The sequence below is a fragment of the Salvia miltiorrhiza genome, chromosome 3 (genome assembly GCF_028751815.1).
Source record: "Salvia miltiorrhiza cultivar Shanhuang (shh) chromosome 3, IMPLAD_Smil_shh, whole genome shotgun sequence".
NCBI lineage: Eukaryota > Viridiplantae > Streptophyta > Magnoliopsida > Lamiales > Lamiaceae > Salvia > Salvia miltiorrhiza.
In genome coordinates this window covers 37,110,975-37,255,153 of record NC_080389.1, presented here as the reverse complement: position 1 = coordinate 37,255,153, position 144,179 = coordinate 37,110,975, and the positions used below count along the sequence as shown (strand labels likewise).

At 36.9% G+C, this 144,179-nt stretch overlaps 8 protein-coding genes and 6 long non-coding RNA genes across 25 annotated transcripts; 7 read left to right on the top strand and 7 right to left on the bottom strand.

Moving 5' to 3' along the window:
- Positions 1-1,218: 1,218 nt before the first annotated feature.
- On the bottom strand, positions 1,219-5,222 carry LOC131016543 (uncharacterized). Of its 4 annotated transcripts, none has more exons than XM_057945258.1 (6): positions 4,253-5,222; positions 3,993-4,152; positions 3,804-3,876; positions 3,305-3,422; positions 2,279-3,166; positions 1,219-1,625 (listed from the first exon to the last, which is right to left on the bottom strand). In XM_057945258.1, exons 1-6 carry the CDS (start codon positions 4,274-4,276, stop codon positions 1,434-1,436), a joined length of 1,455 nt encoding a protein of 484 aa, XP_057801241.1. In that variant the 5' UTR covers positions 4,277-5,222; the 3' UTR covers positions 1,219-1,433. The 4 variants fall into 4 exon arrangements, with proteins under 4 accessions (XP_057801241.1, XP_057801242.1, XP_057801243.1 ...); XM_057945259.1 differs by having other exon boundaries at positions 4,795-5,221; XM_057945260.1 differs by having other exon boundaries at positions 4,499-4,779.
- Positions 5,223-11,389: 6,167 nt separating this feature from the next.
- LOC131018740 (uncharacterized) lies at positions 11,390-16,371 on the bottom strand. The gene is made up of 6 exons (XM_057947447.1): positions 15,980-16,371; positions 15,309-15,361; positions 13,049-13,473; positions 12,724-12,979; positions 12,282-12,555; positions 11,390-12,167 (listed from the first exon to the last, which is right to left on the bottom strand). Exons 1-6 carry the CDS (start codon positions 16,369-16,371, stop codon positions 11,390-11,392), a joined length of 2,178 nt encoding a protein of 725 aa, XP_057803430.1.
- A 34,965-nt stretch (positions 16,372-51,336) lies between these two features.
- LOC131016555 (protein yippee-like) lies at positions 51,337-53,490 on the bottom strand. Of its 2 annotated transcripts, none has more exons than XM_057945283.1 (5): positions 53,350-53,490; positions 52,203-52,246; positions 51,894-52,002; positions 51,743-51,798; positions 51,337-51,597 (listed from the first exon to the last, which is right to left on the bottom strand). In XM_057945283.1, the coding sequence occupies exons 1-5, from the start codon at positions 53,443-53,445 to the stop codon at positions 51,513-51,515; spliced, it is 390 nt and encodes a 129-aa protein (XP_057801266.1). In that variant the 5' UTR covers positions 53,446-53,490; the 3' UTR covers positions 51,337-51,512. The 2 variants fall into 2 exon arrangements, with proteins under 2 accessions (XP_057801266.1, XP_057801267.1); XM_057945284.1 differs by having other exon boundaries at positions 51,894-51,990.
- A 1,796-nt stretch (positions 53,491-55,286) lies between these two features.
- LOC131016552 (uncharacterized) lies at positions 55,287-57,622 on the bottom strand. Its single transcript, XM_057945274.1, has 4 exons — positions 57,344-57,622; positions 57,198-57,264; positions 56,000-56,165; positions 55,287-55,563 (listed from the first exon to the last, which is right to left on the bottom strand). Exons 1-4 carry the CDS (start codon positions 57,507-57,509, stop codon positions 55,453-55,455), a joined length of 510 nt encoding a protein of 169 aa, XP_057801257.1. The 5' UTR covers positions 57,510-57,622; the 3' UTR covers positions 55,287-55,452.
- A 2,899-nt stretch (positions 57,623-60,521) lies between these two features.
- LOC131016557 (uncharacterized) lies at positions 60,522-74,041 on the top strand. 5 transcript variants are annotated; one of them, XR_009099068.1, is made up of 4 exons: positions 60,522-60,746; positions 60,836-60,989; positions 64,664-64,825; positions 65,046-65,788. It is a non-coding gene; the product is annotated as an uncharacterized LOC131016557 (long non-coding RNA). The 5 variants fall into 5 exon arrangements; XR_009099069.1 differs by lacking the exons at positions 64,664-64,825; positions 65,046-65,788 and adding exons at positions 62,653-62,701; positions 63,004-64,656 and having other exon boundaries at positions 60,523-60,746; XR_009099071.1 differs by lacking the exons at positions 64,664-64,825; positions 65,046-65,788 and adding an exon at positions 63,004-64,656 and having other exon boundaries at positions 60,524-60,746.
- Positions 67,118-68,220, top strand: LOC131016567 (uncharacterized). The gene is made up of 2 exons (XR_009099081.1): positions 67,118-67,312; positions 67,937-68,220. It is a non-coding gene; the product is annotated as an uncharacterized LOC131016567 (long non-coding RNA).
- On the top strand, positions 70,212-71,651 carry LOC131016569 (uncharacterized). The gene is made up of 2 exons (XR_009099082.1): positions 70,212-70,762; positions 71,387-71,651. It is a non-coding gene; the product is annotated as an uncharacterized LOC131016569 (long non-coding RNA).
- Positions 74,042-77,635: 3,594 nt separating the features above from the next.
- Positions 77,636-81,530, top strand: LOC131016559 (uncharacterized). The gene is made up of 3 exons (XR_009099072.1): positions 77,636-78,179; positions 80,485-80,546; positions 81,243-81,530. It is a non-coding gene; the product is annotated as an uncharacterized LOC131016559 (long non-coding RNA).
- Positions 81,531-83,629: 2,099 nt separating this feature from the next.
- On the top strand, positions 83,630-87,524 carry LOC131016560 (uncharacterized). Its single transcript, XR_009099073.1, has 3 exons — positions 83,630-84,173; positions 86,479-86,540; positions 87,237-87,524. It is a non-coding gene; the product is annotated as an uncharacterized LOC131016560 (long non-coding RNA).
- A 906-nt stretch (positions 87,525-88,430) lies between these two features.
- Positions 88,431-89,934, top strand: LOC131016545 (uncharacterized). Its single transcript, XM_057945263.1, has one exon. The coding sequence runs from the start codon at positions 88,645-88,647 to the stop codon at positions 89,740-89,742; it is 1,098 nt and encodes a 365-aa protein (XP_057801246.1). The 5' UTR covers positions 88,431-88,644; the 3' UTR covers positions 89,743-89,934.
- A 610-nt stretch (positions 89,935-90,544) lies between these two features.
- LOC131016544 (vacuolar cation/proton exchanger 3-like) lies at positions 90,545-96,186 on the bottom strand. Of its 2 annotated transcripts, none has more exons than XR_009099064.1 (12): positions 95,664-96,067; positions 95,064-95,131; positions 94,931-94,959; positions 93,895-94,091; positions 93,587-93,799; positions 92,278-92,406; positions 92,036-92,152; positions 91,885-91,938; positions 91,641-91,757; positions 91,471-91,561; positions 91,252-91,372; positions 90,545-91,038 (listed from the first exon to the last, which is right to left on the bottom strand). XR_009099064.1 is itself a non-coding variant. In XM_057945262.1 (12 exons), the coding sequence occupies exons 1-11, from the start codon at positions 95,952-95,954 to the stop codon at positions 91,308-91,310; spliced, it is 1,371 nt and encodes a 456-aa protein (XP_057801245.1). In that variant the 5' UTR covers positions 95,955-96,186; the 3' UTR covers positions 90,545-90,958; positions 91,301-91,307. The 2 variants fall into 2 exon arrangements, 1 of the variants encoding a protein (XP_057801245.1); XM_057945262.1 differs by having other exon boundaries at positions 90,545-90,958; positions 91,301-91,372; positions 95,664-96,186.
- Positions 96,187-114,903: 18,717 nt separating this feature from the next.
- LOC131016571 (uncharacterized) lies at positions 114,904-117,209 on the top strand. The gene is made up of 2 exons (XR_009099084.1): positions 114,904-116,171; positions 116,705-117,209. It is a non-coding gene; the product is annotated as an uncharacterized LOC131016571 (long non-coding RNA).
- Positions 117,210-118,068: 859 nt separating this feature from the next.
- On the bottom strand, positions 118,069-122,022 carry LOC131016548 (protein N-terminal and lysine N-methyltransferase EFM7). Of its 2 annotated transcripts, XM_057945269.1 has the most exons (7): positions 121,870-122,019; positions 121,720-121,781; positions 121,108-121,241; positions 118,982-119,127; positions 118,805-118,876; positions 118,592-118,687; positions 118,069-118,512 (listed from the first exon to the last, which is right to left on the bottom strand). In XM_057945269.1, exons 1-7 carry the CDS (start codon positions 121,931-121,933, stop codon positions 118,340-118,342), a joined length of 747 nt encoding a protein of 248 aa, XP_057801252.1. In that variant the 5' UTR covers positions 121,934-122,019; the 3' UTR covers positions 118,069-118,339. The 2 variants fall into 2 exon arrangements, with proteins under 2 accessions (XP_057801252.1, XP_057801251.1); XM_057945268.1 differs by having other exon boundaries at positions 118,069-118,687; positions 121,870-122,022.
- A 2,244-nt stretch (positions 122,023-124,266) lies between these two features.
- LOC131016541 (LIMR family protein At5g01460-like) lies at positions 124,267-130,047 on the bottom strand. Of its 2 annotated transcripts, XM_057945256.1 has the most exons (14): positions 129,365-130,047; positions 129,181-129,266; positions 128,276-128,391; positions 128,076-128,186; positions 127,388-127,486; positions 127,142-127,264; positions 126,833-126,895; positions 126,598-126,662; positions 125,967-126,076; positions 125,773-125,887; positions 125,566-125,631; positions 124,951-125,061; positions 124,805-124,871; positions 124,267-124,725 (listed from the first exon to the last, which is right to left on the bottom strand). In XM_057945256.1, exons 1-14 carry the CDS (start codon positions 129,712-129,714, stop codon positions 124,678-124,680), a joined length of 1,530 nt encoding a protein of 509 aa, XP_057801239.1. In that variant the 5' UTR covers positions 129,715-130,047; the 3' UTR covers positions 124,267-124,677. The 2 variants fall into 2 exon arrangements, with proteins under 2 accessions (XP_057801239.1, XP_057801237.1); XM_057945254.1 differs by having other exon boundaries at positions 124,267-124,871; positions 129,365-130,040.
- Positions 130,048-144,179: the final 14,132 nt, after the last annotated feature.

The following is a 144,179-nucleotide window of genomic DNA, read 5'->3' as shown; positions in this document are numbered from 1 at the left end:
CATAAAATCAACTTCTTTCAGTAGACCAAGCGCTTCACTCAAAACTTTAGGAGCAGTAGACTCCTAATAGATAGAGCTTATTTGTATTATCATTTATTATTTCAAACCTAAAAAATCAAAACAATAAACAAAACAAAGCTAAAAACTATTTGATTAAAATAAAATTCCTCGTATAGAGTTTATTGAGAGCAGCCGCAGCTCTTTTATTTACATGTTTTATGTTATCTTTAACGTTGTCTCTCCAAATAATTGTATATCTTATATGTTGCAAGTGATGTTTTGAAGCGTCTAGCATTTTAAAATTTTCTATAGCAAATTTGAAGGGACTCGGCAAGAAATCGTCTTGAAATACAAGGGACTCAGCAAAAAATCAAGATGGGCAATTTTTTCCCTAAATTTGTTTGTGAAATACAGATAGGGGAGAGGGCTACCATGAGAACATCTCTTAAAATAAGAAATAAAAATTAAAAAAAATGTATGAATTTTATATAGAACACTCATAAATTCGTTGTATAAGGGTATAAATTGCGAAAAATTAATTTTTGCTACATTTGGGATTCGGATTCAAAACCATGAATTTAAATTCGTTGTATAAGGGTATAAATTGCAAAAAATTAATTTTTGCTACATTTGGGATTCGAACTCAAAATCATGAATTTATCCAATTGGATGAAATGAATCAACTGTAGATCTTGATGATCTAATGACTGAAAATAATTTTTATTTTATATCTTAGGGCTCGTTTGATTTTCAGTAAATGATTATGTAGGATAATTTGTAACCAGGATATTTAGCGTGGATAATGACATATTATTAATACTGAGTTGGTGTTTGCTATCATAGTTAAATACAGAATATCCTGGTTTAAGTTAATCCTAGGGGGGAGGTGGTATTATTAATCCTAAGAAATCTGGATTAATAATACTGGGTCGTGGGATTAAACCGGGTCATCCGCATTATTACTAAATAATACCAAACACTAAACTGATCTGTACTAAATTAGCTAATACAATATATTAGCCAATATCAAACACGCCCTCCCCAATATAGATAAATAATATCTTTAAGTTCAAGTTTAATGCAATTAGGTTTCATTTGGCTTCTAAAAATATGATCAACCAACAATGGCACGATCCTACTCATTTCTTCACCACTAAATTTATAAATATCTTTATTTTCTTTTATTTTATGTTGAGTCTAGCTTCAAATTTTCATCCATTTGGTATCTGAAACTAGTTGTATTTATACTTTAAAGCAAGAGAACTAAGAATCCTTCAATTTTTTCGTACACAGTTTAATCATAAAAACACTTGCATGTACTGTAATAACATTAAATATTGCAAAGGGATCATCATCAAAAATAGCATGTCCAAATGCAATATTTCAGTACCCTATTTTCCTTCCCTTCCACTCCCAAATTCGCTTCAACAAGTTCAGTCATCCGTCTCAGCCCCATTGAGAAAATAGGAGCTTCTGCAGCTGCTCGATTTCCAACTGTCAGAGTTGGACGTTTGAGGAGATTCCGGAGCAGCAGATGTGCTGATCTTAGCACAACCAGATTGAATGCCACGGGCGGAACAAGCTGCTGATGTTTGTGATTTGTTTGGAACGCTTCGTCTAATGTCCTGTCCAAACGAAGCTTGTTAGTGATCATTCTTGTAGCTATGATACGAGCTAGCGCGAGGGAAAGGAACACGAATAATATGAATACCATATGCCTTATTATCCAGAACTTTCATGTTAGCTATTTCACATTTCTGCAGCTATGATAGAAAAGTGTAAAATATGTATACCATATGCCTTAGCATGCTGAAGTTTCGTGTAAAAGTTCCTGTAACATATTTCTTTAGCAAAGATACGTGTTGGTTTGAGTGAAAGAAATGCGTAAAATATGCCTTACCAAGCTGAACTTTCATGTTAAATGGCTATTTCACATTTCTGTAGCAATGACAATGATATGTGCTAGTTTAAGAGAGAATTGCATACAATATGTTTTACCTCATGTTAAAATGCTATTTCACATTTCTGTAGCTATGACACCTGTAGGTGTAGGTGAAAGAAACGCGTAAAATATGCATATGATATGCCATATCATGCTGAATTTTCATGTGTGATTACTGTATCACATTTCTTTAGCTAAGATATGAGTTGGTGTAAATGAAAGAAACGCATAAAACATGCATGCCATAATAAGCCTCACCATGCTGAACTTTGATGTTAATTTTGTAGCTATGATATGTGCTAGTGTAAGCGAAAGAAACGCGTAAAATATGAATACCATGTGCCTTATAGCCATCTCCAGCGACTTCTTTGAGAGTGATCTGCCAAAACCCGAATTCTCCTGTGATGATTTCCTAGAATTCTCTTGAGAAGCATACTCATCTTGTTTAGGTGGAGCCAGTTTCCTCATGTTCACGACTCTATCCACCATTTTCGTCCCCATCACCACAGGGTTAACATCATCCCCACCATTGCTGTATCCTCGACTTCTTGACATCACCTTGCTACTCCCGGTTCTATGAGCAGCAGAGCTGACAGGAGCGCGCACTCTGGCAGGGGAGCATGATTTCTGCCTTGGCTTCTCGTTTGAAGAAGTCGAGTGGGAGCTCACTCTTCCTCTAGATGCAGAAGCAGGCCTTTTAGGCGCTGATGACACCTTCATATTTTGATCAGTGTCTTGAGACGAAGAGAGCAGATCAGAAGGTTTTGACGGCCTAGATTTCACCACTGGGGAAGCTCCACGAGAGGGCACCGAACTTTTCAATACTGTGGAGACAATTTTCTTCCCTGATGAAGATCTATCCGAAGCAGATGTGGTTGATGGAGTAACTGGTTTACGTGTAGGTGTAGCAGACCTCGTTTCAGACTTTGAAACAACGGGTATAGAAGGTCTGGAGGCAGGTGTAGACGAACGAGAAGTAGGCCTAACTGGAGTCGAAGATCTTGCTTGAGCAGCAGCAGGTTTAGAAGAAGGCAGCAATGCAGCTCTTGATGTAGGTGTGGAAGCACGAGAGGGCCTCGATTTTGCAGAAGGTCGTCCAGTAGGCGTTGAAGCCCTACGAGCTGAGGATGAAGGTGAAGGCCTTCTGCTCACAGCGGTGCAACACTCCACACTAGCTAATGTTGATGAACTTTCAATGACTGAAGCAGTTATTGCTACATCCAGCTGCAGTATACATAGGATTATACGAAATTCTGAGCCTTAAAACGAACAAATCGCCCAAAAATCATAAGCATGTTATAATCATCATACAATGCAACAGCAGCTTTGGAGATTTCCACAATGCTGTAGTATTTTAGTTACCTCAGATTTCCAAGGAATTTCGCCTTCACCTTTCGAGCCTTTAGTCTGGCTTGCTGCAGAAACCTGCACGTCTGCATCCAATGAAGGAAGTAACAACGTATCCGGTTGCTTGAAAAGCCTGATTGAGTGATTTAGCAGTAACATCAGATAATGGGGACGAAGGGCTCGTGTCAGAAGTTAAGACAATCGAGGCCAGCTATCATCGCACATGAGGAAAACTAGCACATGATTAACATAAAGTATTAAGATTCATTTTGAAACAAATTACTCTTAACAAGATTGAAGAACAAGAAAAGATCACTACAGATTATTGTTGAATCAATTCACCAAGAGCATTGGTTGAACGAAGTCGAGTAGTGTCAAGCTTGAGTGATAAAATAGCGTCATGTTAAACTTTGACACTCACTCAAAAAAGGTAGAAAAGAAACTACATCTCCTTTCCAATCAAGAATCACCAGAAAAAAGATGAACCGTTTGATCATAAAACTACAAACTTTACCAATCATGATCCCTCATTTCCATCTCCAAATTGAGGAAATTATCATCAGCCCCAACCAAACATGTCTTTGCACCTGCAAATTAGTTGAATTCGTAAACAAAATACACCAAAATTGCTATACAATCAGCATTGAAGTGAATGGTCGAAAGAAACGCTGCAAGAAACATAGAAAAATCAACAAAAACATACATTTCAACTCATCATCAAACTGATGAGATTCCTCAACTAGAAGATGGTCATTTTTCTCCATTTCAACATTTCGGATCCCGAGAAATATAGCCAGATCTTCATCAACTTCCCTCATTACCATCCCAAGATCTCTGTTCTGTGGCCTAAATTGCACGGATGCCTGTGATTTTTCCATAGAAATTGCATCATCTTACATTCCACTTTCTCCATTAAAATTCCATTCTTTTAAGCTAAATTTATACCAACAGGGATTCACTTACAGATGGAAACAACCAAGAAGGCATGAACTGTACAACTAGACAAAGCTGTAAATACAGGAAACTAGCAGCCCAAAAGGTACAACCAAACAAGCGTAGACGAAGCAAAATCCAGAAAACTAGAACTTTATTTCCACATTTACATGCATTTTATCACCAGATATGAAGAATCTTGCAACACAAAATTCAAACAAACAAGAAACGGGTAAAAGAACTGAAAAATAAAATAAAAGGCACTTCAAGCTAAACCTCTATGCATAACCAAAAGAGTTTCAGCTATTTCTTGCAAGAAACACGCAATGTAAGAGGGACCAAAGAAAAAGATAAATATAAGAAAAATGTAACTACTAGAAGCCACAAAAAATCAGAGCAGAATCTAACTAAAGATTCCATCTTTATCACATTCGCCACCAAAAGAGACCTCCCACTTTCAAACAAGCAACGCAGAAACTCAAAACTAGAGAGAGAGAGAGAGAGAGAGAGAGAGGTTTTGTATTTATTGAAAAAGAAAAGGCAAGACTGGATCAAAGAACAGGAACACTTACTGCCATTGTTATTCAAAACAGAGCTACAAAACTGAATGAAAAAAGCTTTTATTTTATTGAAGGCGGAGAGAGGAGCAAGAGGAAGATTGCTACTGAAGGAAAAAAAGAAGAAGCTTTTATTTTAACACAAGAATCTTGATCCTGCTTCTTTTGATTTATATTGTTTATGACACAGAAGTTGGGAGTCGAGAAATGTGGGGAAGCAAGAACAGGAAGCTCATGAAATTTTGCAATAATCTTTTGTTTGATTCCTTCAACGAGGGGCACACTGTGTTTATTGGTTTTTTTTTTTTTGTAAAAGAAAACACAGTTCAAACGTAAGTTTTGAGATCAGTTGGATTTTGAACTGTAAAACGTTTTTGTTTCGAATGTAATGTTACAAAAGCAGCAATTTTGGGGAAACGAGAAAAAACAAAACCACCGAATTTTGTATAGTTTTTTTAGTAGCGGGCGACTTTTCACTTTCTCAGTTTATGAGCGTTCATAAAATGATTGATGATTGGCCAAAAGGTTTTGTTTAGTTAATCAAACTTAATTTTGTTGTGTGATTTAATGTTTTTTTGTAAGAAAAGATTGCTAGTAAATATGTTATTCTTGGATTCGATTACTGTTATAAAGTGTGCATTTTTATACTATATTTTTCTATATCTATAATATTCTTAATTATTTTAAACTTTAATGACAATTTAGTAATTTAACACACACACCCCCACACCCATATACATATTTACACTGATCCATTAAAAATGGCTTGTATTTCATTTTGAGTTGTTTCATTGTAAGTGGTAAGTTTCTATAAATGACAAAATTGAACCATTAGAAAAGTGTAGGTTCTATCACTTTTAATCAATTTACATTTTCTGCTTAATTTGTGTGTTCAAAAATTTTATGACACTTATAATGGGACCGATGAAGCATATGATTGGGTTAACATAAAAATCAAAGTTATTATGAGAAATGTGAACTAAATTTCGTAAATGAAAATTAACACATTTTTTTGTTGTATTTTACAACAGTTGTATTTGTGTTTTTTACATTTCTCATCTTCTTATATTATATAAAAACTAAGTTGTTGAAATCGTACATATATAATACATGAAGATGAAAAATATAAAAATATAAAATGCAACAAAAATTATGTTATTCTATATTGACATAATTTGGTTCTCATATCTTACAATAATTTTAGGTAACGTAAAAAGCACAATTTAAAATGAGAACTGAGAATTGAAATATTGCACTTACGTGTAAAGTTACTGAATTCATCGTAAAATTAATTGAATTGGAAAAAAAAATGGAAAAAAAATACTCCATCCGTCCTTATAAAAATTAATCATTTGTAAATGATACGAGTTTTAATAAAGTAATTGAATGCGTTGTGAGTGAAGTAAGGGTCCACTTTATTATGAGTGAAAAACTTACCAAAAATAGATTGGATGCATTTTATGAGGAGGACGGACGAAAATGACAAATTGGATACAATGTTATGAGTACAGAGGGAGTAATATTTTTATTCCCTCTTGGATTTGAACCTAGATTATACATCTATCGTAGATATTTATGATTAAATGGCCAAAAATGATTCTCCGTTCTCATTTGAACCTATCCTTATACTCACTCTGTCTACGATATTGTTTCCACTTTGTGAACGACACAGATTTTATGAAAGTGGTGAATAGTAGTTGATAGTAGTGTGTATTGTTGTGAGTTGAGTTTGAATTTCATTATTATTATGAGTGAAATATGTGGACCATACTACTATACATAAGTGAAAATAATATTATGAACAGATCAAAATTTTGACTCTGTCTACGATATTAGTTATTTTTAGAACCATTACATTATTCGTTTTGATATAAACTAATTACGACAAATTTAATCCATTATATATATTATTAAAATTTTGACTTGTACGTGTGTCACGTGTATCATTCAATTAATTTTTGTAAATAGGTTTAATGAATGAACGAACTATGATCATTATATTAGAAATAAAAGGTACATATAGTAGAATATTATGTTATATAATTATAGTAATACAATGGAAAATTAAATTATAATAATAAAATAAATACGTGTTGAACACTATCTTCGTAAAATAAAATTGCATCGTTATATGTGCTCGCGGTTCGACGATAATTATCTTCAAGATACAACAGTTCTCGAACTGTTGCACGCTACAGATTCGATGTTCCGATGAATTTCACGATATTTGGGACTGAGCATTGCTCTAGGACTCAAACTATATGAAAAATATAAAAATAGATTCAATATGCTGAATGAATGATTCTGACCATCCTGGAGGCTCCTATTTGTAGCTAAAAGATGCCTGCTCGCGAAGGGGTGTGGATGGTGGTTGAACCCGAACAGGTGCTTTCGATTGAACCCTAAACATGTGCATGCGATTGGATTTGAACGGGTGCGTCTCTTGACTCTAGATTAGAAGTGTGCCACATGTGCGTCAACTACTGCCACGTATGCGTCGTGTGGCGCAACTCATGTTGCCACACGTGTCCCCCTCTGCCACCTCACACGTACATGTACACTGCATTGAGCCGAGTCTGGCGCGCGAGTTACTTTTCCAAAATTTTAGACTCATCAATGCTCCTCACGACAGTGCACACGTACGAAGTACAAAGTGCACCTCAAAGCGCTCATTTCGACAAGTGTGATGTACACGTACACATGCCCGTACCCGGACTCAAATGGTGCTACCCATCATCCTTGTAGGAAACTCTAAAATCTTTATTAAAATTATTCAACTATATTAATTTTTTTCATTTTGCATATTTGCTCATCTTTCCCCCAAATTCTAGGCTTGAAACGACGTCGTTTCCATCCAATTATTTAATAGACGTCGGTTCTATTTTTTCACACACTCATATTTATGTCATGCAAGCATATTTATATCAAGAAAGTACATTTATACCATGTCATCATAATGAAAAACAAGTGAGTATGTAAAATGAGATAGAAAAAAAAAAAGTTGAATAATTTTAATAAATATTTTAAAGTTTATATATATATATATATAATGAGATTTATTGAAATATCAATAATTTATATGCAATTAACCTTTTGAATAAATATGTATAAATAATGTAATTTTTATGTTTTTTAATAATTGCCATATTTCAGTATTACTTTACACGTATATTTGCTTACAAATTTACAATGTCCCAGACTCCCCAGTAGTAGCATTGAGCTTCTTATTTTTATCCAATAACAATCCATATATTGTCGGTTTACAACTTGATTAATCCCAAATTTAAATGGACATATTATATTTGAAAAAACAACTTAATTACTTCTAAAGTTACTATTTTAGAAAGTCGAATAGCCTAAGCATTTATCTGCTATAACATGTCGTAAATGTTGACTAATTGCACTTATTATCAGATCTTTTTTGCTAATATGACTTAAACTATTTCAGTTCAGCTATTTGATTCGAGAATCTTGAATGTGTAGTTATGAATTTTTATGTGTTTTAATGTGTGTTAGGCTCCACTCTTATTTATTTGATGAGAATGAATTGCATTAAATAATAATTTTTGTACCTGCAAAATTTGAATGCAGATGCAATTGCTCATTATTTGTTTCAGTTTCCAGCATTTAATACCTGCAGAACTAATACTATCTATGTTTCACTGTATTTGAGACTCTTTCTATTTAAGGCGTCTCACTGTAAGTAAGATTTTTTCCTTTTTTAGTAAAGATTTTTTTACCCTTTAAACACATTTTCACTTTTTCACATATAAATAAAATACATTTTTCTTAATTTCCGTATCAAAAAAAAGGTCTCACATACAGTGGGACGGAGGGAGTAAGTCAATATTACTTTTCCATACCCTATATTTTCTATTAATTCTATAACACTCTATATGCAATTTCTATCATATACTCCATCAGTAAAATAAAAGATTATCACGTATGAGATGACATAAGTTTTAAGTAAAGGTTAGTAAATAATGTGTTGAATGAAAATGAGGAGCTTTGATTGAATTGATTATGAAATTATGTAAAAGTAAGTGTCTGTAGTTAAAAGAAGAAAATAAGACTATGTCCCGAAATGAAATAAATACTTTCTTATGAGACAGACAAAAATAGAAATGTGATAATATTTTTTTATGGGACTGAGGGAGTATATGAGGGAGTATATAACTATAAAAGGTTTACGGGTAAACCAAATCTAGCTTGACCTTTTTTGTGAACTTATTATTTCAATCGGTGCATAAAAAATTGTTGATTTAGTAGTCAATTATAGTTACTATTTTAGCCAATTTGTGAAACTATAAAGTTCTTTTTTTTTTTTCAATTATCAAGTAAAAGAATTTTTGTTGTAGAAAAAATGAGTTAATTGTAGTATATAATCGAATGTCATCAAGTCTTTAAAAAATCAATTAAATTTATCCAACTTCATTAGTTGGCTAAAAGAACAACTAAATGCTAAATCGTGACAAATTTGACAATTTTCTATTGCTAAAATTAGAAATTCGTCGTAAAATTTGTTTTTTTTTTTTTTCGTTTTACTATGCCTGATAAATTATTTGATGTCCTTCGTTAAATTGTTTTGGATATTATATTAATGAGCATATCAAACGTAAAATTATTATCACATTTTTTAAATACGAAACCTAAATTATACTTATTAAATGGTTAGAATGGAGAAATTATTTTTGGCTAACATGCCACTTTAAGAAAAGAAAAAGAAAAAGACCTAAAGCTAACTGTTAATTTAAGCTTTTATGCGATTTAGTGAAAGAGTTGGTAGATATCCAAATAGTACGTGTTACCCAGTTTACAAGAAAAGAATGACCTCGTTTTCATATTATATTTTTAGATCTCATTTCCATATTTTTGTAGCTTCCTACATTGAGAATATATTTATTTAACATTAAGTCTTGGATAAAAACAGAAATACGTCTATTTCACATTTATTTTAATGGAGACCGCATAGACGTATTAGATAGATGTATCGATATTAAAATTATATAAGAATCAAAATGACATGTTTCACAAATCCGCATTTGAAGCATACCTTTTTTTTCATTTTTCTAGTTTAGATAAAGAAGTATGTATTCAATCTACATTCATTTGACAACGAAATATTTATCCTAACACGTTTATACAAAACCAATGAGAAAGGTAAAACGAGAAGTTAGAAACTTAGAATCGTGTAAACATGAAATGTTAAAGGAAGGCTATCGAATATAATCCTCAATTGTTTGGAGGAGTAACTTGCATATATAAGATTTTATGTCATATTTTTGTGTGCTCTGATGAAAGTTTAACTAAAAATTTTAATCAATTGTCGCTACATATGCAACATATGCTTAATCTCTACCCTCCTATGGGTTAATATTATACTGTAAATTTCCTCAAAATTAAAATATTATACTATAAATAAAAAGGTTATTAGCGCGTAATTACACCAACTTTGGGGATAGTTTGGTTTTTAGCACATGAACTTTGAAAGGTGTAAAAAAATACATGAACCTTAATGTTGTAGAAAATTTTGTCATAAATTTAATTTTTGCTCAAATTAAAGCTGGCGTGGCAAGTTGAAATATTGACATGTACTCATCGGTTATTTTAAAAAATGATATCATATAAGACATCTCTAAAAAATATCGTATAAGAAGACATCTTTAAGCTTTTAAATCGTAGATTTTTTATAAAGTTCGAATATATAAAATTTGAATTTGTGATAAAATTGTTAAAATATAAAAGTTTATGCATTTTTTTATTCATTTCAAAGTTCATATGCAAAATTAAATTATTTCAAAGTTTATATATTTAAACACTAATAACCTTAAATAAAATAAATAATAGGTATAAGTATATGAAAATGCAGTCTAGAAATGAAGAAAACCCCGTTTCAAAAAAAATGAAGAAAATCCCACTTCTACCAATTAGTGGATGGGGGGGCAATCAATTCTTCAAAAGGGACTAAATTGGAATTATCCGTATTCTTTAAAGAATGGAATTATCCCAAAAAGGAGGCATACCTCCAAAATCTAAGCACATGCTATATCTTTGACTAAGATAGCTGAGATCACGGCATATATATATACTACTTTTTTAAAAGATGTAAATAAAATATTTAAAAAAATAATTTAAAAATTAGTTTGAAAATTTTGGGTTGTTTCGATCAATAGATCGACGAAAAATGTTACCGTAGGTCCACATCTAAATTGAATAAATTGCTTGGGCCCATATTTGTGGGCCTCACGCTTCGAGTGGTATAAAATAAAAATGGGCCCATTTACATTTCCAATAAAATTCACACATTTGCACTTTAATAGTCAACTTTCGTTTTGAGGTTGTTTTTGACCTCTTTCTATGTGACAATCAGTTAAGAACTTAAGACTAGGATTAGTTGAAAAAGGCAATAGTTAATCTTATTTTATTTGATGTGACCTAATTTGATATTCTAAATTTTATTTGTCGAGCAGTGAACCGAATTGAGTAGAATATATTCTAGTCTTAAATTTAATTGAATCTTATTGGAGAAAATATTTTTAAAATGGTGAACTTCATATGTAGCTTTTTTTTTTTAGGGTAAGCAGATAATAAGATTAAAGACCAACAGAGTTTAAACATGGGGGAGGCTCTCAACCGAGACTTTAGCAACTCTATTACATAAAGCAAATTTGGCTAACTTATCCGCTATAGCATTTCCTTCACGCGGCGTCCAACTGAAAGCATGGGTTCGAAAAGTTTGAGCAGCTGTGTGTATGACTTTCAACGTTTTACCTAGGTACGAAAAATCATGCTCATGCTTCCTCAGCGACCAGAAAAGGGACTGGCAATCTGTCTCTAAAATCACATCTTCACATCTCCGTTCTTGACACAAGACAATCCCCTCCGAAATCGCAATAGCTTCCGCCTCAACTGGAAGAAAAATCCCATGTATGAAGCCATACCTGCATCCAATAATCGCACCAGCAAAGTCTTTAAGCAACACCCCAGACCCCAGACCAGAATTCGGATCAAGAGCCGCGTCGCACCAAACTTTCACTTGGTTTGGATGACAGCAAGCAAGGCTGGTTGGGGGCAGCTGAGGAGAGGAATCGCTGATACTCTTAGTCCATACAACGCGTTTAGCAAGCAGGAGACAATCGACATGCGAAATATCTTTTCCTTGAAACAGCAACATATTACGAGAGAACCAAATAGTCCAGGCAATGTTAGCAAAAGTATTATGGATTTCTTTGTGAGGGAGATTGCGGATAACCTGAAGCCAATCAGAAAAGCTTCGTCTCTCATCCGGTAAAATGGTAGGAAGTTGCAAAGGTGAAACTGCCCAGAGGAAGCTAGCCCATTTGCATTCCATAATCACATGCTCTGTAGTTTCCTCTGCTTCACCACATCTGCGACATAAAGGGTCCACATCAGTAGAGCGTCCACGCAAACCCTAAGAGGTCGGCAACGCACCCGAGAGGCATTTCCAAAGAAAGAGCTTCACTTTAGGAATAACATCTAACCTCCAAATCCATCTCCAAAGATCAACATTATTAGATGAGGACGAAGCTTCATTCCTTCGGATGATTGAATCAGCCAAACGATAGCCAGACTTTACAGAATAACCATTACCTTTCGCATCTGGCCAGAAAATCCTATCTTGAGAGGTTGAATTCGAAACAAGGGACGTAGTAACCTTCCACATCTCTGAAAGAGGCAAAAGCTCAGCCAAGCGATCCGGATCCCACACATAAGCCTCTTCCAACAGCAGCGAGCTAGCTAAAACCCGTTCCGAACCTTGTGGCACATGAGCAGTATGATAATTTCCTTTACCATCAGGGAGCCAAGCGTCGGTGCCAACCCGAATTCTATTTCCATCCCCCAACCGCCAAGCAACTCCCGCGTCCAATAGTTATTTGCCAACCATTAAGCTAGTCCAAGCATATGAAGGAGTATGGGTTTTACCAGCAAGCAAAATATCAGACCTCGGAAAATACCGAGCTTTCAGAGAACGGGCCAAAAGTGAATCTTCATTCTGGGTAAGGCGCCAAACCTGCTTGGCAAGCAAAGCTTGGTTAAACCTCCTAATATCCCGGAAACCAAGGCCACCATCATCTTTAGACATGCAAAGAGCTCTCCAACTTTTCCAATGAATTCTTTTTTCGTCATTTTTCTGTCCCCAAAAGAAACTAGCCGCCACACTATTAAGTCGCTGGCAAATCTGATCCGGGATAACAAAACAACTCATAATGTAAGTTGGGATAGATTAAATAACTGCTTTTATGAGAACCATTTTCCCAACCCCTGACAGAAACCGACGCTTCCAATCTTTTGACTTTTTTCTCTTACGATCCACAAGCATCTGAAAAATTTCTATTTTTGATCTTCCAACTATGCTAGGAATCCCCAGGTAGGTCCCCAGTTGGCCTTGACATTGGACACCCATCTGCCTGGCTAACAAAAGCTTTGTTTCCACCGTGATACCTCCACTAAAGAAAATAGATGATTTCTCTAAATTTACCAACTGCCCAGAATCCGACTCATATTGCCTGAGAATATCACGAATCTCACCAATTTCAGTGGAGTTTGCCCTCCCAAAAATGATACAATCATCGGCAAAGAGAAGATGGCTAATATGGGGTGCAGTACGGCAAATGCGAGCACCATGAATTAACTGGCGTGTTACAGCCTGCCGAAGAAGGCCGGAAAGAGCTTCTGCGCAAAAGAGAAACAAGAAAGGCGATAAAGGATCACATTTATCCTACATCATAAGAATATAAATTTTCTAGCCGTTTTATTGTAATTTTTCAAATATATACCTAATGGCACTCACATATCTTTTGACTTATTCAAAATCTCATTATCTATTTATTATATCAAAACACAGTTTGGGCAAAATTGTAATTAAAGAATCAATCAAAAGTATTTACAAAACTCAACAAATCATATATCCCATATATTTTCTCTCTCCTCTCTCCTCTCTTTCATCATATGCATTCTCTCTCTCTCTCTCATATTCTCTTTTTTATATTTTGATGATTTTTTTAAAAAATCAAATTTTATTTATAAAAAATATTCTATATATATCTTAAATTAAAGATGAGTGCAAGATCTTTGATTTGGTATCAAATAATTATTCAACTCTTTTATTAGTATTCTAATAATATAATTTATTTAATTTCCTACTTATCAATTGAAGCTTTTCTAATAAGATGACATAGGTAATGAGCTAACTTAGAAAAAAATAATTTTATCCATGATTAGCTTATGTTTTAAAAATATATATTGTGATGTGAAAACTCTTTTTTATTTATTTATTCTTTTTATTTAATTTGAATGATGTGTTTATTCTATAATTTTAAGGAAGAAAATAAAGTTTTCCATCAAATAGATGGAAAATTAAAAATGATACTTTTCAAAATTATAAAATAAAATTAAGGATCTTTACTGAGTAATTGATGTAGATTATTTTATTTTTTAAGAAAAAATAATTTACATTTACTTATATTCTAACTATATTTAGTATTTATTTTTTTATTTATTTGATACATCATTTAATTTATTTATTTTTGATAAATTAACATGATTAAATAAAGAAATTTAAAGGCCGCGCCACAGGGGCTCGAACCCAAGACCTTCGATTTTAGACATTAACCCCTAATTGCTTAACCGATACACACACTACATCGTTTAATTTTGATGCAAAACTATGTTCGTCGTGTATCGCACGGGCAAATGTACCAATTTATTAAATAAAAAGCAAAAAAATGCCTCTTTCACCTTTTGATTTGAAATCGGTAGTTTCAAAAGAATTGTAACTTTAAATTATAAGGTGGTCAAAATAAAAATCTTCCATCAATATCAAATAATTCTTTTTTGTCTGTCTCTGTAGTAGCCCGCTCTTTTATTTATGATTAAGACCAGTAAATCGATAATTATTATTGCATCTTTCAGTAATTGAAAAGTCCAATAATTATTTATATTTAGAATTCAACTAGGATTATAAATTATATGTATTCTTTGCCTATTATTATTTTAGTTATGCTTGTTAGCTTCGCGTGAGAGAATCGGGATATAAATTATTGAGCCAGTTAATAATTTATATTTTCAAATCTATAACTGACTTAGCAAAGTCAACTTAAAGTTGTTATTTTATATGCGATAGAGATTTTATTTCTATTAGTTACTTGAAAGTCGTGATTTGGTTCAGACTAATGAGAACGAGTTAAATTAGTTATTTAATTCGTAGAGATGTTATATCGAAGCATAGTTATTCAGCAAAACCTAGAATCGATTTTATAGATATGCAATGATACAAAAAAATTAGATTTGCAGATATAGCTTTACACAATGACTTAAGAGAATTATTTACATCACCACTATTCCCTACTTACAATCAAAACCTATCACTATCACAAAACACTACAGCTACATACCTACAAGCATGCGGGAGAGAAAAATGAGAGAAGCTGTCAATCAGCCGCAACTCTACCTATTCTCTCTCAAGGCTTTCACATGGCATAGATGACTAGATACTCATGTATAACTACCAAATTCACGCCTGTAACAATTCAGCTGCAAACTTCCTTCTTGAATTTTCAACCTGCATTCAGAATGAAAGCAATCCACAGTTTATTTCAGTTCCTATCCTCTGGATTCAACAACAGCAGCAGCCAACCATGCACCAAACATTCGCAAAGCATTCAAGGTATTCATTGAGCTCCATATACTACTTTCCCATCATACATACTCTACACTTAAGCATGATAAACAAACTACTATGGCTAGTTTTACCCACTGCATAATCGAATTATAGAAATGCTAGAACTCAATAGAAACATGAACTGGGTTTACAACAAACTTTGAGTTTCGTTCACAATAGAGTATTAAGAATGAACTTAGCTTTCATTAAGGAGGGGAGGTTGCCCTGTTTCGCCGAACCGAGGAGCATCGGCGGAGGCAGAGCTATGCTGCTTGTCGGGCGAGATCAGGGGAGAACCCGGCGACGACGACGGTGAGGCTCTCGCCGAATCACAGAGCGGCGACGCCTTGTGGAAAGAGAAGCTAGGGCTCAATTCTTTTGAGTTGTGTATCCTGAAATTGCGTCTGCCTCACCATCGCCCGGAAGAGCAACGACAGCGGTTCGCGGTGCCTTCACCCAGCACCGACAGCTACGGAGGGAGCCGACCTCGCCGGACCTCAGAATGGCGACAGAAGCAACCTCGCTCGCTGGTTTTCCGGTGACGGCGGTGGAGGCGATTTCTGATCCAGGAAATTAGGGCTCACCTCCTTTCTACCTCGCATCTGTGAAGTGGGAGGAGGGACGCCAGTTTTCAGGCAAAGCCGAAGAGCGGCGTCGACTCCGCCGGAATTTCTGAAGCGCGATCGAGCCCAGGCAGTGGCGGCGATGTCGCTTGAGCCGAAGGAACCTAGGGCTCGGTTGGGTTGCTTCGTCGAGACTGAGGAAGGTGAATCGGATGAGAGGGGCGGCGCCCTCAACCGAACATGAAGCTTAGAACGACGGCCACTCGCCGGTTCCTCAGCAGCGGCGGCGGCGGGTTCAGGCAGAGGAGGAAATAAAATTTGGGGCTTCCCTTTTTGGGTTTCCTTCATAGATTTGAAAGGCGCTGTGAGAAGAGAGAACGTGGAAGGAGAAGGGTGGCCGACGTGAAAGAAGGGCGCCGGATCGATGGCGGCTGAAACAGCCGGAGACGGCGGCGGCAGGACTCGCGTGGAGAGAGAGACGGAGCCTCCGAAATCGAAAGAGGAGAGGGAGATGGAAGCTCGGTTTCATGAGGAAATCGAAGGCGGACAAGAGAGAGAAGAGCGCCGGGCTCAGGCGCGGCGACGACCGACGCCGGCCGGAGCAGGAGGCGGACGAAGCCGCCCTTACGGAAGGGAGCTGTGAGCGTTTCTGAGAGAGAGAAAGAGAGCGGATGATTGTTAAGGAAGAAAAAGAGTTGGGCCATTTGATTTTTTTCTCTTTGGGCCGAAAAATTGGGCCTTCATTTTAATTATGTGGGCTGCAGATCTAAATTTATAATAGGCTGTATTTAATTAGTTTGGGCTAGAGTTAATTTTTATTTGGACTGCCATTATTATTTTTGGCTTAAAATCAGGCCCAATTTAAGGGTAGTCTAGATTAATCTATTTATTAAATTGAGCTAATTCTAATTATTGATTAATTTAGAATGAGGCTATTAATTAGTAAGTGAGTTAGAATACTCCAAGATGAGCGGATTAATTATTTATCCACCCTCATGAGACGATCCTCAATTAGTTAATTTTATTTATTTAATCCGACAATTAGGATTTATAATAGAATCTCCCAGATTATTATCTCAGAATAATAATTATCGGAATACGAGTCATGCATAGTTAAATTACGCATTCTCATTAATTGAGGATTTCATTCGAGCAAATATCTTACTTTATATCATCGCAATAAAGGTGAAGCGCGAGGGTAAGAATAGCCAGACAAGAAGCTACTTTACCAAAGCAAAAGTTGCTATCAGGTGGGCATTACTTTTACTATACGTATATAGAGATCCCCTGCGTGTCGTAGGCCTCTTATACGAATGAATGCATGAGATGATCTAACTGTTAATTTCAGTTTCATATATATCAAATGAGTTTAAATGTTACATTCAAGCAAGTTATTTCATGGCAAAATCATTGAACTGAAAATTATTTCAACTATTGTCTTGCCATAAATGTTTCAATGTTTGGTATGATATCTATCTGATGTGGCTTTGCCAGTTATTATGCAATCGAATTCGGGTCCTGAGCATTTGATAGCTATCCTGCCAGGGCTAGTGTACACCAGTGACCGTGAGTCATCTAGCGGGTTGGCCGGTCAAGTGTTTGTGAGAGGTGGCCACCTCTCCGGCACACAGTTCCAGATATGATAGATTACAAGAGAACTTAGACTGCAGTCGAACTTTAAGAATCACAAATGAACTTAGTAAGCTTGGGCCTTTTTAGCAAAAAACTCCCTTGCTGTACTGTTTATGATGGCATGACAATTTACAGTTTTGAAGCATGTATTTTTATACTTAGGCATACGTGCCCACTGAGTACTTTTGTACTCAGCCCTGCATATATTTCTAAATGTGCAGGTTGAGTAGTTGCCGATGGTGATGAAGTGACGAACGGGACTCTTTTGTCTTATTATGTATTAATGAACTCTAGGGATACATGTCTTCATACATGTAATCAGAACCTTATTCTGCTGCGTACTCAGAAGTTTTATGTTATTTTGGCTAAGTCGGAGTTATCCGAACTTATTAGTTATTTGAGTCTATACGACTAAACCTCCGTTATATTTTAAATATCCCTTTTATTAAAAATGATGAAATGCGATCCTTCCTTGTTTGATTATCCCCCTTTCTACCCCGCTCCTAATCTCCCTCCATTAGTCACGGTTTCCCCGGCTTAATTATCCTTAATTAGGGCCGGTCGTGACAGAGTGGTATCAGAGCAGTTCATTTGCTCTGAACCCTAGAGTTAGCCCATTTTTCTAGTATGATCACTAGTATATATGAGTCAGTCAACCAAAGCTCATCACTTCATCACATCGTCATGCTCAGCGCAAGAAAGAAGGTGGTAATGATTTTAAAACATTGAGAAGTTCACGTTCTATATGAATGTACTGATGCTTACATTCAAGTTTTATGCTTTATTGATTGATTAGATATCTCAATAAACTTAGATGCGTTAAGAATGCATGATCACTGTTACGAGAAGAACAATAAAAGCTAGAAACTCAGTTATATATCACTATAGCCATGGTGAAGAACTAAGAAAGAGGAAGAGAATCCAATGAAAGTAGTGCAAGCGGAGTGCCACGCACGGATCACTGACGCAGGCATTGTTCTTCATTCAGGTTGTTCACGCAAGACGGAAAACCTAATCAACTACTGCCTTATTCAATGATAGTTTAAGTATGATATTGCTTATAGCGATGAGTGTGACTTATGTAATCAGTTAGCTAATCCCTAATAAGTTGAGACTCACTTCTAGCCTCGATTATCACTAGCTATGGCTTGAGGATAACTTTCATGATTCATCAATGAACTTCAGAGTTAGACTTACGAGGGGTCAAAATGCTTTGTATATGATGTTAATAATTCGATTAAAGCTATCAGCTTATAGTTTCAGATATTCGGAACCATTTAGCTTACAGTACCTATCATATTAGATGAGGACATGACTGAGAATCCCTATTGATTACGATCACCTACTACGAATTGGAAAGACGAGATGTGATATGGGTACTAACAATTACCAACCATTATGATTGATCATAAAAGTTTACTCAAGTGGGTAAGACGAGAGAAGTTCTCGAAGATGGTTCAGAGTTTAATAATAGCTAGAAGCGCCGACAGTGGATTAATGCTGAAACAAATGAATTAAGATTCTAATGAGACCCTAAGGATATACTCAAGATAAGTATACATATCTTAACCTATCGAGGACATCGCCTCAGTTAGAACGTCTTGGATTAGGTATTTAGTCTGGTAGCCGGAATGAGAGCATTGACTAAGGTCATTCCATGACTTAGCATTACATATGGTGACACATACCCTATAAAGGTGCTCAGATGAGCAAAAGCTATTTCCTTATTGAATGTGTGATGATTCAGAAGGTCTTTTGCAATAACACGGAATAGTACTTCAAATTATATGGTTGCATTTCAAGCGCTATGTGAAGAAAACACTAAGTACTAGAAGTACTACACAAAGATCATATAGAGGAAGATTGTTGAGTAAGGTCGAGCCTACCTTATTTCGCCTATAGAAGATGTTTAAGGATTGCATTAAACTAGGAGGCAGACTCCAAGTTTGAGAAGCTCTAGAATATTCTCAAGGACATGTTCAAGATGTTAAGAAGAAAGTGGTGATTTTAGACCAAATATACCTTTTTCAGCCAATGAACAAGAGTTGCCAAGTTCGGAAAAGTATTTCCGAGTGACTGAGAAGTAGTTATGTCGGACCTGGCCAGTCCACATGACCAAAATATCAGTAGTCGTCATATATGGGTCTCTAAACCTATATATTTAAACTTTCATCTGAAAAGCCAAGCGGGTTCAGATTATTAGGTCATTTCGTTTCGACCTTTTAGTCAATTCATTTCTACCCTAAGGCCATTTCTTTTCAATCGTCTGACAAAATTGTTGATTCACTTCACTCTGCGTAATTGCCATTTGTGACTTTAATCATTGTGGTTTGTTAGTTGTTAGTAGATTTCCGGTGACCTAAAGACAAACAAGTATTCACCAGATTAAATCCATCAAACAAGTATGCCTCGACCCAAGGGTCAATCACATGATGCAGCTAGACCATCTCTTATGGATTTGGTAGAACGTTATTATTTTTTTTTAGAAAACAATGATTGTTCTGATGTTTTTGTATGCCCTATGTTGGCTTAGTTATGTTTGACTAGTATTAGTACAAAAAAAAAAAATTGGTTCCATGACCAAATTAGTTGGTGATGGCATTGCTAGACAGCCAGTTCATCATGAGTAGTACTTGGATAGATCAATACATCTAGATCCATATGTTAATGTAGAAGTTCTCATCGAAACAATTTTCTTATGTCTTTTTAGCGACCTTATCGATCTTTTGCGGCAAGTCAATTCCGCCACATTTTACTTATATGCTTGCACGAGAAAGAGTGCGAGCAAGATTTGAGAATCAAGAAACGGTTTACAGAAGTGATGATATGCATATGTATGTATTGATGACTACGTGTCAACTCATCAGTACGCCACCAAAACAAGGGAGTCCGAGAAGAAGAGGAAGAATTCCACGAGATAATGAAAAAGGCCCAGTACCATGGCTAGAACAATATAACGCCACTAACTATACAACAAAAATATAGAATAGAAGAACTATTTCTACGAGGAAACCCACCTGTCTTCGATAGGATAGGAGATCCAACAAAGGCTGAGACTTGGGTACAAGCTAGTGAGCGCATCTTCAATTTCTTGCGCTGCACAGATCTGGAACGTCTTACTTGCGTATCCTCTCAGCTGACTTATGGTGGGAAGCAAGGAGGAAGACAATGACAATTGAGTAGTTAGGAAATTTAACGTGGGAATAGTTTAAGACTGTAATATATGACAAGTATACACCCAAAAGCTATCGCAAAAAGAAAGAAATGGAATTTTACAATCCGAAGCAAGGAAGAACAACAATTACTCCATATGGCATGATGTTCTGCGATACGTCAAGATATGCGCTAGAGCAAGTAGACACATATGAAAAGATGGTTAAAAGAATTCGATGTCGGACTGAGGCACGAGATTAGAATGGCTTGGGCAAGCCATGGTGGATCGTCTTACGTGGAGTCGCTTATCAAAGCGTTATGCATTGAGGCAGCAATGCTGGGAGAGAGACCAGCAACTGCGCCTACGTCTGCACCTCCACAAACTCGGGCTCAAAACTTTTGAGAAAGAAAAAGAGAATGGGATATAGTAACCCTGGCCAAGCTAAGGAAAGGGCCATGGCAGGGGCAGACGTCACAGCAACGTGGCTATGACACCTCAAAACAGATGGGGGATAACAAGTATGGGACTCCACCCTGCCCAAAGTGGAACAAGAACCATGGGAAACTCTCCAGTACTGGTAATGAAGGTTGTTGCATAGTAACTGGAATGAACATTATACAAATCGTTACCCGAATAAGCAACAAAGGGCGGGTCTCAGGCTAAACTCGCCTGTTCAGAATCTGCATTTGAGCAATCCAAGCTTTGCCCAACAATACCAAGAGCAGTAACCACACCAGCGATAGCAACAACAACAATAATAGCACGTGTGTGCTTGAATTTAGAGCTAAGCATAAAAATTATTCAAGTTGGAGTGAACAACTCGTATGTTATGCCGATGAGAGACATATACATAATTTTAGGAATGGAATGGATAGTTGAGAACTATGCCATCATCATTTGCAATGAAAGTCAAATTTCTTTTCGACCATGGGGAAGAAACTGACACGTTTTCATGGGATCAGCATGGGTAGGAGAAAGACGATCATCTCCGCCCCTCAAGCAACAAAGATGATAAGAAAATGGTGTCCACCCTACCTTGTGTAGTTGCACAGAAAACTAAAAACCGAAAAAAAAAGTATAGGAGACGTGACAATCGTACGTGAATTTCCAAATGTTTCCTGGAGATTTCACTGGGGTGCACCCGTTCTTTTTGTAAAAGAATAAAGATGGCACATTGAGAATGTGTATCCTCGGTCCGAGAATACACATCAACTTATAGAGAGTTGAACAAGGTGACACTCAAGGACAGGTATCCTCTAACGAGGATAGACGACTTCTTCAAGCAACTCAGAGTAGTGAGTGTGTCCTCAAAGCTAGATTTAAGGTCTAGGTACCATCAACTATAGATTCGATGAGAAGATGTACCCAAGGTGGTCTTCCGAACCAGATATAGACTCTATGAGTTCGTAGTGGTGTCATTTGGATTGACCAATGCACCAGCCATGTTTGTGGACCTCATGAACCGAGTGTTCCACCCGTACTTAGGCAAGTTGTCTTAGTTTCATAGATGATGTCTTGATCTACTCGAGGAACGAGAAGGACCATGAGAAACACCTGAGGATAGTCTTAAAAATATTGAAAACAAAGCATCTTTATGCTAAGTTCTGCAAGTGCGAATTTTGGCTCAACAAAATCACGTTTTTGGGACATATTATCTCATTAGAAAGGATCAAAGTGCACCCTGAGGAAGTATAAGTTGTACATGAGTGGAGATCGCCTACTAACCCCAAATGAGATCAAAAATTTCTTGGAACTAGCAAGTTGCTATCAGAGATTCATAGAAGGATTTTCCAAAATAGCAAGACCAATGACCCTATTACTCAGGAAGGGAATTAAATTTCTTTGGACAAGAGTATGTGAAAAAAAAAAAAAAAAAAGATTTCAAGAAGCTCAAGGAGAAGTTAACCATAGCTGTTCCAGTAGCTAACAAATAATATGTGATTTATACAGACGTGTCCAAGGAGAGTACTTAGTTGCATGTTAACGCAAGAAGGAAGAGTGGCAACATACGCATCACGATAGCATTAACCATATGAATTGAACTAGCCAACTCATAAACTAGAATTAACTACAGTAAAGACCATAAAAGTTTGAAATACTTTTTCGAGCAAGAAGATCTTAACATGAGACAGTAAAGATGGCTCGAACTAGCGCAGGACCGCGACTGTAGTATTAACTACCACCCAGGCAAAGCTAACAAGGTAGACGACTCCTTGAGTCGTAAGACTCAACTTAAGTTGGGATCTCCCCTTACTTAGGAAGAGGAACCCATGAAAGATTTTAGTAGAATGAATTTAGAAGTGATTCAACCACTAGAATCTGTAGAATGGATTATTGCCACGATGGTAATAACACCCAACTTTATAGGAAAGCTGATAATGCGAAAAAAAAAGAAAAGAGAATGAGACCTTGGAGAAAATACGTTTAGCAATAAGATCAGGAGACGTATCATGAGACGTGGATAATGCGTTAATGTTGATCAAAGATTGTGTGTGTTCACACGATGAACAATTCAGAGATGAGATAATGAGCGAAGCTCATTCCACGTTATATACTGCCCACCAAGGAAGCACAAAAAGTACTAGGACTAGGAAGGAAAATTTTAGTGAATAGATATAAAGAAAGATATAGCTTCATTTGTTGAGAGATGCCTAACATGTTAACGAGTGAAGGCTTAACACCAAAGACCATATGATAAGTTACACCCATTGGAATTTCCAGATTGGAAGTGGGAGCACATTACAATGGATTTCGTGGCTAGTTTACAAAGTCGAAAGGAGGGAACACCGCCATTTGCGTAATAGTGTAGTGACTCACGAAATGCGCTTATTGTATAACAATACCAATTAGATACTAATCGAACAAGCTAGCCTAGTTGTATACCCGAGAAATTGTGCGTTACACGGTGTGCCCGTGACAATCACTTATGGATGTTTAAGAGAAAAATTCAGGCTATCGGAGATTCGAAGTTTACATCCAGGTTTTGGATGAACTTGTAGAAGGAATCAGGCACGAGGTCAAATTTTAGTGTTGTCTTCCACTTACAAACGGATGGACAGTTTGAGAGAACGATTCAAACTCTCGAAGAAATGTTAAGAGTAATAGTACTAGACAGAGGTTGAAGTGAGGAATCAGTGTTGTCATTGATTTAGTTTGCATATGATAATAATTATCAGGCAACCATCGATATGACGCCTTATGAGGCAGTATATGAAAGAAAATGCAGATCGTTACTTTACTGGGCAAAGTAGGTGAAGGAGAATCTTAGGACCAAAAATGCTCAGCGAGATGATCGAGATAGTTCGATTGTCAGAGAAAGAATAAAAGAGGCGATAGACAAAATTTTTACTTTGATACGCGCCGACCTGAGTTACATCTTTAGTAGGAGACATGGTCTTCCTAAAAGCCATCTCCCTCCAAATGAATAATTAGGTTTGGTGTCAAAGGTAAGCTTATGTCACGATTTCTGGAACCTTAGGAGATTCTAGATAAAATAAGCCTAGTGGCTTAGGATTGGCGTTACCGCCAATTTATGGGAATGCCCAATGTTTCCACACATCCCAACTTAGGAAGTATGTTTTCAATCCAAAGCACGTGATCTACCAAAAGAAGATGATCCTTAGCCCAGATTGAGCTATAAAGAAAGGACAAAAGCCATCTGGGATCAAAAAGTGAAACAACCCAGGAGCAAGTCTATCACTTTAGTAAAAGTCCAATGGAGACACCATGGATAAAAAAAAAAGCAACGTGAGAACTCGAAAGCAAGATGAGAGAACTTACCCAAAACTTTTACGATGATATGCAAATTTCGGGACGAAATTTTTGTTAAGAGGGGTAGTATGTAGTAGCCCGCTCTTTTATTTATGATTAAGACCAGTAAATCGATAATTATTATTGCATCTTTCAGTAATTGAAAAGTCCAATAATTATTTATATTTAGAATTCAACTAGGATTATAAATTATATGTATTCTTTGCCTATTATTATTTTAGTTATGCTTGTTAGCTTCGCGTGAGAGAATCGGGATATAAATTATTGAGCCAGTTAATAATTTATATTTTCAAATCTATAACTGACTTAGCAAAGTCAACTTAAAGTTGTTATTTTATATGCGATAGAGATTTTATTTCTATTAGTTACTTGAAAGTCGTGATTTGGTTCAGACTAATGAGAACGAGTTAAATTAGTTATTTAATTCGTAGAGATGTTATATCGAAGCATAGTTATTCAGCAAAACCTAGAATCGATTTTATAGATATGCAATGATACAAAAAAATTAGATTTGCAGATATAGCTTTACACAATGACTTAAGAGAATTATTTACATCACCACTATTCCCTACTTACAATCAAAACCTATCACTATCACAAAACACTACAGCTACATACCTACAAGCATGCGGGAGAGAAAAATGAGAGAAGCTGTCAATCAGCCGCAACTCTACCTATTCTCTCTCAAGGCTTTCACATGGCATAGATGACTAGATACTCATGTATAACTACCAAATTCACGCCTGTAACAATTCAGCTGCAAACTTCCTTCTTGAATTTTCAACCTGCATTCAGAATGAAAGCAATCCACAGTTTATTTCAGTTCCTATCCTCTGGATTCAACAACAGCAGCAGCCAACCATGCACCAAACATTCGCAAAGCATTCAAGGTATTCATTGAGCTCCATATACTACTTTCCCATCATACATACTCTACACTTAAGCATGATAAACAAACTACTATGGCTAGTTTTACCCACTGCATAATCGAATTATAGAAATGCTAGAACTCAATAGAAACATGAACTGGGTTTACAACAAACTTTGAGTTTCGTTCACAATAGAGTATTAAGAATGAACTTAGCTTTCATTAAGGAGGGGAGGTTGCCCTGTTTCGCCGAACCGAGGAGCATCGGCGGAGGCAGAGCTATGCTGCTTGTCGGGCGAGATCAGGGGAGAACCCGGCGACGACGACGGTGAGGCTCTCGCCGAATCACAGAGCGGCGACGCCTTGTGGAAAGAGAAGCTAGGGCTCAATTCTTTTGAGTTGTGTATCCTGAAATTGCGTCTGCCTCACCATCGCCCGGAAGAGCAACGACAGCGGTTCGCGGTGCCTTCACCCAGCACCGACAGCTACGGAGGGAGCCGACCTCGCCGGACCTCAGAATGGCGACAGAAGCAACCTCGCTCGCTGGTTTTCCGGTGACGGCGGTGGAGGCGATTTCTGATCCAGGAAATTAGGGCTCACCTCCTTTCTACCTCGCATCTGTGAAGTGGGAGGAGGGACGCCAGTTTTCAGGCAAAGCCGAAGAGCGGCGTCGACTCCGCCGGAATTTCTGAAGCGCGATCGAGCCCAGGCAGTGGCGGCGATGTCGCTTGAGCCGAAGGAACCTAGGGCTCGGTTGGGTTGCTTCGTCGAGACTGAGGAAGGTGAATCGGATGAGAGGGGCGGCGCCCTCAACCGAACATGAAGCTTAGAACGACGGCCACTCGTCGGTTCCTCAGCAGCGGCGGCGGCGGGTTCAGGCAGAGGAGGAAATAAAATTTGGGGCTTCCCTTTTTGGGTTTCCTTCATAGATTTGAAAGGCGCTGTGAGAAGAGAGAACGTGGAAGGAGAAGGGTGGCCGACGTGAAAGAAGGGCGCCGGATCGATGGCGGCTGAAACAGCCGGAGACGGCGGCGGCAGGACTCGCGTGGAGAGAGAGACGGAGCCTCCGAAATCGAAAGAGGAGAGGGAGATGGAAGCTCGGTTTCATGAGGAAATCGAAGGCGGACAAGAGAGAGAAGAGCGCCGGGCTCAGGCGCGGCGACGACCGACGCCGGCCGGAGCAGGAGGCGGACGAAGCCGCCCTTACGGAAGGGAGCTGTGAGCGTTTCTGAGAGAGAGAAAGAGAGCGGATGATTGTTAAGGAAGAAAAAGAGTTGGGCCATTTGATTTTTTTCTCTTTGGGCCGAAAAATTGGGCCTTCATTTTAATTATGTGGGCTGCAGATCTAAATTTATAATAAGCTGTATTTAATTAGTTTGGGCTAGAGTTAATTTTTATTTGGACTGCCATTATTATTTTTGGCTTAAAATCAGGCCCAATTTAAGGGTAGTCTAGATTAATCTATTTATTAAATTGAGCTAATTCTAATTATTGATTAATTTAGAATGAGGCTATTAATTAGTAAGTGAGTTAGAATACTCCAAGATGAGCGGATTAATTATTTATCCACCCTCATGAGACGATCCTCAATTAGTTAATTTTATTTATTTAATCCGACAATTAGGATTTATAATAGAATCTCCCAGATTATTATCTCAGAATAATAATTATCGGAATACGAGTCATGCATAGTTAAATTACGCATTCTCATTAATTGAGGATTTCATTCGAGCAAATATCTTACTTTATATCATCGCAATAAAGGTGAAGCGCGAGGGTAAGAATAGCCAGACAAGAAGCTACTTTACCAAAGCAAAAGTTGCTATCAGGTGGGCATTACTTTTACTATACGTATATAGAGATCCCCTGCGTGTCGTAGGCCTCTTATACGAATGAATGCATGAGATGATCTAACTGTTAATTTCAGTTTCATATATATCAAATGAGTTTAAATGTTACATTCAAGCAAGTTATTTCATGGCAAAATCATTGAACTGAAAATTATTTCAACTATTGTCTTGCCATAAATGTTTCAATGTTTGGTATGATATCTATCTGATGTGGCTTTGCCAGTTATTATGCAATCGAATTCGGGTCCTGAGCAGTTGATAGCTATCCTGCCAGGGCTAGTGTACACCAGTGACCGTGAGTCATCTAGCGGGTTGGCCGGTCAAGTGTTTGTGAGAGGTGGCCACCTCTCCGGCACACAGTTCCAGATATGATAGATTACAAGAGAACTTAGACTGCAGTCGAACTTTAAGAATCACAAATGAACTTAGTAAGCTTGGGCCTTTTTAGCAAAAAACTCCCTTGCTGTACTGTTTATGATGGCATGACAATTTACAGTTTTGAAGCATGTATTTTTATACTTAGGCATACGTGCCCACTGAGTACTTTTGTACTCAGCCCTGCATATATTTCTAAATGTGCAGGTTGAGTAGCTGCCGATGGTGATGAAGTGACGAACGGGACTCTTTTGTCTTATTATGTATTAATGAACTCTAGGGATACATGTCTTCATACATGTAATCAGAACCTTATTCTGCTGCGTACTCAGAAGTTTTATGTTATTTTGGCTAAGTCGGAGTTATCCGAACTTATTAGTTATTTGAGTCTATACGACTAAACCTCCGTTATATTTTAAATATCCCTTTTATTAAAAATGATGAAATGCGATCCTTCCTTGTTTGATTATCCCCCTTTCTACCCCGCTCCTAATCTCCCTCCATTAGTCACGGTTTCCCCGGCTTAATTATCCTTAATTAGGGCCGGTCGTGACAGAGTGGTATCAGAGCAGTTCATTTGCTCTGAACCCTAGAGTTAGCCCATTTTTCTAGTATGATCACTAGTATATATGAGTCAGTCAACCAAAGCTCATCACTTCATCACATCGTCATGCTCAGCGCAAGAAAGAAGGTGGTAATGATTTTAAAACATTGAGAAGTTCACGTTCTATATGAATGTACTGATGCTTACATTCAAGTTTTATGCTTTATTGATTGATTAGATATCTCAATAAACTTAGATGCGTTAAGAATGCATGATCACTGTTACGAGAAGAACAATAAAAGCTAGAAACTCAGTTATATATCACTATAGCCATGGTGAAGAGCTAAGAAAGAGGAAGAGAATCCAATGAAAGTAGTGCAAGCGGAGTGCCACGCACGGATCACTGACGCAGGCATTGTTCTTCATTCAGGTTGTTCACGCAAGACGGAAAACCTAATCAACTACTGCCTTATTCAATGATAGTTTAAGTATGATATTGCTTATAGCGATGAGTGTGACTTATGTAATCAGTTAGCTAATCCCTAATAAGTTGAGACTCACTTCTAGCCTCGATTATCACTAGCTATGGCTTGAGGATAACTTTCATGATTCATCAATGAACTTCAGAGTTAGACTTACGAGGGGTCAAAATGCTTTGTATATGATGTTAATAATTCGATTAAAGCTATCAGCTTATAGTTTCAGATATTCGGAACCATTCTGCTTACAGTACCTATCATATTAGATGAGGACATGACTGAGAATCCCTATTGATTACGATCACCTACTACGAATTGGAAAGACGAGATGTGATATGGGTACTAACAATTACCAACCATTATGATTGATCATAAAAGTTTACTCAAGTGGGTAAGACGAGAGAAGTTCTCGAAGATGGTTCAGAGTTTAATAATAGCTAGAAGCGCCGACAGTGGATTAATGCTGAAACAAATGAATTAAGATTCTAATGAGACCCTAAGGATATACTCAAGATAAGTATACATATCTTAACCTATCGAGGACATCGCCTCAGTTAGAACGTCTTGGATTAGGTATTTAGTCTGGTAGCCGGAATGAGAGCATTGACTAAGGTCATTCCATGACTTAGCATTACATATGGTGACACATACCCTATAAAGGTGCTCAGATGAGCAAAAGCTATTTCCTTATTGAATGTGTGATGATTCAGAAGGTCTTTTGCAATAACACGGAATAGTACTTCAAATTATATGGTTGCATTTCAAGCGCTATGTGAAGAAAACACTAAGTACTAGAAGTACTACACAAAGATCATATAGAGGAAGATTGTTGAGTAAGGTCGAGCCTACCTTATTTCGCCTATAGAAGATGTTTAAGGATTGCATTAAACTAGGAGGCAGACTCCAAGTTTGAGAAGCTCTAGAATATTCTCAAGGACATGTTCAAGATGTTAAGAAGAAAGTGGTGATTTTAGACCAAATATACCTTTTTCAGCCAATGAACAAGAGTTGCCAAGTTCGGAAAAGTATTTCCGAGTGACTGAGAAGTAGTTATGTCGGACCTGGCCAGTCCACATGACCAAAATATCAGTAGTCGTCATATATGGGTCTCTAAACCTATATATTTAAACTTTCATCTGAAAAGCCAAGCGGGTTCAGATTATTAGGTCATTTCGTTTCGACCTTTTAGTCAATTCATTTCTACCCTAAGGCCATTTCTTTTCAATCGTCTGACAAAATTGTTGATTCACTTCACTCTGCGTAATTGCCATTTGTGACTTTAATCATTGTGGTTTGTTAGTTGTTAGTAGATTTCCGGTGACCTAAAGACAAACAAGTATTCACCAGATTAAATCCATCAAACAAGTATGCCTCGACCCAAGGGTCAATCACATGATGCAGCTAGACCATCTCTTATGGATTTGGTAGAACGTTATTATTTTTTTTTAGAAAACAATGATTGTTCTGATGTTTTTGTATGCCCTATGTTGGCTTAGTTATGTTTGACTAGTATTAGTACAAAAAAAAAAAATTGGTTCCATGACCAAATTAGTTGGTGATGGCATTGCTAGACAGCCAGTTCATCATGAGTAGTACTTGGATAGATCAATACATCTAGATCCATATGTTAATGTAGAAGTTCTCATCGAAACAATTTTCTTATGTCTTTTTAGCGACCTTATCGATCTTTTGCGGCAAGTCAATTCCGCCACATTTTACTTATATGCTTGCACGAGAAAGAGTGCGAGCAAGATTTGAGAATCAAGAAACGGTTTACAGAAGTGATGATATGCATATGTATGTATTGATGACTACGTGTCAACTCATCAGTACGCCACCAAAACAAGGGAGTCCGAGAAGAAGAGGAAGAATTCCACGAGATAATGAAAAAGGCCCAGTACCATGGCTAGAACAATATAACGCCACTAACTATACAACAAAAATATAGAATAGAAGAACTATTTCTACGAGGAAACCCACCTGTCTTCGATAGGATAGGAGATCCAACAAAGGCTGAGACTTGGGTACAAGCTAGTGAGCGCATCTTCAATTTCTTGCGCTGCACAGATCTGGAACGTCTTACTTGCGTATCCTCTCAGCTGACTTATGGTGGGAAGCAAGGAGGAAGACAATGACAATTGAGTAGTTAGGAAATTTAACGTGGGAATAGTTTAAGACTGTAATATATGACAAGTATACACCCAAAAGCTATCGCAAAAAGAAAGAAATGGAATTTTACAATCCGAAGCAAGGAAGAACAACAATTACTCCATATGGCATGATGTTCTGCGATACGTCAAGATATGCGCTAGAGCAAGTAGACACATATGAAAAGATGGTTAAAAGAATTCGATGTCGGACTGAGGCACGAGATTAGAATGGCTTGGGCAAGCCATGGTGGATCGTCTTACGTGGAGTCGCTTAGCAAAGCGTTATGCATTGAGGCAGCAATGCTGGGAGAGAGACCAGCAACTGCGCCTACGTCTGCACCTCCACAAACTCGGGCTCAAAACTTTTGAGAAAGAAAAAGAGAATGGGATATAGTAACCCTGGCCAAGCTAAGGAAAGGGCCATGGCAGGGGCAGACGTCACAGCAACGTGGCTATGACACCTCAAAACAGATGGGGGATAACAAGTATGGGACTCCACCCTGCCCAAAGTGGAACAAGAACCATGGGAAACTCTCCAGTACTGGTAATGAAGGTTGTTGCATAGTAACTGGAATGAACATTATACAAATCGTTACCCGAATAAGCAACAAAGGGCGGGTCTCAGGCTAAACTCGCCTGTTCAGAATCTGCATTTGAGCAATCCAAGCTTTGCCCAACAATACCAAGAGCAGTAACCACACCAGCGATAGCAACAACAACAATAATAGCACGTGTGTGCTTGAATTTAGAGCTAAGCATAAAAATTATTCAAGTTGGAGTGAACAACTCGTATGTTATGCCGATGAGAGACATATACATAATTTTAGGAATGGAATGGATAGTTGAGAACTATGCCATCATCATTTGCAATGAAAGTCAAATTTCTTTTCGACCATGGGGAAGAAACTGACACGTTTTCATGGGATCAGCATGGGTAGGAGAAAGACGATCATCTCCGCCCCTCAAGCAACAAAGATGATAAGAAAATGGTGTCCACCCTACCTTGTGTAGTTGCACAGAAAACTAAAAACCGAAAAAAAAAAGTATAGGAGACGTGACAATCGTACGTGAATTTCCAAATGTTTCCTGGAGATTTCACTGGGGTGCACCCGTTCTTTTTGTAAAAGAATAAAGATGGCACATTGAGAATGTGTATCCTCGGTCCGAGAATACACATCAACTTATAGAGAGTTGAACAAGGTGACACTCAAGGACAGGTATCCTCTAACGAGGATAGACGACTTCTTCAAGCAACTCAGAGTAGTGAGTGTGTCCTCAAAGCTAGATTTAAGGTCTAGGTACCATCAACTATAGATTCGATGAGAAGATGTACCCAAGGTGGTCTTCCGAACCAGATATAGACTCTATGAGTTCGTAGTGGTGTCATTTGGATTGACCAATGCACCAGCCATGTTTGTGGACCTCATGAACCGAGTGTTCCACCCGTACTTAGGCAAGTTGTCTTAGTTTCATAGATGATGTCTTGATCTACTCGAGGAACGAGAAGGACCATGAGAAACACCTGAGGATAGTCTTAAAAATATTGAAAACAAAGCATCTTTATGCTAAGTTCTGCAAGTGCGAATTTTGGCTCAACAAAATCACGTTTTTGGGACATATTATCTCATTAGAAAGGATCAAAGTGCACCCTGAGGAAGTATAAGTTGTACATGAGTGGAGATCGCCTACTAACCCCAAATGAGATCAAAAATTTCTTGGAACTAGCAAGTTGCTATCAGAGATTCATAGAAGGATTTTCCAAAATAGCAAGACCAATGACCCTATTACTCAGGAAGGGAATTAAATTTCTTTGGACAAGAGTATGTGAAAAAAAAAAAAAAAAAAAGATTTCAAGAAGCTCAAGGAGAAGTTAACCATAGCTGTTCCAGTAGCTAACAAATAATATGTGATTTATACAGACGTGTCCAAGGAGAGTACTTAGTTGCATGTTAACGCAAGAAGGAAGAGTGGCAACATACGCATCACGATAGCATTAACCATATGAATTGAACTAGCCAACTCATAAACTAGAATTAACTACAGTAAAGACCATAAAAGTTTGAAATACTTTTTCGAGCAAGAAGATCTTAACATGAGACAGTAAAGATGGCTCGAACTAGCGCAGGACCGCGACTGTAGTATTAACTACCACCCAGGCAAAGCTAACAAGGTAGACGACTCCTTGAGTCGTAAGACTCAACTTAAGTTGGGATCTCCCCTTACTTAGGAAGAGGAACCCATGAAAGATTTTAGTAGAATGAATTTAGAAGTGATTCAACCACTAGAATCTGTAGAATGGATTATTGCCACGATGGTAATAACACCCAACTTTATAGGAAAGCTGATAATGCGAAAAAAAAAGAAAAGAGAATGAGACCTTGGAGAAAATACGTTTAGCAATAAGATCAGGAGACGTATCATGAGACGTGGATAATGCGTTAATGTTGATCAAAGATTGTGTGTGTTCACACGATGAACAATTCAGAGATGAGATAATGAGCGAAGCTCATTCCACGTTATATACTGCCCACCAAGGAAGCACAAAAAGTACTAGGACTAGGAAGGAAAATTTTAGTGAATAGATATAAAGAAAGATATAGCTTCATTTGTTGAGAGATGCCTAACATGTTAACGAGTGAAGGCTTAACACCAAAGACCATATGATAAGTTACACCCATTGGAATTTCCAGATTGGAAGTGGGAGCACATTACAATGGATTTCGTGGCTAGTTTACAAAGTCGAAAGGAGGGAACACCGCCATTTGCGTAATAGTGTAGTGACTCACGAAATGCGCTTATTGTATAACAATACCAATTAGATACTAATCGAACAAGCTAGCCTAGTTGTATACCCGAGAAATTGTGCGTTACACGGTGTGCCCGTGACAATCACTTATGGATGTTTAAGAGAAAAATTCAGGCTATCGGAGATTCGAAGTTTACATCCAGGTTTTGGATGAACTTGTAGAAGGAATCAGGCACGAGGTCAAATTTTAGTGTTGTCTTCCACTTACAAACGGATGGACAGTTTGAGAGAACGATTCAAACTCTCGAAGAAATGTTAAGAGTAATAGTACTAGACAGAGGTTGAAGTGAGGAATCAGTGTTGTCATTGATTTAGTTTGCATATGATAATAATTATCAGGCAACCATCGATATGACGCCTTATGAGGCAGTATATGAAAGAAAATGCAGATCGTTACTTTACTGGGCAAAGTAGGTGAAGGAGAATCTTAGGACCAAAAATGCTCAGCGAGATGATCGAGATAGTTCGATTGTCAGAGAAAGAATAAAAGAGGCGATAGACAAAATTTTTACTTTGATACGCGCCGACCTGAGTTACATCTTTAGTAGGAGACATGGTCTTCCTAAAAGCCATCTCCCTCCAAATGAATAATTAGGTTTGGTGTCAAAGGTAAGCTTATGTCACGATTTCTGGAACCTTAGGAGATTCTAGATAAAATAAGCCTAGTGGCTTAGGATTGGCGTTACCGCCAATTTATGGGAATGCCCAATGTTTCCACACATCCCAACTTAGGAAGTATGTTTTCAATCCAAAGCACGTGATCTACCAAAAGAAGATGATCCTTAGCCCAGATTGAGCTATAAAGAAAGGACAAAAGCCATCTGGGATCAAAAAGTGAAACAACCCAGGAGCAAGTCTATCACTTTAGTAAAAGTCCAATGGAGACACCATGGATAAAAAAAAAAGCAACGTGAGAACTCGAAAGCAAGATGAGAGAACTTACCCAAAACTTTTACGATGATATGCAAATTTCGGGACGAAATTTTTGTTAAGAGGGGTAGTATGTAGTAGCCCGCTCTTTTATTTATGATTAAGACCAGTAAATCGATAATTATTATTGCATCTTTCAGTAATTGAAAAGTCCAATAATTATTTATATTTAGAATTCAACTAGGATTATAAATTATATGTATTCTTTGCCTATTATTATTTTAGTTATGCTTGTTAGCTTCGCGTGAGAGAATCGGGATATAAATTATTGAGCCAGTTAATAATTTATATTTTCAAATCTATAACTGACTTAGCAAAGTCAACTTAAAGTTGTTATTTTATATGCGATAGAGATTTTATTTCTATTAGTTACTTGAAAGTCGTGATTTGGTTCAGACTAATGAGAACGAGTTAAATTAGTTATTTAATTCGTAGAGATGTTATATCGAAGCATAGTTATTCAGCAAAACCTAGAATCGATTTTATAGATATGCAATGATACAAAAAAATTAGATTTGCAGATATAGCTTTACACAATGACTTAAGAGAATTATTTACATCACCACTATTCCCTACTTACAATCAAAACCTATCACTATCACAAAACACTACAGCTACATACCTACAAGCATGCGGGAGAGAAAAATGAGAGAAGCTGTCAATCAGCCGCAACTCTACCTATTCTCTCTCAAGGCTTTCACATGGCATAGATGACTAGATACTCATGTATAACTACCAAATTCACGCCTGTAACAATTCAGCTGCAAACTTCCTTCTTGAATTTTCAACCTGCATTCAGAATGAAAGCAATCCACAGTTTATTTCAGTTCCTATCCTCTGGATTCAACAACAGCAGCAGCCAACCATGCACCAAACATTCGCAAAGCATTCAAGGTATTCATTGAGCTCCATATACTACTTTCCCATCATACATACTCTACACTTAAGCATGATAAACAAACTACTATGGCTAGTTTTACCCACTGCATAATCGAATTATAGAAATGCTAGAACTCAATAGAAACATGAACTGGGTTTACAACAAACTTTGAGTTTCGTTCACAATAGAGTATTAAGAATGAACTTAGCTTTCATTAAGGAGGGGAGGTTGCCCTGTTTCGCCGAACCGAGGAGCATCGGCGGAGGCAGAGCTATGCTGCTTGTCGGGCGAGATCAGGGGAGAACCCGGCGACGACGACGGTGAGGCTCTCGCCGAATCACAGAGCGGCGACGCCTTGTGGAAAGAGAAGCTAGGGCTCAATTCTTTTGAGTTGTGTATCCTGAAATTGCGTCTGCCTCACCATCGCCCGGAAGAGCAACGACAGCGGTTCGCGGTGCCTTCACCCAGCACCGACAGCTACGGAGGGAGCCGACCTCGCCGGACCTCAGAATGGCGACAGAAGCAACCTCGCTCGCTGGTTTTCCGGTGACGGCGGTGGAGGCGATTTCTGATCCAGGAAATTAGGGCTCACCTCCTTTCTACCTCGCATCTGTGAAGTGGGAGGAGGGACGCCAGTTTTCAGGCAAAGCCGAAGAGCGGCGTCGACTCCGCCGGAATTTCTGAAGCGCGATCGAGCCCAGGCAGTGGCGGCGATGTCGCTTGAGCCGAAGGAACCTAGGGCTCGGTTGGGTTGCTTCGTCGAGACTGAGGAAGGTGAATCGGATGAGAGGGGCGGCGCCCTCAACCGAACATGAAGCTTAGAACGACGGCCACTCGCCAGTTCCTCAGCAGCGGCGGCGGCGGGTTCAGGCAGAGGAGGAAATAAAATTTGGGGCTTCCCTTTTTGGGTTTCCTTCATAGATTTGAAAGGCGCTGTGAGAAGAGAGAACGTGGAAGGAGAAGGGTGGCCGACGTGAAAGAAGGGCGCCGGATCGATGGCGGCTGAAACAGCCGGAGACGGCGGCGGCAGGACTCGCGTGGAGAGAGAGACGGAGCCTCCGAAATCGAAAGAGGAGAGGGAGATGGAAGCTCGGTTTCATGAGGAAATCGAAGGCGGACAAGAGAGAGAAGAGCGCCGGGCTCAGGCGCGGCGACGACCGACGCCGGCCGGAGCAGGAGGCGGACGAAGCCGCCCTTACGGAAGGGAGCTGTGAGCGTTTCTGAGAGAGAGAAAGAGAGCGGATGATTGTTAAGGAAGAAAAAGAGTTGGGCCATTTGATTTTTTTCTCTTTGGGCCGAAAAATTGGGCCTTCATTTTAATTATGTGGGCTGCAGATCTAAATTTATAATAGGCTGTATTTAATTAGTTTGGGCTAGAGTTAATTTTTATTTGGACTGCCATTATTATTTTTGGCTTAAAATCAGGCCCAATTTAAGGGTAGTCTAGATTAATCTATTTATTAAATTGAGCTAATTCTAATTATTGATTAATTTAGAATGAGGCTATTAATTAGTAAGTGAGTTAGAATACTCCAAGATGAGCGGATTAATTATTTATCCACCCTCATGAGACGATCCTCAATTAGTTAATTTTATTTATTTAATCCGACAATTAGGATTTATAATAGAATCTCCCAGATTATTATCTCAGAATAATAATTATCGGAATACGAGTCATGCATAGTTAAATTACGCATTCTCATTAATTGAGGATTTCATTCGAGCAAATATCTTACTTTATATCATCGCAATAAAGGTGAAGCGCGAGGGTAAGAATAGCCAGACAAGAAGCTACTTTACCAAAGCAAAAGTTGCTATCAGGTGGGCATTACTTTTACTATACGTATATAGAGATCCCCTGCGTGTCGTAGGCCTCTTATACGAATGAATGCATGAGATGATCTAACTGTTAATTTCAGTTTCATATATCAAATGAGTTTAAATGTTACATTCAAGCAAGTTATTTCATGGCAAAATCATTGAACTGAAAATTATTTCAACTATTGTCTTGCCATAAATGTTTCAATGTTTGGTATGATATCTATCTGATGTGGCTTTGCCAGTTATTATGCAATCGAATTCGGGTCCTGAGCAGTTGATAGCTATCCTGCCAGGGCTAGTGTACACCAGTGACCGTGAGTCATCTAGCGGGTTGGCCGGTCAAGTGTTTGTGAGAGGTGGCCACCTCTCCGGCACACAGTTCCAGATATGATAGATTACAAGAGAACTTAGACTGCAGTCGAACTTTAAGAATCACAAATGAACTTAGTAAGCTTGGGCCTTTTTAGCAAAAAACTCCCTTGCTGTACTGTTTATGATGGCATGACAATTTACAGTTTTGAAGCATGTATTTTTATACTTAGGCATACGTGCCCACTGAGTACTTTTGTACTCAGCCCTGCATATATTTCTAAATGTGCAGGTTGAGTAGCTGCCGATGGTGATGAAGTGACGAACGGGACTCTTTTGTCTTATTATGTATTAATGAACTCTAGGGATACATGTCTTCATACATGTAATCAGAACCTTATTCTGCTGCGTACTCAGAAGTTTTATGTTATTTTGGCTAAGTCGGAGTTATCCGAACTTATTAGTTATTTGAGTCTATACGACTAAACCTCCGTTATATTTTAAATATCCCTTTTATTAAAAATGATGAAATGCGATCCTTCCTTGTTTGATTATCCCCCTTTCTACCCCGCTCCTAATCTCCCTCCATTAGTCACGGTTTCCCCGGCTTAATTATCCTTAATTAGGGCCGGTCGTGACAGTCTCTCTTTCTTTCTTGATACACGATTAAGGATATTAAACTTATGCACTTGAGTGAAACTATTAATATTGCTTTTCGGTTGTCTCATGTAACTTGATCACTTTCTTTATATAGTAATTTTTTTTCTTTTTATTCACCTTTTCACGTATCACAGTTAACATACTAAATACCAATTCCTTAAAACTCATATCGAAAAAAAAGTGACCAAGTTTCACTTTTAAAAATTCATTCTATAAAATTGAGTTGAGATAAATTTTGGTTGAGCTAAGTGCTATTCATTTTTATTACTTAACAATTTTTAACATTTATGAAAGTATCACCTATCCATACACTTGAATCTTGCATGCACACAAAACGTGAGTATTCGCAGCAGCAAAGTAACAACGAAAGTACTGCAGAAAGTAATGAACAGTGTACCGCACAACGATTGTTTACCCAGTTCAGTGATAAAACACCTACGTCTAGGGCGTCACGCCCAGGGTAAATTTTTCACTAGTGAAGATAAGATATACAAAGGACTTACACAACAAACAATGTGAATGATACTCAGTGTGAATGATAACATATACAAAGGACTTTCTAGCCTCTATATCTTCCCAAACCCTCACAACGATGAATAATTGAGAGACAGACAACAACCAACTCTCTGAGTGTGAATGATACTCACTCACCACCTACACCCACAAAAATAACATTCACCAACAGGCTGGTGAAAGCAACAAACAAATAAGATAGCACTTCCCCAACATATTGCTCAAAAAACAATGCAAAAGCAATCGAACAAGATCACACACACTCACGAATTGTATGATCTTAAACCCACAAAATTACTCTTTAATATGTAGAAGAATATCAATGAAATCAGCAGCCAAAAACGTTTTCCTCCTTCTCCTTAAATAGGCAAACCCTAGTAAGAGTTATATCTTTAATATAACTCTAATGAAGATGATATAATTAATCTATAATTATAATCCCTCAATAGTTCGTGCATATTGGAGATATAATGTGAGATATATCCATAAGAGACATGGTATACTCAACCAAGAATATGCTGCTGGAAAAACACAAAACTGTTGAAAATCTGCACTGGACTGTATCAGCCAAAGTACCAGATCCATTAAAGACATTGATTGATACTTTGCTTGTAATCGTATCTGAATATTCTGAGATACTACTGGTACATTGTCTATATAATGACAATCAGCTAGGGCTGTAAACAAATCAAGCCGCTCGCAAACTATTTGGAGCTCGGCTCGAAAAAAGCTCGTTCAAGTTCATTTAGAGAAGCTCAATAAATAAACAAACCAAACTTGAGCTTAGTAGTATTCCGCTCGTTAGCTCGTGAACATGTTCATCAAGTGATTCAGCTTGAAAAATATAAATTATTAGTAGATACAACTTATATTTATCCACTAAAATTAATCATAATTGTATTAAATCTCTAATTAATTTTTTTTGTTATAAAAACAATTAATATATTTATTATTTTGAATAAAATAATTTATTTTAAAAATAAAATAATCAATATTTTGAATATAAATATAAATTTAGAAAGTTCGTATAAGTTCGATTAGGCTCGTGAGCCTCAAAGTATTCAGTAAATAAAGTTCGGAATTCGATTCGATACTAAACAAACCAAACTTGAGCACACCACTATTTAATTAGGCTCGGTTCGATTACACCCATACAATCAGCATGATTTGAGTATGATCAATACTCAACCATTTATATCGAATCAAATTCAAATTCGGTTGGTAATCTTGCAGCTGAAAATTCATAAAATTGGTGTCCTCGTACATTTAGTGATTTAGATTAAACTAATCTCACACAAGTTTTGTCTAATTTATTTTGTTTTTTCTCCGTAATTTATATACTCCAACTTGTTACTGAAATAAAGTTATTATACGAACATAAATAGCGTCGGCATATTTCTCCACGTCATTAAATTGGAAAAAATGGATAACGACAAACCTTTATTTGAATTAATGTGTTAGATCAATGCCATGATGCAATTTCGATTTTTGTCGACTTTTATTTGAATTATTGTCTGAGGAAAGACACTTAAAATTGGAAAGGAACTAACAAAATACCAATTATATAAAATGATAAAAGATTAAAAGAGTGGGGCATGGGGAACATTGCCCCGAATGACCTATCAATTTATGTTCAATTTCCTCTTCCACAGGAATGTTAATCGGATCAATTCATCGACTTTTGAGTATTCTTATAGAATTGTCGAATTATTTGAGTACGAATTAATTAGATTAAAAAAAATTGAGTTAGAAATTTCTAAACCCTAATTATGCTAAATATTTGGATTTGGGGCTAACCCATCAGACTAGTCGAGCTCGTAAATTTATCAAAAAAAATTAACTAATATATTTTTATTGACAATATTATATTATAAATACACACATAAATAAGTGACATTTCAACATTGACTTACATAATAACTTATGTGCAACTCTTAGGGGGGTGTATTGGTTGTGGAGTTTAATAGATTTCTATGGATTTTAAAAGTCTGGGTGTATTCGTTCCAGACTTTTAAAAGTCTGCAGAAATCTGGGTGTATTCGTTCAAGACTTTTAAAAGTCCATGTAAATCTGGGTGTATTCGTTTCAGACTTTTTAAAATCCATACAAATCTAGGTGTATTCGTTATTCCATTGACTTCAAATCCGGAATGACTTTCATGGATTTCATCCAAAAAATACACACAACGAAATCCGGCCAAGAACCACGAGAATTGAAATCCATGGAGTTTTGAGCGAGCACTGAGTTCCAGCGGCCGCGGCCAAGAAGCCAGCGAGCGCCGGAACTCAGCACCCGTTGAGAAACTCCAGCGCTCGCTGGATTTGAGCGTGCGCTGGGTTCCCAGCGGCCGCTGGGTTGCAACGGTCGCTGGGCCCAGGCAGCCCAGCCCAGCAACGCCTTTAAATACCCGTCTTCGATTTGTTTCCCCTCTCACATTCGACGGACGCCTACAGCCCTTCAAAAAAGAATACAAGTTCAGGGTTCTATATTAGCTTTTAGCCAGGTATTTTTTCATAAATTATATATCTTCATAGTATTTTAATTATGCAATTTTTCTATAGCATGAATCTTGTACCTTTATAAATTGTTAGCAACTGTATGCTATGTTTCTATTGCATGTGAGTTGATTTTAGTTTTTTGTTGATGTTTTTTATTCATTCATATAGTACTGTTCGGTGTCTAATAATATTATTATGGGAGACTCTCAACCACAAGATTCCAAAAAAAGGGCATGTATGAAGCATGGACGCAGGAACAAAGTGATGCCTTGTTACGAATTCTGGCTGAATCTGCAATTAGGGGATGGCGCGATAATAGTGGTATATTTAGCAAAGCAACAGTAGAGGAAAGGATATTGCCTGTTCTCAATGAAAAACTTAGGTCCAATAAAAATTATAATCACTACCAAAGTCGTATCAAATGGTTTAAGAGCCGTTGGAATGCGTATTCAACACTGTTGAAGTTTAACTCTAGTTTTGGTTATGACAACGACACCAAAAAATTCACGGCCCCAGATGAAGTATGGGATGCGTATATAGAGGTAAATTTGTTATCAATTATTTTTTAAACACAATTTAATTTAAATAATATAGTTAATTAATAATTTTCTTATTTATGTTTTTAGGCTCACCCAAAATATGCATACTTACACACTGGGAGTTTTTCGGATTATGATGAATTGAGGCTTGCTGTTGGAAACGGTGTAGCTGTAGGAAGAAACGCAATTGGAGTGGGCAGTGCTACTGATGCTAGGACAATAGGAGTTGATGAAAGTAGAGGTCCGCTCATAGAGGAGTTGAATTACGATGCTGCTAATGAGGCGTTTGTAGTACTGGGTGAAGATGATCCACCGTTATCCGGCTCCAAATCACCTTTGGAGTCCACTGAAGTGCCTGTGGAGTCCACTCAGAGAAGAGCTCCCGCCAAAAGAAGCAGAGGCCAGTTTGAGACAAATTCAGGCCACACTGAAAATAGTTCGCATCAGGAGCTCATGGTAGAAATTAAAAAAGTCACTAGCACTATGGATCAAGTTGAAAGCCTCTTCGTGAAACGAGATACTACGCTGGAGAGAAGAGAAAAGGAAAAAAGTTTTACAACTTGGGATGCTATCTTAGAAATTCCTGATTTGAGTGAAGATGACCGCTACACAGCATTTGACTTGCTTGTTACAAAGTCACAAAAAGATGGATTTATGAAAATGTCTGTTCCTGGACGCAAAAGATGGATAGAATTCAAGACTAGGAAATAGAGGATAGTTAGTCATCTTTTTTGAACTATGTTTTTATTTTTGTTTCACCATCTTTTTATGAGTACATTGTTTTGTTGGTTTTATGTTTTAATACTTTATTTTGTTGATTAATGAATGTTTTTTTATGAGTATTTTTAAAAGGCTATTTTTTGTGAGTCCCTTTTATTCTTATTTCAATTATTGTTTCATTGTTTTAAATGGCAGCATGAATTATGAAGATAAAATTAACATTGCAATTGAAGAAGACATAGATGAAGAACTTGAGGATGAAATCGAAACAGAGATGGAGATTGAACTTTCTGATCTTGTTAGGCAACTGATGGAAGCAGCTAAGGTAGTTATCACTCTATTGGGAAATATTATGACGCTACATCCGACTGCTGACAACGCTCTGATGCGACGACCAAAGACTAGGGAAGGATTCCGTTTTATTTCGAGAATGATGGATGGAGATCCGAGCCAGTTTCGACAGTTGTATAGAATGTATCCTGACGTCTTCATCAAATTATGCCAGATCATTAGGGAGAAAGCCCATGTGGATGATACACGATATACAACTGTTGAAGAAATGTTGGCAACATTCCTCATCATTGTAGGGCACAACGATCGTTATTGTAACGTTCGTCAAAGGTTTGGTCGTTCGCATTTTGCTACTAGTCAGAACTTCAACAAAATATTGAGAGCATTGAACACCATAGCACCGGACATGATGGTTAAGCCGACTGGCGCAATACCCGCTAAAATTCGGGAAAGTACCAGATTTTATCCTTACTTCAAGGTATAATATTTCTGCTCTTGTATTATATTAAATATTTTTGGTTTTTGTATAACACATTCACCTATTATTTTAGGATTGTATCGGGGCTATAGATGGCACTCATATCCCGGCCACGATAATAGGTAAAGAGGTGAGCTGTTATCGTAACCGTCATGGGGTGAATTCGCAAAATGTTTTGGCAGCTTGCAACTTTGATTTGCAGTTCATCTATGTGCTTAGTGGATGGGAAGGCTCAGCCCATGATTCCAAAATTTTAAGTGATGCGTTGTCTAGACCAAATGGACTCCACGTGCCTCAAGGTAAATATTTTCTAGTAGATTGTGGATTTGCTAATCGTCGTCAGTTTTTGGCTCCGTTACGTGGCGTTCGATATCATCTCAAAGATTTCGGTGGTGATGGTCGTAATCCAAGAAATGCAGATGAGTTGTTCAATCTTCGACACGCATCATTGCGAAACGTGATTGAACGCATTTTTGGAATCTTCAAATCACGTTTCACAATTTTCAAAACAGCTCCTCCGTTCCCTTTTCAGACACAAGCAGAGTTAGTTTTGGCTTGTGCTGGATTGCATAACTTTCTCCGAAAGGAGTGTCGTTCTAATGAATTTCCAGTCGATGTTGAAGAAGGAAATGTTGCAGCAGATGTTGAGAACGATGCGGACATTTTGGATTATCTTTCTCAAAGCCAGCTGTCTCAGAGGAATGAAGCTAATGCATGGAGAGCAAGTATTGCTAATGCTATGTGGGAAAATAGACACATAACTGAAACCGATCAAGACACACAGGCGGAGACCGAAGATAATAGTTAGGGAGGTGTTTTGATGGATGTCGTTGAATTAACGTTTTATTTTTCAATGTTGGATTTTTTATGGATGTTGACGTTATTTTTAGATTTTTTTTAATGGATATTGGTTGATTTTATTGAGCATGAATTATATAATTAGGGGTGTATTAGTTGGAAATTTGATGAATTCCACGGAATTGAGCATGAATTAGGGGTATTTGTTTGGGATTTGAGCGCTCGCTGGGTTCCCAGCGTGTTCTGCCTTCCAGCGGCCGCTGGAGCTCCTATTCAGAATGCACGAATTCTGGGATTTTACTCAAATCCCAAACAAATACCCCCTAATTCATGCTCAATTCCGTGGAATTCATATTTTTTGGGTTGCTTATGTTAAGAATTTGTCTATATTTTTTTATTTTCAGTTCATCATACGTTATATTCATGTAAAATTGTATGATCATAAAAATATAATAACATGATTAAAATGTAATGAAAACATGAAACTCATGAATCAAATGCAAACATAATTGGTGAAAACAAACATTAATCATTGTTCAAAAGATAAAATTATCCAAACTCATAAAACAATGTCAACATTAATATAAAAACTCAGAAACGTGGTCTCCAAGAATCCCACTGGCGCTGCAGCTCGGCAATCTGCTGGTCTTGTGCATCAAAGCAAGCATTCATATCATCTCTCATTGATGTCATCGATGAGTCAAAATGAGCTCGGAATGCTCCCATGGATGAATCAAAGTGTGCACGGAATGATGTGAGATCATTCTGAACCTGCTGATGGTAGTCTCTCGACATTGAACCACCAGCTGCTCGCTCTCCATTCCCCTCGTCTTCTTCCTCTGCCTCTTCGGCTTCTTCTTCAGCTTCTTCTTCGTTCTCCTCTTCTTCATCATCACCGGCGGTCCCAGATGGATCGGCACCAGGATCAATGCGGGGACGACGGCCTGCTGCAATCTCGGCGTGTATGTAGTTAACTACACAACTCCTCTTCTCATGAGGAACCAGCGTGTATCGGTCAGAAATCAATTGAGCTTCTCTGAGCTCATCATAATTAATGTACTCACCATCCAGCTCATCCTGACCATGCTGAGGCCCTTCTGTCGCAGCAAGAACTCCATTCTTGTGTGCCAAACCAGTGATAATAGTAGCGAAAGAAGCATGGGCAGTAGGGCGCTTCTTCGCCCGAATCATAGCAGCCCAAATAAACTGTGAGATGCACACTTTTGTGCCATCTAAGTCACACTCCAGCAAAAATACCTCAACTGCATTCACCTTATTCGCCTGCTCCTTTCCAGACACATTATATGCAAGGAATTTATGAACAATGGCCAACGCCGGATCCTTAATGTACCCACTAGGCATACCCGAACTATCCCAATTATCACAGTCAGTCAATCGATTCCACACTTGATTAACATTCCATCCCCGAGTTTTATCAGATAATCCACCAATACTGAAACCAAAAACAGCTTTCATTCTAGCCAAACTAATGCGATACTCTCGCTCATACATCCTAACTTTAATCCATTTCATATCACCAGCCATTTCCACATTAGTCATAAATTCATAACATAGAGGATCATACCCAGAAAATTCAATATTTTTAGCATACCATTTCATCCCTAGATTCTTCAAATACAAACCAACTTGCCGCTCAAGATTCAAATCAGTAATCAACTCCCAATCCAAGTAATGCGGAGGAGTAATATAGTTCGAGTTAAATTTCTTAAATATTTCTCCCTCTAATTCGCTTTGCAATTCAAATGGACATCCATACCTTTCGCTCAAAGTAAGCTCCTCTCTACCGACGTTTGCGTTCTTCGTTCGGACCATTATATCGTTGAAGGTGATTTTAGAGGGTAGTAGTATGGAAGAATTGTAGTTGAAGGTGATTTTTTTGGGGGGAGGTTCTGGAGCGGCGCTGGAGAGGAGAAGAATGAAAAAAATTAGGGCACTAGCGCTCGCTGGCCCTTTATATAGTAGTTATTTGGTCCCAGCGCTTGCTGGAACCCAGCGCTCGCTGGGTTTCCAGTGGTGCTGGGACTCAGCGGGCGTTGGCATCATGGATTTCAATTCCAGAATTATCCCCCAAATTCTTCGAAAATCAGTGAAAATCGGGGTGAAATCCAACCACGAATTCTTTGAAAGTCGTCTGGAATCTATGTGAATTCCATGGAATTTAAAATCCATGGACTTTTTAAAGTCTGTGGAAATCCAGAACGAATACACCCCCCTTAGAGATATAAAGATGCGCACATTTTTGTTAAATAATTATAATTTTCTAATTTTTATATTAAACGTTTTATGTTAAGTATTGGATTAAAAACACGAAGAAATAAAATGATGACTATAACTTTCTACATGGCAATTAGTTGTTAATTTTTTTTAATGACGTGTCTCACCCTCTCTATCTTCTCTCTCACTCTCTCTCTCTCTCTCTCTCATACAGAAACCCTCTCTCCCTCTCTTCCCCTTACTTCGCCGCCTCCATCTCCAGCGAGGGCCACCATTGGCAGCCACTCTGCGGCGCCTCCTGCCCCCTATTTCTCCATCTCGATCGGCTCTCTCTCTCTCTCTCTCTCTCCATTATCCACCGCGCTACACAGCCACGACCCCGCTACACAGCCAGCGCCGGCGGCCATCACCGTTACTTCCTCAGCCCGGCGCCGCCCCTTTCTCCGTTTCTATTTCTTCTCAGACCCTCCACCCTAATTTTCCCAAGTTTTAGAAACCTTTCCCCCCTTAATCTCAGCCCAAAATCTCTCTGAAATCCCCTCCCTGTCCTATCATACGACAACGGCGCCCAACGGTTGCCGCCGTTTCACCCTCGATTCACAGTGAGAATCACCGCCCACTCACATCCGGCCCAGCCGCCCTCCACCGCCTCTATCTCCCTCACTCTCTCATTGGAACGGGCAGCAGCCACCTCTGTTATCCCGAATCCAAAGAAATTCACCATTTCAGCTGGATTGCGAGGAGGACGATGAATTCGCCATTTCACCCAATCTTATGAACCTTAATTTCAACTCGAAAATTATGAGATTCAATCCAAAATAAACCCTACTTATACGATTAGGGTTGTTAATTCTAAGAAGAACAAAAACGACGACGTTTTGATATTAATAAAATTAAATAAACGTAAGGCAAAACGACGTCGTTTTGCCTATCGAAATTCTATGCCACATAGATTAGTCCGGCTGCCAAGTCATCTTCAATTTTGATGGAAAACTTCCCATGATGCAAATCGCGACTCCTTAATTAGTTGTGATATACTGAGGCAGAATTTCTGAAAACGATGCAAAATGCGAAAACGAAATGTGAAATTTTACAATTAACACAAAATTTAACTAAAATCATAAACTAAATCTTTTTTTATTTTTCATCATTTCTTTCACTTTTTACACTGGATGAAAGCGTCGTGGGGGGGGTGGTGGTGGTGATGAATTAGGAAGACTAGAAATTGTTATCAGCATTCCCAATATGTATCCAGTTGTGCACTCTTCCAATTATTTTTTCGTACCACTCGTTCCTCGCATATGCGGTATAGATATTGGGGCGGCTGGCACGAATGGTGTTAATACTTCCATTGCACCAATCGTACCACTCTTTGCCCTGACATATCTTGGTAGAACGACATGGATGGGGCTAATGGGCGCGTTAGCCCCTTCCATTCCTCTGGGTGACATAACAGATCTTGAAACGGATGGTTCAAATTCGTACCATTTCGTTCCAAAGTTTTTTAGATCTGGATTTGCATCTTATAGTTCTCGTAGATTTGGAAGTCTTGGAACTTATCATATAAAGGGCTCGTCGGTGAGAGAGCAAGAGAGAGATTTCGAAAGAAGAAGAAAGTGATTGGAGTAGATGGTAGTATATCAGTGGCAGTATATCGGAGCAAAAGTTTTAGTGGCGTCACGAGAGGATTAAGGATTCAAAGAAGTGGATGTGCAGCAGATGAACTAGGGTTTCTAAGAGAGATAGAGAGAGTGCAAAAGTAAGGAATAGAGAGAGAAGTTGTATTTTTTTACGTAGAAAAAAGAGGCGGGGTAATTCTGTCTAAAACACTTAATTTTAGCTACAACTTATTGAAACTATGTTTTGATGAACAACTATTAATTTTCACTATTGTGTATGGCTATAGTACAAAAACTGCTTCTTAATATAGTATTCATTTTATATTTGTTTAATCTTTATAATATGTAACATTTATTTGAATTAATGCAAACTAAAAATATAAATTCATAATAGTGATAGAGAAAAACATAAGTTAGTAGAAGAAAAACATATATAATACTCCCAGTAACTCCCTCCATTTCACGAAAATAATCCACTTTTAATTTTCATACATATTAAGAAAATACATTCAATATTATTTGAGATCATAATTTATTTGTAATTATTTTATTTTATCCTTATTTGGTGCTCCACATATCATTTTCACCAATATTTGATAAAGTTGGTTTAGTAGAAGAATGTTTTTACAATGTTAATTAAGAAATTGGGCTAAGTTTTGAGACATTCCAAAAAGAAATAAATAATTAATTTTATGGAATAAATGACTAATTTTGTGGAATGATGAGGCAATATATTCAAATCTTAGCAAAATTGTCTAATATCATCATGTCGGTTTAATCTATTCTTTGTAAATATCAATTATATAGGAATCCTATATTTCATTCCATTCCATTCCATTCCCATTATCATTCCATTTCAAAATCTATTCCATTATCTTCTAATTTCATTCCTGCATACCAGCCATCACCTAAGACCATTTTCATCACATTTGTTTTATGAGAAGATTTTATCACACATAATGGAATTAACCATAATATACATGTATTAGGCAGGGCCGGCCCTTGCAATAGACCCAAGGGGCAATGGCCCAGGGCCCCCAAATTTTAGGGGCCCCAAAAAATGTAGAGCCCAATACTATTATACACCCTATACAAAAAAAAAAAAAAAATTATTTACTCAATTTTTAGGCACAGCAGTCCAAGTCCAATAAACTAACGTCTCTCAGCTCATTTCTTTCTTTCCAGACCAGAAGCAACGTCTCTCTTTCTCAATTCTATTTTATCATTCACAAAGTCTTTCTCTCTCTCTCTCTCTCTCAGTCTCTCTTTTGCTCCAGACTCCAGCAGCCCAGCGCCCTGCTCTCTCTCTCTCATTTCCCCAATACTCTTATCTCTCTCTCATTAACTCCATCTTATTCTTAATTCTCTCTATTTGCTTGTGATTGTGAATTTCAATTTGTTTTTGCTTCGTCCCTGCCATTCGACTAAAATTAAAGTGTGAAGAAGGATGGTATTTTTTTAATTTATCAGAATTCAGAAATTAAATACTCCCAAGGTATTCTTCGTCTGCCCTCTATACTCTTTAATTTCTGATTTATTTTATCTTTGATTATTTTGATTAAATTTGTGTGACTACAAATAATATGTTGCCTAGAAAATATGCATCAGGAAGTCAAAAAAGAAATAGAAGAAAAAGAATTGATGAGGTGATTAAAACTCAAAGATGAGCTCTTCATAAGTTTCTTATACCTAGTTCTAGTTCTTCGGTGAAAGAAGTAGAGGTGATTGAGAATGAAGAAATTATTGACAATTTTGCTTCTCAAAATGCTAAAAGATCTAAGTTATTTTTATAAGGGCAAATTGCATGAAAATACCCCACTTTAATCCAAATTTGATTTTTTGACAATCTTTTTTTTGTTGCAAAAATTTGAACGAGCTTTCAATTTGTAGTAATGTCTGTCCGGAGATACCTTCCTGTAAGGCTTTCATTTCATTGCATCCATATAGTGATATGATAGACATTGCAACCAAAAATTGCATGGAAGGTATCTCCGGACGGACATTACAACAAATTGAAAGCTCGTTCAAATTTTTGCAACAAAAAAAAAGATTGTCAAAAAATCAAATTTGGATTAAAGTGGGGTATTTTTCATGCAATTTGCCCTTTTTATAATTATTTTGTCATTGTTTTCTAGTTTATTTCACTTTATAGTTAATGTTAGAGCATCAACAACCGTGCACCTGAGTGGGTTGCACCCAAGTGGGTGCAATGGATTTAATTTTATTTTTGATATAGTTTTATTCTAGTTTCAATTTTAAATTTACAATAATTGATAAATTTTAAATTCATTGAATTCCAATTTAAATCCTACATTGATTGAATTAAAGTTGCAATACAAGAAATTAAAATCCAAAATTACTTAAATTAAAACAAACAAGAAATAAAAAATCCTAAAAATCTAGCGGATGTTGTTTCGTTGCTTGATCTCCGCCACCTTGCACATGTGAAACGTCAATTCGTCCGGATTTATTTGAGAGGTGTCCCGGCTCATCAACATGCTATCGGCGAGGTCACGTTGAACTTGGGAGAATGAAGAAGAAGATGAAGAAGAAGATGAGGAGAATGAAGAACTTTTTTGCTATTAGTTGATATATATATATATATATATATATATATATATATAGGTGCCAAGAATTAAAAAAAAGGAGGGGGTGGGGGCAACGGATAGATGCTCAACGGGAAGAAAAAAACGGCTTCTGCCGATTTTTTCAATTTTAATTTTTATTTTTTCAATTTTGCTTTTTTTTTTCTTTTGCTTGAAAAGGAGCGCGTGTTGCCACCGCCCCTCCTTTGCACTCGGTGCGCCCGCTTGCTCCCTCTCCATCGCTGGCGGGTGCGGCAACGCTGACGGGTGCGATAGGCCGGGTTCGATCCCGCCATTGCACCCGCCGTTGTTGATGCTCTTACAGGTTTACAGCCATCTCAAATTTGGTACAACTTCTCAAAGCTGCATCTATAGTGGCCCCTTTTTTTCCTTTTAGCCTAGAGCCTCCGAAATGTCAGGGCCGGCCCTAGTATTAGGGTCGAAGGAAAGCCCAAACTGGATAATATGGACTTCCCATTCCAATGATTTCAACAAATATACTAAAGTTTCGAAACTAATCAATGTATGATGTAAGGTGAAATGGTGATCTCGTCATTAATTGTTATCAGTTGTTTTTTGTTATGGAGAATTATTAAATTGTTATCAATTGAATCCATTAAAACTTACTAATAGATTGATTAGGAGACATTCAAATAGTAAACCTCATCTGTGTGTAAAGTATAAAGACAGAGGTGAATGATCCGAACAATCATCACCGTCCCCCTTGAATAAAAAAAAAAAAAAAAGAAAAGAAGAAGAGGACCCTCAAACAAATAAGGAAATAGAAATGAAGTGGGGAGCACAACCCTTTTTGTTTTAATTATCAAGATATTAGAATATGTGCTGTATATTAAATGCCAAGAATTGAAAACTCGTATTCAGAAGAAGTGCTTATTCTCCCAAATTAACCTGTATTACATAACCAAGAAAAATGATGATTGAGGATGTACAGTTTAAAATAATTTGACAAGTCCAGCTGCCTAATCACATGTCGTCAGCATCGCTTCCAACCATCTGTGCGTCTTGAGTGATCAAATAGTTGCTCCCATCGGGACCCAGCACTTTAAACCTGCTCAATCGCACAATTTGCAATTTACACACTCTGTTTCAATAAACAAACCACCTTTTGATATATACCAAATTCGAGAGATTGATTTGGCAAGATTTCAAATACATCACCAAGAGCAAGAAGACAGAAATAACAATGTGTATACCTCTCAAGAATGTATTTCCCAACTTTGTATTTTTGGCTCTTTTCATGAGCAGCTTCCTGGTATAAACATAAAGTGACAAGGACAGTTTCAGCTTTGGAGACGGAAATATGATGAGAGAGAGAGAGAGAGATCATCTAGCCAAGGTTCTCACATATTTCCATCCCACAATTGATCCACAACCCACGCAGAATATGTCAACAACAGTGTGCATTCCAGTCATCATCATCCGCTCTTCTTGCTCTCCAACACTAACATTCACACTATCATCAACTACCATGTCATTACACATATGTCAAGAATGCACTACTATGAAAGGCTACACGAGAGAAGATTGTACAACTTTTAAGATCATATAATTTTCTGCTCATGAAAATTAGGAAAAGATGTAAGAAAGTGAAAGGTGCAAAACCAAGTTCAACACACAAATAACGATCATTTCACCGAGAATAAGAGCACTTACACTTTATCAAAGAGATAAGCCTTCCCATGCCTGCAGTGGAAAGACTGGAAATGGGTATAACATTTGGTCAGCAGCATGCAAGTAATCCATGCTTTCACCAAGATTAACAAGTAGTAACAAAGAAATAAACCATTAAACAATCACTTAAACATAGTCCAATACGTGCTATACATACAAGTAAAAATGAGAAAATGGAAGTTCAAATAATTTGACAAGGTCAAAGTGAAATCTCTTGACATGTAAACCATTGGTAGAAGAGCTTCATATGCACAAATCAGGGGAAGATCAGATAATGTTTCTGAGTTGTAACATTTTTTAGAAATGCTTCAAGCTGAGAGTCTTACTGACTCCAATTGTAATAGAGAGGAGAAACACTTGACTTAGATGCAAATTAATGAAAAATCAACTAGCGCAAGCAAATTTTTTTACGATTCTGAGAGATTGTTCACAAGCCAAAAGGAAGAGCTTCTACATTTAGAGAATATAAATGCACCAAGAAGTTCAATCCCAAGAGACCACACAACAACATAAGTATCATCTCGCAATTGAATCTAGTAAACATTTTAGACAAAAAATACTAACTAAGAAAGTACTCCCATCTATCTCTGTTACAAAACTGAAGTTACTCCCATCTATCTCCGTTACAAAACTAAAGCACAGTATGTTCTTTTTTTTTATCAGTAAAAGAAGAAAATTTATTGAAGGGTAAAACAAGGCACCAGAGATGCCACTAAAACAACAGTATGTTCTAACTTCTAATGTGATGAACACTTGATCCTATATGACAAACTCAACCTATTGAAACCTACCAATTCAACAAATGCAATTCAAACTTGAGAGAGCCCTTTCTCCATCACAAGCACAACTCAACAAAATGTTCCCAAAAAAAAAACTGTGAAAAGATATGGAACGATTCTATAGCTTAATTCTATAATCATCAACCAATGCAACAGCATACAAAAACTGGTTCTAGCACTCAAAACAGTCAGGAAAAAAGTTCTCAATCCACTAACTTCTACCAAAAACAAAATAAAATGAAAATGTTAATTATCCACAGTCAGTTTGCAAATATCCATACATCCGTAATAAGCTCAAACAGACTGAAAATCTGAGCATGAATAAATAATAATAATAAAAAATAACAAACCTTAGACACAATATCTTCAACCAAAGCTAGATGCGTTTGGCAGTGCTTGCAAGTATACTTGTTTCCATCCAAATCAATCACGAACACCCTCCCCATTTACCAAACTCACCAATCAATATCCAAACACGACCTAATTCTTCTGTCACCCTAAACTGCACAATAACAAAAAAAAAAGGTTAAATTTAAACTCACAAAAATAAAAAATCAAATATAATTAAAAGGAGAAATACATTCCATAATGCAGATAGGAAATACACGGCGATATCATGATTAACATTCACAGAAAAATTAAAATAAAAAAATGACGGAGTCCAGATGAAGAGAAAAAATCGAGGAAGATTTCAATTCTCACCTCTGCGGCAAAAATTAACGAGAAAAAAAAACGTATATATAAAAAAAATAAAGCAATAGAAGAGCAAAAACTATCACACCAAATTGGAACGTGAGTGCTTTCCTTATTTATACGAGTGTGGCGGGAGGAGAGAGAAAATACCATATTATCTTTAGTTTTATTAATAAATTATTTTGTCACTAATTACTGAATATACTCTCACTTTTTTTTGAGGCGATATAATCTTACTTATTCTTACGGAATAATATGATTTACCTTACATTAATTTACTAATCTATAAAGTAATTTATCTCAGTAATGACTAATATTCTCTCACTCATTTAGTCATGTGTGTTACAACGTAAATTTCTAAACAATCCTCTTTTATTTTTCACACAGACAAGAAAATATATTTAATTTTTTTTTGAAAAATAATTTATATGTAATTATTATATTTCATTCATACTTTTTATTTCATCATTAAATTTAAAAAATATCATTTTATTAAAAGAAAAGTTCTAAGATAGTTCAAATTCAAAAAATAAATTATATTTTGAAACATTTAAAAAAGGAATAGAGAACTAACTTAGTAAAACGAATGAAGTACTAATATTTTTTTATGGCATGTTATTATTGCATATAATTTTTATTTTTTTTGGATTACAACGTGATTTTCAAATATTGGCATAAAAACGCTATCTTTATAAATCACTGATTTATGTTCTCAATGAGACATCAAGCGGTGCGAACTACTGTTTACAAACAGTAAGGTCTAGGGTTTAAACACCACCGCTCTCCCTCCTCCATATAAAAAATGAAATAAATAAATAAATCACTGATTTATAACATGATCTAATTAAAATTGACGTTGCTGTTTGAAAAAATTACATGTAACCTAGCCTTACACGTGCAAAAATTGCAACAATATGTCGCCTAAGGTGGTAAGCTTGCTAACCTATGTATTTCTCCGACAACCGCATTAACTTTTAACCTAAGCTTAATTTTAATCGATATTGTAAACCATATATATTGTAAATGTTGTATTATTTATGTCAAGATTTAAAAATTGAATTATAAATTAAAACATATGATATAAATGCTGTTTTCATATGCCATAAACCAAAAAAGATAATAGATACTCCCTCCATCTCATTTCAAATATTTCGAAACTATAAAAAAAAATGCTATAATTTTAAGACATTTGAAATGGATCAAAAAGAATATGTCGCTATTTTATGTCTCACAAAGTTTGGTGGATTTGACGATGTAATTAGTCGATGATCATTTTCATATTTAGTGTTGTCATTTTCTTTTGTGTGTCGACATAGTGATGTACATATTCAATGAGTTTTAAAAAGATGAGTAATTTTTCCCTCAAAAAAAAAAAAGAGTTTAAATATCAGTTCTAATATTTAATGTAATTTTGTTTATCGAACTAGATCATGAAAATTCGGAATTCAAAGAAGTAAATGCAATTAAAGGAAAATTTTTATCATATTTATAAATATGATAATTGAATTGGTATTAATTTTATATAAATATAGAAATATAAAAACGTTCTAACTGCAATGGTTTTTTAACACTAAATAATTCTCAATGAAAAAACTTGATGAAAAATTAATTTATATACAGAAATATTATTAAATCGATTGAAAATTGACAACCTAAAAAGGATAGAAATATTGTGATTTTCTAATCTGAAAACACAAAAGATATGGAACAACTCCATTCCATTAAAAAATAAATCAATACCTCTCTTCTTAAAAAGAACATTAACATGAAGTCCTCTCCCCACTTGAGGCAAACGCATTGGTTACTCCGCCAATTCTGTGAGGAGGCCAGATAATATGCGTGACGCGCCCACAAACCAAACCCAGAGGAATCTGCCACAAAATTTTGGACAAGGAAGTAGGAACTTACAACTCTTGTCTTACACGAATCTAAACACAATCAAACATCAACAAACTTTTCAATGGATATATACCTATACAAGTGTTGTATGGATTTCTGCAGTCTGTAATCTGTATGGACAACTTACTCAACAATTCTATTGAAATCAACACCACACATATCTTAACCAATGGAAAATATATTTCTAATCTCCAAAGAATGCCAAAATAATACTCCCACCATCCCCCAAATCTTTACACCTTTGAGAATGGCACGAGTTATAATAAAATGGTTGAATGAGTTGTAAATGGAATAAGAGTCTCGCTTTTATTATAAAGTTGTGTAGAGTAATTTTACTAAAAATAGAAATAAGTTGTGAGTGGAATAAGAATCCCACCCTATATATATATATATTATCGTATACCATACCGGGCCAAAAGATCTGGAGTCGAGGCTACAAGCTGAGTTATCCCCGACAACCCAACAATGCCCTTCAGGAATCCTCACAGTTTCATCAAGTGAAGGAAGATCAATCCAGTCACCTGGCAAGCCAACAATTCTCTTTATGTTTTTCTTCTTATAATCACTTGGGGAACTATCATGACAAAAACACGTATACGAATTCAACATGACATCCCATTAGTAGTAAGTAGAAGAAAGTTAGTTTTCAGCATAAATTAGCATATTGTAGATCACAGCATATGTAAATCTAAATCCTTTTAAAGATGAAACAAGTTTAGTATCTTAATATGGGCCAACTTAATCAACAAAGCTCTATGCACTGCCTTTCAGTGAGAGATGGACAATTGACTTGCGTGATACGATGTATTGCACGGCTATTTAAAATACAGAACAAAGCTCGTGACATCAACCAAAAAGTGTATTTTTCAAGGACAAGATGCAAGTTAATGGGATCTTGAGCTTTGTAACATGTCCCCTACCAAAAGCAATCACGCCAAACATTTCTTGCAAGCAATATATGGAATACAAGATAACATAGTAAATTTGTTGAATTTCTGTAATTCTGCTTAATCAGGCATGAATCATTGAAAACTTATCTCTGGTATGATATGGAAAAGATCCATAACTGCTACAATCCAATCTATCCTGCATCAGTGATTTTAAGAATCTGATTGAAACTTAACACATGATGGCATGAACGAGAGCAATGATCGGCTGACAATTGCACTAGAACAAATGGAAAATTACGAGTGGGGATAGTAAGCCCTACAACGACAACAAAAGGGCCAAGAGGAAAAACTTCACCATATGCAGTAAAGCCTGTGTATTCGAAGGAACTATAGAGAGTGCCTCTGCTCTTTTAGGTAGTTAATGCCATTGCATTGGACACATAAGAAGTATGCAACAATGGGATAATAAAATCCCAATCAAACTCTAGACAAACAAATTTTTCAATCACATTACAACAATCTGATTAATCTTAGAATGCCCCTTGAATTGACAGCATCAAACCATTATGTTTAGCTCTAATGAAGCCACAGTACAACTTCAAGAAAGTAATTCAATTCCTCACTCAGTCTAACATTTCTCATCGCCATTTTACCCAAAATAACAACACCTCTGAATTTGAAACAGAATCCCAAACAGTATGATAATGAAAAATTACCGAAAAATGACGACGTCGCCGCGGGAGAACTTGTCAAGGCAGAATTTCTCAACCAATACGTAGTCATCTGCAACCAAACACGCAATCAAGCCAAATTGAGCAGAGAATAAGAGGTAACTTAATTGAAAACGAATTAGAAATTTTACCAAATGAAAATCCGGTAGAGCTGTTACTATGGGGATTGAAAGTCGGAGACATGGACGGACCACGAACAGCTGTAAAACGAGCGTATCGGTCGGAAATGGTGAGGCCGACTATGCCTGCGGTGAAATATTTTTTGGCTGCATCCAACAGAAAATTTTGAGGAGACATCTCTGAATTCGGCGATGGACGGTAGCCGCCACGGCCGGGCGGAGGAGACTCGGAGCGAATGAGATGTTTGGTTTTGGGACTTACTTCAATAGTTCAAAGGCAAGCTTTTTGAGATTTTGGCTGAAGCTTATTTTAAAGTTGGAGCTTATAAGATGTTTCAAGAGTTTATAAGATGTAATTTTTAAGAGTTTATAAGCTATTAAAATATTTAAATAATTGAGCTTATAAGTTATAGAGAGAATTTTTTTGCTAGAGAGAGAAAATATTTTTTTAGAGAGAGAAAATCGAAGAAAAATGAACTTGAATGCTATATAATGAAAATAATAAATTATAGTTGAAAAATATTTGTAAAAAGATTGTTGCATATGAGATTATAAAAAAATAAGTTGGGGTAGAGGAACTTATTTTTTGGGGAGCTTATAAGCTCTTGAAGCTTATTTTGGGAGCTTATAAGTTGTTTAGGAGCTTATTTCGCCAAACACTTTGAAAGAGCTTATAAGCTGTTTTGAGGAGCTTATAATCTCAGCCAAACACCCTCTTAGAGATTTCGAAAAAACGTTATTCAATTAAAATCTAGAGTTGATGTGTGAAACTATTCATTTTCATATTGTAAATATAAAAAATATTCACAAAGATAAAAAAAGTTACACTATCCGTTCCACTATAAATGGGCATTTCTCTTAAGCGCCGAATTTAAGAAATTACTATTAAGTGTTTAAGTATAATTTTAATTTTATGCTTAAATAAATATTTAAATAATTAATGATTAATAATTAAATCAGATTCAACTGCTTCTCTCTCCCCTGTAACAGACCAGTCGTCGCCGCTACTTCTACTCTGGGGAGGTCGTCGTCCCGCTCGGTCTCTCGTATTTCTCTTCCTCACTCTTGCTATTCTAAAGGAAACGCAAAAGAAAAGCCCTCCTATAAAATAAGTCGTCACTGTTGTCACCGTTTCTAAGATCCGATAAGGTCGTATGCGTCACTCCCTTCTTGGTTCTCTCTGCTTATGAACTCAAGGGAAGGGGCCTTTTTAATATTGTTGGCGCTGTTGCATGTCGGCGGTGGGCAGTCAACGACCAAGAAATTGGGCGCGTGTGAGCTGATAAGGTGCAAATCATAGTCGATGGGTACGGGGGCAGCTAAGTTGATGTCGGAGGTGGGTTGCTGAAATTAAAAAAGAAAGAAAGAAAAGTTAAGGTGTAGATTCACCCTTAAAGTAGAAGGTGCAATTAAACCCAATATTTAACGACGCTTAACGACGTTAGAGGTCTGGATTTAATTGCATCCTCTTTTTGTACTATAGGGGAGGTTTTTGCGCCAAGATCGAAAAGGGGGATCAACGCTCCAAGGGTGTCCACTTCAGGGGTGGATCTGCACCTTAACCCTATTATCTAAAATATAAAAGGGTTAATTGCCGCTAAATTCAAAAGCTTTCTAAAATTTCGCAATTTTCTCACCAACTTCAAAATCGGCGTATAAATACACGAATTGATAATTCGTTCTTAATGTTCCCAAAATTAAAAAATCCGGCGAGTTGACATGGAAAACATCTGTGACATGTCAATTAAATGCCAAATAGATATGACATGTCATTTTTTAATTTTTTTAATTAATCTTATTTTAATAAAATGTTAATAAATGAATTTATAAAAAAAAAATAGAAAATACCTACCCCCAACCCCAAACACCCCCTTCCCCAACCCCCCCGACCACCACCTTCCAAATCCAAACCCTCGGCGCCACCCCGTCCACCACCTCCCAAACCCCCGGCGCCACCCCGACCAACACCGCGAGAAGAAGAAGGCCGCCCAAATCAGTACACAGATTTTCTCACCCTTCGACTCCTCCATCTACCCCATCCCCAAACACCCAGAGCTGCGATTTGCAGAGGGATTTGGGGTGACGATTTGAAGGAGGGAGGCCGCGATTTGGTGAGGCGATTTGCAGAGCGGCGGTGAAAGGCGAGAGAGAGATGGACCGGCAGCAGTTGTAGGTGAGTGTGTGTGTTGTTGTTGACAGTTGAGAGCAGGCGGAGATGGGCGGTGGTGGTGGTGGTGGTCTGGTGGAAGTCCAGAACTCTGGCAGAGATGAGTAAGGGAGACGGTGGGAGTCCAGAGCTCGGCGGCGGTGGTGGTCTGGTGGTTGGAAGTTCAGATCTCGGTGATGGTGGTGGCTGGAAGTCCAGAACTCGGCGGCGACGATGGCTGGAAGTCAAGAACTCGGCGGCGGTGGTGGTGTTCGAGAGAGAGAGAGAATTCTGCATTTTTTTTTCTTTTTTTTTAATGTTGTTGGAAATCAAAACGACGTCGTTTTGATTTTTAAAAACGACGTCGTTTCCTTACGCCGCCGACTATGCCACGCTGTAACTACGGTCATCCATGTCAGCTTCAAATTTTGGGGATTTTTTAATTTTGGGAACATTAAGAACAGATTCTCAATTCGTGTATTCATACGCCGATTTTGAAGTTGGTGAGAAAATTGCGAAATTTTAGAAAGCTTTTGAATTTAGCGGCAATTAACCCAATATAAAATATCTAAACCATTTTTGATTTATTGTTTGCTGAACATTTATTTTTTTGGCCTCTTTGTTTTAATAAGATATAGCATGATTATAATTGTTGTGATTTTGACTCGATTCTTTGTTCAGTTTCATTTTTATTTATGAATATCATATTCCCAATAAATTTATTTAGCCAATTTGTTGTTTTTAGATTATTAATTAAACTTTTGATTTGATATTGATGATTTAATATTATTTACTCAAATTGAGATTATCTTAAATTATTTATTTTACAATCTATAAATTTAATTATTTCTATATGTTATTCATTAAATTTAATATTATATTAATTGAATTGATAATAATGTTATTATACACTACTTCAAATCAAATATTAATACTTAAATTAATAAAAAAATATTTTTTATTATCAAATAATTTAAAATTTTTAAAATTATAAATATATTATGACGTGCATCACCAGAGGGCATATTAGTGAAATAACATAAAAATAAATTTGAAGTCGTAAAATGGTACGAGTTGGGTGCCAAGTCCAACCTTCCCTTCCCTGATTTCACTAAAATTCCAAGCCCTAATTTCTCATCACCTCGTCCCAGCAGCCGGTGTCTCCCTCGTCCGTCCCAATTGGTTGTTGTTTTCATGTTTTTCCTTTGTCAATAGTATCATTTCCGCCTTCTTTCTCCATTGAATCATACGGATATTCTGTTCAACAAGGTAGGTTTTGTCTTATGCCGCCTGATTTGATTTCCCATTTTGACTCGCCTTGCGAAACTCATTTACTGCCTTTTCTGTTTGTTTCACAGGCAAATGGGGAATTTGACTTCTGATATGTGCTGAATTTCAGAGTAAAACTGGATATAATTTGTCATCTCTCTCTGGCCGCCCCCTGCTCCGGTGAAAGAAGGTGTATTTTTCTCATATTAGCTGATTCAAGGTGTATTTGTCATCTGCTGAAAGGTTTGTGATTATTCATAAACATTTTTCTCACAAGTATTTTTGGAACACCTCTTTATAACAGTGTTCAAATTGAATTTTGCAACGATTTTTCTGTTCTTTATCACCTTTAATTTCAAAAAAATTGAAACACACTTTTGGTCTTTTCTCCTATGTTTTTTCATTTTCTTCTTGAAAATCTTTCGATGCAGTGGATTCACTAGTGACATAAAATTTCAGTTTGGATAATTAAGAAATTAAAAGGAAATTATATATGCATATACCATTTCTGACTCTTATGCAAAACAGTTCTTATCATTCATACATGTATATGTATATTGTTTTATTTAATATGTTAAGGACAAACGATAAACATAAAAAAAGAGGGGAGCTAATTGTACAGAAAGTCCATTTTCTGTTCAATTTATAGATGTAAAGCTATATGTATTATACAAAACATCCATTTATATAAAAAAAGTAATATAAAACTTTAGCAACTACTAATAAAATAAGTACTACATACTTCTCATCTTCCAGCTTCAGCTCAACCATTTTAGCATCCGTATTCTTCACAAACCCTTTTCCAACTATAACCCCAATCACATCTACATCATCAAGGAACATTACTATACATTGAAGTAATAATAAAATCAAACAATAATAATATAAATAACCATACTAAATAGAGGCTCTTCATTAGTAGACTGCATAGCTTTTATATCCTCAAATGGCTTAAATGAGAAAATAACTTTTAGAAAAGTAGGTTGGATAACTTCTGAGATCAAAATTTTCACTATGAGCTCAAGTTTGAAACAATGATTAGTTATCCTGTACTTCCCAACATTCCTCTTGGCCATAAAGTTCATGATCTCGTAGACACCCCCTTCTTTTACTTTTCTTGCAAACATACCAACAACTTTGTTTGGCACTGACAGATGGATCCTAGTCTCCTGAAAACGGCCACATATTTATTTATATGAACAGGTAGCTAAAAAGGCAATAAAGTGTTCATATATATCTCCAAAAATTTAAGTTACAGCATTCCTTATAATGAATGGCCATTCTGTCATACATAAAGCAGCCAAATCTTTAAATATTTGATATGAATTTGCTAAAAAAAGGCATGCATCATGTTTCCATACATATATGTATATGAGTTAAAAAAGCACCTCAGCGTCATGCACCACAGCTTCAATGCGTGCAATTTGTGTCTTTGATCCTGTTTGATAGTCCCTCCGTCCGCCAAGATTATGGCAATTTGTTTGGGCACGGGATTTAATAAAATTGGTGATGATTTTGATGTAGTGGAGAAAGGGTCCCACCACTTTATGAGATGAGTGGTTGAGATTGAATTTTGAGTGGTTTATTTGTAAATAAAGAGTATTAGTAAGGATAAAATATTAAAGAGGATGGTGGGATCATTGCCATAAAAGGAAAGTGACATAATATTGGCGGACGCCCGATATAGTAATTGTGACATAATCTTGGCGGACGGAGGGAGTATTTGTTATACACTCGCACACATCTCACTTTCACAGCCTGTATTGTTTTACTTGTGACCAATCCATCAAGACTTGTGTATAAAAGGAGGCATCTTTTTTTGAACCTAAAATTATAGATACAACCAAATAAGTAAAAAATGTTCAATAATAATGTATTCAATGTTATAGATTCTTCATTATCACAGGTGTAGGCTGAGAGAGCTTTCTTTTCATGAAAAGGCATTATGCAAGAAGGTAAATAAAATAGCAATGCACTTTTCATTTACAATATTTTTGCAAGAATTAAAAAGAAAACAAAGGTTCTTAATAATCACAGGTGTATAAAATAGCTCTTTTCATAAAAAGACATTATGCAAGAAGGTATAGAATAACAATGCTCTTTCCATTTACAATCTTTTTGCAAGAATGTAGAAAGAAAACAAAGGTTCCATTTCCTTTTTTGCAAAAATACAGATCAGGCAAAAAAGAAATCAAAAAAACCTTCTGAAGCATAATTTTTTTTATTCAATAAGCTGACATATTCTTCATTGTCGCAGGTACATGGCAGAGCTATTTAGTTGAAAAGGCATACTGCTACAATGTGAATAACAATATATATTCATCATTGTCGTAGGAGAATAGTAATGCTCTTTCCATTTACAGCATTTCTGCAACAATGTACAAAGAAAACAAAAGTTTCATCTCTTTTTTCGCAAAAAAACAACATCAGGAAAAAGAAAACAAATGAACTTTTGAAAAATCAAAATCTGAGAGATTTTATGCAAGAAATCGAAAGAAATTTTATTAACAAAAAAATTCAAACAAACTGATGTTCGAACCCAAAAAACAACATTCAAAGACAAAAGACTTCGACAGCAAAAGATTTTTTCGAAGGCAAAAAAAAATTCGAAGGTAGAAAAAAAAATGCAAATAAAGGAGAAGTAGAGAATTACTTTTTAAAAATGGAGACACTAATGGTGAAAAATTAGCCTTAACATGTACATGTATTTATAGAACTTAAAACACACTTATCAAATGTAAAATGGGCTCCAAAATTCAAATTTGAATTTGGGCTCCAAAATGAGAGCCAAAACTGTAGTGCTTAAGTTAATCCAGTAGATAATCATTAAAAGTTTTGCACAATGGATAACTAAATGTTGCTTTTGGCAGGAAAAAAATGTTGATCAAAGTGTGCTTTAATATATTATTCATAAATAACCATTGTGCAAAACTGCATTTAGTTTTGGTTCTCATTAAAGCACACTTTGATCAGCAACTCATTTTGGAGCACAAATTCAAATTTGAATTTTGGAACCCATTTTACATCTGATAAGTGTGTTTTTAAGTTCTATAAATACAGGTACATGTTAAGGCTAATTTTTCACCATTAGTGTCGCCATTTTCAGAAAGTAATTCTCTACTTCTCCTTTATTTGCATTTTTTTTCTGCCTTCGAAAAAATCTTTTGCTGTCGAAATCTTTTGTCTTTGAATGTTGTTTTTTGGGTTTGAACATCAGTTTATTTGAATTTTTTTGTTAATAAAATTTCTTTTGGTTTCTTGCATAAAATCTCTCAGATTTTGATTTTTTAAAAGTTCATTTGTTTTCTTTTTCCTGATATTGTTTTTTTGCGAAAAAGAGATGAAACTTTTGTTTTCTTTGTACATTATTGCAGAAAGGCTGTAAATGGAAAGAGCATTGCTATGCTCCGGCGATAATAATGAATATATATTGTTATTCACATTGTAGCAGTATGCCTTTTCAACTAAATAGCTCTGCCATGTACCTGCGACAATGAGGAATATGTCAGCTTATTGAATAAAAAAAAATTGTGCTTCAGAAGGTTTTTTTGATTTCTTTTTTGCCTGATCTGTATTTTTGCAAAAAATGAAATGGAACCTTTTTTTCTTTCTACATTCTTGCAAAGAGATTGTAAATGGAAAGAGCATTGTTATTCTATACCTTTTTGCAGAATGCCTTTTTATGAAAAGAGCTATTTTATACACCTGTGATTATTAAGAACCTTTGTTTTCTTTTTAATTCTTGCAAAAATATTGTCAATGGAAAGTGCATTGTTATTTTATTTACCTTTTTGCTGAATGCCTTTTCATGAAAAGAAAGCTCTCTCAACTTACAACTGTGATAATGAAGAATCTATAACATTGAATACATTATTATTGAACATTTTTTGCTTATTTGGTTGTATCTATAATTTTAGGTTCAAAAAAAGATGCCTCCTTTATACACAAGTCTTGATGGATTGGTCACAAGTAAAACAACACAGGCTGTGAAATTGAGATGTGTGCGAGTGTATAACAAATATCAAACAGGATCAAAGACACAAATTGCACGCATTGAAGTTGTGGTGCATGACGCTGAGGTGTTTTTTTTAACTCATATACAGATATGTATGGAAACATGATGCATGCCTTTTTTTAGTAAAGTCATATCAAATATTTAAAGATTTGACTGCTTTATGTATGACACAATGGCCATTCATTATAAGGAATGTTGTAACTTAAATTTTGGAGATATATATGAACACTTTATTACCTTTTTAGCTACCTGTTTCATATAAATAAATATGTGGCCGTTTTCAGGGGACTAGGATCCATCTGTCAATGCCAAACAAAGTTGTTGGTATATTTGCAAGGAAAGTAAAAGAAGGGGGTGTCTACCAGATCATGAACTTTATGGTCAAGAGGAATGTTGGGAAGTACAGGATAACTAATCATTGTTTCAAACTTGAGCTCACAGTGAAAACTTTGATATCAAAAGTTATCCAACCTACTTTTCCAAAAGTTAAGTCATTTGAGGATATAAAAGCTATGCAGTCTACTAATGAAGTGCCTCTATTTGGTATGGTTATTTATATTATTATTGTTTGGTTTTATTATTACTTCAATGTATAGTAATGTTCCTTGATGATGTAGATGTGAGTGGGGTAATACAAAAGAGGGGATTCTATGATAGTTTTATATAGAGTTTCACTGAATATGCACGCTATGAAACAAAAAACAGATTCTATATATTTTTTAATACTGATGTAAGTATATAAGTAGGTATATATTAAAAATTATTAGAGACATCAATAGTTATGTGAATATTTACACATAAGCACAATTAGGCGGTCGAATTCTTTCACACTCGAATTCTTACACATCAAAAGTTTAGTGAATTGTTAGAGTTTTTGCTATTTGAAATAATAGTCACATAATTATACAAAAGTCTAATTAGCAGGTGAGCATAACTAGCAGATACAAAAGTACATAATACTACACAAAATGCTTCCTTCGATAATAGAACCTGTGTAATAACACAATTTCGTATTAGTTCACATTTCATTAATTTATAGTCATGTAATGTAGAATTTGTATTGTAACACCCCGTTATTTCTTAGCTAAATTTAGAGTAATTTTGAACTTAGAAGTCATGATGATTCACGCCGGATAAAAGAAAATGAATTTATTTTTAATTCCAACAAAAATGATTTACAAAAAAACATTTGTAAATTTAGTTATTAAATTTATGTGCGTCGCATATTTATTTAATTTAGCATTCAAAGCATTATCACGAGCTTTTAGTCATCAAACCCTGAAGAATTATTACAGTTTTCATAGTACAACCCGAAAGATTTTTTTTATTATTATTTTATTTTATTCCTCCCATCTACTCCCCCACTTACTCCCACACCCACCTACTCCCCCACTTACTCCCACACCCACTCCCCCACTTACTCCCACACCCACCTACTCCCCCACTTACTCCCACACCCACTACTCCACGCTATGCCCCTTTAATTTTTATATCAAAACACTCTCTGCGAAATCAATCTGCGAAATCAATCCCATCCTCCACCTTCCCTCCCATCATGAACAGCATACCTGCGAGACTGTCATCACAACTTTCCTCCTCTAAGTTATACTTCAATATCAGATTTCACAATTTCCATGATTCATTTTTACTCTCTCTCTCTTTATCGTTCCACGCAAATCAACCTTGCAAGATTAAGAACAGCTGCACATATTCAAGCCACCAACCCAGCAGATCCTTAAAAAAAAAGGTTTTATTTTTAACTCATTTATGTTATGTAAATTCTCATTTTGTATCAATATCTCGAAAACAAACCCATTCTTGAGTATCACATTCTGAAAATTTCAAACTTCACAAAACAAAGAATCACATGCATATATATGTTCACTGACCTTTATTATAACAAGCATTTATATGAATATACATATGTACACTAAGAGTTCTTTTTAAATAAATGAACTTTGGGGTTGGGTTTGAAATTTCGAATTGGGCTGAGTATTTGGGCCGAGATTTTATTTATTTTTGTCTCAGCTGGGCTTTTAATTATTAAATCTAATGGACCTTTATTAATTTATTTAATTGGACTGTGCAGTTTCTTTATTTAAAATGGACTACACTATTTTAATTAATTAGACTAATTAAGTTTGATTAATTATTTTTAATTTGCATAATAATATTATATTATTATTATGTGCATATTTTAAGTAAATTACTTATTATATGATAAACATGATATGATTTGCATTATATTTTGCAATAGAAATATTTATGATCTAATTGGTTTTATTTATAATTCCAATTATTAAAGAAAGATGAGTAAGAATATTGTTGGTATTCTTAACTCAAGAAAAATATTTTCAATTATTTATTCATTGAATTTTGAAAACCCGGCTAAGTGAATCATAGAATATTAAGCACTACACCATGACTTAAGATTAGCTTCACGAGACCTATTAAGAATAGAATTTCTTGTAGGCTTTGTGACCAGGGGGATTAGCGCTGCTTTCCCAAGACAGGTTTTTATGTGTATGATCTTCAGGCTTTGCCTATCCAGGTGGGCTTACTTTCCAAATGTACAAAGTATGATTGAGTTATTAAGCTCTAAATGTTTCAATGAAATGCAAATTGTTTATTTAATGTAATGAAAACTGTTTATCCAATAAAATGTTTATGTGCACTCTGCTCTGTTTAAGGCTCGCGCAGTTAATCAATTGAGGTTCTCTTATGACCTAATACGTTGTTTGAGAATTGTGTACACTTGTTAGTTGACTCGGTGGGTTGATCTCCATCGGGCTCTAACCAGAGGCGTTATAAGGGTGCTCGGCTGGATGTGTTCCGGAGCATGAGAAATATCAGGCCTGCCTGGGTAGCGTCCCGAGGTCAAAGTAAACTTGTCTGGGTTACGCCCTCAGTTCAAGTAAGCGGGAGACAGAGATCCGTCGGTGGCTAAAAGGTCCGGGATCACAGCGAGTAACAGAAAGGGAGTGTGACATGTGCGCACAAATGAAAGCAAATGTTTTAACATGCTTAGAAGTACTTCTTTCAATTTAAAACCTTCTAAGTCATGTCAAGTATGATTGGATAAACTGTCTTTATTAAAATATGAAATGTTTCAGAAAAATGCATGCCCACTAAGTACATTAGTACTTAGCCCAAAAATACTTTCAAATGTTTTCAGGTTGGCTGGCCGGTGCTGACGGGACGGAGCTGAGGCTAGAGTTAAATTCCTATGTTAGACTTCCGCTGTAGCAATTTCTCATATCAGTCTTTTGTTTTCCCAACTTAAGATCTTCATGTTAAATTTCAAATGATATACCTGACCGAGCTTAGACTCTTCACTACTAAATTTATGCCAATGAATGTCGGTTGTCAGAAGCATGAAACAAAACTTGTGATCCAAAGGGGCATAGCCCGACTTTCTATCCTATTTCGGGTTTTTACAAGGTTGTTCCTTGTTTATTTCTATGAATTAGTTGCACCTCGATTATAATTATTCATTCAAGAATTGGGGTGTGACAGAATGGTATCAGAGCATGAGTTTCCTTTCATGTTTCTGATAACCATAAGCTTTTCAATGACGAGTCTAGAATAGTATCTCTAGACTTCTAAGAATGTCAGTAGCCCTCAGCTCGCCGTCACACTGCCGCAACTAAGGTACGATAATAGTTTCAAAAATATATATGTATATTCAAAGTTATGAAAAATTTCAAGAAAATGTGCGCCTTATGTTTACGATGCTATGTGAATGCTTTTTGTCGTGTTTGGGACTACCCGAACCCATAACGACTCAATGAATGTATTTCGTGTTTGGGACAACCCGAGCCCTTAACGAATCAATGTATGTATGTATGTATGGTCGAGTTAGATTCCTTGAATCTTTCCGGCATAAGCAAAGTTTTTCATGAAAGGGACATTTAATGTCCATATGACTCAAAATTTCAAAGAAAGCAAATATATGTATGTATGTATGTATGAATGAATGATGAGAAAGCTTTATGTTATCATTTTAAGTTCACTGCCTATATGATTAGAATGATGAGTTCTTTTACAAATCGTTTGAGAACCACCCAATAATGTCTTACGAATGTTAGTCGTGATAGCACCGCTAGAACGACATAGAATGGACCTATATGATACCAAAGATTTATGATTGAAGTACTTAGAAGTAAGTGCTTTAAGTTAGAAGTTGACTTAGAGCTTTATAAGAGATAAGAAGTTGACATGATTGGGGGCGAAGCTCCCATTTGACTGAGTGATTCGTTGTGCTGGGTCTGGCCAGCCCACATGACTATGATCTCGGTGATTGTCAATTTAGTCATCCCAATGTATAAACTCGTACTATATAGTTGTCCCAATAAGATCTTCTTTGATCACGATAAGCATAGTATGATTAGAATGAGTTTGTTTGTCAACAGTTCTCGAGACATGAGACATAGCATTCTCACGATTAGAAAATGTGATAAGCATCAAGCTATGTAGGTGCACTGATAGTGAATGTCTAGTACTCCAAACTAGATTTCTCAAGTATGCAATTTCGAGGACGAAATTTTTATAAGGAGGGAGGGATGTAACACCCCGTTATTTCTTAGCTAAATTTAGAGTAATTTTGAACTTAGAAGTCATGATGATTCACGCCGGATAAAAGAAAATGAATTTATTTTTAATTCCAACAAAAATGATTTACAAAAAAACATTTGTAAATTTAGTTATTAAATTTATGTGCGTCGCATATTTATTTAATTTAGCATTCAAAGCATTATCACGAGCTTTTAGTCATCAAACCCTGAAGAATTATTACAGTTTTCATAGTACAACCCGAAAGATTTTTTTTATTATTATTTTATTTTATTCCTCCCATCTACTCCCCCACTTACTCCCACACCCACCTACTCCCCCACTTACTCCCACACCCACTACTCCACGCTATGCCCCTTTAATTTTTATATCAAAACACTCTCTGCGAAATCAATCTGCGAAATCAATCCCATCCTCCACCTTCCCTCCCATCATGAACAGCATACCTGCGAGACTGTCATCACAACTTTCCTCCTCTAAGTTATACTTCAATATCAGATTTCACAATTTCCATGATTCATTTTTACTCTCTCTCTCTTTATCGTTCCACGCAAATCAACCTTGCAAGATTAAGAACAGCTGCACATATTCAAGCCACCAACCCAGCAGATCCTTAAAAAAAAAGGTTTTATTTTTAACTCATTTATGTTATGTAAATTCTCATTTTGTATCAATATCTCGAAAACAAACCCATTCTTGAGTATCACATTCTGAAAATTTCAAACTTCACAAAACAAAGAATCACATGCATATATATGTTCACTGACCTTTATTATAACAAGCATTTATATGAATATACATATGTACACTAAGAGTTCTTTTTAAATAAATGAACTTTGGGGTTGGGTTTGAAATTTCGAATTGGGCTGAGTATTTGGGCCGAGATTTTATTTATTTTTGTCTCAGCTGGGCTTTTAATTATTAAATCTAATGGACCTTTATTAATTTATTTAATTGGACTGTGCAGTTTCTTTATTTAAAATGGACTACACTATTTTAATTAATTAGACTAATTAAGTTTGATTAATTATTTTTAATTTGCATAATAATATTATATTATTATTATGTGCATATTTTAAGTAAATTACTTATTATATGATAAACATGATATGATTTGCATTATATTTTGCAATAGAAATATTTATGATCTAATTGGTTTTATTTATAATTCCAATTATTAAAGAAAGATGAGTAAGAATATTGTTGGTGTTCTTAACTCAAGAAAAATATTTTCAATTATTTATTCATTGAATTTTGAAAACCCGGCTAAGTGAATCATAGAATATTAAGCACTACACCATGACTTAAGATTAGCTTCACGAGACCTATTAAGAATAGAATTTCTTGTAGGCTTTGTGACCAGGGGGATTAGCGCTGCTTTCCCAAGACAGGTTTTTATGTGTATGATCTTCAGGCTTTGCCTATCCAGGTGGGCTTACTTTCCAAATGTACAAAGTATGATTGAGTTATTAAGCTCTAAATGTTTCAATGAAATGCAAATTGTTTATTTAATGTAATGAAAACTGTTTATCCAATAAAATGTTTATGTGCACTCTGCTCTGTTTAAGGCTCGCGCAGTTAATCAATTGAGGTTCTCTTATGACCTAATACGTTGTTTGAGAATTGTGTACACTTGTTAGTTGACTCGGTGGGTTGATCTCCATCGGGCTCTAACCAGAGGCGTTATAAGGGTGCTCGGCTGGATGTGTTCCGGAGCATGAGAAATATCAGGCCTGCCTGGGTAGCGTCCCGAGGTCAAAGTAAACTTGTCTGGGTTACGCCCTCAGTTCAAGTAAGCGGGAGACAGAGATCTGTCGGTGGCTAAAAGGTCCGGGATCACAGCGAGTAACAGAAAGGGAGTGTGACATGTGCGCACAAATGAAAGAAAATGTTTTAACATGCTTAGAAGTACTTCTTTCAATTTAAAACCTTCTAAGTCATGTCAAGTATGATTGGATAAACTGTCTTTATTAAAATATGAAATGTTTCAGAAAAATGCATGCCCACTAAGTACATTAGTACTTAGCCCAAAAATACTTTCAAATGTTTTCAGGTTGGCTGGCCGGTGCTGACGGGACGGAGCTGAGGCTAGAGTTAAATTCCTATGTTAGACTTCCGCTGTAGCAATTTCTCATATCAGTCTTTTGTTTTCCCAACTTAAGATCTTCATGTTAAATTTCAAATGATATACCTGACCGAGCTTAGACTCTTCACTACTAAATTTATGCCAATGAATGTCGGTTGTCAGAAGCATGAAACAAAACTTGTGATCCAAAGGGGCATAGCCCGACTTTCTATCCTATTTCGGGTTTTTACAAGGTTGTTCCTTGTTTATTTCTATGAATTAGTTGCACCTCGATTATAATTATTCATTCAAGAATTGGGGTGTGACATGTATATACCATATGAAGTTGTACCTGGTATGTTTTTATTTCTCTAAACACAATGGTTGTGTTTTCTGCATCAAAGTAAGCTTGATACATACTGCCATCAAGTAAACCGTTGGCACGTGTGATGGCCTTCCATCCTTCCAACAATTCGATTATATGGGACACCGATCACGCTTAACAGCAATTTTGACTGTCACGATTGTATCCGTTCCTTCAAACTGAACTTTCACCTCAGTCAGTCATGTTAAATAGACATTATAGAAAGACTTTGACACCCCCTGCCATGGTTAATCTAAAATTAGAATTTATTATACATAAGTGAGAAAGTAGTAAAGTGTCGAGTTGTGTGAACTAAACAGTCTGTAGTATGTGCTGGTTTTGTACACAAATTCAAATTTTGGAAGGTTTGGTGGCAGTTCATTTGATGGCAGTTGTCTAGCTTTTGGTTTTGTTGGTGGTTTGGTGGTCAGAGCTTCTCGCAGTGTTGTGTTACGTGCTTGTGGAGCATCCTCATGCTCAATTTCTGCAAGTTATATCATTTATGTATTTTTGAATAACATAGAATCTTTAAAGATAAATGAATGAGTTGTAAATAATAGATCACTTTGCAAATAATAAATTTGGTATAAAATTTCTAAGATTAAATGTAGACAAGTCCTTCCATAAGAGGAAATCAAATAAACAAATGCTATCTTCTTTTTCATATTTTTTGCACACTCAATTTCTTTGTTCGTAGCTCTTAGCTCGAATTTCTTCACTTTTTTCATAAATTTGCTGTAATCAAATATCCAACTCAATATTACACGAGTCTAACATTATATTCGCCGCGCATAGCGCAGGAGGTACACTAGTTATTTTAAAAGAACATGATTGTTGAATATTAGATTAAGTTATTTAGATTGATTAGGTTGTATTAGTTGAATGATATTTAAATTGATTAGGTTATATTAGTTGAATTAGTTGTGTTAGCTTACATGATTAAGATTAGATTGAATTTTGATTCACACAAGTTATGGCCTTTTCAATGTGAGATTAGATTATTTAGATTGATTAAGCTATATTAGTTGAATTAGTTGTGTTACGTTGCATAATTTAGATTAGACTGAATTTTGATTCGCACAAGCTATAGCCTTTTAAATGTTAGATTAGATTATTTAGATTGATTAGGTTATTAGTTGAATAAGTTGTGTTAGGTTACATGATTTAGATTAGACTGAGATTTGATTATGTTTTAAATTATTGTAATTGATTTTTATTTATGTCAATTGTGCCGCCAACGGGAGAGAGGTGAATAACATATTTGATTGAATTTGTATAAGTATGATTATTTGTGTTGAGCATGATTTAAATTTAATATTAGCATACTTGTGTTGTCGGTGAGCGAGAGGCAATATTTGGGAGGTTGGGCAACTGGTGGGGGACACTGTCACCCTGGTTTTTAATAATTGCTGCTATAACTAAAACTTATGAACTAAAAAATCAATTCTAATTAAGAATAGAAGATTATAATAAACACTTAAATCCTAGACTTCAATATAACATAATCAATCAAGTACACTAATTGCAATTCTATTTCAGGACGTTTAGAAATGAGTTTTGATCGAGGGTGGATGTATAGGTGTGTTGTGAATGGATATCTAACTATGGAATTCGCAGAGGGTATCAAAGTTTTTGTGTTTTTTGCTTCTCAACCAAGACACATGAATGGGGAAAAGATTAAGTGTCCGTGCACTAAATGTAAAAATAAAAAATATAATCATCCGATGACTGTGAAACTTCATCTCGTAAAAAATATGGTTTTATCCCTAATTATCATATTTGGGTGTTTCACATGAGGTAGATATCTGTATGCTCGAAATTGTAGTGAAGCGGTATGAGTCGACTTCAGAAGAGATACATCACATCTTTAAAGAGGAGGTGACAAGAGACTCAAAGGGACGTGTGCTCGGGATGGGCATGATGTCACAAATGATGTCTAGTGGATCTAATACTTAGTCCACTAGCACGTCTCAGTCCACTAGCACGTCTCAGGCAGCTCCTGCTGTTTCTCTTGAGGAGATCGAGGCGCTGAAAGCTACATTGGATGCGCAGGTTGCTAGAGGGGACAACCTCGAGGCCCGAATATTGGAGCAGGATGTCATCATCAATGATTTGAAGCGTATGATGACAGAGTTGATGGCATTGGCACAGACACAGAGGTGTCCTAATCCTTGAAAGCGTATTTTGAATTTATGTTGTGTTGTCATTAGAATTTGGGTTTACATAATTATGATATGAATTTGGGTATTATTTTTAGTTTGAATTTTAATGTTTAATTATTATAAGTATGTTTAAATTGTTAATTTTATTGATATAGCAGGTTAATTCATACAAGAAAAAAAATTAATTAAAAAATAATTTCTCAACGGATTTACGACGAAAAGAATAGAATAAGAAATTTAATAAAAAATTCAACAAATTAACGACGGGAAGAAATAATAAAAAATAATAATTTGTTGATGGGTAGTTTCCCGTCGTAAATTTCTTCACCAATATTTGGTGACTTGGGTTACTAATTAATAACGAGAGAATCCGATGTTACAGTTAACGATAGAAAATACTCATCGTTAATGTTTTTCTTCACGATTAATATAGTGACATCTATTTTCCATTGAGAAAAAATTAACAATGGAAGTTTTCAAATTTATGATGAAAATTTCCTTTGTTAATAATGATTTTTTATAGTGTATACCTCTAAATCCCACCCGACCCCGATCAAGCTACCCGAGTAGCCGGAATGCCCGATTTCTAAATTTTAAATCCTTAGTTTAACAGATGATAGATCTCCGTGGCTATTGCTTGTGAGTTGTGGGGCTGGTGAACTGGAAAGACCTAAAGAGAGGAAAATGGAAAAATGTTGGCACCAAGGATTAATTTGAGCTGGAAATTTAACACAAAATGGAGTGAGACTCACACGAAACATCAACGAAAACATATCTGATCAAATAAACAAATAAAGAAGAGTATATAGATAATAGAGATTAGAGAACAATAAATCAAAGCATGTGTGATCAAATAGTTATTGAAATAGAGTATGATTTGTTATTAAGGTTAGGTATGCAGTACTCCCTTCGTCCACTAAGAATGTACTCCCTCCGTCCCACTCCAATAGGCTCACTTCATTTGGGCACGGAGATTAAGAAAACTTACTTTTTAATAGGAAAGTGGTAGTAAAGTGGTGTGGTCCACACCAATTAAGTACAATTTTTTACCTAAAAAGGAAACTGAGCCTATTGGAGTGGGACAACCCAAAAAGGAAATTGAGCCTATTGGAGTGGGACGGAGGGAGTAACACTTTTGGTGGGCACGAGTTTTAAGAAAATACTTGGTGGATGTGTATAAAGTAGAAATGAGTGGTTGTGGTTGAGTGGAGTGTAGGGCCATAAATAAATGAGTGGTTGTAATTAAAAGGAGAATGTGAGACCATGTCCTAAAAAGAAATGTGTTACACTGTTTGTGGACGCTCAATTAGATAATTATGTTACACTCTTGGTGGACGGATGGAGTATCATTTTGTATCATGCTTTATGTTCATTATTAATAAAAATATCATTTATTGATAAATAAAACTTTACATAATATAACCAAAATAAGTAGGTGGATCTTGTTTCTCGACAATTTTGCTCTCATATAACCAGAATAAGTAGGTGGATCAGTTCCTACGTACGGACAACACAATCGCCGACTTCAGACAAGAAGGAGACGGCGTGTCGTGGAGCTTCAGCTTAATTTTCTGCCTCGAAATTTTTGAAGAAACTAACAGTCTTAGATGGAAACCTGTTGATTAGGCGTATTTTATACGCATTTTTTTGGGTGTTTTAGTATGATTTCTATGCTTCATTATTTATATAAAATCCTTTTAGTATGATTTATGAGCTTAAGTGAATTCTTAATGGTTTTTGATATGTTTTAGAGAAAAAGGCTAAGTTTTGAAAGAGTTTGGAAGTAAAGATTTCGTGAAGAAAAAGCTGTGTACGTTTGAATGCGGTCTGAACTGCATTGATATTTGAAGAAGTGGCGAGAAGATATTAGATTGAGCAACCTTTGACTTTTTTTGTAGTGGGCCAATGTCTTATTCTTTTGATTGGGCTCAACTTAATTTATTTTACTTTATGGGTTTGCATGCCACGTTTCCCATTAGCTTTCGGATTAGGTTTTATTTAGTTTCCTTATGAAGTTATATAACATTATTAGTTTTGCACAATTACAAGAGACATTCACGCACACCTTGGGACGCAGACTTGAAAATTTTAATTCAAGTTTTCTTTTCTACATATGTTCTTAGCAATTTATTTCTTAATTTTCTTTTTTTTTTATGAGTTTTAGCTAATTTCTTTTATTTCGGCAACGATTAAGGAAGCACTAATAATTATAAGATTATTCTGTGAGATCTAATTTGTTCTTATACTTTATTTTATGCTTATATCTGTGATTCTCTGTATTTATCGTCATTAATTATTTTAATCCATTAGGTAGTGCGCAATATTTAGTGGGTAAGAATTAATTATACAGCCAATTGAATCGGCCATACGTAATCGTGGTTTAGGTTTGATTAGTGGTAAATTGATACATCAGGGTTAAGGGAAAAGCAGTCTTAATTCAATAATCCTGCGTCAGAGTTTGTTGGTTTTGAATCGGGTTTCTCTATATATTAATGTTGTCGGCTCATTAAACCTATAGAGCGTCTCTTACGGTTGTAAGTCGATTAGGGTAGTAATTAGTGAAGCGTCTTCCTGATTAACGAATAATTAAAGAGAAATAAGATCATGTCAGAAGCGTCTTCGGTGGCTATAACTGGTTTGCTTGCATGAATTAAAGTTATATTTGCATCAATGATCGGAATAATTAAGCTAGGGTGGACTTAACTGATTGCTGAAATTCTTTATTAATTGTTGGAGTTTTATATTTATTCGTTAATATTAGAACCGTTGCAATTCTTTTGAATTTTATTTATTTATTTCTATTTTAGTATTTTCATATTTTTCCCCATAATTTCATTTCTTGAGTTTCCTTGCAGGTTGAATTTTAGGAGAATTCTCGTCGATTCCTTGGGAGACGATCTTGCTTACTGCTGTCTGCGCAGTGTGGGCATACCGGCTGACCGCCAGATATTTTTGGTGTAAAACGACGCACCGGCAGTGGAAGCACTTCCAAGCGCCATAGCAAAATATTTTTCTTTTGTGGTTTTCTTGAACGTGGAAAATGGGCTTCTGCTTCCACTGTGTTGTATATAGTACATATTTTTGGTGCATTACTCGGGATAATTGTCTGTTCATGTCGGTCTAAATTCTTAAATATTAAATCCATAGATGTATTCGACAAATGCAGGAAAAACGGGATTATAGGGTGTTTAATTTGGGGGTTATATATAAGTTATAGAGTAAAATAATAAATTTATAATTATTTATTATTGTTATTTTAATAGGATGCTACACTAAGGAAAACATGGGTTATGAATAGAATTGCATTTCTTTATACTCCCTCCGTCCACGAAATAAACTCTTATTTGCCCTTAAATATTTGTCCATGAAATAAACTCCTACTCTGTTTTTTGAACAATTATACGTACCCTCTCTTATTTCCTGCATTTACTATCCCTTATCATTTATGGGCCCACTCTCACAACACATTTATCATTTTTATATTCTATATTTACTTTTTTTACCACTCATCATCTATCATTTTATTTCACTCACAACACCATTATCAGCTTTTTTAGTTTCCGTATCGAGCATCATATGAAAGTTTATTTCGTGGACGGAGGGAGTATGATTGTAGTAGCCCACTCTTTTAATTATGATTAAAACTAGTAAATGCAATTTTTATAAATGAATCCAGTTTATGCTGTTTGAGATTAGTATAGCACCAACAGGTTTTAATGTGCTTTATATCGTATGTACTTATGTGATATATTTATGTGTATGAACATCATGAAGATTATTGACTATGATAAATCATGTGTACGTCTATTCAATATATACAATTAAGTGTCATAAATCATAGTGATGATGTGTGTATATGTGTAATATAATAACTCTACATTATTGATGTGCTAATAGATAAAGCAAAATCAAAGTTTAGATAAGTTATTTTTTTCATCTTTTGCTAATGATGTACACGTCTCTCTCCACCAACTCTTACTTTTTCCAACTCCACCACCCTTTGCTCCACCAACTATCAGCCACCACTCCACCATCATTTGCTTTCCACCCAACAAATGCAATGCTTGGCTTCAATGCTTTCTTCTTCTTTGATTAAGTTCACCTGAAATAAAACAAGAACCATCGTTCATTACAGTTAATCTCCTATTAAAACCAATCTACTATAGCAAACAGTACAGCAACTAAGCCAAATAACTTCAAGTTTCTATCCACTGATTCAATCACACAGCAGCCACCCAAGCACAAGGATCCACAGGTAAATACTAAGCACTATTATTTCGAATCCAGTACGCATATCATCCAACAAGCATGAAGTGAATAGCATAATCAGTTCCAGATGATATAAGACTCTCATAAGCATGATAGACATAACAGACGCGGGCTTTATCATGTAGAACACCAACCACTGTTGTGAACAAGTGACAGTTCATATGAAATTTTAAACGAGCATAATTTGAGATGTAAGCAAAACAAGAAAATTACACCTTATCTTTGCCTATTTCACGTTAAGAACCGATAGAAAAAGGAGCGAGATTATTTTTGACTTAGCTTTAGAAGGGAGCGGGCTGCTGCCCTGCTCTGATTTGAGGAGACGACTCGACGACGGAGTTTCCATCAACATCGGAATGGGAGAATCGCCGCTGCAGCAAGTTTTCCCCTCAACTCGCCGATTCTGGATGGAAGCAGGGGCGGCATACCTTCATCAAAACCAGCAGCAGCGTGGCTGAACCGAAGGCGAGAACGACCAGCAGTGACTGATTCGCCGGATCCCGGAGCCGCGGCGGCGGACTCCTCGGCTGAGGACGGATCGAGAGAAAGAGATGGCTGCGGTGCGTGAGTTGATGCGAAAGAGAGAGAAGAGGTGGAAGAAGCAGACGATCCCTGGATTCCGAGCGGCGGCTGCTCCCCGGCGGTTGGGACGGCCAGAGCAGCGGCAGACGAAGCCCTCGGCGGCCTGACGAGCAGCGGACGCCGCTGCGAGTGAAGCGGCACGGTGTATCTCGCCGGCCTTCTAGTTGCAGTGGCGGCAGTCTTCGTTTCTCTGGAAGAACTAGGGCTTGGTTCTAGCCCCATCATCCGTGCGCTCTAGCGACTGATCGAGACTCGAGAGGGAGAGCTGAGGTGGTGATTTCTGAATTGAGAGAAACTAGGGCACGATTTTGGGGACTTTGCGCTGAGGAGAGAGAACGGCGGTGAGGTTGGACGCCGGTCGGAGAAGAGGCGGCGGCTGAAGTCTCGACTGATTTTGAGAGAGACCGCGATTGATTTTTGAAGAAGAGGGAGAGAAGTCTCGACTGGTTTGAGAGAGAAGGAGGAATCGGCTCCTTGAGAAAGAGAGAAGCCGAGAATTGAGAGAGAGAGAAATAGTATGGGTTGTGTTTTATTTGGGCCATTCCCTTATGTGATTTGGGCCATTTTATGTGGGCCGAATTTTGGGCTTGTTTTTTTAAAAACTTGGGCTTTGTTTAATTTGTTTTGGGCTTTCCTTATAATTAATAAATTGGGCCGATTTTAATTACTGTATGGGCCTCTGATTTTAATTTAAGTTGGGCCTAATTTATTTTATTCTACAATTGGGCCTTCGTTTTTAATTATTTTGGAGCTTGATTTTATATTATTTGGGCTTCCATATAGTAAATTCGAACTGGGCCATTTCCTTATGAAATTTGGGTCGAATCATTTTTTTTAAGTTTAGGCTTCAATTGTTTTAAAAGAATTGGGCTGAGATATTGTTGTTAATGGACTATTATTCCAAATCCCAATTATATTGTTTGGGCTCGAATTTTTTTTTAATTGTTTTGGGCCAAATACTTTTAAGATGGGCTTTAATTCTTTTAAAAGATTGGGCTTGAATTGTTTTAAGTTTGGACTGATGTAAAGTTGTGATAGACTTTTTATTCCATGTCACAAATAAATTCACCGGGCCTGTTTATTTCTTCATGGGGCCGATTTTATTTGAATAAGTAAGCTAGATTAATTCTTTTCAGCCCACGTTAATATGGACTTCTCCATTATTTTAAATTATACTGTTACGGCGCTTAAATTCGAGCCATTCACGAATAATTATCAGGCTGCCTTATTGAGCCTCTTAATTATTGAGCTTATAATATTGTTTCCTTTAAGGCCAAAATTATTATTTTGAGCTGCCATTATTTATTTGAGTTAAGCTACTCGTTTTATTTAATTAATTGGCTACTCTCTTTTGAGCCTATTAATTATTTGAAGTTACGCTAGTAATGATGCTTCTATCGAAAAGCCCGATAATTTCTACAAGGTCACACCTCGTTTAAAGCCGAGTTAGTCCTTTTTCAATCAAGTACAAATGCGAGGTTTATTTCACGACTAGAATATTCCGATGAGGAAGGAAGAATCACAGTTTTATTCGACCGCGCTAGACGAGAATTAGCTAAATCTATTAACGAGGATTAATAGTAGAATTCCCGATTATCGCTCAGAGTATTAGTTCATGCATACCAGATTCATGCATAGTTAATTACGCTTTCTCATTAATTGAGAATTTTCCTAGAGACAATGTCTTATTTTACATTCTCGTGATTAAGGTCAAGCGCGAGAGTAAGAACTATTCAAGAAGTCACAGTACTTAGCAAAACTTTGCTATCAGGTGGGCAATTTCTTACGCGTAAATAAAATGCTATGCATGTGTTATGCTTTAAAATGCAAATTGGATCTTCAAGTATGGTATGCTTTATTACGCTTAAATGAGTTAAGCTTTATTATGCTGCACGTTAAATGATTTACGCTATGCTGTTTATACTATTTACGCCCTATGTAATTTACGCTTGATTACACTTATTTACGCTTGAATGCTTTACGCTGATAAGTTTATGCTTATGTTTGATGCTTGCGTCTGTTGGGGGAGGCCTCCCTCAACAGTACGATGCCGTGTCCGTTGAGGAGGGCCTTCCTCACGGCGCGATGCCCGTGTCCGCTGAGAGAGGCCTCTCTCGCGGCGCGATGCCAGTATGCCAGTATGCCAGTGTTACAGCGTCTATTGGGGGAGGCCTCCCTCAATAGTACGATGCCGTGACCGCTGAGGGAGGCTCCCCTTCACGGTGCGATGCCCGTGTTCGTTGGGGAAGGCCTTCTCCACGACACGATGCGTGTTGATGATTGTTAATGATGAAGAATGCGCTCATCCTGTTTATGAATATGGAAATGTTTAATGAGCAAAGGATTTGAAAGAAACTCATGCCTCTTATGCGATATTGTGAAATTGTTAATGATGTTATGTTATATGCTTGGCACTGCCCACTGAGTACTCTTGTACTCAGCCCTTCGTATGTTTATGTTTGTGCAGGTTGAGCTGTGATGGGCGATGAAGTGTTGTTGCTGAGTGGAGTTTTTGTTGAACTTAAAGTAGGCTCAGAAAGGATACATGTCTTCATACATGTATCTCAGTTATGCATTCCGCTGTAAACACTGATTATTTCAGTTACACCTTCCGTTGCAAACTCTGATAATGTTTTAGCCAAGCCCCTAACGATGCCTTTTTCCTTTTAAGGAATATAACGCTTATACAAGTTCGTTGAGTACCCTTTTTATGCGAACTATGCCTTTTTCCTTTTTAAGGAATATTTCACGCGTATTCAAGCTCTTTGAGTATTCTTTTATGCACCCCTTTCTAAACCCGCTTCTTAATTTCCCTTCCCCAGTCATGGTTTTCCCGGATTAATTATCCTTAATTAAGGCCGGTCGTGACAGAGTGGTATCAGAGCAGTTCGTTTGCTCTGAGCCTAAGAGTTTATTTAAGCCAAACTTAGAATGGATCACTAAAGTGTCTAGAGTTCCATTGACAAAGCTCAGCACTTCATCGCATCACACTCAACGAAGCAGAATGGTAAGCTATTCCAAGTTTTGAGTTAATGTTTACAAAAAGTGAGAATTATCGTAATAGCAAAGTGAGTAACTGTTAATAGCTATGTTATGTTGTTATTGAATGAAAAGATTTACGTAAATGCGATTAAGTATGCCTATGGAATGAATCCATATGAACATAGAGCTATTAAGTTATGAGCTCACCACTACTACAGAACATAGAAGCAAACATAGAAGAAATTAGATTGTATCTTTTGGTGGCTATAGTGAAGGCAGCAAGATAAGTGATGCGTATATAATAATTTTTAAGCTCATGATTTTATAGCCGCTATAAATTTCCATGACTTATGCCTAAGTATCCAGTTTAGATTATGAGATATTATATGCTTAAGAATTGATATGACTCATGGAAATGAGATGCTAAGGACCCTTAAAAGCTTACTACATCAATGTTGTCATTGGAGTTATGACTTGTTTACAAGTTAGAATAAGTTAACCTGTACAAGAATTCTTTAGAGGCTTGTATTAGATTATGCTAGAGTGTACTAATTGGCACATCTTTGCTATCAGAATGCCGCCTAAGAGAGGACGCCCTGCGAAAAACAATAACAATCGCAGAAACCGTAACGCTGTACCCGAAGAACCACAAGATGCTCGAGGACATAACCCATCCCCTCCGCCTCCGACTAGGAGAGTCGAAGAACTCTTTTTAAGGCAAAATCCACCTACGTTTGACGGAACGAGTGAACCGGCTGAAGCTGAGATTTGGGTGCGTGCAATGGAACGCATTTTCAACTTTCTACGTTGTACTGATGAGGAGCGCCTATCTTGCGTCTCTTTCCAACTAACAGGATCAACGGATTTCTGGTGGGAAGCACGACGAAAAATTCTGACACCTGAACAATGGGCAAGTTATACTTGGGAAGATTTTAAGACAGGATTATATGATAAATATATTCCGAAAAGCTATAGGAAGAAGAAAGAAGCTGAGTTCTACGAGTTGAAGCAAGGAAATAAATCTGTGGTTGAATACGACAAGGAATTCTGCAACCTGTCTAGGTTTGCTCCACAACAAGTGGACACAGAGGAGAAGATGGCAGAGAAATTTTGTGCCGGTCTACGGTACGAAATTAAGATGGCTCTAGCAAGCCACGGAGGACTCTCATACACGGAGTCTCTGAACAGGGCACTTGACGTTGAAGCTGCAATGCCGTCGGACAAGTCAGCCCCATTGTTGATCTCAACGCCAAATGATCCACCAGTAGCCTCACATACTCTCAAAGGGAAGCGCAAGTGGGACAACAACGAAGACAATATCAATCAGACTAGTAAGAAAGTGTGGCAAGAATATGAACGGGCCGAACAGTTTATTCAACCAAGGTACGAGGCACAGACTAATCTCGAGCCAACTGGAGGTAACCAAGGTCAGAAAGGAATTTCACCTTGCCCAAATTGCGGTAAGATGCATAGGGGTATCTGTCGGGCTGGAACTAACGGTTGTTACAATTGTGGCCAAAAAGGTCACTACTCCACGCAATGCCCCAACAGACAACGAGGTTCAACAATTGAGAACAACCACACCTCTTTGCCAACAATACGCGGACACTTGCGAAATCAGCCTCAATCACATCAGTAAAAATCTTATGGAGACACCGCAGACAAGAGAAGCTACGCGGGAATTTGAAGACAAGATGAAGGAAAAATATCCCGAACTATTTTAACAGAGATATGCAAATTTCGGGACGAAATTTTTGTTAAGAGGGGTAGTATGTAGTAGCCCACTCTTTTAATTATGATTAAAACTAGTAAATGCAATTTTTATAAATGAATCCAGTTTATGCTGTTTGAGATTAGTATAGCACCAACAGGTTTTAATGTGCTTTATATCGTATGTACTTATGTGATATATTTATGTGTATGAACATCATGAAGATTATTGACTATGATAAATCATGTGTACGTCTATTCAATATATACAATTAAGTGTCATAAATCATAGTGATGATGTGTGTATATGTGTAATATAATAACTCTACATTATTGATGTGCTAATAGATAAAGCAAAATCAAAGTTTAGATAAGTTATTTTTTTCATCTTTTGCTAATGATGTACACGTCTCTCTCCACCAACTCTTACTTTTTCCAACTCCACCACCCTTTGCTCCACCAACTATCAGCCACCACTCCACCATCATTTGCTTTCCACCCAACAAATGCAATGCTTGGCTTCAATGCTTTCTTCTTCTTTGATTAAGTTCACCTGAAATAAAACAAGAACCATCGTTCATTACAGTTAATCTCCTATTAAAACCAATCTACTATAGCAAACAGTACAGCAACTAAGCCAAATAACTTCAAGTTTCTATCCACTGATTCAATCACACAGCAGCCACCCAAGCACAAGGATCCACAGGTAAATACTAAGCACTATTATTTCGAATCCAGTACGCATATCATCCAACAAGCATGAAGTGAATAGCATAATCAGTTCCAGATGATATAAGACTCTCATAAGCATGATAGACATAACAGACGCGGGCTTTATCATGTAGAACACCAACCACTGTTGTGAACAAGTGACAGTTCATATGAAATTTTAAACGAGCATAATTTGAGATGTAAGCAAAACAAGAAAATTACACCTTATCTTTGCCTATTTCACGTTAAGAACCGATAGAAAAAGGAGCGAGATTATTTTTGACTTAGCTTTAGAAGGGAGCGGGCTGCTGCCCTGCTCTGATTTGAGGAGACGACTCGACGACGGAGTTTCCATCAACATCGGAATGGGAGAATCGCCGCTGCAGCAAGTTTTCCCCTCAACTCGCCGATTCTGGATGGAAGCAGGGGCGGCATACCTTCATCAAAACCAGCAGCAGCGTGGCTGAACCGAAGGCGAGAACGACCAGCAGTGACTGATTCGCCGGATCCCGGAGCCGCGGCGGCGGACTCCTCGGCTGAGGACGGATCGAGAGAAAGAGATGGCTGCGGTGCGTGAGTTGATGCGAAAGAGAGAGAAGAGGTGGAAGAAGCAGACGATCCCTGGATTCCGAGCGGCGGCTGCTCGCCGGCGGTTGGGACGGCCAGAGCAGCGGCAGACGAAGCCCTCGGCGGCCTGACGAGCAGCGGACGCCGCTGCGAGTGAAGCGGCACGGTGTATCTCGCCGGCCTTCTAGTTGCAGTGGCGGCAGTCTTCGTTTCTCTGGAAGAACTAGGGCTTGGTTCTAGCCCCATCATCCGTGCGCTCTAGCGACTGATCGAGACTCGAGAGGGAGAGCTGAGGTGGTGATTTCTGAATTGAGAGAAACTAGGGCACGATTTTGGGGACTTTGCGCTGAGGAGAGAGAACGGCGGTGAGGTTGGACGCCGGTCGGAGAAGAGGCGGCGGCTGAAGTCTCGACTGATTTTGAGAGAGACCGCGATTGATTTTTGAAGAAGAGGGAGAGAAGTCTCGACTGGTTTGAGAGAGAAGGAGGAATCGGCTCCTTGAGAAAGAGAGAAGCCGAGAATTGAGAGAGAGAGAAATAGTATGGGTTGTGTTTTATTTGGGCCATTCCCTTATGTGATTTGGGCCATTTTATGTGGGCCGAATTTTGGGCTTGTTTTTTTAAAAACTTGGGCTTTGTTTAATTTGTTTTGGGCTTTCCTTATAATTAATAAATTGGGCCGATTTTAATTACTGTATGGGCCTCTGATTTTAATTTAAGTTGGGCCTAATTTATTTTATTCTACAATTGGGCCTTCGTTTTTAATTATTTTGGAGCTTGATTTTATATTATTTGGGCTTCCATATAGTAAATTCGAACTGGGCCATTTCCTTATGAAATTTGGGTCGAATCATTTTTTTTAAGTTTAGGCTTCAATTGTTTTAAAAGAATTGGGCTGAGATATTGTTGTTAATGGACTATTATTCCAAATCCCAATTATATTGTTTGGGCTCGAATTTTTTTTTAATTGTTTTGGGCCAAATACTTTTAAGATGGGCTTTAATTCTTTTAAAAGATTGGGCTTGAATTGTTTTAAGTTTGGACTGATGTAAAGTTGTGATAGACTTTTTATTCCATGTCACAAATAAATTCACCGGGCCTGTTTATTTCTTCATGGGGCCGATTTTATTTGAATAAGTAAGCTAGATTAATTCTTTTCAGCCCACGTTAATATGGACTTCTCCATTATTTTAAATTATACTGTTACGGCGCTTAAATTCGAGCCATTCACGAATAATTATCAGGCTGCCTTATTGAGCCTCTTAATTATTGAGCTTATAATATTGTTTCCTTTAAGGCCAAAATTATTATTTTGAGCTGCCATTATTTATTTGAGTTAAGCTACTCGTTTTATTTAATTAATTGGCTACTCTCTTTTGAGCCTATTAATTATTTGAAGTTACGCTAGTAATGATGCTTCTATCGAAAAGCCCGATAATTTCTACAAGGTCACACCTCGTTTAAAGCCGAGTTAGTCCTTTTTCAATCAAGTACAAATGCGAGGTTTATTTCACGACTAGAATATTCCGATGAGGAAGGAAGAATCACAGTTTTATTCGACCGCGCTAGACGAGAATTAGCTAAATCTATTAACGAGGATTAATAGTAGAATTCCCGATTATCGCTCAGAGTATTAGTTCATGCATACCAGATTCATGCATAGTTAATTACGCTTTCTCATTAATTGAGAATTTTCCTAGAGACAATGTCTTATTTTACATTCTCGTGATTAAGGTCAAGCGCGAGAGTAAGAACTATTCAAGAAGTCACAGTACTTAGCAAAACTTTGCTATCAGGTGGGCAATTTCTTACGCGTAAATAAAATGCTATGCATGTGTTATGCTTTAAAATGCAAATTGGATCTTCAAGTATGGTATGCTTTATTACGCTTAAATGAGTTAAGCTTTATTATGCTGCACGTTAAATGATTTACGCTATGCTGTTTATACTATTTACGCCCTATGTAATTTACGCTTGATTACACTTATTTACGCTTGAATGCTTTACGCTGATAAGTTTATGCTTATGTTTGATGCTTGCGTCTGTTGGGGGAGGCCTCCCTCAACAGTACGATGCCGTGTCCGTTGAGGAGGGCCTTCCTCACGGCGCGATGCCCGTGTCCGCTGAGAGAGGCCTCTCTCGCGGCGCGATGCCAGTATGCCAGTATGCCAGTGTTACAGCGTCTATTGGGGGAGGCCTCCCTCAATAGTACGATGCCGTGACCGCTGAGGGAGGCTCCCCTTCACGGTGCGATGCCCGTGTTCGTTGGGGAAGGCCTTCTCCACGACACGATGCGTGTTGATGATTGTTAATGATGAAGAATGCGCTCATCCTGTTTATGAATATGGAAATGTTTAATGAGCAAAGGATTTGAAAGAAACTCATGCCTCTTATGCGATATTGTGAAATTGTTAATGATGTTATGTTATATGCTTGGCACTGCCCACTGAGTACTCTTGTACTCAGCCCTTCGTATGTTTATGTTTGTGCAGGTTGAGCTGTGATGGGCGATGAAGTGTTGTTGCTGAGTGGAGTTTTTGTTGAACTTAAAGTAGGCTCAGAAAGGATACATGTCTTCATACATGTATCTCAGTTATGCATTCCGCTGTAAACACTGATTATTTCAGTTACACCTTCCGTTGCAAACTCTGATAATGTTTTAGCCAAGCCCCTAACGATGCCTTTTTCCTTTTAAGGAATATAACGCTTATACAAGTTCGTTGAGTACCCTTTTTATGCGAACTATGCCTTTTTCCTTTTTAAGGAATATTTCACGCGTATTCAAGCTCTTTGAGTATTCTTTTATGCACCCCTTTCTAAACCCGCTTCTTAATTTCCCTTCCCCAGTCATGGTTTTCCCGGATTAATTATCCTTAATTAAGGCCGGTCGTGACAATGATACATAGTAGGGTGGGCTTTGAGCTAATATATCTTTTAACTTTTATATATGAAAGTGGATCCAGTATCCTTGCAAGTTTGCAAAAATTACAATACGATAAAACCTTCATTTTTATACATAAATACATGAGCCGATCGCGAACAAACATGATTTATTATTACAATATTATTATAACACGCAATTGGAAATTATAATTCCAATTATCATTTAAAATGTGAAAACAAACAACTCGAGACGGTAAACAACACAACCATAAAAAGAACAACAAAAATAGGAACTCGATCGAGTGATTAATTAATGCTCCTGCGAGTAGATTGCCTCATTTCAGATCAAACATCTCCGACCAACAATCTTCACTTCGTGTATCTTCTACTCGACTCAACTCTGCTCGATTTTCAAGGCACGTTTTTCGTTCTTTGCATGAAACCTGAAGCCATTTCAATCGATGAATTAATGGGTACATGAATTCAATCTTCTGAAGCTGCAAACCTACGCTCATATATATGTGCACACAATTAATCAATATAAAACATATGGCTAATATTGCATTTTTTTTGTAAGAAAACAAATAATAATTTATAATAGTAGTGATGTACTTATCACTAACTATATATATATACACCTATAATTCAAAGTCTCATTATTCCTTGTTCAGGAGAGGTGACGAGCCCCATGTTGTTAGAGTCAGCTCCATCTGAAATAAAAAGACAATTAATTAATTTTGATGGCCACTGGTTGTAAATTTAATGAAATAAATTAATTAGGGTTTTGTTCTTACTAAGTGGAGATTGATATACAAAGAAGCAAGCTGAAATGATGAAGTAGCTTAGTAGAAGCAACCACCTCAATTATCGATCGAGTGGTGTTGCAATTAATATATTCATTCATATATAGAGATAAGTTTTTGTGATGACACTATATATATATATATAAAGAAATAGGTAGGGTGTAAATTAGGGTTAATAAGAAGAATTGATTGGCAGCCGCGGCGCAGGCAATACATGATGTCGTCGGCACTAGTCCGTTTAATTTCTCATAAATTCCTCGGACGGTGTAGAAAATTGTGCAGCGGCGGCGGCAGCAATGGAGAATTGGTTGCATCGCCATGGATGATGCTGCCCCCTTCATATATACCAGGAGGAAGGGACATGGTGTACAACTTTTACTCTCCAATCAAGGATGAAGTAGTGAGTTTGAATAACAGAGGCGGCAAGGAAGAAACACGAGTCATACATAGCCACAACATGGTGGTGGGATCTTCGCACGGCTGGCTGTCTGTAATCAACGGCAGCACCAAGGGTATGTTCCTCTCGAATCCCATCTCCGGCCGCCTCATAGAGCTCCCGCCCATAGCCGGGAAGCCATTCTCGGCGGAGGATACGGCTTTCTGTCCGTGGAAGGTGATACTCTCTTGCTCTCCCGATCAAGAAGACTGTCTCGCCCTCATGATCATCGGCTGCTCCGAAAGAGTGGCTTTCTGCCGCCCCGGCCGCAGTAACAAGTGGACTCCCCTCGGCGACTGGTTTGAAGAAAAGAAAGGTTTCCGTATCTGCCTTGATTATGTGTATTCCGCCGCACGTAAAAGCTTCATAGGCTTCGTGCATTGGCCCGTGGAATTAAAGGGGTGGGATGTTAGTGACCCACTTTCTCCAACACCGCTCCCTCTCAACTGGTTGGGTAGGATCAAATACAACAACTCAGGAGTGTGCTTCTCCTCTCCATACCTTGTTGCTCACTCCGATCAACTGTTTCTGGTGAGACGACATTACAAGGCACAAGGTCGACAAACAATTTCTTATTATGTTTATAGAGTTGATGGTGATCATTCTGGAGAAGAACTTGAATTGTGTTCCTCCTTGGATGATCTGGTCATGTTTGTGGGACTCAACCACTCCTTTGCTGTCAAGGCCTCCCTATTCCCTAAACTCAAACCCAATTCCATTTACTTCAGTGATGCCAGGTTCACCTCCAACTTCTTCCAAACCCAAATTATTGAGGTTTTCGATTACCAAAACAAGACTTGCTCCCCTCTCTATTTCCCATCCCTCCACCTGAATGATATCACTCCCATGCCTTGGTTCACTCCAGCTTTCGATTAGACATCCATTACTTCAAATTATTAAATCTTTTTGTTTTGCTTTAATTTAGTATCCAAGTATATGACTACTACAGTTTTATTTCCAGTTATGTTTATATAATTTAATAATTTCACTTGTTGTCATATGCATGTACAGGAGACTAGATAAGTCTGTCTAGTTACTCCATGTTGCTGATTTTTCCACTTTTCTCTCGCTCTCTCCGGTTATCTGCTTCCATTATCTTTGTCATAGAAATTTAGTTTGAAGGTATAGTACAATATGATAAAAGCCGCTATCAAATTACAAGTAAATGGTACAAGCATTGAGTATTTCAATTGAGAATTTATTCTTACTGTTGTGTTGATTCTAACTTTGGCTATCTTTGCCTTTCTTTAATGCATACCTGCTAAATTTAACACTTTACCAACACTTGATTCAGATATCTCCAATTTTTTAAAGAGATGTATTAACCAGACTGTTAGACAGGTATAGGAAGTTAGCAACAGATCATATCAATGAGAGCATAAAATTGAGAGAACATGATTCAGACCTTCTCATGATTGCGACTTTGGAACATTTCACAATTGCTTAATGACATTAATGCCAGCTTTTCTATAGCAGCCTCATCTGTGGAGCTGAAAATTCATACCAGAAAGTCAGAAAGAAAATTTTAACACAACTGATTATGTTTTCAGTTCGACTGCTAAAGTTTTAAAAATATACGAAGCAGATAAAAAGCCAACCATATTTTGAGCTAATATATCTTTTAACTTTTATATATGAAAGAGGATCCAGTATCCTCGCAAGTTTGCAAAATTTGTAATACGATAAAACCTTCATTTTTATACATAAATACATGAGCCGATCGCGAACAAACATGATTTATTATTACAATATTATTATAACACACAATTGGAAATTATAATTCCAATTATCATTTAAAATGTGAAAACAAACAACTCGAGACGGTAAACAACACAACCATAAAACCGTAACAAAAAAAGAACAACAAAAACAGGAACTCAATCGAGTGATTAATCAATGCTCCTGCGAGTAGATTGCCTCATTTCAGATCAAACATCTCCGACCAACAATCTTCACTTCGTGTATCTTCTACTCGACTCAACTCAGCTCGATTTTCAAGGCACATTTTTCGTTCTTTGCATGAAACTTGAAGCCATTTCAATCGATGAATTAATGAGTACATGAATTAATTCAATCTTCTGAAGCTGCAAACCTACGCTCATATATATGTGCACACAATCAATATAAAACATATGGCTAATATTGCATTTTTTGTTGGTATGAAAACAAATACTCCCTCCGTCCACGAAATGAGTACCCATTTGTGGACGGCACGGGTTTTAAGAAATATATGGAGTGTAGTGTAAATAGTTTAAGGGTCCCACTTTTTGAGTGTATTAATTAAAGAGATGTGTGGGTACACTTCCCAAAAAGGGAAATGGGTACTCATTTCGTGGACGGACGAAAAAGGAAATATGGGTACTCATTTCGTGGACGGAGGGAGTAATAATTTATAATAGTAGTGATGTACTTATCACTAACTATATATACATACCTATAATTCAAAGTCTCATTATTCCTTGTTCAGGAGAGGTGACGAGCCCCATGTTGTTAGAGTCAGCTCCATCTGAAATAAAAAGATAAATATTACAATTAATTAAGTTTTCATGGTCATTAATTGGCTGTAAATTTAATGAAATAAATTAATTAGAGTTTTGTTCTTACTAAGTGGAGATTGATATACAAAGAAGCAAGCTGAAATGATGAAGTAGCTTAGTAGAAGAACTAGTCCCTTCATATAATGAGATGTTCCATCCTGCAAATTTCAAGAATTTGTTATGTGTGTGTATATACATATAATGTATTTGAAATTTAAATTAATTTAATTATTTTACCTGCAAAGTTATAGCTGTTAATAAAATTGACAACGCTAGAGAGCCTGTCTCAAGTAGGTTAAAATTAAGATCCATGTCGATGCCGATTATCCATGACACAAGCACAGTTAATGGGACCTGAATAGTTTTCAAGAAAAATAATATTAAGAGCTTTGAAGTAATTATGGAATACAAAATAAATAAAAATTAATCATCACTACTAACTATATGTAAATGGAATTTAATTGAATATCGATAATCTTACCACGAACATGGCAATTTGAGTGGCCGATCCTAGGGCGACACCTAGAGTTATGTCCTAATTATTCGAGAAAATACATGAGATGTCAGACAATATAATAATCGTGTAATCGAAAAGAGGTAAAAATAAAATTAATTAATTAACAACTAATTACCAATTTGTTCTTGAAAGCAAAAATAATTGCTCCAGCATGTTCTGCTGCATTTCCAACTATTGGTAGTAGAATCACACTAATAAAGCTCACTGACAAACCCCAAGACTCAGATGCAGCCTGGAATTAATCCAACAAATATATGTAATAATTAATTTCACGAATATCAGATGTAATTATTGAGGATTTGCAATTTCGTAAAGTATATTTTAATTTGATGAATTAATTGGTATAAATTAACTCACTTCAATTGTTGCAACAACATATTCTGAGAGTAGAGCTACGACGCCGGTCATCAGAACTAGCCAAATGAATGCGCTCCAGAATCCGATGACCGGAGTTTCGTCGTCTCCTGCCACGTCACCATCTTCGTCCTAGCATCATACACAAGATATTTTTTCAATACACGAAATTTGTGTTACAAATTTTATAATGAATACAAAGAAAATGTTAATTAAGCAAGCATTAATTTAGTTTTTGCGACAAAGGTATAGTATTAATTTCTTCACGATCACGAATTACATATAAATGCAATGAATTTTGCCTTCATTAATTAACTACGTTAGTTAGATTAAGTTCAAATATTTTGGTGTCCTCAATAATATTGATGCATTTTCTTGGAAAGAAATATTAGTTTAAATCCACAAATTAGAAGGACCACGAAAGACACCTGTATGTAGGGCTGTCTAATTGGTTATCGGGTTTTGGATAATCCGTTAATCGAATCAAAATTTTCGGGTTTGGGGGTATCCAATAACCGAATTTTTTGGGTATCGGTTCGGTTTCGGGTATCATTTTTAGAAAAATTTCGGGTATCGGTTAACCCAATAACCGTAACGGGTTAACCGAAATAACCGAAAATTATTTAATAAATTATTTAATATATATATTATATATATTTTAATTATTAATTCATTAATTTATTTATTTTTTATTTAAAAATTGAGTCTTAGCTAAAATAAAATTATGATATGTTTAAAGTTTAAGAATAAGCTTTAGTCTAGTGGATAAGTTGCTTTGTGTATTTTCTAGAGACTAAGGTCCTATGTCCCATGAAATTAGTCTCCCTTCAATTTTCACACAAATTTAGAAAAAGATAGAATTTATATATAATTATTCTGTTTTACCCTTATTTACTATTCTACAAATTATTTTCATAGATAATGAGTAAGGTTATTTTAGTATTAAATATTTTAAATACAACTTCAATTAAGAAATTGCATTATATTTTGGGACATCTGCACTACACAAAAGTAGGTGGGAATACTACCCGCACGTAGGCAGGACCACTTGTGTGGGAAAATTACCTCAACTTTGCTGCTTGAGTTAAGCTTCATTGGCATCATTTTCTAATCTTAAGGTAAGTATGCTTCTTATAATTATTTCTCATCTAGCTAAAATAGTTTGATTTTTGCACATTTGAATAGGACAAGCTAACTCCCTGTATATATCTACCTATTTCTTCTTTTACTCAATCTTACACACACATTATATAAAAACTTTAGGTTCAATTCGAATTTATTTATTTTAAAAGAAAAGAATTATATTACTAACCTCTTGTGCCTCAAATAATTCTCGGTGAGTCCATAACTGAAAGACGAGATAAGCGATATATGCAACGAGCATAATAAAGCAACTTGCTCTCGACAGTTGAAGCGTCCCAACTGCTGCAATCTCAGGTGTTTTTCCCACAAATGTGAACATCAACGGTAGTAGATGGCACAGCAATCCCAACAACAAAAGCAACGAGTTCACATCCGCTTGTTTCTGCAATAATATCCCAAATTTAATGGAAATTAAGAATAGAAATTCATTCATTTTTTATTTTTTAATTATTTGGTTATATATGTTAAATTACTTACTCTGTCGAATTTTTGCTCTTTGGAGATGTTGACGATGCCTCCACAAAGAAGAGAGGTGCCAAGAACTAGAAGAAGGTTGGAGAGGATAGAGCCCAATAAAGAGTACTTCACAACATCAACTTTGTTTTGGACAAGTGCAAGAATGGCTATTATCAATTCTGTGGCATTTCCACATGTTGCGTTTAGGAGCCCTCCAACTGAAAAAAAATATCCATAAAATAAATTGTTATTTGAAATTATCTTTGTAATTTTATTTTATTTGATGCGATGTTTAAGGGGAGCAAAAGAGAGAATCAAATATTATGGTGAAGTAAAGTGATTAAACCATGTCCGTTAAGAAGAATTTGTGAATGTTTTTTTTTTTTATATTCAAAATATTCCAAACAATTACACTAAAAAATACGTACTAATAATTGTATTTTTTTTAATGCTCGGATTAGGAAAGTATTATCCTCATGTAAATCAATTGTCTCTACGTAGAGGCATGATTTGGTTAACTTAATTAATGAGTAGACCAACTCGATACGTGAATGGAATGCCTGACACGTAAGTTAAAACATTTTTATAGTATTTTCTTAACAAGATATCATTCCAAATTCAGAGATTTCATAATTTAGTTAAAGTACTGCCTCATTGATTTCAAAAGAATAAAATAAAATATTAATTGCCTAATTCAGAGGGTATATTGCATCGTGGCTCTAGAACCAGTTAGGCAGAAGCCTTGATATGTTTCTTAAGAGAATATCATCCAATAAAAATAATAAAAAAAAATGTTTGGATTTGACTAGAAAGACAACCACATACAAGTTACAAAGTGGTCGTAAATCTTGTACTTTTATTGCCATTAATAATTCATGTTTATGCATTTCCAAAAAAAATCCATGTTTATGTATACACTATTATTATTATTATTATTATTATTATTATTATTATTATTATTATTATTATTATTATTATTATTATTATTATCGCACCAATATTATAAAGTTTTTGGAGTATATATGAAATAATAAGATTAATTGAGATGAATAATCACCTGTTGGTCCTGTGAAGAAAGCTATTTGCCTGCGCATAATACAAAAGGAGAAGTTAGGCGCCATCTCGTGACCACTTAATTTATTGTTTCAAAGCATACATACATATTGAGAGAGAGAGATGTTTGTTCTTACTCAGTAAGAAAACTGATCCTTTCTGCAAGTGGAGTGAGTCCCAGCAGGCTCAAAGCAAATATCCATGGCTGATTAATAAAAAAACAAAAGGATAACGTAATTATTATTTTTCAGATATAAAATATTATTTGCAGGAATGAGTGAAACCTATGGGAAAAAAGAAAATATTTCTCTCTCATCAATTTCCATGCAGCTTAATTAGACAACGGTGCATGCACTAATAATATTTAGGCAAAAATTATATTTTAACCAAACTTACTAAATGCCACTTTTATCAATGGAACTCAGAGTCAGAGCCCATGATCATATTTATACATTAATTCTCAAAACCATGTGAGAAAACTTACAAACCACTATCAAAAAATTTACCCAAAATTGTAATTAAATAAATTCTAGACAAAATATATTCGAGATGAAAAGGGTCAAAAGATATTAATAAGAGTGGGTAGAAAATTTTTGTACTTATCAAACCAACTCAAACAAGCTTTTTGAACAGACAAACTATATGCAATTGAGAGCTCCAAACGAAATACTATACCAAAAATTCGAGACGAAATTAAGGATTATTAATGACGAAATTAACAAAAAAAAAAAACTGACCCTCCCAAAGTTGCGATACTCGGCAATAATGGCGAAAGGAATGGCGAGAAACAAAATGGCAAGCTTGGTTCCGAGCAAAACTTCTTGAAGATTGGTCAACAACTTGCGCAGGCAGCCGACCCGAACCTTGGAAACGAGGGTCCGATCCGATTTCTTCCGCAGGGAAGAAGAAGACATGTTATGGGCGCTACGCCCGCGCCGCTCTCTGCTCAGCAGCTTAATGTTTCCATTTTCAAGCAGCCATTGGTCAGGCGCCGCCATTTTCCCCAAATCTTGTTTTGTTGATGCCATTTTGCTCCTTCACTTCTTCACCCACTCTCTCTCTCTGCTCAAATAATTTGTAGGTTTGAAATGGAAGTGGGGAGTGGTGTTTCTTATTTGAATTTCTGTTGTGTTTTGCGCTAAATTTGTGTGCGTATATATAGAGACTCTAATAGCATCTCCAGTATGGTGTCTTAGAGGGGGTCTGAGGTGGTGGTTCCCATCTAAGACACACCCATCTTCAATGCATTGTATTTTAGAGGGTGTCTTAGATCCTCATTTCCACAAAATTCATATTTCTACACTTTTATTTTTAAATTTCAAATTTCATTAAAATTAAAATTAAACATTATTACAATAATTAAAATAAAATTAAAAACATAATTAAAATAAGATAATAAAATAAAAATTACAATAATTTCCTAATCTAAATAAGCCCTTGACGCTTGAGCACTTCTTGGAATAGGTGGTTGTGCAAGGCCAATTGTGCCTCCGTCATATTCGTCGTGTCCGTGTTCAAGAGCTTCATATCCATCACTACAAGAATTTGAATTTTCATCCACACATGTAAATGTGGGTAAAAATAAGATTATGTATGGGTATAGATATTTACCCACACATAATGCAAATGTCAACATGTGTCACAATAAAAGTGTAGAGAAAAGTTTTTACCCACACATATATTTATGTGTGGATAAATCTGTTTATATTACCTACACATATATATGTCGCCAAAAGTGATTTTTATACGTAGTTAAATAGCTTTTTTTGTCATAATATAATGCTGATGTGGAAATTACGTGAATGGTGACGTGGCATTTGATATTGACAGGTGACGATTTATATGTGTAGGTAATTGATACATCATATGTGTGGGTAATAAATTTTTATTATAATATAATGATGATGTGGAAATTACGTGGACGATGACATGGCATTTCATAATTGAGTGTCAAAAATTTATGTGTAGGTAAATGATATAATATATGCACGGGTAATAAATTTTAATAAAAAATTAATATTTAGATATTAGTAAAAATTATTATTATTTTAAATTGATTAATAGGAAAAATAATATTTATTTTTGTTATAAATAAATTTAATTATGGGTAAAATATATTTTAATATTTTTTTCGTATATTTATTTATTTCACAATTTGGTATTATTATTTTCATCTCGGCTTGCATTTTTTTGACTTCGGCGATTTGCCCCGTTTGGAGAGCATGCTCCTTCATGCTTTCAGTGACCTTCTCAAGGGCGTCGGAGATCGCGATGCCTCCCGAAGACCCTTCTCTCTTCTTCCCATTGCCCTTGTCTCGCTTTGCCGCTTATTGGCCTTGGGGCCTCGTCGTGATACTCGGCTTCGAAGAAGTGGTGTTTGCTTGGCCATCGGAGCCCTTCGACTTCTTCACGGAGTGAACATCCCCGGCTTGCGACATGAATCTTTCACACTCGCGCAGGACTTTCCAAGCTTTGATGTAGGAATTGCTTCTTGAAATTCGTCTCGAACATCGTGTGGGTTTGTTGGGTGATTTGATCGTCGCTCATACCACTCCCCCAATTGTCTTTGCAAGTGTTGTAGAAGGCCTCAAAATATTTCGTGTCCTTTTGGACACATGCGAAGTGAGATTTGAGATGATCCGGCTTATGCGTCAGCGCTCCCGGCGGTGTGAGCGCGTTGAACTTCTCCGCGATTGCTCCCCAATATTGGAGTAACTTTTGGGAGGTTCCCAAAATAGGATTGTGAGTAGCCTCCGCCCACAAGATTGTCACGAGCTCGGTCTCTTCGCTAGAGGCTTTCGGCTTCTTCGTCTCCGACGCTTCTTGGACGTTGGTGGGCGTGGGTAGATTTCCCATAGCCAAGACATTGGAGGCTTGCGAAACGGAGCAAACCCCATCATCGGAAGCCTCAAACCTCCGCCTTGTTGCTCGAGGTATTCATCGAATTCGCGATCCATTACAAGAAAAATGTAGAAGAGAGAATTGTAGTTGAGAAAATGAGAGTAGTAAATTTTAGATTGTGGAATGGTGGTATTTATAGAAGGGAAAGAAAAGAAAAGAAAAAATTAAAATCTAGAACAACCCGTTTGTGCAACAAACGGTCGAATTAAAAAAAAAAATTCAAAATGGCCGAATTTCGAATTTTAAATATAATTTTAGATTTTTTTTAAATAGGGTGTGTCCTCCGGACGCGCCACACATAAACTCCCTTCGCCCCGGGTCACCAGCTCGTCCCCGCTTCGAATCTGGCCGCGTCTCCAGCGCGGCCACCAGTTTGGTGACCCGGATCGACGCCCCCTTCGACATGCGGGGTGGAGATGCTCTAATGTTTATGTATTTATGGAAAACGCTGTTTTTTGGGTCAATTATGTTTCGTACCTTTAATTTTTAGTATTTTTCATAAAATATTATGAATTTTACTTCATCCGTTTTGACGCATTTTTGGAGCATATATTTTAGGGTTAATAGTGTTTTATGTCCTGAACTTTCAGCCTTTTTCACAAAATGTCCTAAACTTTCATTTTCACCTAAAAAACCCTGAACTTTCAGTTTTTTCCATAAAATATCCCATTATATGAAATTATGTGATAAAAAGATGAATTATCTCGCCTAAAGAAATATTTTGGGGACCTCCATTGTTGGAAAATCATATTGAAAACCACTATTGTTGGAAAACGCTGAAAGTTTAAGGTTTTTTTTTTATCATCTTTCCGTCATCGAATTTTGTATAGCGGGACATTTTATAGAAAAAACTGAAAGTTCGGGATTTTTTAGAAGAAAATGAAAGTTCGGGACATTTTGTGGAAAACGCTGAAAGTTCGGGACATACAATACTATTAGCCCTATATTTTAATAAAGAATTAATAGTGTTTTATGTCCCAAACTTTCATCGTTTTTCATAAAATGTCCCGAACTTTCATTTCCTCCTAAAAAATTCTGAACTTTTAGTTTTTTTTCCCAACTATAACGGTTCCCAAAATATTTCATTCGGAGAGATAAATCATCATTCTGTCACCGAATTTTATATAGTGGAACATTTTATGAAAAAAATTGAAAGTTCGAGTTTTAGGAAAAAATGAAAGTTTGGGACATTTTATGGAAAATGCTGAAAGTTCGGGACATAAAACACTATCAACATTTTTATAAACTAGGTGATATTATTTTTATGCAGTCTCTGCAAACTTGACCTTTTTGTTGAATCCTTCAATGCAGTAGTGAAAGAATCATTTGAGAGGAGGAGGAGCGGTTTCTTCTGCATTAGCTTTTTCTTTATCAGCTGCTTGTGAATCCTTCGGTCGTCGTTCTTCTTGACGTTGTGGAGGAACAATGGATGGTGGTTGTTGATGGAAAGTTTCGGTGTCTGGAATTTGCACTTCCTCTGCAGTCTTTAGTGCAGCTTCTTCAGAGTCCTCATGGAGTGGTTGTTGATGAGAGTTAAGTAAGATCTTGATTGGGGATGAGGAACTGTCAAGGTTCCTTTTGACTGAACCTCAAGTTCTGTAGTGATGTTCTGCTGTAGAACTAGGGGTTTCATAGATTAGGCTGGAAATCCCTTTAGCTGAGCTCTTCTGTCCTTCGAAGAGATAGATTGTTGAAGGCACTTGAGTGACGTTCTTCCAGAAGCATTTGATTCCCTTCGTGCTGTGAAGTATCAATGATGAAACTCTTGTTCCTTGACGAAGATGTCGAGAAGAATGAGACTCCTTCTTTTCTTCAGCCAGGATTTGAAGATAGGTCGTCTCCCAGTTGAATGGGCCTTCTTGGAGTAGTGCGATCAACACCAATTTGTGTGGTCTTGAGAGATGACCAGGTGAACCAAGAATGCCAAACCAGCATCTCTTGATCATTTTGGCAATTGGTCTGAGATGGGGTTGAAGTCTTGACATGCTCAAGACATCTGTAATGTTGTGATCGGTGGAGGTTTCTCCCATCAAAGTATCTCTCATCAAATTGATAGCTTCTTCATCAGTGAAGAACGGAGTTGGTCCTTCTGCTGGAAGGTTGAACAATTCTCTTGCTGCTCGTGTGACATTGACAGTGATCTTTGTTGATCTTGAGAAATCTTTGGTGATGAAGACATTGATATCTGCTGTGTAGTCACCAGTCGATTCATCAATCTTGATGCTGTCGTAGAATCCTCTGATGACCTGTTTGTTAATAAGGAATTCTGTCGTGCTTTGAAGGAATCCTGTCCATCCATGGTGATTCAAGATCTTGACGATCTTGTCATGTTCAGTGAGACTCTGAAGAGCCTCGGATGTGACGATTGACTCGTAACACACTGCTTGTTGAGAACCGGATTTCGTGGTTTTTGCCATTGGAAGATTTTGGAAATAAGATGTTTCTGCAAAAATCTCGAAGAGGTTCTCACAGAAATTGAACTGTGGATTAAGCGGTGAGAAGACGAGAGAATACACAAGTGTGATATGAAATGAATGATTTCTCTGAGATTGAGTAAATCTTATGCAGAAGATGAAACGATTTTGAAGAGAATTTGGAGGAACGTGCAAAAGGCGGTTTCAATAAACTTTTGAAATCCGTGCAAATGGAGACGTGGCACGTGGATCAATCCGCTTGTTAGTAAAAAGGGCGGGATCGTGTGAACGTGTGACAACCAAAATTAAAACTAATCTACGTGTCATATAAGAGAAAAAAAATTTAAGGATGATGACACACCAGTTTATAACAGTTATCAGTCAAGAGAGGCAAAGGAGCAATCAGTAATACATACGAACTTGTCGAGAGATACTCACACATTCACCAGTACAGGTTTTGTCGATTAGTACAGCAGAAGTTCCCCCTTAAATGGATGACTGGTTCTCTTTTAGCTACTTAGTTGATGATTGTTGCTGCACGTTCTTCTCTTGTTTCATCATCCTTCTGAACTGATGTGTTTATTCATGAATCACTTCTTCAAATATTTCTGACGTTTTGAAGTCTATCTCCGTTCCCTCAAGACGTAGCAGAATTCCTTGTTTCTGAGACTGAAGCAGTTTCAGTCTGTTGATCAGTCTGCGCTCCTGAATGTTTCTTCTATCAGCTTCGTCTTCGTCTGATATAAAGCGCATAATGATCCTTCGAGTGTCTTGCACAAAATTGATCTCTTTGATGATCTGCCTGTGCTCCCTAAGGAGATTTTCAAATCTCATTCTTAGGTCTTGATACTCTTGTCGAATCTGATCATATCTGCTCGTTCCTTCTGACTGTGAGTGGGTTGGACTCTGATTTTCTTCTGGAAAGGTGAATCTGTTGTCGTGGTCAGAATCCAATGTCCCAATCTCAAGTCCGTTGACTCCTCGAAAGTATGTATTGACATAATCGCTGGAGGAGTCTTTCTTGATCCTGTTCATGATAAGAGAAAGAAGAAAAACGCAGAACAAGAAAACGACACGGAGCATGCAATCTCAAGAGGAATCTTGAGAGGAAATTGATCAAAGAAAAATTACCCTCAGTAGGATCTAGTTCAGTTAGAACCTAATCAGAAACAGAGTGTTCTTGCGAGCAACCTGCTCTGATACCAATTGTTAGGTCCGGAGGGTTTCGAATAGGTGCATGGGGAGGGGGGGAATACACCTATGGGCTATTTTTCTTTCCTCTAAAATAGAGGGATCTCAAGATAGAGATCAAAACGAAACTTTGCAAGCAAACTACGACACCTGTTAACAGAGAAGAGTTTTGACCAACAGGGTTGACGACTGATACTGAAATACTCTTCAGTAAAGAGTTATCAGTTAAGTTACTGGAACTTAACTGATGCACGTTAAGGCTTCAGTCGAGTTTGCTAAAATAGAGATGATATAAATCTTCCTGACTATCAGAGGATAGATCAGTCAGACTGATATCATACGCAGCGGAAATAACTTTGTTTGGTAATAGCCTCGGTTGAGCACGTTGTTAGTCTTAGGTTTCTCTTTGCAGTTAATCAGAATTCAGTTTATCAGAAGTAAAAACACAAGTAAGAAAGTAAAACTGAAAGCTGTAAATAACACAGAGACTTTTACGTGGTTCGGAAAATACTTTCTACATCCACGATCGGTTGATCAGACCAACAATCCACTCCGCAAGTGCTTAACTGGTGCACTGTAAACCGGACCGTGTGCTTGCCGGTGCACACAACCGTACCATTGAAGATTCCACTCTTCAGTACTAACACTTCACTCGCGTTGGATTTCTCACTCCTAGCATGACCTTGCACTAGGATCTCACGGAGTCAGAGTACCTTCCTGAACTCCTTTTCACTCAAACACTCGATTCTATCTCAAAGGGAGGTTTGAAATCCTGCCAACTAAACTTCAAAGAACAAGTTCTTTGAAGTTCTTTGAAGCTAGTTTGACCTAGGCTTCTGGGTGAACAGATATTTACCTAAGGTCTAAGAGAATGTGTGTAATCAGCAGTGACTGATTTTGGCTTTGGAATTCTCTTCTTCGATTCAAGCTTTGGGAGGTTAGGCTTTGAGCTGAGTAGCAATTTTGGCAGAGCTTCAGCTTGTGTTGTTGAATCGGTGAAGATTGAAGTGATCCTCGAACACTACTTATAGGAGAGATCTTGAATAGATCCGTTGGCGGAGAACGTCTTCAAGATTTCTTCCGTTGGAGAGCTTTTTGAATTTGGGCTGAGGCTTCAATCTTCGAGGTTCCTTGTTTGGTGGGAACAGCTATGTTGATGAGCATGAGATTCGACGTCTTTGATAAAGTAGCCACCAAATAGGAATGACCTCTGCAGAGAGAGGAAGATCCTGAGATCTCTGCATTTAATATGGCTGTACTTTTGGAGTTCGTGGCTTCCTTTGGAACGTTGGAAGTTCAGTCCGAGGAAGAATGTTTAACTGATACTTGTCTTTAGTATCAGTCAGCTGAGTCCACGTGACACGCATTAAGTAATTAGTTCCGAACTGATTCTTCAACTGATACTTCAGTTGGTAACTTTTCATAACCAGTGGCGGAGCCAGGATTTTTTTTGGGGGGGGGGGGGGGCTGAACTGTTACGGGCGTACCGCCCCCGGAATTTTTTTTTTTGGGGCATTCAATACATTTTAGACATTTTTTATTAAAATACAAATATAATCATAATAATAACAACATTTTTATAGATAATATAGTTCAAAACATTTACTAAATTTTTTTTTTGGGGGCATTCAATACATTTTAGACATTTTTTACTAAAATACAAATATAATAATAATAATAATAATAATAATAATAATAATAATAACAACAACATTTTCATAGATAATATAGTTCAAAACATTTACTAAAATTTTTTTTGGGGGCATTCAATACATTTAGACATTTTTTACTAAAATACAAATATAATAATAATAATGACAACATTTTCATAGATAATATAGTTCAACATTTACTAAAAATTTTTTTGGGGGCATTCAATACATTTTAGACATTTTTTTACTAAAATACAAATATAATAATAATAATAATAACAACATTTTTAGACATATTATAATTTTTTTTTTCAAAATTTGGGGGGGGGGCTCTAGCCCCCCCTAGCCCCCTGGCTACGCCCCTGTTCATAACCGCAAACTAAACTAGAAACGAACTTTAACACTTGTGTTCAAACTTGTTCTAGTCTATTACATATTAAACCTAAGGATTTTGGTATCATCAAAACAAAACAAGATATTTCATGGGGTTCCCAACATTTTGGCCTATAAATTTTTATTTCTATTTTTCTGAATATTCTACTTATGATTCTTTTAAACATTGAAATTATTATATACGATTTTATGATTTTAATAATTTTTGTTTTTCTAAATATTGTACTTAATATGATTCTTTCAAATTATGTCTAATTGGGCTTTCTCACCATTATTCATGACCCAGCCGCTGAGTGCACAATTTTGTGATTCTCGTATCATTGATGTGCGTAAAGGAAGTAAGAAAACTAGTATTACATTTTGGATATTCTCAATTTTTTTGTGTAAAAGAAGTTCACTGTTTTCCTCTGGAATTAATCTGTTAACATTAGCTGATATCACACAACAATTAAAATGCATGAAGATGATTGAGTATCGCTGGCGTGTAGTTAATGTTAAAAAAAAATCTTTTTATTTATTCTCTTGTAGTTGTACATTTATGATTAGGATCATCAAGTTTACTCATTATATAAAAGGGATTTTGGCGAATAAAAATCGCGAATTATTTTAAAATTAAAATTTTAATGTAATTTTTGAAGTGCAACAAATTAAATTATATATATTTAATTTTTACAATTCTGTCTATCCAATTAATAAAAAATGTACTTCCTTTGTTTCACTAAAATTGGTTTGTATTTCATTTTGGATTGTTCCACTAAAAATGTATAAGTGATTTGTTTTCATAAATGACAAAATTTAACCCATAAAAAATATAAATCTTACCACTTTACACATTTTTTTTATTTTACTTGCAATAAAGTAACCCGTTTTAATGGGATAGAAGTATTTTATATATTTTAAGGTTTTTCCTTAATCTTTGTTCTCATATATGTACCCAATTTTCATCATTGATAGTGAAAAATTTGGGCGTTTTAGATGCATTTCACGCGGATAATGCTTTTCTTTTTTCTTTTATTTTTCTCTTTCAAATTTGGCAATAGTATTATCGTAGACATAGATTCCTTATGAATTTGCTTTATACAAATTTTTATTCAATATTATGTAAGTTTGTGTTCAACAATATGCATGCAGCATGCATATTTATATTTAGTAATAGTACATATTTATGTGTTTAATTACATCTAATGTAAAAATATGTTTACACCTTTCTACCATTAAAAATTCGCTTAAAACTTAACACGAAAAGTCTCAACAATTAGATAAACAATATTAACGAATGAAACTGAGTACTATATACTACCTATATATATGATCCTTTCTCTGTATAAGTATATCTAAATTATTCATGGGAACTTTCGTGGAAGTTTCTACTGAAAAGCTGCTATCGTGGGATGTTTTGAAGAATATATAAAATTAACCAATTTGCAGTACGAATGAGCTATATGAGTATATCACAAATTAAGTGAAATTGCCTAAAATTTGTGGTGTTGTTACATTGTACATAATGAGCAATAACAAACAAAGACTGAAAGCGTGATGATCATAGAAAGATAACCAATTAGGACAAAAGGCCAAGTTGCCGACCTCTACCTTTTGTCCACCCCCTTTCCTTAATTACTCTCGACTTAATCAACTTAAGAGGCGTTTATTTTGCATGATTGATTATATTTAAGATTGATTTACATGTAGGATTGAGTATTTTTATCAGAGTGGGATATCTTCAATCCCATCATTTTCATGGGATAAGAATCAAGCAAAACTAGCTTGAAGGATAAAAATAATCAAAGGGTCTTGGGATATCTCAAAGTTGCAATCCATCAAAGTAAATAATACTATAACATTTTTAAGTTCATAGAAATATAATACAACTATTTTTTTTCAAGAATATGACTCTGCATTTTTTTATATATCTTAATTTATCCTTACAAATACTCATTATTTACAAGAAAAAACACACAAGACCCACCCACACTTAATTAAATTTAAATCACTCATTTTATACAATTGTATGGTTATTTCTTCATTACATAAAAATTACATTGAAACCTGTACCGAACTACTCCCTCCGTCCCGCGAGTCTTGACACGTTTGGGTTCGGCATGGGAATTAAGGAGTTGTAGATTAGTGTTTTAAGTGTGTAATTAATAAAGTATAAAATTGATAAAGTATGAGAGAGAAAGTAATAAAAGTGATAAAATAGGAGAGAGAATATAATAAAGGTGATAAAGTAGGAGAGAGAATGTAATAATTATTGCCCAAAAAGGAAATGTGTCAAGATTCGTGGGACGGCTCAAAAAGGAAAACGTGTCAAGACTCGCGGGACGGAGGGAGTAATTGTTATATTTTTCATGGACGAAGAGAATACCAAATAAAAAGTACATTCAATTGATCTACATGACTACCTCCAACCCTAAACGTTACACTTGGATCTAATTCCAACCCGACTCTGCCGTACATTTTGGGTCGGGCCAATTCCTTTCATTCGTACGAATCAAACATACCATATATTACATGAATAAAAAATGTAATTAAGTTGTGAAATATCACTAGTCCATTTTGCACGTATCACATGCACTTATCTAGTAAGAAAACAAATTCACGACTCTCAGCCAAATAACGTTATTTCTACGAAGCTTCCTATTTCCACTTCAAATCAACAACGATCATCTCCCTCTACTCTCATTATTCGCAAAAATACATAAAAAAATTTTCTAGATTTAGGTTGTCTGGACGTTATAATTTGTTCGAGAAATGATGTTTGGATTTAAAACGACTGCCATGAATTGTTTGTTTAAAAATATCGAAAAATTGAAATCCGAAATCAGCATAACTATGGCCCTATGAAGATCACGCACGTTGCTGATAGGTAAAGATAGGAAGTAGAAACAAAAAACTTGTGATTTCCTCGAAATTTCGAGCGGGCCAAACATAGCATGCATAATGCTTTTTGTCATCATATATTGCAATTATTTTGGATCAAAATTAGTAGTTTATATATATAAGGAATGGTTAGGCTAAAAACAGTTTTTAAAATATATATAAAACATGAATAGATTTACACTATTGATCTACTCGCAATCTAACGGTTGAAATTTAATTTTAGAGAAATCGTATGTAAAATGTAAGAATTCTATGTAAAATACATATGAATTTGTTCAACGAATTTCGTTGCGCAAATGTTTGAATTGCGAAAAATAAAATTTTCGCTATCTATGAAATTCGAATCAGGACCATAAATTCATCCAAAAATGTGATGAATCAATCATAGATCTTAATGCTCTGTGGGCTGAAAATGATTCCTATTTTATATTTTAAGAGGTATTTATTTAGCCTATTCGTATATATAAACGCTTTATTTTTTTGTACCATGAATGAGCTAGTTTTCTGGTGATTGGTTTGGTGATGTGTATACTTTCTGGTGGATGTTAGAATTCTCTATGTTATCCAGAAAAAAAAGGACAGAATTATGCATATACACTTGATTGATTTTGTCCACTAATCAAGGGTAGACGTGATCTTGTGATTTAATCCTCTGTATTAATTGGATTAATATTCTATTCAACAAGTAATATTAATATCTCAAAAAAGTCTTAATATATAGATGTATGTATATTTTTAGCTTAAAAAATTGATATTGTGTGTGAGGATTTGAAATAAAAGTAGAACATAATATCCATATTAATAAACGATTTTGCATGTGAAATTAACTTCAACACTAATATTTCTAGCTTAAAAAAGAGGCATATTTCTAATACTCCATTTTGACCCACGTACGCCATTCATTCATCTTGTAGTTCAGGCATTTTTTATCCTCATATTATATCGGGACCAGCACTTACCTTCTGCAGCCTTGCCTTGGAAGCCCAAAAAAACTTAAAAATTAAAAATTAAAAATTATTAATGAAAGGCTCCTAAATTATCGTACAAAAATGAAATTTCACATAAAAATCGAATTTGTATGAATATCAAAACTTAACTGATTCCTAAAATTTCACATAAAAATCGAATTTGTATGAATATCAAAACTTAACTGACTCCTAAAATTCCCTCATCCACTATTTAGCTATCTCCAACACGTGAACTCAAAAAAGGTAGGCGCACACAAATATATAGGCATATGAAAGAGATATATCTCCTTCCGTGGCAGTTTATAAATGTCTAAATATGAGAATCTACCCGCATTAATAATATGTCTTATAAAATTATCTATTCATATAATATGTCTGCAGAAGTTGCGCGTGAAAATTCCGCGCAAATTCTGCAGCCAACTAGGGTTTTCCGAAGGTTTTTGTGTTTGTTGGCTTTTGAATATTTTTTGTTCACAATATACATAAATATAATTTTTTTTGTCTTCGTATTGATATTTTATAATATATGTATTGCTATTTTTATAAATTTTAAGTTTCACTTTTTTATAGTACAAAAAGTACACATAGATGTGAAACATGAGAGAGAGTGAATTTGCCAAAATTTGTATTATAGTGGAGGTAATTATACTTATTTTATGTATAATTTGATTGCAAATAAAACAATAGACTTACACATAAAATTATAGAATTGCATAAAATAATAGGAAATTATCAATTAAAAATATTCAACCTTATATATTCTGAACCAATACAACATTATCTAGCGTCACTAGTTGCGTGTAAATTCACCGGCGGCTAGTGATTCCGGCGAACGGTTTTTGGACGGCTTGTTGGTCTATTAGGTAGGAAATATTTTTTTGTTTCACAATATATATGATTGTGTAATTTTTCGCATTGTCATGAATGTTTCAATGTAACATACGTATCCTTATTTTGTATTTGTATTTTTTTGTTAATTTTTGCATACATGAAATATAAGAGAAGGTGACTCATGCAAAAAATTGAATTGTAGTGAGGCTTTAATGCTCATTTTATGCATGCATTCCATTGCACATGAAATAATAGATTGAACTGTACTAAATGAACAATACATTTCACGTAAATTTGTACTAAAGAATCTAATATTAGTCCTCATAAAGCTGCATTTGTGAATGAGAAAACACAAATTCAAATACTCATAGATTCGTGAGTTTAGAGTAGAAATTGAAGAATAGAAACCCTAAAGATTTGAGAAGTGGTTTTTTACGAGAGGTGGTGCAATTTGTGTTGAATTTCTGCCCCAAAAGGTGATTCTCTTCTATTTTTTGTATAAATTATAGGGTTACAAAGTGACGTGACTTTACAATAAATACACATTTATCAGATTTTGTACATTTTTTAATTACATATCATACACATTTTTTTACACAATTGTACTTGTGTAAGAAAAATGTAAGAATTTTTACACAAAATCATCCAAGCCTATCAACATCAATTATGATTTGGGTAGTTTTATAAGATATATTATATGGATGAGTAGTTTTGTAAGATATATTATCAATGTGGGTACTTTAAATTTCCACCCATTATAAATTCGTATTTATAATACTTTAAGACTTTTAATTGATCTTATTAATTTTATAAATTACACAAATTCGATTCTTTTCTCATTTATTTGAAGATTGAGAAAAAAATAATAAATTGAACTTTGATTTATATGTAATTGTATATTTGGTTATGACACTAATACTCCCTCCGTCCCACCTTTATAATTCCTTATTCCTTTTTTAAATGTCTCACAGTATAGTCCTGTCACGACCGGACTTAATTAAGGATAATTAAGCCGGGAAACCATGACCAAGGGTTGGAGATAAAAAGCGGGATAGAAAGGGGATGAAGAAATAAATAATAAACAACAAAGAAACATACTTAAATATTAACAACGAAGGGAACATTTACAACGGAGTTAGAGTCGTGATGACTTAGTCAAACTAGTAAGTTCGGGTAGCTCCGACTTAGCCAAAAATAATATGAAATTCTTTTGAGTACGCAGCGGAAGAAGGTTCTGATTACATGTATGAAGACATGTACTCAAGAGTTCTTTAATACATATGACTTCAGACAAAAGGGATTTCCTGCTCGTCACTTCATCACCACCAGCTACTGCTCAACCTGCACATTTAGAAATACATGTAGGGCTGAGTACGAAAGTACTCAGTGGGTACATATGCCTATAGAAACTTGCATAGAAAACATAAATTGTCATGCCATCTTATCACTACAGCAAGGGAGTTTTTGTGAAATAGGCCCAAGCTTACTAAATTCTTTTGTGATTCTTAAAGATCGACTGATCAGTCTAAGTTCTCTTGTATTTTATCATATCTGAAGCTTGTGTGCCGGAGAGGTGGCCACCTCTCACGGACACCTGACCGACCAACCCGTTAGATGACTCACGGCCCTGGGTGTACACTAGCCCTGGCAGGATAGCTATCAACTGCTCAGGACCCGAATTCGATTACTTTAACTGGCATTGCCTCATCAGATAGATAGCATACTAAATGAAACATTTTATGGCAAGACAACAACTGAGATAACTAAAATAGCTTTTCGTTCATAGATTCTGTAATGAATAACTTGCTTGAAAGTAACAATAAACTGATTTGATATATCTGAAAATAAACCCACCTGATTTGAGATCTTGGTGATTCGGTGATTCCTTGATTGACGGTTATTCCCGACCTTGACCTTGATTTCGAGAAAAACATAAGATACTTACTCGGGGAAAATTCTCAGAATGAGAATGCATAATTAACCATGCATGAATCTGGTATGCATGAACTAATCCTCTGAGCGATAGTCGGGGATTTCTACTGCTAATCCACGTTAAAAGATTTAGCTAACTCTCGTTTATTGCGGTCGAATAAGGCTATAACTCTTCTTTCCCCATCGGAACATTCTAACTCGTAAAATAAATAATCTCGCTCCTGTATTCGATAAATAGAAGGAACTGACTCGGTTCATCCCATAGGTAACCCCGTAAGAATTTATCGGGCTTGACAGTAGAATATAATTACTAGTGTAACTTCAACTAATTAATGACTCCAAATAAGGTAGCCGATTAATAAAACAAGTGGCTTTAATGAAATAAACGATAACAGTCCATTTTGAATTATTTGGGCTTGAAGGAGATAGTAATAAGCTCATTAATTAAGAGGCTCAACAAGGTAGCCTACTAATTAATCAAGAATGGCTTGAATTAAAGTACTGCAGCTTGTCTAAATAAAATAACGAAAGTGTCCCGAAGATACAATAATTAATGTGGGTTGGGAAAAATAAATTTTAGTCCAATAGGCAATTTAATCGGCCCAAATGAAGAACTAAACTGGTCCAACGAAATATAAATGGGCATTTGGAATAATAGCCCACCATAAACTTTACATTAGCCCAAATCTTTAAACAATTAGAGCCCAACAGCAAATTAATAAGAATGGCCCAAATGAAATAAAAGAATGGGGTCCAATAATTAAAAGATCAAGGCCCAATCTCACAACTAAAAGAATAAGCCCAATCCCTCTCTCTCTAAACTATCGGTCTCTTCTATTTCTTCCTCAAAGAACCGATGCTTTCTCTTCCTCAAGGCCGGCCGCTCGGCCTCTTCTCCAAATTGATCGGCCCTGCCTTCTCCGGCCACTCAGCTGCCGCCTGCTCCGGTCGGCGTCGCCTGCCGACGCGTCGAACCCCGGCGACGTTCTCTATCTTTCTCTCCTCGCTCAGAACTCAGTCGAGCCCTAACTCTGGAATCAGCGCCGCGACCGCATCTTCGTCTGAATCCGGCGACTGGTCGTCGTCTGGGAGCGGCGCTGTTCATCTCCCATCCTCATAACCCTCTCCGACGTCGAGCCCTAGCGTCCAGAAAAGGGGAAAATCGCCACAGTCAAGCGACCGCCGCTCCGGCCCTGGTACCGGTCGGGCTTCGTCCTCTCCTGTTCGGTAACGCCGTAGCTGTCATTCCTGGATCTCAATGAGGCCGAGTGAGTTCGCCCCTGCCATGATTTATCGTCGTCTTAAACTCAACCGAACGAAGCAGTCGGCCCTTCCCCCCCTCTAAAAGCTAAGTTCCACTTTCCTCTTCTTCTCTAGTTTCTAGTTGTTAATGGGGGAGATTCTCAAGCTTGTTGTTCTATAGTGCAGTAGGATGAAAAGCATAAGTCTTTCTATTGTTATACATATCATGCCCATTTGATATAGTGGTGAAACGTGATTATGCCACTGATATGAATGCGAACTGAATTGAGTATTCAAGATAGTAAAATACCTTGAATGTGTTTGAACTGATTGCTTGCTGTTAGAGTTGAAAGGAATGGGTAATAACTGAAATGAATTGAAGGTTTTCTTGTTGATAAGAATGCAGGAGACTTGAACTGAAAATAGCAAAGTTAAGGACAAAGCTTACCTTGAGAGCTTTGGCAGAAACACACGGTTGTTCTTCAAGTTTTTTGGTGAAATAAACTGAGAGTGAGAATTAGCATTTGCTGGCTGGGTTGGTATTAATAAAGAAAATGATGCTGCATACTTGAGTATGCTAGGAGGATGAGCAGGCATAGGGTGGCTGGAGGTAGAAGCTTGAGGGAACCGGGCAGCCATGGAAGGCGGCTGGAAGAGTTTTGCTGAAGGTGGATGAGATGGAAGTGCAGGGGGTGGTCGGCTGTTTCCGCTGCACTTTTCTTTTTACCTTTCTCTCTCTTTGACTCTTGTGCTCAAACTAGAGAAGTGGGCCATGTAAGTCCCAACTTGTAATATACTATGAATTTCTCCAAGCTGGGAACTAAATTGTAATTGTGAACTGTAAATAAAATACTGGTTCGAGTTCTGTATTCGTTTAATACCTGCTTTCTTGTCTGCTAATATCGATAAATTGTAAAATAACTTAAATTAAATCCGTGGATTTAATCTGCAAAGTTGGAAATAATTCCAAGACTTCTAGTGGCACTAATATAACAGCATCTGAGTTTCAAATAGTAAATAACATGACTTCGCTAAGTCAGTTATAACTTGGAAATAATAATATTGAATGGCTCGATAATTCTCATCGCGATTTACTCACGCGATACAAAAGCATAAAGCTAAAAGAATAACTCCGTCTGATAATTAAATCAGGATCAAGCTGAATTCTAATAAACTGTGAACTGGATTCCATTTACTGAAAGATGCGATTTTATTATCGCGATACTGTATTTAAAATACAATTAAAAGAGCGGGTCACTACAAGTCCACTTTCTAAATTAAATTAGCATTAAAGTTCTTTTTTTTTTACCAAAGTAACCTTATTTAAATATAGTCAAACATAAAATAAATAAGGGCAAAATTGAATAATTACATATATTTTGTATTTTTCAAATACTATTTGAATTTTTCAAACACTATTTATTGCATTTTCTTAATATGTGTGAAAAAATGAAGCGGACTATGGAGGTGGGACGAAAGGAATAATTTAAAAAAATATATAATTAAATTAAATATATAAAAAAATAATACTCCCTCCGTCCGCCAAAAGTGTACCATTTTTACTATATTTGGCGTCCGCAAAGAGTATACCACTTTCCTTTTTTGGAAATGGTCCCACCATCCACTTTAATATTTTATCCTTACAAACACTCTTTATTTACAAAAAAACCACTCCAAATTCAATTTCAACCACACATCTCATAAAGTGGTGGGACCCTTTCTCCACTACATCAAAATCATTACCAATTTTATTAAATCCCGTGCCTAGCCAAAGTGGTACACTTTTGGCGGACGGAGGGAGTACTAACGAGTATTAAAAGTGGTAGGTGCTCATGGAAAATACTCATGAATGATTAGTATATATATATATATATAGTATGAGTATCGTTTACATTTAGTCCACGTTAACGTTATCTTTTTATTTTATACATTTATTTTGATTCTAACATCTTATAAATTATTATTGATGTCATTAATTTTATAAATTATACAAAAACTAAAACTCTCGAATTGTTTTTTAATTAATTATTTGAAGATAAAGAGAAAATAAATAAATTGAACTTTTAATTTTTTATTATAATTTATAGAATTGATAATTTCAATAATAATTAATTATGAGATAGTAAAATTAAAATGAATATATAAAACAAAAGAAGTAACGTTAAGATGAGCAATACTTATTATAATTAAAGTGATCAAATAAAGTAGGCAACATAATATATATAGAGATTTATATAGAGTGATAGAAGATCGAAGAGAATAAACAAATATGGTGACAAATGAGAATGAATTTGTAATATTAGATTTTCATATTCTATAATTTGATAAGGGGTAAAATATGTTAGCCCTTAGGATCACCACAATTGATATTTATTTAAAAGATACGAAAATTTATCTGAGTTCGAATTCTAAAGGGAACGAAAATTTTATCAATTATTCAATCATTACAAATAAGAGTAATTTATATATACTAACTTATAGTACATTATTTTCATTTTCCATAAAAAATACTCCACTATAACCTAATTATATATATATATATATATATATATAGAGAGAGAGAGAGAGAGAGAGAGAGAGAGAGAGAGAGAGAGAGAGAGAGGAAGGTAGTTTGATGTAGTCGTCGAAGCTAGTGAAGAAGGATAATGCCGTGAGGGAAATAAATTGATTACAAAATGTCGAAAGGTTGGCAATTACAGTACGGTTCCGTACACTCCAAATCTCTAATTTCAATATCTGTTTTGAGACTGACCTTTTCTATTTCAATACTCAACTCCTCAAATAACAAAACTTAATTTATATCATAATTATGGCCGCCCCGAAATTGTTGTCGGCATATATAGGATCGATTTGGGTTACTATAAGATATACTTACTCTGGGTTAATATAGTTTATAACATTAATTAATTTTCGACTAATTTCAATTTCTAGCTTCAATTTTAATTCAGTTATTGTATAATTTAAATTTTGAGAAATACTTTTAGCCATAATTACACCACTATAATAATAGTTTATGATCTTTATCGTAATTACACCTCAAACGATAATAAATTGCCATAAAATAAGAGTTTATATAATGGATTTCACACGAAAAGAGATTTCTAATGGTAGTAACACATTTTCATCGGATCATCGGTGTAGTTGGAATCGCGTCTGTAAGTTAATGCAACGATGCCAATTTTCATACGTGATTCCGATTTCACCAATGGTTGATGATGATGGGTTACTTATAGTTGAAAATTCTCTTTCCCGTAGAATACATTAAGTTCTAGTTTCGTGGTAAACGGTCATTGTTTCATGTATAATTTCAATAGGGAAAAACTATTGTCATAGTTTTAGTGTAATTAGGGGTGGTAAAACGGTTTCGGTTATCCGGTTATAACCGTAACCGAACCGAAAAATCGGTTAATCGGTTAATTGATAATCGAAATTTTTTGGTTCGGTTCGGTTATCGGTTATGCTTTTGTTTGTTAACCGGTTAATCGGTTTAACCGGTAACCGACCGGTTAAAGCCGATTTAACCGGTTTATATAATTAAATAATATGTATATATATATTTTGAAATAATAGTGCTCTACGGCTCTGCCAAATAGACTATAGACTATCTTAATAATAGTGCCTACAACCTAATAGCCTTTTGTTGAGATAAGTCTTCGTGCTCTCCCAGAAAAAGGCTTTTGTTGAGATAGCCTTTTGTTGAATAAATTAATAATAGCACTCTGCCAAAAAGAAGCTCTGCTTCGTGCTTTCCAGTTTTGAGTCAATTGTTTCGTGTTGCCAGAAAAAGGCTCCGCCTGCAACCCGCCTGCAACCCCCATCTCCGGCGAAATCGTCGCAGGCGTGTCGCCTCCGACCCTCGCCTCTCACCCCCTTTCTACTTCCCTCTCTTTCTTTCAATTCTCTCTCACGCCAACGCCCTCTCTCTCCCTCTGTGTCTCCTCGTCGTAGCACATGCAGCGGCTACCGCCTCCGCCTCCGCCTCCGCCACTTCTCCGTCCCGGCGTCGGCTCCTTCTCCTCCTGCCTTGACTCAAAACACCAAAACCCCCAAAATTTCTCCAATTTCAGAAAACCCTTCTCCCTAAATCAAATTCCTAATTTTCTCCTTCTACCCTCGCCGTGAACAGCACCGCCCCTCTTCTCTCGGCGAATGGCGAGAATCGCCGGCGCCTTCTCCTCTCCTTCCCACGGCCGCCGCCTTCTTCCATCTTCTCTCTTTTCCCACCTGCCAACTCCCGCTCCCTTCCCCCAATTTCTTGGCCAACTACCCATGGCAGAATCACAGCTGGGCCGACCTCCCTTCCCCCAAACAGATGTAAATGTGTCGGCGGTTCTGCACGATATGATCTTTCGTGTAGTTAACCGGTTAATTCGGTTAACCGATTAATTGGTCCGGTACCGGACCAATTAATCGGTTAACCGAACTGAAAACCGGTTCGGTTTCGGTTATCATTTTCAGTCTTAATCGGTTCCGGTTAACCGGTAAATCGGTTCGGTTTTAACCGAACCGACCGGTTTACCAGCCCTAAGTGTAATTGTGACTATAATTAAATAATTTCTCAAAATTTAAGTTAATTGAAAAATAAATCAACTTCAATTAAATTAAAGTTGATGCCATAAATTGTAACTAACCCTATTTATTATTATTATTATTATTATTTGTAAGCACTTCTCGTGGTCACAGCATATATTTCAATTATGTAGGCATATTTTATATCTAGAAATTATTCTTGTGATAGTCAAGTTTTGAAAAAGTTATAGTCGACAACCGTCGTGAAGAGTGCATTCTTGAAATGATGGTCTTCTAATTCGGATGAGTAAAGTGGAGAGTGGGAACCTTAGGTATTGATTTTACTTTTAAGAATATATGCCTGATAATGAAAGTGAGTTTTGATTAATTAAATGTTGTGTATATTCGCCCCCACTAGAAAGGGACAAAAAATTGAAGATAGTTATCCTTGCTTTAGTTTTCAAGTTAGCAGCTGTGTTAATCAAATATATTAATTAAATGTGTTAATCATCTCGAACTTACCAGATGTGTAATGATATGTTGATAAATCAGTTGAGTGAAAGTATTAGTTGTGCATTAACAGAAAAGTTAGGAGATAATTGATTAGAAGTGTCATCTATTGAGCACTGGATATGATATTTGATGTTTAGATGAGTAGACATTTGGTGGTCTACAAGAGAGTCTTATGGAAGATATCTGACTAAAGGATGAGCTTTTGATGGCTGGAGTGTTGTGACTTGATATCTTGACAATTTCATATGATTTGTTATTAATATTTTTCTTCGCTTGTGAACGTGTGTTTGAGCTTTAGAATCTAGATTTATGAAAATTTGGTGTTAAATTATAGTCTTAATGTGATTTTAAGATCAAAGATAAATTGGAGAATTGTGAAAACATGGAGTGGAAGTACAGTTCGTTAGGAGTTCATGAGCAAAAAACGACATTCAAATCAGAGCTCAGGCGAGGGAGAACGAAGCCGAACAAGTCGACTGTGCAATGAGACTCGCTAACGCGGCCGTGGAAAGAGGAAGACCCGCGGTCCCCACCCGCACCCGCGGGTAGGACGACGGCCAATGTGCCATTTGATCGGTCCGAGCCGTGGCCACGGGCCCGACAAATAGGTCTCCCCATTCTTTCCCCACGGTCCTATATCACAACCACTACCGCGCCTGTGGGAAAAAGACGGAATTGGCGAGATTGTGGATCGCAGACGAGATTTTCAGCCTCTATACCTCTTTAACCTTCAATTTGAGAAAAAAATTAAAATAACACGTCATTTTCTCAACATTCAACTCACTCAACGCTGCACTCCAAACAACTAGCCTTCATTATTACATCCAATTTTTCAATTTATTAGTATTATTATTCAATTGAGTCGTGTCCTTGACACAATTCCCCTCTCCTCCTCCACACCGAGCGCGTAATTGTGCTTCCAGACAACAATACAAAGATTCATGCAAGACGGGGGGACGTGCACCCGTAACCACACAATGAATGTATCAAATACAGTTTGTGTTTTGTTTCCTTTTTTTTTTTTTTTTTTTGATCGGGCAAAGTCATGTTAGATGTTAGTAATTAGTACTATCACTTATGTTTTTCATTTTATAAACTAACTACTATATCCTTTTGAATATAGTTTTTGATTGTATAAGAAACAAAGCATTATAAAGTGACATGTTTTGAATTTTCAAGGATCAATTTATGAGAAAATTAATAATTTTGTTAATAATTATAAAAATTATTTATTTAATTGAAAATTACATTCGGCTATGCGGATACTCGCGGGACCCGATACCCACAATTTTTGAGAATTCTCTATCCACACCCGATCTTTTCATTAATTGTGCGGATATCGAGTATCCAATACTCGCACGGGTATCGGGACAAGTGAGGGTGTTCCCAATACCCAATTTTACACGCCCTAATTGCTGCTTGGAGCATTTTTTTTTTCTTTTTAAAGATAACGCAGTGTAGACGTGCTTTCCAGTATGGCAGAGTCACCATACACTATTTTCAGTGCGAAACAGTAATTTGCATTTTCTGCCACGTGGACTTTGACTATATTTATTCATGGGATTTATCACTTATGTAGGCCTAAAGTCATCCCTCTTTAGACATATAAGTCGGCCCACATTAGACTTTGACTAAATTCATGGGATTTATGTTGGCTTCAGGCAATTTTACATAATCTGCAAAAAAGCAACTTTTCAAGTCGCATAACACCTCAAATTAGTGATACAAACACATTCCATTACATCAAAACACGAGTTTCTACACATTTGAATCCAATAAAACGAAAAACAAACAAAGTAGCTGAGCAAAACCAAAGTAAAACAGAAATCGAACCTACGTTAGCAAGAGCAAGGCCATCTGCAACATCCCAAGTGTGCTTGTAGTCACGACACCGTAAGTTCGCCCCATGCCGAGCAAATTATCCAGTCCAGATCCCTCCGCAATGCCTCATGTTTGATCCTAGGATTTGGCTATGGTTCCAAGATGCTCAGCTGGATTGAGAAGCATTAGTGCTTCGCTTGATGCAGTAAACACGACAGCCAAGATGATCGACTTCAAGTCCAGCTTCTTTGCAGCCGGTAAAGAATAGAGACTCTTCCTCTTTCCCAATCCTGCGTCTCCAACTCATCAAGAACGCTGGTCGAGTAAGAGGGCACGAATCTGAAGCAGATTGCAGACGGGAGAGTGAATTCATTGTCTATGATGACAGAAAAGTAAACTAGAGAAAGAGCATCAATACCATTCGCTTCGTTCCTCCAACAAACAGCCTCATTTGCTTTGTAAGAGTTGAGGAGAAACAATAACGACTTTATAAGGTTGGCATACTGCTTAACATCTGCAGACGACGAGAAGGTTAAAGAATGCATTGGCAACTCCAGGGAAGAAGCCAATATTACTCATTCAGACATATGATTCTGATCAGATAGAGTCAAGAAGGAAACGTAGCACTTACACAATAAAATATCACTTGCAATAATTAGGTCCCAATCTGGATTAGAATTCGGAAAGACATCTCCCCATGAATCTGGCAAAAAAATACAACTCTCCCTAATTATTATTGGGCAATATGTATATATATAAAAAAAAAAGACTACATTTTTATACAACCTTCAACTGCAAATGAACTCACGTCTTAGGTGTGGAAGGACAGGAGTAACTCCATTTATCAGGCAATTATACGCGATATTTTCTTCAATTTCAACATCATCATAGTCAGATGTTGTGATGTCGACTTCAAAAGCTTTTCTCAAGAAAATGGCCAAAGCTCCAGTTCCACTGCAAATGAACCAGAGACGAACACCAGAAATATGAAAAACATGCTCCAAAGCAACAAAGCCAAGACTTAGAAAAAAAAATAGGGGTAATTGCCCCAAAATACACGAACTTTTATGTATTTCTGGTTTTGCACATGAACTTTAAATTCTGCTTCTAAATACACGAACTTTCATTTTTGTCTAATTTTGCACATGACAATATTTCTGGCGACCTACAATCTTATGTGGCAAAATAATTCGCTAACGTGGCAAATAAATCATTTGACGTGGCAAATTAATGCCAACTTGGCATTTTAACCCTAATTAAACACACAATCAACAACAAAATTCACAAATTGTCTCCGCGAGAACAATTCAGCAGACCACAACAACACATCAATTTTATTCTCAATTTCTTCCAATTTCTTGCTCCAATTTTTCATGTTTATAGTTGCTGAAAATGTATAAACAAGAAGTTCTTCAGATGAGGAAATAGAATGTTGTGCAATATGCAACATTAATTTGCGCAGGAAAAGTGTGGAGCGGAGTGATGAGGGAATTGGCGCAGCTGTTGAAGCAGACTTTTGATGCCTCTCTAATGCAATTTGATGATGAGGAAAAGGAATTGGCGCAGCTGTTGAAGCAGGCCATTCTATCTGATTATGTGATAGAGTAAAGGTGGAGAACGAGAACCGAACGGTAATATTATAAATGATAGAAATTAAAAGAAACTCCTCACCAACGACTCGTACTATCATCAGCCTATTAAATACTCCCTCCGTCCACGAAAGAACTTTCTATCTTTCCTTTTTGGATTGTCCACAAAAGAACTTCCTACCTATTTTTGGATTATACCCCACCACTTATAATAACTCTTACTTTCACTTTTTCACAACTCACAATATTAATTATAATACTTTTTCACCACTCCCAATACACTCAACAACTTTTTCTCCACTTTTAATACATTCAATAATATTTTTCTTAAAACGCGTGTCACTCCCTCCTAGGAAGTTCTTTCGTGGACGAAGGGAGTAGTAAAAAGGAAACCCTAACCCTAAAAGCCCATGCTCATGTTACAGGCCTTTAGCCCAAAATACTTGACAGGAAAAACTAAGAATAAATAACTGACTTAATTAAAAAGAAAAAGAAAAGAAAACAGATGCCACGGTCTATCATTATGAGAATTGTGGAAATGGATTTCGAATTGCTTGTTTTGTGGAAATGGATTTGGAATTGTGGAAATGAATTTCGAAATGTATAAACAATAAGCTCTCAAATGAGGAAAAGGATTCCAAGTTGGCATTAATTTGCCACGTTAGAGAATTATTTTGCCACATAAGATTGTAGGTCGCCGGAAATATTGTCATGTACAAAATCAGACAAAAATAAAAGTTTGTGTATTTAGAAGCAGAATTTAAAGTTCATAAACAAAACCAGACATACATAAAAGTTCATGTATTTTGGGACATTACCCCAAAAAAATACCAGTGTACAACTTGCGCAAGCATCTTCCTCTGCTAATCTACTTATTGATTCAAGCTCTCGAATGACAAGTCTAAAGGAACCATTCAAGTACTTGCTAAGTAAAGGATGTGATCCAAACTCTAGTATTACTATAACAAGAAAGCATATTATAGCAATGGAAACAAAAATCTTTACACCATCTTCAAAGAGCAATCTAATCTTCAAGCAACAACAAACTAATACACACGGAACTCAGTCATAGAGTATTCTTGTAATTGATTCAAGCTTCTTGTGTAACACAAGTTTAACGAAAACCATGCAAGCACGCACTAAGTACTAAGGATATGATCCAAACTCGAGTGTTACTTCAACAAGAAAGCATATAATAGCAATGGAAACAAAAATCTACACGCCGTCTTCAAATATCAATTCATAATTTTCAAACAAACAACAATGGAGACATCACAAAGGAAACGATGCAAGTTCAAACTCCGAACAAAAGCAATACATATAGATATATAGTATTACACATTACCTCCCCAGCTCAAGCACTCTCCTACCCTCCAACCATTGCTTGTGCTCGACCAACCATTCAGCAAATGCAAATGTGCCAGGCCACAGTAGATTAGCATTCAATTGATGGAAAGAAAACTCTCGGACAAGTAATTCCTGTACACGAGCCAATACAACAGTTATAATTAACCAAATTTGTCCCCCAACATAAAATTGTTACATAATCCAGAAACAGATTATGCTGAAAGGCTCTTATACCATTCAATTTATTACAATATTTCGACATTTAATCTGCACAAGCGTTACAATGCAGTGAAGGTACAAACACTAATGCGCTGTTTGGCAGACACAACACAATGATCAAATTCTTGGCTCTTTCACAAGACAATCTCAAGCTCCCATAATCCTTTTGCTTAATTTTACACTACTATTTTCTCTGTCAACTGAAATTTATGGTCAAGAACATCACCAGTAAAATAACATCAAGAAGTCTCTTTTCAGCTTTTTTTTCATAAAATCCTACACATAAAGCCTTTTTCTTTAAAATAGGAACGATAATTAAATAAACAAGTTTTTAATTTTCAAATGGGTCGTGTAGGAAAGAAAACAGAGAGAGAGAAACAATGAAACAGACCATTCCAGGAAATTGGTGTTTTCGCTCTACAAAATTCTCGTGGGTTTCACTCCTTTCCTCTTCTGCAAGAAAAGGAATTAAAATATATATCTTTGAACTGGGGTTCAAATATAATTACATACAAATGTAAGGATACTTGTCGAATGTTACCGGAGGAACTGCCGTCGGAGCCGCCGGCGAAAAGGGAAGAAGGAGAGAAAAGGGCGATGTCCATTCTGATTCTGCTACGGTGTAATTTTTCGGATTGGGCTCAAAATTTCACATAAATTTAATTTAATAGTATTTGCTGTTAAATGAAACTGGCCCAATACAAATGATATGGGCTATTTCTTAGCCTAAGATTTTTGGGAGTACATATATACTCCCTCCGTCCCGCGAGTCTTGACACGTTTGGGTTCGGCACGGGAATTAAGGAGTTGTAGATTAGAGTTTTAAGTGTGTAATTAATAAAGTATAAAATTGATAAAGTAGGAGAGAGAAGGTAATAAAAGTGATAAAGTAGGAGAGAGAATATAATAAAGGTGATAAAGTAGGAGAGAGAATGTAATAATTATTGCCCAAAAAGGAAACGTGTCAAGATTCGTGGGACGGCCCAAAAAGAAAAACGTGTCAAGACTCGCGGGACGGAGGGAGTACTCCCTTAATAGAAAGTAATCAAGTAAGTGATGACATGAGTTTTAATAAAACTAATTATTAATATATTTTAAGTTGAGAAAGGATTCACTTAAAAAATACTCCCTCCGTCCGCTAAAAATATTCCACATTGGCCGGGCACGGAGTTTAATAAATGTGTGATGATATTGATGTAGTGGAGAAAGGGCCCCACCACTTTATGAGATGTGTGGTTGAGATTGAATTTGAGGTGGATTTTTTGTAAATAAAGAGTGTTTGTAAGGATAAAATATAAAGGTGGATGGTGGGATCATGGCTTAAAAAGGAAAGTGGAATACTTTTTGCGGACGCCAAATATAGTAATTGTGGAATACTTTTGGCGTACGGAGGGAGTAATATTTATAACGATAATTAATTATGTGTGTAAAGAATATGACCCACCATTTAATAGATAGTTTTCAAAAATGAAAAATTGACTAATTTTTGTAGACATCTCAAAATAACAAAAAAAAAAAGACTATTTTTTATAGACGGATGATGGAGTATAATATTTATATGATGCATATAATATCAATAGAAAAATATATTGACGTTTACTTCTATGTATACACATAAAATAAAAATAAAAATAAAAATGGGTTAATTGCATCAAAATACCTGACATTTTCCCAAAATTTGGTTTTTTGACAAACTTTTTAATTGTAGCAAAAATTTTAGCTACGTTTCAATTTATTGCAATGTCCGTCCCGCGTATATTTCCGGCCAAATCCATGCTGAGGTGGACCTCCGTAAAGCTTAGGTGGCATGTCGTGTCGGGTAATGAAACATTGTCGTCTCAAATCCATTGCAATAAATTGAAACGTAGCTAAAATAAATTGGCCGAAAATGAATGGATTTGGCCGGAAATATACGCGGGACGGACATTGCAATAAATTGAAACGTAGCTAAATTTTTTGCTACAATTAAAAAGTTTGTCAAAAAACCAAATTTTGGGAAAAGGTCAGGTATTTTGATGCAATTAACCCAATAAAAATTAAAAAAATACTCTCGTTCCTATATTTTTAAGTTTGATTTCATTTAAGTGAGTCAGAGGGTTTTTTAGAAGAATAACTTAGATTGATTTGGAAATTAGGACAATAACTTTTGAACTTGTAAAAATAGGACACTAATTAATGAGCGTTGCACCATCAGGACACTTATGGGCCAATTATTGAATTTTGGGACTTTTTTGCACGGACCAAGCACATGACAACCCACACGGGGGGTTGATTATGTGGCAAACACGTAATTTTTACGGCTCCAGATAGGATGTCATGTGCTTGGTCCGTGCGGGAAAGTCCGAAAATTTGATAATTGGCCGAGAAATGTCCTGCGAGTGCAACACTTATTAATTAGTGTCCTATTTTTATAAATCCGAAAGTTATTGTCCTAATTTCCAAATCAACCTAAGTTACTGTCCTAAAAATCCTTCTGACTCTCATTTAAGTTCTTACAAGTTACAACCCCTCAAATTCTCGTAGTACAAATTTTCAGATGTCATCTAATAGAGAGGATGTGTAGCGTTTCTCTTATATTTATGACCAAGACCACGTTACAAATTACATTAAAATAAAAAATTAATTTACTAGAGTTATTTCTCTTTTAAAGAAGTGAAGAATAAATCATATTTTCATTTTTATGTAATTTATGAATTTGATAATCCTAATCATAAATTCTGATGCACAAGAGAGTAAACAAAATAAAAGAGAAAAAGACAACGCTAACACGAAAGTGTTGCTCAAGATAAAGACACACTAATTATATGTCGTACATCAATCACCTCTCTATATATGTAAATAAAATCATGCCCTTTCAATCACAACTACATGGGTGGTCTATAATTTGACATCAAATTGTAAAGAAGCGAACAAAAGTAGAGGAAATTTAATAAACAAATAGCGATGAAAACAAGGGATGACATTACAAGGGAAACAAAGTGCTACAACAGCCGTTTCTTGTGCTCATCAAGACTATGAATTACAACGCGGGTATTTCTCAGAGCCTTAATCCTTTTCTCTCAAATAGTTAATAAATATAAGCAACGCCAGTGGCTAGCAAAAAAATAAAAAATAAAACATGTACAACAGTGGGCAGAAAACAAGACAAAGCAGCAACCAGCAGCAGCAGAGCGTTACAAACACGACGATGATGAAAAGTTATACTGTCTCGAAGAAATTGGCAGTGATGTTGCACTTCTCCTCCATAAGACAATGCAAACATAACCACATGCATCAAGCACTGACATCACTTTGTACATGAACCACGAAACTGAGCAGATTCAGTTCAGCTGAAGTCGAAGCAGCATGCTTATGAGGAGAGTTGGAGCCGACCGGTAGTCTTTTTTCTTCTCCATCCCTGAAAAAACATAACGTTGTAGCAGATTTGAGTTCATACATATTTTAAAATGAGTAAATGGATAAGGTGGGGAACGTACGAATGCTGCATAATATACAAATGTGAGCCCTGCTAAGACAATGAAAGCGATTTGAAACACGTTGTACCTGTAACAGCAAAAATAGTTTTAGTACCTCTACTATTCATTCCCAAAGGATTTTAAAACAAGAGTAAAACGCAACTCACTTGTACAAGTATTTGATTCCACGAAGTGATTGCAAGGTGTGACCAAATATTTCTTGAGCTGCAGTAGCTTGGGCATAATACCCAAAAGCAGTAGCACAGAACTGAATCACACTGCACAATATCAACAAAAAAAATCAGTTCAAAAGTTCACCAGGAGCAGAAATAATCGCTGGGCGAGAATCTTATATCGGAGATCCACTTATAGAAATGAGTCGCATAGAAAAACTTCTCACAATCCAGCAACCATTCCCACTAAACTTGATACTCATACTACCACCGTCCACCAAGGGTGTAGCACTTTTGGTGGACACGGGTTTTAAGAAAATAGCCGATAGACGTGTATAAAGTAGAAATGAGTGGTTAAGAGGTTGAATTGAGATAGTGAGGTCTCATCCTAAAAAGGAAAGTGCTACACTCTTCGTGCACGCCCAATCGAGCAATTGTGCTACACTCTTGGTGGACATAGGTAAAGCAAACTAAGAAAATAGTGTATGCAAGAATTCCGTTTACATTTATACATCATTAAGATGCCACTATTAAAAAGGAAAGATTATAATTCAACAATGTGTTTTTCAAGGTTAACATATAAAATAGGAGCACCAACACAGTGATTACCTGATTGAGGAAAGAAGAATGAGGGCCACATTAAAAAGGAATGAGTTCATAAGAGTAGCTCCCCATCTGCAAAGAAATTCCAAGTGTCAGGCAATATTATGAAATGCCATGACAAACAAAAATAAGGAAAATAAAATAAAGGGAATCAAAGGCAAATCTTGAATAGAGGGGAAGGAGAAAAGAAAGGAAACAAATAGAAAAGCTTACTTCATTGGGTGGATTGTAATAAAAACCAATTTCAGACCAAGCATCATTGCTCCAGCAATCACAGCAAGCAGAAGGTAGAAGCAGAAAAATGCAAATGCAACAGTGCCAAGAAGTCCTTTAAGTAGATGACAACCATATCAAATACACGCCTTATCTGAACAAGGTCGAAACCGATTCACAAATATAAAACTTACCCCAAACATCATCCAGCTTAATGAATATCTCATTAAGAAATGCTGAAACTGGAGGGTCAATCAGCAAGTATATCACAATATGAACAATCCAAGCCACTGAAACAATCAACCTGTTCAAAACAGTGAACCTTGTTTAATAGTCAAACAGCAAAGAAAAAGCACTTATGTGGAGAGAAGGCATCCCCACATTGAGCTTGTTTAATATAGCATGCAGAAACAGGAGATGAAACACGAACAGCAGATATATAGAAACTGTCTCATTAACATGTTTATTTCTCATAGAAATACCACTATGTTGTTGCTAGCAAATACCACTATTTTTTGTTTTGGATCTTCCAATTCATTACCACAGTAGATCTGGACCCTTTTTTTCTGATCCTTCGAGAAAAAGATTCGTTCTCTTCATAAAAAACAGGAGGTAGAACCAATAAGATTTCCTTTTTGATTCATCACTGGCCTCATTCATGAATTGATTTTGATCCAATCCGTAGGAATCAATAGAAAAGGCATTAATCCATTGTGATACACCAGATCCAGCTCAGTTATTGATAGTGAATTCTGAGACTACCGATAGTCCAAAAAATTGTAACAGGAATTCCAAGCGTGCACTTGTGATTGAAGCATAACATACCCTAGAACTCCAAGCACCAATTTGGCAAGGTAGCCGAGAACAGTCATAGCCCACATTGCTTCAGCCTGCATAAATTTGGCAACAGCATAGTCAGTGTATTTCTTATGGACACCTTTCTCATTTCCACAATTTTCTTCTTAAGCCTAGGCTTGGAAAAAGGAGAATGAATTAGAAGGTAGCGCTAGCATATCATACATGAACTTGTAATAAATAGTAAATTTTCATCATACATCACCTTTTCGCCTTGAGGATACATCTCTTCCAAAGCCTTCACGTCTTCTTCCAAAAGAAGTAGCTCCTGAAAATAAGATATAAAAAAACACTTGCATGGATGATTCTTGATGGCAAACAGGCCCACCAAATGGTGCACTAATGAGAATTCCTAAAAAGAATCAATAGGCATTATAGGAGAAGGAGAAGAGAAAGAAAACAAGATGACAAGGCCAAGCAAAATATCAATAAACCAATTATTCTTGATGGCCAAAATATAAAAACTAAAAAACTGCAGATTTACCATGTAAAAGGGCAACATATGAAGATATACCTTTTCAACAGCTTTCACATTTTTGCGCCACTTTCTTCCCTTGCCTCCACTCCTTTCTTCCTGGTGAAGTGCATCAGCTGTTTTTTTAAGTTCTCTCGCTTTTTTTGCCAGCTCAGTTGCTTCCTATAAAAGGTCAAATCAAGCTCCTGTAAACCGTACTTAATGGACTCCAATTATCTGAGACCTAAATATCATCCCATAACATCGAAAGGGGAGAGAATTGATGATACAAGGAAAAAGGGAAACCTTGATATACTGTGAGCGCGTGATAACAGCCTTTGGTCGCCTGACAAATGAAAATATGAGCCCCAGTGGCAGGCAAGCAATGCCAACACCTCCAAAAATCTGGAGATAGTAGCATGAAACAAATCTTGAGTACAAAGCATTGAAATAAAATATCATCATCCACGTTACCCAGTTCAACTCAATCACAATAGCTACTCAAACAAGACTACAGGAGCTCTTGATACTATAATACTCCCTCCGCCCCTTAAAAGTGTGCATCACTTTTGGTGGCATGAGATTTAATAAATATTAGGTGAATGTACTATGAGTGGAGAAAGGGACCCACTTTTACTGTAGTGTTATGATAGTGAGAAAAAAATAAGGGATTTGTGGTGGGCCATGTATGGTAAAGTTGTGAATAAGTTGAGAAATTGGAGGTCAAAAACAAGGGGTTTTTGTGGTGGGGTAGTGTCCAAAAATGGAAAATGCATACTTTTGTGGGATGTACCAAAATGGCAAACAATGCACTTCTAAGGGATGGATGGAGTATAAAACAAGGGAACCTCTTTGTATTTTCTGATACAAATGCGCAAGATATTAAAGCATCAGTTACGAGTAATAATATCTCGTTTTACATATCAAAAGAAGATAGGTAATGTGAACATAATAGGAAATAATGAAATATTCATTTTCTCATAGAGGCACATACGGTGAAGAGCACTGATCCAACAATTGTAGTAAGTGCAACTACATATTCAGGAAACGTAGTCCGCATGGTCCAAGTTGACTCAGATGAAGCACTGGCAGAATACGCAGAGCACTGAAAATGAAAAAAACAAAATAAGTGGATTTAATATGACTCAAGAAGAGAAATCAACAAGACATTTAAATAAATAATTGCTTCTTGACCTGTCTTGCTCCAGTCCCAACACATTGTTGACTGTTGGAGAAATCCCATGTCGATGGGAAGGACATTGTAGTTGAAGAGAGGTGTCTAACAGTGAAGTCCACCTTACCCACAAGCCCTAGAGCAGAGATACAAAAATAATGTAAAAGTGGGTTTATGAGTTTCCCCTAGTTAAAAAGGAGAAAGAAAGAAGCTTGTATGGTCTAAATGGTGATTGAGTTTGAATCCCTGATCCCATAAATTTATTAACAGTACACTCGATCCTGAAACTTAAGTCCATGCCCCCAGGAAGATTGATATGATATTTATTTATGGAGTCGATTCCTCCCATAACCACATGAATATGCAGGAGGTATAAAGAAGATAAAAAAGGAATGAACTTATGAAGCATAAGACGAGTAACATGATCAGGTTCTTGACTTCTTGTGTTGCAAAACTCTGCAATTCTTAGATACTTCATTATATGCAATTTGGAGTCAGCAGAAATCTCCTCAAACAAAGGAGCATATGTTGCAATTTGTTGAAGAAACTAGTGCAACTTAGGATAAATATGTGTATGCCCATATTTATTTTTCTTAGATATGTTATTTTGTTGAATTTTAAGCTAATTTTATGAAAAAGGATATCATTTGCATACAACAATTTTTTGTTGTACATAGATTCATATACTTTTAAAGTAACAGAGGGAAACTACTATCAATATCCAGTGTCGCATAAGATGATTGCCATGAAACCATAACTAGTAAATAAGCTAGGCTTCCCATCTAGGGGTAAGTGAGTTAAGCAATTCAAACGACCACCTTTCACATTACACAACACAGTTTAGCAAATTCAACACAGCATCAAACCCAGATAATCATGTCATATCAATAGAAAACAAGCAAAAAGAGTTGAAAGGAGCACTTACCATACATAATTGCAAGAACCAGCCCACAAACAATAGCTGTCACAACGACCCATATCAGTGCACTTCTCATTCTCTTCCACACACTCCTGGAAAAAAGTAAACAACCAACACTTAAGTACCATTCAAAAATATCAAAATCAAACTAAAAACAAAATTAAAAATGGAATGCAATAAAAATCCTCACTTGTCCTGGTCGCCCTCGTAGTAAAACATGGCGAACGGGATAACAAAGAAGACCAGAAACGCATCCACGATGTAGATAGCGAGCCACAAATCCTTCATCGGCAGAGTCAGGTTACAAGCCCCATTGTAAATCGCGTGGCGGCAGGCCTGCCGGTTAGCGACGTCGGCCGGAAGCATGAGAATCGAGATAGCGGCGATCGTAAGGCCGAAGACGACGACGAATTTGGGGAAGTAGGCCTGGTTCTTATCATCAGGATGCTGGTAGTTGACGAGAAGGTAGACGTTAACTAGGAAAACGATCACGCAGACGACTATCGCCACGATCACTAGGGCTAAATTAAAATCCCCCATAGTTTTCCGGCGGGGCAGGAGATAGCGGCGCCGGTAGCGATTCCTGACAATGCGGAGGGCGGTGTAGGCTTGGGTAATTTAGAATTGTAGGGTTTGTAGATCTGGTAGAGAGAGAAGGTGAGTTCCGGTGACGGTTTCGACGAGAGAGAGAGAGAGAGTGGGTGAAAGTGAAACAAGGCTCACGCGTTGGAACTAAGTTTCCCATATTGACCCTGCTCAAGTTTTTAAATTCCCCAGCATAGCGCTGGAAATCGGCGGTTTCTTCTTTTCTTTAATTTCTTTTTTTCATCTGTAAATATTTTGAATAAAGCCAGCAAAATTCCAGCCTCACTCGACCCACCTGCAACTAAGATTCAACTAAGAAAATAGAGGTTCGGAAAAACTGGCCCACATAGCCCACCGGACCGATTGGGCTTCGACCAAAGAGCAGGGAGTTTTCGTGCTACATAAATTTGATAAATTTTTTAGGATTAATTGCCGCTAAATCCATGAGAAATTCCCGAATTCTGGAACATCCCGTGACTTTTAAAATTGAAACGTAAATTCATCATCGGTGAAATTGATTTGATTTCTCCCACCGCGAGCTATTTCGGCCAACTTAAAGCTGAGTTGGCAACCGTGAGTCCAGCGTGGCTTAAATGTCCGGCAAAATGAAACCAAGTCGTTTTATTTTAAACTAAACGACTTCGTTTCAACATTAAAAAAATGTAAATTAAATTGAAATCAAATTAAATTGAATCTAAATAGGCCACATAAAAATCATCTCCTCAACACCCACAAATTCAATGCACCGAAAGAGACGAAGTGAAGCGGAGGAAGCGAGGTTCTGGAGGAACCGCATTTAGACAGAAATCGTCGACTCCGCCGCCAGGGTGGACTGATGGCAAAGGCGTGAACGGCTGCTGCTGAGCGCCGCTGTTTTGGGGGCCAATCTGAGGGGGACGATTGACGATTTGGGGGAGAGGGGGGAAGGAATCCTCTGTAGGCACAAGTTGGGAGGGCTGGTCTGGGGCGTCGGTGGCCCCAGCACTAAGAACAACGTCGCATAAGTCGTTTTGGTTGATGTGTAGACCGGCGCGGCGGCTGCAATTGGGGTTGCGCCTGGTTCAAATTAGGGTTGAGAATTGAAAAATCGGTAACGGAAGACGACAAAGACATTGTTGCCGCGGGAGCAACGGCCGGAGGTAGAGGGAGAGACTTCTGAATCGGCTTAGAAATTTTGTACGAATTATTGGTTACATGTTTGAGATACACAACTCTACTGTTGCTTGAGCTTCTTCACTATTATTGTAAGCTGCAAAAGAAGTTGAATAATCACCATCGCCACCAACAAATCTTTTATCCATATCTTCACAAAATAAACACTCAATTCGAAACTCTCTAGAATTAGCCTGCAATTGCGAAAAAACAACATGTCCAAATTCTCGTTCTTCCTCGTGTGATTTCGAAGTACAATTTTCCAATGAGGAGCTGGAGTAATCTGAACGCCAAAAGGAAGAGAAACCGATCGGAGAGATTGGCATCTTCGTGGGGGTATTGATAGATCCGGAATAGGTTGAGAATCAATAGGGTTTTTTGGTAGATTTGTTTGGTGTTGATGTCGAGTTCTTCAAGGAGCGGCGACTCGTCATTCAAGGTGTCGCCGACGCCATGGATCGTGTTGGGAACCTTGTGGAATATCCTAACCCTTGTTTTGATGATACCAAAATTCATAGGACTTATATGTAATAGACTAGAATCGTTTTGAACTCAAGTGTTAGAGTTCGTTTCTAGTTTAGTTGCGGTGTCGAAGACTGAAGACTGAAGACTGAAGAACAAAGACTGAAGACTGAAGACTGCAGTTACCAACTGAAGTATCAGTTGAAGAATCAGTTGAATACTGATTATTTAATGCGCGCAAAGGACTGATACTAAAGTCAAGTATCAGTTGAACATTCCTCCTAGGACCGATCTTCCAACGTTCAGAGGAAGCCACGTACGCACAAGTACAGCCGCATTAAATGCAGATATCTCAGAATATCTTATCTCTGCAGAGGTCATTCCTATCTGGTGGTTACTTTTCAGAGATGTCACATCTCCTGTCCATCAAGAGAGCCGTTTCCACACAGACAAGGAACCTCGAAGATTGAAGCCTCAGCCCAAATTCGAATTGCTCTCCAACGGAAGAAATCTTGAGGACGATTTACGCCAACAGATCTATTCAAGAGTTCTCCTACAAATAGCGCTCGAGGATCACTTCAACCTTCACCGATTCAACGACATAAGCTGAAGCTCTGCCGAAATAGCTACTCAGCCTAAAGCTTAACCGTCCCCAAAGCTTGAATCGAAGAAGAGAATTCCAAAGCCAAAATCAGTCACTGCTGATTACATACATTCTCTTAGACCCTAGGCATATATCTGTTTACCCAGAAGCCAAAGGTCAAACTTGCTTCAAAGAACTTGTTCTTTGTAAGTATAGTTGACACTCGTTCAAACCTCCCCCCCATAAGAGTGTTTGAGTGGTTCGGAGTTCAGGAAGGTACTCTGAACTCTGAGTGAAAAGTCTGAGCACGAGGTGTGCTTAGCAGGGAAATCCTACGCGAGGTGTGTGGGTGCTGAAGAAGGGTTTTCTTCAGTTTACGGTTGTGTGCACCAGACAAGCACATGGGTACGGTTTGCAGTGCACCAGTGAAGCACTTGCGGAGTGGATTGTTGGTCTGATCAACCTGCCGTGGATGTAGAAAAGGGTTTTTCCGAACTACGTAAAAGTCTCTGTGTTATTTACAGCTTTCAGTTTTACATTCTTACTTGTGCTATTTCTATTGATAAAACTGAACACTGATTAATTGCAAAGAGAAACCTTAATCCAACTATCTGCTCCACCGAGGCTATTACAAAACGAAGTTTAATTTCCGCTGCGTATGATATCTATCTGACTGAACTATCCTCTGATAGTAAGGAAGAGTGATATCATCTCTATCTTAGCAAACACGACTGAAGCCCTTACTTGGATCAGTATAAGTTCCAGCAACTTAACTGATAACTCATTGCTGAAGAGCTTTCAGTATCAGTCGTCAACCCTGTTGGTCAAAACTGATTTCAGTGAAACAGGAGTCCTTGTTAGCGTGTAAAGTTTCGTTTTGATCTCTGACTGAAATCCCTCTGATTGAGGTCAGTAGATTGTTGCAAAAATAGCCTATAGGTGTATTCCCCCCCCCATACACCTATTCGAGACCCCCCGGACCTAACAATTGGTATCAGAGCAGGTTGTTCGCAAAAACTATCTGCATCTGACTAGGTTCTATTTGAACTAGATCCTTTTTCTTAAAGGTCTCGAAAAAGTTTTACTCTTTCTTTTTGTGCTTGTTATTTGCTCTATCTGCTGTTATCTGTTCTCTCTTTTTTGATGGAGACTAACCACAGCAGATTATCTTCTCTACCTATGTTTAGTATTGAAAAAAATGACATATGGAAGTTTCGGCTTGAAAGCTTCCTCACCGCCCAACATTGCCGAATGTGGGAAGTCATCACCAGCGGACCAATCATCATCACCGAAACTGTCAAAAGGATTCCTAATGATCTCCATCAGGATCCTTACGATGAGGTCCAGCCCAAGTCAAAGGCAGACTTCACCACAGAAGAAATGAAGCAAGATGAGTTAGACAACCTCGCCAAAAGCATCATCTCCAGCACTGTTCCCGACAAGCATGTCATGAAGATCATCAAGTGCGGAACTGCAAAGGAGATGTGGGACATTCTGGAAAGAATGTGCGTAGGTTCTGAGGAAATCAAGGAGAATAAGCTATCAATAGCTTGCCAGAAGTTCGACTCCTTCCTCATGCTCAAGAATGAATCTGTCGAGGAAATGGAACAAAGATTCAATCTCATCTTGAATGAAGTTCAATCCATTTCCAAAGACAAATACACTCAACGAGAAATCAACCTGAAGATTCTTCGAGCACTGCTACGTGGAGAATGGCATATCTACTCAGTCGCTCATCAACATAAGCCAGGACTCAGTCAACTCCAGACAAACAAGCTTTTCTCCGATCTCATGGCAAATGAGTTCGACCTTCTGAGAAATCTTGGTAACAAGAAGGCTGGAGGATCAGACGAAGATGGTCCATCAACCTCAAGAGGAGTTGCAATGAAGGCCTCAACCAGAGAAGGCAAGAAGCAGGTCAAGGAACCAACGAAACTCAACCCAGAGGACTTCTTCAGTCAATATGCCTTGTTGACTGAAAGATTCAACAAGATGGAGTCCAAGTTCCGGAAGTACAGAAGGTTCCACAAGTAGCACTACAAAGGAAAAGAAAGAGAAGGCAACTCCAGACATTCCACAGATCGAAGCGGAGAAAGGAAGTCAGCCGCTTACGACATCAAAGATATGGAATGCTTTGGATGTAGAAAGAAAGGGCACTTTCGACATGAATGCCCTGATTTGACTCCAGCTGAGCGCAGATAACTGAAAGCTAAGAAAGATCGTAGCTTTTCGAAGAAGAAAGCGATGGTTGCTGACGATGCTGACTCTTCCAAAGACACATAAGAATCATCCGACTTCGACAGTTCCAGCTCAGATGATGAGAGCCGAGCCCTGATGGCCAATGAATCAGAAAGCGTGGCTGACAACAGCTACGACAATGGAATGAATGGCTCAGAGGTAAACTCTCACTCAAAAACTCCATTTACTGATAACTTCCTGATGCTTTCAGGAGACCACTCAGAATCTGGAGATAGCTCATCCGATGAAACTGACGAGTTTGATCAGCTCATGACTGATCACTGTCAGCTGAGGAAAATATTCGAAGATCTCCTCAAGCAGAATCAGAAAATGGACAAGGAGATCAATGATGAACGAGTTAAGAATCAGACAATCATCTACTTTCCGGATGAAACTTGTCTTGAACAGCTAATCATGGAGAACAGCCGACTGGAAGAAGAGCTCAGAATCTCCAACTCAGAATGTGAAAGAGCATCTCATGAAATCAAGAGGCTCAATCACAAGCTGGAAGAAACAGTCAAGAACTGCATGATGCAGTCTCCCATGATGAGCAACTTTCCATCGAAAGGACTGGTCAACAGCATCGGAGGAAAGGTTGCAGCTGTCAAAGGAAATGATATCATGATCATCTCAAAGGACGATCCTTCTGAAATCACAACCTCAGAAGAATCAAGAGATCATGATATGGATGAAGTTCGCAAGCGCAGACTAAGGAGGCCCCCAATCAGATCATTCTATTGAAAAGGCTGGAAAGCAGATTTCAGTCAAAGATCCGGGAAGGAACATCAGGAGTCAAGAAGAATCTTCCTCACCCATCCAGGGGGAAGAAAAGCCACATCAGTCAGAAACTGACATCCACAGTTCAGTTTCAGAAGGATCAACATCCATGGAGACCAAGCAATGCTGAGTCCAGACGAGCCAAGAGTCATCCACGACAACAAGCTACTGGACATCAGCCAAGTCTCCAAAAGTCTGCAAAGACTCGAGTATCTCAGGGAAGATACTTTGCCGAGCAAAGAAGACCTCAACCACTCATCAGACAGATCTGCTACAAGAGTGAGGCCTTCAAAAGGATTTCTCAACAGAAGAATGCTCATGTGCCACCTGAAGCGCCAACAACGTCAATCAGTCATTCAACCAAGCGCAAGAGATCAGCCAGACCAACTCTGAAGCAGATATGGGTTCCAAAGGGAACTCGAGCTAACATCGAAGGACCCAAAGCTTGATTGGGTGCCTGAAGCAACTCTTCCTTGCAGGTCAATGTCAGGAAACACAAAAAGAAGGAAGAGGCCAAAGCTTCAATCAGAACGTGGTATCTGGATAGTGGCTGTTCGAAGCACATGACGGGCTACAAAGAATATCTATCTCAGTATGTTGAGAAAACTGGATCCAAAGTTACATTCGGAGACAACTCAATCGGAGAAACAAAAGGCTACGGTGTGCTCAACATGGGTAACGCCAGTATCAGTAATGTTAGCTTTGTTTCTGGTCTTAAACATAATCTGTTGTCTGTGAGTCAATTTTGTGACAGTGGTTTCACAGTGAAGATCAAGAAGGATGAATCCACTGTTAGAAACAATCAAAAGAAGGTGGTTCTGAAAGGATTCAGACAAGGGAGTCTCTACGTCGTTTCTTGGGAAGACAGCCCACCAGAAATGTGCCTCATCAGCAAGAGCAGCTCGGAGCTCAATTGGCTATGGCACAAGAGACTCAACCATCTCAACTTCAAGACGATCAACAAACTTGCTAAACATCAACTGGTAGAAGGTCTTCCTTCTATTGTGTTCCAGAAGAAGCAAGAATGTGAAGCATGCCTCAGAGGAAAGCAGACGCGGACGTCATTCAAGTCAAAAACAGGACACTCCTCTGGAAGGATTCTGCATCTACTTCACATGGATCTGTTTGGCCCGATCACTCCAAGAAGCTACAACGGTAGGAAGTACACCTTAGTAGTTGTGGATGATTATTCACGATATACTTGGGTTATCTTTCTCTTCAAGAAGAAAGAGACACTGGAGGAACTGCCAAAGCTGCTGAGGAGATTGAGCGTTGAAAATGAAGTCAACATCATCAGCATCAGATCAGATCGTGGGACTGAGTTCCTCAATACTGTCATTCGTAAGTATTGTGATGAACAAGGAATCAGTCATCAAACTTCTGCAGCAAGAACTCCACAGCAGAAAGGAATCAGTCATCAAACTTTCTCTAACGATGCTATACATACTTTCCTTTCCTTCACACTGCTTCTCATCATTCCTCTGTCTCCCCGCCTTCTCCGTTCTTTTTTTTTTCATTCTTCTCCACCCACTCCTGACGTCCTTCCCCTTCTGCATTTTCGGGACTCCTCCCCTTCTCAAGTCGTCACCACTACTTGAGAATTGGAGTTGAAGTCTCATTTGATTTCAGCTTCCATGGTCATCTCTCTCTTTTTGATGTTGCCAAAAAGGGGAAAAGTTGGGAAAGTCAGAGTCAGTGAGCAACCTTTGAGAAGGTTACTTCTGTCCCTATTTCTTGACTGTAGATGGGATAGCTAAGGATCACCAGAAGGATGACGTTTCAGGAAAAGACCTCAATTCAACGGAAAACAAGTGAGAGTGGAACAAGCTTAGGAACATGAAGACACGAAGACAGAAGATGAAGATCAAGAAGTTCAAGGCGCAGCCAAGCAGACTGCTGGAGTCCATGGGTTTCCCATGATGTTTTGTTTTTCTTTTTACTCTAATGTAAGTCTTGCTCTGTACCTCGACTGATGGCTTATCAGTCTTCTTTAATGAAATGAACGTCTTATTGATCTCAACCTGAAGGCAATGACTCTTTGTCCAGGCTCTGATTATGGTTTTTCTGTCTTCTTTTAGTTCTGTTTTTAGAACTGTTTTCGTTCTTGCTCTAAGTACAAGTTTTTAGGTTCTATTGTTAAGGGGGAACTGTTTTCACCCCTTGTTTAGAACTTGTACTGTGAGTTCAGTCTTTTTGCTGTCTAGAACTGCTGTGTGGTTTTGGCATCATCAAAAAGGGGGAAATTGTTGGGAACCTTGTGGAATTCCTAACCCTTGTTTTGATGATACCAAAATTCATAGGACTTATATGTAGTAGACTAGAATCGTTTTGAACTCAAGTGTTAGAGTTCGTTTCTAGTTTAGTTGCGGTGTCGAAGACTGAAGACTGAAGAACAAAGACTGAAGACTGAAGACTGCAGTTACCAAATAAAGTATCAGTTTGAAGACTGATTATTTAATGCGCGCAAATGACTGATACTAAAGTCAAGTATCAATTGAACATTCCTCCTAGGACTGATCTTCCAACGTTCAGAGGAAGCCACGTACGCACAAGTACAGCCGCATTAAATGCAGAGATCTCAGAATATCTTATCTCTGCAGAGGTCATTCCTATCTGGTGGTTACTTTTCAGAGATGTCACATCTCCTGTCCATCAAAGAGAGCCGTTTCCACACAGACAAGGAACCCCGAAGATTGAAGCCTCAGCCCAAATTCGAATTGCTCTCCAACGGAAGAAATCTTGAGGATGATTTACGCCAACGGATCTATTCAAGAGTTCTCCTACAAATAGCGCTCGAGGATCACTTCAACCTTCACCGATTCAACGACATAAGCTGAAGCTCTGCCGAAATAGCTACTCAGCCTAAAGCTTAACCGCCCCAAAGCTTGAATCGAAGAAGAGAATTCCAAAGCCAAAATTAGTCACTGCTGATTACATACATTCTCTTAGACCCTAGGCATATATCTGTTTACCCAGAAGCCAAAGGTCAAACTTGCTTCAAAGAACTTGTTCTTTGTAAGTATAGTTGGCACTCGTTCAAACCTCCCCCCCATAAGAGTGTTTGAGTGGTTCGGAGTTCAGGAAGGTACTCTGAACTCTGAGTGAAAAGTCTAAGCACGAGGTGTGCTTAGCAGGGAAATCCTACGCGAGGTGTGTGGGTGCTGAAGAAGGATTTTCTTCAGTTTACGGTTGTGTGCACCAGGCAAGCACACGGGTACGGTTTGCAGTGCACCAGTGAAGCACTTGCGGAGTGGATTGTTGGTCTGATCAACCAGCCGTGGATGTAGGAAAGGGTTTTTCCGAACCACGTAAAAGTCTCTGTGTTATTTACAGCTTTCAGTTTTACATTCTTACTTGTGCTATTTCTATTGATAAAACTGAACATTGATTAATTGCAAAGAGAAACCTTAATCCAACTATCTGCTCCACCGAGGCTATTACAAAATGAAGTTTAATTTCTGCTGCGTATGATATCTATCTGACTGAACTATCCTCTGATAGTAAGGAAGAGTGATATCATCTCTATCTTAGCAAACACGACTGAAGCCCTTACTTGGATCAGTTAAGTTCCAGCAACTTAACTGATAACTCATTACTGAAGAGCTTTCAGTATCAGTCGTCAACCCTGTTGGTCAAAACTGATTTCAGTGAAACAGGAATCCTTGTTTGCGTGTAAAGTTTCGTTTTGATCTCTGACTGAGATCCCTCTGATTGAGGTCAGTAGATTGTTGCAAAAATAGCCTATAGGTGTATTCCCCCCCCCATACACCTATTCGAGACCCCCTGGACCTAACAGATCGTGGAGGGAAATTGAGGCGCGGCGGAGAAAGAGGTGGACGCGACATCGGAGTTGACATCAAAGGAGAAGAATGAGAGGCCAGGGTTAAAAAATCTTAGGGGTTGGAAGAGGGCGGGGGAGAGGCGGCGTTGTTAAGGGCCGGAGGCAGCGATAAACAAGGCGAAATTAGGGTGGCGACCGCTGGCTAAGAGAGAATAGAGGAGACGGTAGTGGTGGCGACCGCTGGTAAAGAGAGAACGGATGAGGCTTAGCAATGCCGATTTCTCGTAGATGGTTGTCTGACCGGAAGAAGCGAGAGATAAGGAAGAGAAGGAGAGAGGTTGAGGGATGAGTCGGCTGCGTTGGACTGCGGATTCGCAGGAAAAGAAGCTGGTGGTGACATATTCAATGAGATGGAGAGAGAGACCATGAGTGGGACGAGAGATAGGAGTGACAATGAGGGTATAAAGAAGAACGACATCGTTTGGTTTTAAATTTGATTTGATTTTATTTTAACTTGAATTTTTTTATGTTGAAACGACGTCGTATTGAACAAAATGATGCAGTAATAGGCCTAATGAGACGACAACGTTCTTATTCACCGTCCGACAGAGCCACGCTGGACTCACAGTTGCCAACTCAGCTTTAAGTTGGCCAAAATAGCTCGTCGAACCGATGATGAATTTACATTTCAATTTTAAAAGCCACGGGATATTCCGAAATTCGGGAATTTTTCATGGATTTAGCGGTAATTAACCCATTTTTTTTAATATTTTATCTTATATTTTAGGTTTTTAACATATACAACGTCAATGGATGTAATGCAGTATAATCAAGCACCGACTCCGGCGTATAATCAAGAATGGTATGTCTTCGGATTTCCAAAAAAGCAGCAGGCCGTGCTGCTGGTGCCGTTTTGCAGGGCGCTGTTCTTGACACTCCGTCGCCAGTGGAGTTCTTGAACAAAGTGCACAATGCTCAGTTTGGAGGCGCGCTTATGCAAAATTTTGTGGTTCACCCTTCTTCTTCCGACGCAGGTTTCTAAAAAATAGGGAGATATGCTGGACGACGAAGACTCTTTCGATGAGGACGACCCTCTAAAAATGTTCTCATAGTCTTGTTTGTTTTTCGGTTACTCGTGGCTTCTCGCGGGTGCTTTCGCTGTTTTCGTTTTTTCTCTTGAATCTCTTCATTCCTTTTTAATAAAATTTCTATTTTAGCGGATGTAATGCAATATAATTGTTAGGTCCGGAGGGTCTCGAATAGGTGTATGGGGGGAATACACCTATAGGCTATTTTTCATGAAATCAAACAAGATCTCAATACAGAGATCAAAACGAAACTTTAAACACAAACTCAGACACATGTTTACAGAAAAGAGTTTGGACCAAAACAGGGTTGACGACTGATACTGAAAGACTTTTCAGTAAGGAGTTATCAGTTAAGTCACGAGAACTTAACTGATGCATGTAAGGCTTCAGTCGAGTTTGATAAACAGAGATGTTATAAGTTTCACTGACTATCAGAAGATAGATCAGTCAGACTGATAACACACGCATCGAAAATCTTTTGTTTCGCAATAGCCTTTTGGGTTGAGCACGTAGTTAATCTTAAGTTTCTCTTTGCTATTAATCAGTTTTCAGTTTATGAAAGGAAGAACACAAATAACAAATGAAATACTGAAAGCTGTAAATAACACAGAGATTTTTACTTGGTTCGGAAAGCTCTTCCTACATCCACGGTCGGTTGATCAGACCAACAACTTCACTCTGCAAGTGCTTACCGGTGCACTGCAAACCGATGTTTGTGCTTACGGGTGCACAGCAAACCGAACCGTGTGCTTGCAGGTGCACACAACCGAAACAACTGAAGATCCAATCTTCAGTACCAACACACCTTGCTGGATTTCTCACTCCTAGCACGAACTGGCACTAGGATCTCACGGAGTCAGAGTACCTTCCTGAACTCCTTTGCAACTCAAACACTCGATTCTATCGGTCGAAGGGGTTTGAAATCTTGCCAACTAAACTTCAAAGAACAAGTTCTTTGGAGTTAGTTTGACCTAGGCTTTGGATAATCAAGGTTTGCCTAAGGTCTAAGAGAATGTATGTAATCATCAGTGACTGATTTTTGGCTTTGGGATTCTCTTCTTCGATTCAAGCTTTGGGGAGTTTGAGCTTTGGCTGAGACGCAATTTTGGCAGAGCTTCAGCTTATGTTGTTGAATCGATGACGATTGAAGTGATCCTCGAGCGCTACTTATAGGAGAAGTCTTGAATAGATCCGTTGGCGGAGAAGGTCTTCAAGATTTCTTCCGTTAGAGAGTAATTTGAACTTGGGCTGAGGCTTCAATCTTCGAGGTTCCTTGTTTGGTGAGAACGGCTATGTTGAAGAGCAGGAGATACGACGTCTCTGATAAAGTAGTCACCAAATAGGAATGACCTCTGCAGAGAAAGGACGATCCTGAGATCTCTGCATTTAATGCGGCTGTACTTCTGGAGTATGTGGCTTCATTTGAATGTTGGAGGTTCAGTTCGAGGAAGAATGTCTAACTGATACTTGATTTTAGTATCAGTCCGCTGATTCCACGTGGCACGCATTAAGTAATCAGTTCCAGACTGATTCTTCGACTGGTACTTCAGTCGGCAACTTCAGTCTTCAGTCTTCAGAACAACAACTAAACTAGAAAAGAACTCTAACACTTGAGTTCGAACAGTTTCTAATCTATTACAAACAAAGTCTATGGATTTTGGTATCATCAAAACAAGGATTAGGATATTCCATTAAGTTTCCAACAATAATTGTTGTATGACGGCCCGACAGCCAATTTATAGCTAAACTAGATTTAGGGGTGACTAAAATCGATCTGGAACCGAATAATGGAATCAAATTACTGGTATTTGACCGGTGTAATTTGATTTTGAACAATTTTAGTTTTAGATCGGTACTCATTTTGATAAAATTGAAATTTTTTTAGTCGGGTCAATTTTGTATTTAAAAGGTTCAGATGGAATTTACTGATTGAAATTTTTTAATTTAATAATTTATTATATATATATATATATATATATATATATATATATGTATAGGGTGATGTTCTAGTGAGAACCACAATTTTCGTGAGAATATGAGAGCCATTAAAATTACTGCATCTGTTATACAAATTAATGCATTCACTATTAAATTTACTGCATTCGAAAAAAAAAAATTTGCTCCTTCAGGATTCGAACTCAGGTTATGCATTCATTCATCAAAATAATGCATCCACCGTAGATCTTGATGATCAAATGGCTTAAAATGGTTCTCCGTTCTTATTTTATTTAGTGGTTCTTATTTGAACATCTTCTTATATATATATATATATGTGTGAAGGCCCTTAGAGCATTTCAGTCCTCTTACTAACCGTGTGTGCAGATTGGCCCTCAAACTCAAAAAAATGGTGCAGATCGCCCCCTCTGACTTAACACTGTTATGGGCCGTTAGTCAGAGGGGGAGATCTGCACCGTTTTTTTGGAGTTCAGGGGCTAATCTGCACCTTTTCCCTTTTTGGAGTTCGGAGGCTAATCTGCACACCGTTCATTAAAAAAAATCACATCTCATCTTCTCCGACCAACTTTTCCGGCGTCAATCGCCGTCAGATGAGGAAAATCACGAAATCAAGTTTCCAAGCCCCAAATCGGGAATTCCAAATCGGCGTCATTGCTCCCGAAAATCACATAATCGAAATGAAAACTCGAATTCTCCCTCGAACGTCACCGCCCCCCAATTGCAGAATCACCCCCAACGAATCGAACTTCGCCTCGCCGTAGGCGGTGATCGTGACCCCAATCGAGATCGAGATCATGTTGGCCATGGTCTCTGATTTGAAGGCGTCCTTCTTCAACAGCACGCCGATAGTGTAGATGGCGACGGGCATCTCGGCCTTTATCACCGGATTTGAGAGAAAGAGGCAACTCCTTATCGAGAAAAGCTAGGCGACTCCTCATCTAGAAAAGCCAGGCGGCGGGTTCACTGGATATTGCAGCGGCGATTTCCGACGGAATGGGAGAATTAGGGCTCGTCCTTGACGCTAAGCGTGTGCAGTCGAGCGAGCTCCGAGGTTTAGGGCCCAAGAGAGAAAGAAAGGGGCGGCGCCCTCCGCCGGCCTCGCTGGAGCTTGAATCAGCGACAACGACGATCAAATTTTAAGCGAGAGAGATGAATTAATTAAAAAGTTAAAAGGTGCAGATTAGCCCCTGAACTCCGAAAAAACGGTGCAGATCACCCCCTTGACTAACGGCCCATAACGGTGTTAAGTCAGAGGGGCCGATCTGCACCGTTTTTTTGAGTTCGGAGGCCAATTTGCACACACAGTTAGTAAGGGGACTGAAACGCTCTAAGGGCCTCCACTTGAGGGGTCTATCTGCACCTTAACCCTTTATAAAAAAAATCATTTATAGTGGAACGACCCAAAATGAAATACATGTCACTTTAAATGGGGTGGGGAGAGTATTATTCATTCTATAAACTCTACACTCTCAAAAGTAAAAAATGGATTGGTTTGTCATCCCATTTCACTCTTTATGTTACAAAAGCCATTTCATAAATTGCGAAAATCTATATAATATATAAAAGAGGAGTTTTTTCCTTCCATTTTACCCCTCCATTTTTTCTTTGTCTTCTCTCATCAATTTTTTTACTATTTTTTTTTCTCTTTTCTTGTTATAATTTTAATTCTTTTCTAAACATATTTGTAAAAAAATATTCAATGTGCATCTTAAGTTTAAGTTCGTCAGAAGATATTTAATATGGTATAAAAATTATCAAAAATGAATTTAAAACGAATAGGTTATTAAAATTTTAAAATATATTTTTTTTCTTTCTATTTGTTAAAATTTTACAACTTTTTATTTAATAATGATGTGTAATATTAATTTTCATTATTAAATAATTTAAAATAATTTAATAACTATAATTAGCATTACACTTTATACATAATTGAAAATTACATTTTTAAATTCGAAATTTTATTGAGTAATTAGTATTTTATTTTTAAATCATATTTTGCATTTATTATATTTTGTTTCTGTTTAGTATTTATATTTATTTATTTAAACATATCATTTAATTTCGATTTCGCTGTGCATCGCACAGATGGTCGTACTAGTAAAATAAGAATTGTGAGTTGTAAAAGTGAACCACAAAAAAGCTTGGGATTTGTTCATTATCACTCATTTTACAATTCGACCGAAGTTTTTTTTTTTTTTTTAATTTAATGATAGGTAATAGGTTTTTAAAATTAAAATATTATGTCAAAAGTAACGATTAAATCAAAAATTAAACCGAGATCAAAGTTTAACTATGGTTCAGATCAGTTGAGAAGAAAATTTTGGTTTGAATCGGGTGACATTTTTTAAAAGTTTAGATGATTTGATTTTGGGAGTTTGGTTTG

Bases quoted from the DNA above. Each gene is read 5' to 3' on its own strand.
- LOC131016543 (XM_057945258.1), bottom strand. From the start codon at position 4,276: ATGCCTTCTTGGTTGTTTCCATCT. The intron at 4,153-4,252 runs GTAAGTGAATCC...GAAAAATCACAG, and splicing joins CTTCTTGGTTGTTTCCATCT to GCATCCGTGCAATTTAGGCC. The intron at 3,877-3,992 runs GTATGTTTTTGT...ACTAATTTGCAG, and splicing joins GTTTGATGATGAGTTGAAAT to GTGCAAAGACATGTTTGGTT.
- LOC131018740 (XM_057947447.1), bottom strand. From the start codon at position 16,371: ATGAAGGAAACCCAAAAAGGGAAGCCCCAAATTTTATTTCCTCCTCTG. The intron at 13,474-15,308 runs GTAGTTATACAT...TCTTTTGCGCAG, and splicing joins TTGTTACAGGCGTGAATTTG to AAGCTCTTTCCGGCCTTCTT. The intron at 12,980-13,048 runs GTTCTCATAAAA...ATCCCGGATCAG, and splicing joins TGTCAGGGGTTGGGAAAATG to ATTTGCCAGCGACTTAATAG.
- LOC131016555 (XM_057945283.1), bottom strand. From the start codon at position 53,445: ATGGGGAGGGTGTTCGTGATTGATTTGGATGGAAACAAGTATACTTGC. The intron at 51,799-51,893 runs GTGAGAACCTTG...TGTTTATACCAG, and splicing joins CAATTGTGGGATGGAAATAT to GAAGCTGCTCATGAAAAGAG. The intron at 51,598-51,742 runs GTATACACATTG...GCGATTGAGCAG, and splicing joins GGGAAATACATTCTTGAGAG to GTTTAAAGTGCTGGGTCCCG.
- LOC131016552 (XM_057945274.1), bottom strand. From the start codon at position 57,509: ATGTCTCCTCAAAATTTTCTGTTGGATGCAGCCAAAAAATATTTCACC. The intron at 57,265-57,343 runs GTAAAATTTCTA...GTTTGGTTGCAG, and splicing joins CTCTACCGGATTTTCATTTG to ATGACTACGTATTGGTTGAG. The intron at 55,564-55,999 runs GTATGGTATACG...ATTTTGTGGCAG, and splicing joins ACTCCAGATCTTTTGGCCCG to ATTCCTCTGGGTTTGGTTTG.
- LOC131016545 (XM_057945263.1), top strand. From the start codon at position 88,645: ATGATGTCGTCGGCACTAGTCCGTTTAATTTCTCATAAATTCCTCGGA.
- LOC131016544 (XM_057945262.1), bottom strand. From the start codon at position 95,954: ATGGCATCAACAAAACAAGATTTGGGGAAAATGGCGGCGCCTGACCAA. The intron at 92,153-92,277 runs GTGAGTTAATTT...GATTAATTCCAG, and splicing joins ATGTTGTTGCAACAATTGAA to GCTGCATCTGAGTCTTGGGG. The intron at 91,373-91,470 runs GTAAGAACAAAA...TTTTTATTTCAG, and splicing joins TGTATATCAATCTCCACTTA to ATGGAGCTGACTCTAACAAC.
- LOC131016548 (XM_057945268.1), bottom strand. From the start codon at position 121,933: ATGGACATCGCCCTTTTCTCTCCTTCTTCCCTTTTCGCCGGCGGCTCC. The intron at 121,782-121,869 runs GTAACATTCGAC...CTTTTCTTGCAG, and splicing joins CTCCGACGGCAGTTCCTCCG to AAGAGGAAAGGAGTGAAACC. The intron at 118,688-118,804 runs GTAAGTGCTACG...CGTCGTCTGCAG, and splicing joins TGCAAGTGATATTTTATTGT to ATGTTAAGCAGTATGCCAAC.
- LOC131016541 (XM_057945254.1), bottom strand. From the start codon at position 129,714: ATGGGGGATTTTAATTTAGCCCTAGTGATCGTGGCGATAGTCGTCTGC. The intron at 125,888-125,966 runs GTAAGTTTTATA...ATCTACTTAAAG, and splicing joins TAAGCTGGATGATGTTTGGG to GACTTCTTGGCACTGTTGCA. The intron at 124,872-124,950 runs GTGAGTTGCGTT...TTGCTGTTACAG, and splicing joins GGAATCAAATACTTGTACAA to GTACAACGTGTTTCAAATCG.